Source organism: Lampetra planeri, chromosome 62 (genome assembly GCF_965212315.1).
Source record: "Lampetra planeri chromosome 62, kcLamPlan1.2.h2, whole genome shotgun sequence".
Taxonomy (NCBI): domain Eukaryota; kingdom Metazoa; phylum Chordata; class Hyperoartia; order Petromyzontiformes; family Petromyzontidae; genus Lampetra; species Lampetra planeri.
Genome location: NC_136168.1, coordinates 707,636 through 851,814, shown reverse-complemented (window position 1 = coordinate 851,814; position 144,179 = coordinate 707,636). Strand labels below are relative to the sequence as shown.

The 144,179-nt window shown below is 49.2% G+C and overlaps 1 protein-coding gene across 1 annotated transcript; it reads left to right on the top strand.

Annotated features, from left to right (window-relative positions):
* The first annotated feature begins 68,462 nt into the window (after positions 1-68,462).
* LOC144736640 (uncharacterized) lies at positions 68,463-130,548 on the top strand. The gene is made up of 2 exons (XM_078619210.1): positions 68,463-68,649; positions 129,803-130,548. Exons 1-2 carry the CDS (start codon positions 68,478-68,480, stop codon positions 130,462-130,464), a joined length of 834 nt encoding a protein of 277 aa, XP_078475336.1. The 5' UTR covers positions 68,463-68,477; the 3' UTR covers positions 130,465-130,548.
* The last annotated feature ends 13,631 nt before the right edge of the window (positions 130,549-144,179 follow it).

The following is a 144,179-nucleotide window of genomic DNA, read 5'->3' as shown; positions in this document are numbered from 1 at the left end:
GCAGTCGTCTGGATCACGGGGACTTGCGCTCGCTACTGAAGGTAAAGCAGAGCCGCCCGTGGTACCATGGGGTGGTGGAGCCACCGTGGCTGACGGTGGCAACTCGTGCGTAGAGCATTAATACTACGCAATGCACAGAACAGAACGATCCATGGTCAGGTTCGCATTGTGGAGAGAGCGTCCATACAAAGACAAAGATCCCCCTTATCCCCACCTCACCTTGCTGACCTTGTCAAGGAGCAGAAACCATCGACACACAAACTCCGGCCATCCTCACAGCAGCAGCGGCTTTTGGCTGGCCATTGAACAAAACGGTCACCGCATCACGCGCTTTCAGATGTGCTTCTGCAACCGTCTGGAATGCTTTTCCTTCCGATATTTTAGGAAGCCACTGGAGCTATGCACGTTTAAATCATCATCTAGATTGACAACCCATTTCTTTAGAACTGCTTTTTGTGTTTAGTTTGTTGTCTTTTCCCCACGCCTCCGATTAGCACGGTTGGCTACGTACGGTGCAAAAGAAGTTTGACATACATACATATGTAATGACATGATGACACCTTCTGGCTGAGAAAGGGAAGTGCGGGTACGGGCACAGTTAAGATAACGTCCAATCAGAGAGGGAATTGTATCTGGGGCAAAAGTAATTGGTGGGGTTGGCCGAGATGCTCCGGGAACCGGCTCAAAGGTTCCATGGGAGGGCGTGGCCGGAGGCGGGGCCTAGCCACGCCTGGGGGGATATAAGAGCTCGGGTTTCGTGTGTCGATTTCTGGGTCCGGACTGCGTCGCTGCTCGTCATCATCTCTCTCCGTCGTCCGGCCAAGTGGAAGATCTCCTGCGAGGTTTCCATCGCCATCCTCGTCACGCCGCCAGCCAGCGGCGTAGCCGAGTGAGGGCGGTGGGACCACGCCGAGTGATCGGCTGTGTGTAGCCAATAGAGACGTTAAAATCTAAGTGTTGTACTCAGAGTGAGAAGAATAAGGCTGGCCTGTCTTGTGCCCGTGTGAGAAATAAAATAATAAGTACCCTCTACACGACGTGTCGCAGAAGTCGCTCATTACACATACATGATAATTTAAACAAATACTATATATACTCACAAAGGCTGTCGGGACAAGTGCTGTTAGCAAGTAGCACCTATGAAGGCCGACACGGCACACGCGAGGGTGGGTGGCCAGCACCACGCCCGGCTGCCTTTGTCTCTCCAGTGGCGATGTTTACAAATGGCACATGGTACGTACTTATGTGTTGCCGAGTCGACCTAGGGGAGGCGCAGGACCGGTTCTGATAATGGTCACTGTTGTTGGTGGTCGTGAGCGGGAATTGAACTCGGGTCACCGGGTTCATAGCGCATCGCACTAACTGCTGCCCCACCGCTGCCCCACCGCTCCCCCCTTACGTACTCGGCATGCACGGGTGGATCGCGAGGTCCGGTTCGTGGGTTGACTCTCTCGCTGTCCACCTCAGCGGAGGGCTGTGGAAACTCCTCACAAGCTCGCCATGCGTGCACAGTGAAAACAACTGATGGTTACGCACGCGGTGCCATGCATGGGCTAACAGGATATTAATCATTGATCACGGCATCACTTTTCAACTTCTCGACTCTCTACGCCCTTTCTTGCATGACGAGGTGTATAGCCGCTGCTGTTGCTTCAGCACCATCAGAATCAGAGTATGTATACTGCCGGAGGAATCCGATGAGCTATGAAGCTCTTTTTCTTCTAAATGTGGAGGGAAAACTGGATGACCTGGATAAAAATCCACGTGACCATGGGGAGAGAGACATGCAAACTCCAAATATACAGCAGGTGTCAAGAGTCGGAATAGAACCCACGACCTCCTGCATACCAGGCAAGGTAATTAACATTTCATCACTGTGGTGCAAACATTTATCTTTTTAATTGAGAACACCGAGTGGATGCACGCCCAATGGGCCAGCTTGCCAGATTGTTTTTATTCCACTCCAAGTGTGAGACTGGCCGCATTAGCCAGCACGCCATTAACCGCTGCACCGCTGGCGCTGGGCAAGTGGTTAGCTGCTGCTGCTTACATACGTGCGACATTGTGTAGTAATTACTCAGGAGGCTTGACGACGGGATCGGAGGCACACTTATTTATTAACACAACTTGTATACAGTTAGCGAGTATACACAGGACCTAAGGGGTAACGTCCCCTTACTCGGCTAACAGGGAGACACAACATCTAAGCCCCGCTAACCTAAGCCCAAGTCCTCCACTAGGGAGCTAGGGGAGGCTACCTGTCCCAGCCCTGGTCAAGCTGGGATCCGACCCCCTGAGTTCCCAGACCTGCTCGTCAGTCTGGGCTCTCGGGGCCACGCCACCGGCTTGCCCTGGTCGGCCCTGATAAGGACAGCGAGCCAGGGGAGCTCCGGGGCCTATTCTAGCTGGTCTTCCGTCTTCGCTGGTTAAAGCTGATACCTCGACCTCGAGCCCTCCGGCTCACCCCCTCTTATAGTCCGCGGCCCCCCCGGGAGGGGCCCGTGGGGGATGCAGGTGCGGACGTCGGTGTGGCCACCTCCTATGTGTACGGCCCTAACCAAGCCCCTTGTGTTTGTTTGCCATCCGCTCCCATACACAATTACACCTCTACATCACCCCCCCCTGTACAGCTCGCAGCCGTCCCCGGCTGCAACAAAACCAGAATAAAGGTGCATGCCTCCCCAAAACCGTGTGTGCCTCGCGTAAATTTAACAAGAACGATAACAGTCATAACAACAACAACAACAGGAACAGGTAGAAGAAGAAAGAGAAAAAAATAACCCGGCGCACCCTCCCGAATAAATACCCCATTCCGCAAACCCCACATATATACATGCGCTCCGGATGTCCCTCCCCCACTGTCCGCAAGGGCCCCCCAACGGCCGACCTCACAATAGTCTGCGCGTTTTGGCGCGCGTTCTCGCGGCGGGCCCGTCACAAGGGCTCGACCCGGCACGCTCAGTGGTGGTTGGTGACGGTCCGGGTGCAAGAGAGTCTGGCGTCGCTGCCGAGTGACCCCCGACCCCTCCGGGAGGGGTTGGCGGGCGTGGACCCGTCACTCCTGTTGCACCTGGAGATGGAACAGTTGATGTCATGTTAGGCGAGAGCAGCGACGTCGGGGAGTCGGCGGACCCCTCACACGTTTGGCCATGCGTGTGTGTGAACCACGGGCCGGCGCAATGAACGGTTTCAACCTTGAGGGGTGCACGTACCACCGACGCCTCCCCCATTTGACGCGAACACATTGCGGCCGTAAGACCTGTACGACCTCCACTGGCCCCCGCCACGGCCGTACCAACTTTGACGAGGTTGCCAGTGGCACCTGGGGACAGTGCAACCATGCCCTGTCCCCTGGTTTCCATTTGAACACATGTACCCGCCCCAGCCGAAGCCTCTCGTTCGCCTTCTGGCGGAGTTCAGAATTTTGCACGGCCGCTTCCCGCGCCTCAGACAATTTGCTGATGTTAAATTTAACGTGTTCGGACAAGGTAGACTTCGCCTGAGGCGCCGAGAGCTTCAGCTGGGTCGTCACAGGGGGGTTCGCCTCGCGGCCATACATTAAAAAGAAAGGGGAAAATCCGGTGGCCGCATGGGGAGCCATCCTGTAGGCCTGCAACACACCGGCTATGCGAAGGTCCCAATCTGTCTGGGATTCGGACACCTGTTGGGACAGCATAGACGTGATGGTCCGATGTAGCCGTTCCACCATCCCGTCAGTTTGAGGGTGATACGGGGAGGTCCGAATTTTCTCCGTACCCAAGAGGTCGCACACCTCGCGGAGGAGTTTTCCCGAAAAATTCTTACCCTGGTCAGTAAGCAGCCGTTCCGGAGCACCTTTGTCGAGGACATAGCCCTGGACAAAGGCCTCCGCGATGGCTGCTGCCGACTGGTTGGCCAGGGGCCAGGCCATAGGCCATCTCGTGAAGTATTCGACCCCTGTCAATAAATACCTATTCCCCCTGGGTGTAGCGGGAAATGGGCCGAGTATGTCTAGCGCAACGAGCTCGTTAACCCGGGAAACCTTTATGGACTGCAGCGGAGGGTTGGACCCCCTAGCTGGTGGCTTTCGCTGTGCGCATTGTGTGCACGACCCCAGGAGATCCCCCACGTCCTTTGCCATGCCCGGCCAGAAGAAATCGAGCTGGAGCGTGGCAAAGGTCTTGTGAACCCCCAAGTGCAGAAGCCGCTCATGAACAGCCCATACCACCTTACCCCTCAATGCTGCAGGCACCACGAGCTGCTGGCGGCGGGTTTTTCCGTCCCAGTGCATTAAAAGACCCTGGAACAACCCCCACGAGTAAATGTTCGCCACCCCCTGCCCAACCCCCGCTGCGCGACGGCGCAGAGCGAGGAGGGAGGTGTCCTCCATTTGGAGGCGTCCCCATTCCGCGACCGACAACCCCAGCAACGAATCCCTCCCTTCTTGCTCGATAGGACCCGAAGCCAAAGGCGCATCGGCGGCGGCCACGAGGACCGAATCGGTGGTGACGTTCGGGGGCCTACAACGCCCCGAACCCAGGAGGCAAGCGCACTCCGAAGTGGGTGGCAACCGTGACAGGGCGTCAGCGTTCGTGTGGCGGACGCCCTTACGATATGTGGTGACAAAGTCGTAGTCCTGGAGAATCTCCAACCATCGAGACAACTGGCCCGATGGTTGTTGAACCCGCAGAGCGTACTGTAGGGCCGCATGATCTGTACGGACGGTGAAACGCCGACCGTACAGATATGGGCGGTACTGCTGAATGAAATAAACAATTGCCAATAATTCCCGACGGGTAACGCAGTACCGTTGTTCCGCTGGAGACAGTACCCGACTACCGTAAGCCACCACATGCTCTACGCCCCCAATGAGTTGGGACAGCACGCCCCCGATGCCCGTGTTACTTGCATCTGTATCGAGCAAGAAGGGTTGTGAGAAGTCGGGGTAATTCAACGGCGGAGCCCCCACCAGGGCATTCCGGAGGGCGTGAAAAGCAGCCTCCTCCTCCAGCCCCCAATGAAACCTGACTCCCTTGGACGTCAAGGCATGCAATGGTTTCGCGATCGTAGCGAAGTCAGCCACAAACCGTCGATAGTACGACGCGAACCCAATGAAACTCCTGACCTCTCCCACCGAGGTGGGAGTCGGCCAGGAGCTGACGCATTCCGTTTTGGCGGGATCAGTGGATATCCCCGAGTGCCCAACAATGTGACCCAAATACCGCACCGATTCGCGGAGCAAATGGCACTTCTGCGGTTTAAATTTTAAATTGGCAGCCCGCATTTTGAGAAAAACAGCACGCAGCCTCTGGAGGTGTTCCTCGAAGGATTTGCTAAAGACGATGACATCGTCCAAGTAAATTAAACACGAATCCCATTGCAAGCCTGCCAAGACCAGTTCCATTAACCGCTGAAAAGTTGCCGGCGCAGAATGTAAGCCCATCGGCAAGCGGTTAAATTGGAAGAGACCTTGCGGTGTCCGAAAAGCAGTTTTAGGTTTTGATTCGTCATCCAGAGGAAGCTGCCAGAATCCAGATAGTAAATCGAGGGTGGAAAAGAATCGCGCCCCCGCCAAGGCATCGAGCGACTCATCCATTCGAGGAAGTGGGTACGCATCTGCCACAGAAATTTTGTTCAATCGCCGAAAGTCGACACAAAACCGCAGTGAGCCGTCGTGTTTTTTCACCAAAACGATCGGTGCGCCCCACGGGCTGTTGGAAGGGGAAATGATATCGGCGGCTAGCATGTCATCAACAGCCGATTTGACATGATCCTTTTCGGCGGGACTGAGCCGAAAGGGATTCTGGCGGATTGGCGCGCTGTCACCCGTGTCAATATGGTGTCGCAGCAATTTAGTACAACCAATATCAAATTTGTGTTTACTAAAAACGTCGGCAAATTCTTTCAGGAGAACTCGCAGCTGCGCACGCTGCGTGTCGGACAGATCCACAGATCCCGCGCAAAGTGCATCCAGCCATCCGTCATCACAGTCCGAATGCGGTCGCGACGGAGGATCGGTGGTTACCTGACCCACGAGTGGTTCCTCATAGGGCGCCGGCGTTGCGTGTGCAAGCACGGTCCCTTGAGGAACCACGGCCGTTCGCGATCCTACATTAAGGACTGCAATGAAGGGGTCCCCATCCCCTTTCACCATGGTCTGAGCCGCTAGCAAATCGGGTCCATTGACCCCGGCCCGAGATGGTCCCAACAAGACCCCCCGATCCGCAACCCCTTTAGCAAACGGCCGACGCAACCTAAGAGGGACGAGCATCTGAGCCCCCGGGGGTACGCGCACAGTTTTTGTCACGAGCGCCTGCACGGTGGCAAACGCCCGACGCTCCGTGGTGGGGGAAGACAAAAATGTAACACGTCGGCCCGATGGGAGCTCGATGCACCCCTGGTCAATCAAGATACGGATGGGCATTTTGGCCAAGAAATCCGTCCCCAACAGGCACGGAACCGCGAGTGAGGAGGAAACCAAAACAGGCCCGGATAATTTAATGTCTCCAATGCAAATGTTGGCGCGGATTTGCCCAATAATGCCCAGCGAGCCCCCGTTAGCAGCATAGCATGGCACGTCAACAGGGAGCAAGGGACGACTTTGAACGGGAAGGATGTTATAAATCAAATCAGATATAATGGTCGCCGATGCCCCTGTGTCAATTAAAATCCGCACCTCTACCCCATCAATATGACCGACCACAACCGATGATCCCGCCGACGCAGCAACGACACGATGGGCGAGCTCCGACCACTGACCCGGTTGGAGCGCTCGCCGCATTTCAGAACAATCGCGCGCGATGGGCGGCGATTTTCGAACCCTGTTCAGTTGAGCGCGTGAGTGTGTGTCGGATGTGTGCATGGGCCAAACGTGTGAGGTGCCACGACTCGCCGGATTTCTCTGCTGGAGCTTGGGTGGGGACGGCGTGGCGTCTGACGAGGTGTCGCTCCGCGCTGACGGGGAGCCCGGCATCCTGACGCAACGTGGCCTTGCAGGCCACAGTTGTAGCAGCGTGTGAGCGCCCCAGATGGCCTGGGCTGCTCCTGGCGGCTCGGTCCATTCCGAGCCTGCGGTGCCGCCGATCTCCATTCCCCCCGCCGCTCCACCCCGCAGACCTCCTCTGATGGGAGGGCGGTGGCCGCCATGGCATGGCCGGCCACCCCCTTGGCAGCCTTGCGACGCAGGGACCGCAAGCCCCCGTGGATGTGGCGCGCGACCAGCAGGGACGACATCTCTCCGTCGTCTTGAGCCAAGACGGCGATGTCCAGCTCATCGGCGAGTAGCAGCAGCTTTTCAGCCACCATGGCGTCCACTCCCTCCTCGTCCATCCGCGGGAAAGCTGCCTTTGCCAGGGCCAGGAGAGCCGTTCGGAAGGCCAGGGGCGATTCGTTGGCGCCCCGATGCCGATCGTGGAACAGCTGCCTGCAGTCCGAAGGCGGCCCATAGACGGCTGACAGCAGCTGCAGCGCCAGGTGCAGCGTGGCGCGCTTTTCCTTAGGCGCCGAGGTGAGGGTAGCCAGGGCGTCGTCGTCCAGCATCGCCGGCAGCGCGCATAGTGCCTCGGCGTCCGTCCAGTTCGCCATCTCTTGATGAGCGATGAACCGCCTTTTGAAGCCACCCCAATCTCCAGCCGCTCCCACGAACTCCTTGAGAGGCGGCAGTCGCTGTTGTAAGGCGACGTCCGTGGCTGCGGATCTCGCTCCCTCGTTCCCAGCCGACGTTACAGTGTGGGCGGGCTGTGAGCATGGCATCGCCGGTCGCTCCGTTGTTGACGCGCTGGCCGGCGTTGATGATGTCACGGCTCGTGCTTGGCCCTCAGCAGTCACCTGACGCAGGCCGGCCCCGCCCTCTGCTCGCACTGTAGTGATGGCGGGAAATTTAACCGCGAGCCGCGTCGGGGTGGCGGGAAATGCCGGCGTGCGTCGGCTGCTGCCGTCTTCCCGCGCAGCCCCTCCAGCTCCCAGCCGCGTGATCTCCTCCAACACGGCGGCCGCGGCGTAGAGCAGCTCCGCCAGGCGGGAGTGAGCCAGCCGAAGTCCCTCGGCCGACGCATCCCCCCCCTCCTGTCGTAGCGGCGCGGGTGTACTCGGCCCCGGCTGCTCCGATCCGACCTCGGCCATCTCTGGTGGTGATTCGGCCGCGGTGTCCTCCCTCTCCGACTCCCTGGTACGTGTCGTCCCTCGTGTGTCCATCTTTGGACGTTTTACTTCTGACACCAGATGTAGTAATTACTCAGGAGGCTTGACGACGGGATCGGAGGCACACTTATTTATTAACACAACTTGTATACAGTTAGCGAGTATACACAGGACCTAAGGGGTAACGTCCCCTTACTCGGCTAACAGGGAGACACAACATCTAAGCCCCGCTAACCTAAGCCCAAGTCCTCCACTAGGGAGCTAGGGGAGGCTACCTGTCCCAGCCCTGGTCAAGCTGGGATCCGACCCCCTGAGTTCCCAGACCTGCTCGTCAGTCTGGGCTCTCGGGGCCACGCCACCGGCTTGCCCTGGTCGGCCCTGATAAGGACAGCGAGCCAGGGGAGCTCCGGGGCCTATTCTAGCTGGTCTTCCGTCTTCGCTGGTTAAAGCTGATACCTCGACCTCGAGCCCTCCGGCTCACCCCCTCTTATAGTCCGCGGCCCCCCCGGGAGGGGCCCGTGGGGGATGCAGGTGCGGACGTCGGTGTGGCCACCTCCTATGTGTACGGCCCTAACCACGCCCCTTGTGTTTGTTTGCCATCCGCTCCCATACACAATTACACCTCTACAATTGTATGGGCACTATCGTACAGGCGCTGGGGTGCTATTGTGTGGGGGGCTATCGTTCTGAGAGAGCGGATTTCTTCTTCTTCCATATGGCTGATGTAGATGCAGGGCAACGACCTCAATTTCATATTCAGGTGGTCAAGCCAAGATAACTGCGTCAGGAGTAGCGGAGTGTATCGCTGTGACGTCTCCTTCATATTTGTGGCTCGGGGCATTGTACCATCTGTTCTGGATGACCACAGTTACACACTACTACTGGCGAGTTTTTAATTTTCCATTTGTGCATCAGGTATCCACATCTGGCACAATTTGTGCAGATGCGGTTTGGGGTGGAAAATTAGCTTAAGGGATCTTCTGCGTTGAGTCTTTCAGAACAAGCTAGTGTTTGTGAATTATTTTGAACTCAATTCAGCTCTCAAAGCTTTATCGGGGATTGAATGCGCATTGTTGAAGGTGAAGCACTTGGGACCAAAATGGGACTTGGCGTGACTTCAAGAGATGACGAGGGACGTTATCAAGATCCTGATGAATGGGAAGGCGACCGTTTTCCTCGATTCACAGGACTTATCCGAAGGGTTGCAACGTTGTGTCGTTTGGGTGGGGAAGAGATAGGGTTACATGACTGACAACAAGAATGTTAGGGTCGACTTGAGGGTTCCTGTGATACACCACCGCATTGCATTGTTTAGTTGGACATCAACAAGTCGAGTGGTGACTACTTTTGGTCCATAATGGCGCACAGTACTCACCTACAGAGTACACACAAGGTCCATGGTTGATGTTTCCATAGCACTGATGGTGCTGAATCTCCCCAGCTTGTGCTTGCCAGTTTCTGAAACATGTTGACCCTTTGATTTGGTCTTGGCAGCTACCTTTTTCGAGGCGGTCGTGGAAGGTTAGCGTATGTTCTGCCTTCACTCCGGGATAGGTCGGAATGGGGTCGTGTCACACAGTGTTGCCACAGAAGTGCCACTTTCAGAGTGTGCTTGTTGTTAGTTTGTGGGGATTTGGCTCGTGCCTCCATTTCTGGAAATATTCCCCCATTTCACAGTGGATTCCATGCCGTTGCTTTGAGTTGCTGGGCAATGTCATCTGCATGCACACAAGTGTGCATGAGCGCAGGGCGATCGTCACGAGAGGAACAGGCCGCGCTTCATGGACGGGAATAGGCTACGCCGAGTGGACCTAAACAGGCCACGCTTCACGGACGTGGCTTGCAGTCGTTCCGCAGTCAGGGGCTGAGTTGCCACGCGCAATCCACTGCAGAGTAAATGCCATTGTCGAGGTCGCCTTATTGAAATTTGCCGAATTTGGACTGTGACTCCGGTACAGCATTGCCAACTGCTCGCGAACCACGTCGTGGGAGCTTCACAGCTGTCTAGTGTGCAGCAGATGATGAATGTGTTTCACTGTTAACACGCACACCACGGTATTAACCAGGGCAGCCTGCCGGGTTAAAACCACACCTTCAGTTATCACTGTTGGCTATGTACGGTGCGAAAGAAGTTAAACATACCTACATACATTAACTCACACAGAGACCCATAGACTCAATAAAGTTACCCATAAACTTACACAGCACTGTTGGCTATGTACGGTGGCACGAAAAAGTTCAACATACACACACACTTTGCGCGCGATGAGCGCGATCTCGAGTCGCAAGCCCCACCGCCGCCTATCGGTGCCACACCCCTGCTGCAATACCTCTCCCCACCAACGAACCCCACGTGGGCTGTGCGCAGGGCGAGCTCCTGAGTCCCTGCCGATGCAATGGATCCGTGCGCTGCACCCACCAGCCGTGCCTCGTCAAGTGGATCAGCGAGCGCGGCTCCTGGTCCTGTGAGCTCTGCTACTACAAATACCAGGTCATCCCCATCAGCACCAAGAACCCGCTGCAGGTAACGCGGCCCCCTGCAGGGCACCCTCGGCCGTCCGCCCCCCCCCCCCCACCTCCGGTCTGCACGGTGGGGTGGTGGGCTGTGCTGTGATGCTCCCGAGGCTGCCCCCACCCCTCCTGCCGGTGTTTATTTTCGTGAAAAGTTGCAGGTCGGAAAAAAAACCACCATGGAGTTCGTAACACCGCATGCGGTGTCCGCTTGGAGGTTGCGGGAATACTCACAGGACGAACAGGAAGGTAGCCGGAAACTGGTGCCAGCAATTGCCCAAAGTTCTGCGGTCCTGTGTTTGGATGTTGGGCCAACTCCAATCATAAGCGCGCGATGTTTAAAATATAGCTGGGAGCGACCACGTAGAGACTCCATGCCCCCTCTTTCAAGGGACACCTTTAGTTATAAAACAATACAAGGCGAGACGGAGATGGAGACGAGACAAGACGGAGACAAGACGAGACAGAGATGAGATGAGACGGATTCAAGACAGAGATGAGACAGGATGGAGATGAGATTTAGACGGAAACGAGACGAGACTAAGACGAGATGGAGACAAGACGAGACGGAGATGAGACAGAGACGAGACAGAGATGGAGACTAGACGCGATGGAGACGAGACGAAATGAGACGTAGACGGAAACGAGACGAGACGAGATGGAGATAAGATGGAGACGGAGATGGAGACGAGACGAAGAGGAGATGAGATGGACATGAGACGGAGATGGAGACTAGACCGGACGGAGACTGGACGAAATGGAGATGAAACGGAGACAAGACAGAGGTGCAGACTAGATGAGACGGAGATGGAGACCCGATTAGTGAGAGTTGAGACCGAGATTAGACGAGACGGAGATGAGAGGCAGACGGAGATGAGACTTGCTATATCGGCGATTTTGGCTATCTGCGAATCGCATCTAGAACTGTACATGACTACTGCATTGAGATAGAGAGAAGGAGATAAAGTGATGAGAGACAACATAATGAGAAATAACTTGATGTGAGAAAGTGATCAGATAAAGTAATGAGATATCATAATTTAAAGTAAGTATTTTTTTTACTATTATTTAATACTTTAATATGTATTTGTATTGAATTTGTTTATTATAACCATTTTTTTAATTATCATGTATATAATAGTTCATTTAGGTATTATAATTTAGGTAATTCGTTTTAAAAAAGCAGGTTTTCATCGGCCTATATCATTATCTGCGAAATGTTCTATTCACGAGCATCTCTGAAATGTATCCCTCGTCGCGAGTAACGAGTGAGTACTGGACTTTTTGTATGCCGATTATGCTGGCTAGTTACTAGGGCACGCCTCTCCTGAGTTGTTCGTGTTTAAAATGCTGGAGGAAAGCAGGAGTACCCAGAGAGAGAAAACCCCACGCATACCTAGGGGGATTAACACTCAATGGGCTCCACACACACACACGCAGTTTAAATTCACGGACAGAATCAATCCAGTGAGTGTAACCACATTTAGCCATGGAGCACATCTATACTGGGCGCTCCGCAGCCCTTGCAGATGTGTGCCTTGACGCTCGGGTGAGGGGCTGCCACCATTTGGAAGGTGACCAATGCATTGGCATGGAGCGTTGTAAATGTGAGTCTTCTCGGGTAGTGGAGGAATTCATGACAATACAAAACAATATGTTGGATGAAGTGTCGTGATGGGTACAGCTGCAAGATCCGACCGTATCCATCCAGTGCTCTCCGAGCTGCATTGGCTTCTGGTTTGCTGAACGATACATTATTATAAGTTTGCGCTCATTACAAACACAAAGTGCTTGCCATAAACCACTGTTCTTCAGTGCAAGGCCCGTGGGCCACTGGCAGCCCCTGGTGGCCTTTAGTGTGGCCCCTGATGTGCGGCCCCCGAAAATACACAAATGTGAAAGCACCCCCCATCATCGTGCTGTTGTCAAACCCCCAATGGTTTCAAATGTGGCTGCCCTCACACTAATGATGTCTTATTGCCAAAAGTGGCCCCTCTCTGAAAATTAGTGAAAAACACTTGACATAAATGAACCACAAAACCTTGCATAAAACCATCACGCGAACTCTGGTCATCCTCGCAACAGCGGCTTTTGGCTAACCAAGCAAAGACGCTCACTGCATTGTGCAGCACTTTCAGATGCACTTCTGTGGCCGTTTGGAACGCTCCTGCTTCCGATATTAGGAAGTCACTGGAGCTGTGCACTTTTAAATCATCATCTAGGTTGACAAACTAATTTCTTTCCAACTGCTGTTTGTGTTTAGTTTGTGATCTTTCTCCTGCACCTCCAATAAGCATGGTTCGTTACGTACGGTGCGAAACAAGTTCAACATATACAGTGAAGGAAAAAAGTATTTGATCCCCTGCTGATTTTGTACGTTTGCCCACTGACAAAGAAATGATCAGTCTATAATTTTAATGGTAGGTGTATTTGAACAGTGAGAGACAGATTAACAACAAAAAAATCCAGAAAAACGCATGTCAAAAATGTTATACATTGATTTGCATTTTAATGAGGGAAATAAGTATTTGACCCCTTTGCAAAACATGACTTAGTACTTAGTAGCAAAACCCTTGTTGGCAATCACAGAGATCAGACGTTTCTTGTAGTTGGCCACCAGGTTTGCACACATCTCAGGAGGGATTTTGTCCCACTCCTCTTTGCAGACCTTCTCCAAGTCATTAAGGTTTCGAGGCTGACGTTTGGCAACTCGAACCTTCAGTTCCCTCCACAGATTTTATATGGGACTAGCATAAGTACCCGGCGTTGCCCGGGTGAAAAATATATTTCTTAATAACCTTGCATATATACACAGATGGGCTGCTACCCCTGCCCCCCCCCCCCCCAGCCACGATCTCCTGGGCCGCTGTGCAGTAATATGTACGGCCTATAGTGTGGTGGGGTGTCGAGGCCTAGTACCGTGCAGAGCCTCCGGCCTCGCCTAAATTGCCCACCCGGCTGAGGCTGGGTACAGGGGCCGTTACCCCCCCCCCCCCCCCGCGCTACAATAATACTGTCTAATCGCTATAATTTTATTATCTACCGACCCTATAATAGTAATTGCACACATTGTGGTGGGGGGGGAGTGAAGAGGACGTGAAACTTTGATGAATTTACCTCAGAGTCGCGTGTTAATGCGTGCGCATATTTTTAACGGGAATTAAAAATGGCGTCCACCCTGCAGCGAATGCGTCGCTACCCGTTGCCAGGGGCAACCGCCGTCCAATGAAACTGTGTATGGTCCGGCGACACACAGACAAACAGACACACACACAGACAGACAGACAGATTTGCGATTTTATTATATGGGATTAAGGTCTGGAGACTGGCTAGGCCACTCCAGGACCTTAATGTGCTTCTTCTTGAGCCACTCCTTTGTTGCCTTGGCTGTGTGTTTTGGGTAATTGTCATGCTGGAATACCCATCCACGACCCATGTGCAATGCCCTGGCTGAGGGAAGGAGGTTCTCACCCAAGATTTGACGGTACATGGCCCCGTCCATCGTCCCTTTGATGCGGTGAAGTTGTCCTGTCCCCTTATCAGAAAAACACCCCCAAAGCATAATGTTTCCACCTCCATGTTTGACGGTGGGGATGGTGTTCTTGGGGTCATATGCAGCATTCCTCCTCCTCCACACACGGCGAGTTGAGTTGATGCCAAAGAGCTCCATTTTGGTCTCATCTGACCACAACACTTTCACCCAGTTGTCCTCTGAATCATTCAGATGTTCATTGGAAAACTTCAGACGGGCATGTATATGTGCTTTCTTGAGCAGGGGGACCTTGCGGGCACTGCATCATTTCAGTCCTTCACGGCGTAGTGTGGTACCAACTGTTGTCTTGGTGACTATGGTCCCAACCGCCTTGAGATCATTGACAAGATCCTCCCGTGTAGTTCTGGGCTGATTCCTCACCGTTCTCATGATCATTGCAACTCCACGAGGAGAGATCTTTCATGGAGCCCCAGGCTGAGGGAGATTGACAGTTCTTTTGTGTTTCTTCCATTTGCGAATAATAGCACCAACTGTTGTCACCTTCTCACCAAGCTGCTTGGCGATGATCTTGTAGCCCATTCCAGCCTTGTGTAGGTCTACAATCTTGTCCCTGACACCCTTGGAGAGCTCTTTGGTCTTGGCCATGGTGGCGGGTTTGTAATCTGATTGATTTCTTCTGTGAACAGGTGTCTTTCATACAGGTAACAAAGCACTCCCTTTAAGAGTGTGCTCCTAATCTCAGCTCATTACCTGTGTAGTGTTGTAAGGACGGACTTCTGGACTTCTTTATGGCACACACTATTTATTATCTTAACACATAGTCCCTATCACACTAAGGGGTATACGGTCCCCTCACCCGTTACCCTCAGAAGGTACAAGCCTCCGGACCTTGCAGGCTATCTAATCTCCCTGCTCTCCCAGCGTCCTCTGGCTGGACCTAGGGGATCTCTCCCCGACCACTGGTTACTCTGAGCCCTAGCCCTGATAAGGGCTGGAGGGCTTGGTCCAGGGTCCTAGACGTCTTCGGCCGTCTTGGGTCTTCGTGTAGCAGACTCCTCCAGAGCTCTCAGCACTCTGGCTTTTATACCTGTTCGTGGCCGGGTTGTCCAATCCCCGGGCACCTTGTGGGACCCTCTGATTGGTCCTTCCCAATCTGGATTTGGATCTGACCTCACCCCATTTGACCCTGACCGTTTGATTGAGCGGGAAATCCTTGTTTATGATCTGCTCTCACAGTTTGCGAACAGCGAGTAGTTAACACCACTACATCACTGCCCCCTTCGGAAGCCTCAGCCGTCCCGGCTGTTACAAAGAGAAAACCCTTCCATCAATGAACCGATGTGTGTGCCAAAAAAAAACAACAATAACCACAAGAACAACAAGAACAACAAGTTCCCCAATATAAATACCCCCCCAATAACACAACATATGTACACGGTGAGAGACAATCACCAATAATGACATTCGCGATGCAACAAACCATGCAGCGTTCAGCTGCTGAAAAAATAAAACGATGGCCAATCATGAAAACCGACGCGATTTAGCCCGTGTATATTTTGCAGGCCCGTCGTAGGGGATGGGTGCCCTCTTCCGGGCTGCAGGCTGGTCAGGCAGCCTGGCAAAAATGTCAGTAGGGACAGGGGGCCTCTCTGTGGAAACTCCTGGTGCAGACGGGTCCGGCAGCCTGGCAAACATGTTGGGTGGGTGAGGAGGTCTCTCTGCGGAGACTCTAGGCGCAGGCGAGTGAGGCAGCCTGGCGAAAATGTCTGGCGGGTCAGGCAGCCTGACAAAAATGTTGGGTGGGTCCAGAGGCCTTTCTGCAGAGACTCGTGGCTCGCACGACTCCCTCAGTCCCGCATCATCTGCAGGAGGAATGACACGTCTGTGCTGTGGATTAGGTACCAACGGGGCGACATCCGGCTCGTCGGACACATCCCCCGCACGGCCCTCGTGTTGTGAGTTTGACGCAGAGCCGCGCTGAGCAACAAATGGCTTCAAGCGAGAAGGGTGCACAAACCAGCGACGCCGTCCCCAACGGATTTTAATACATTGTGGTCGCACAATCTCGACCACCTCAACTGGACCTCGCCATGGTTTAAGGAGCTTTGCCGATGTAGACATCGGCACCTGGGGGCAATGAAGCCATGCCTTATCACCTGGAGCCCACTGATGCACGGACGTGCGAAGGGCTTGCAACCTCGAATTGGCCCGCTGGCGGGAGGCGGAATTTTCAATCGCTGCATCACGTGCCTCAGACAGCTTCCGGAGATTGAAGCATAAATGATCAGCGAGCTTCGATGACCGTGGAAGCCGAACGTCAACGGGGGGAATGGCCTCCCTGCCATACATGAGGAAAAACGGGGAGAACCCTGTCGCTGCATGTGGCGCCATGCGGTAAGCAGCGAGGACCCCCGAAATCTGCAAGTCCCAGTCTTGGTGGGATTCATCAACCTGATGGCATAGCATAAAGGTGAGCATCCTGTGCAGGCGCTCCACCATGCCATCAGTTTGAGGGTGATAGGGCGAAGTGCGCACCTTTTTAGTACCCAACAAGCGGCATACCTCGCTCAACAGGGTACCTGAAAAATTTCTTCCCTGATCGGTCAGCAGCCGTTCTGGAGCGCCCTTGTCCAACACATAGCCTTGAACAAAGGCGTCCACAACGGCCGCCGCCGACTGGTTGGGGAGGGCCCAGGCCATAGGCCACCGTGTAAAATACTCAACCCCAACCAAAAGGTACTTATTACCACGAGGCGTAGTAGGGAAAGGCCCCAAAATGTCAAGAGCAACCAGCTCGTTCACACGGGATACCGAGATGGGCTGCAGTGGTGGGCATGCCGGCTTTGCTGGTGGTTTTCATTGCGCACATTGGGTGCAGCCCATTAAAATATCAGTCACGTCGCGAAGCATGCCTGGCCAGTAAAATTGCAATCTTAGCAACCCCATGGTTTTGTGCACACCCAGGTGCGACAATCGCTCGTGTGCCGCGCACACAGCCATACACCACAAAGCCGATGGCACCACAATTTTGTACTGGCAGGAATCAGCATCCCAATGCATGAGCAGACCGCGCCGCATAGCAAAAGAGTTCAATTTACCCGAACGTGAGGTCGTATCACATGCGCGCCGATGCAGAGGCAACAATGACGTGTCGTTCATTTGGTGCCGACCCCATTCGTCCAGCGTTATCCCCAGCAAGTCGTCACTCGCTGGCGGACTTTCGTGGTCCGCTTCCGGTACAGAATCGGAGGGAAACGCAGCAGAAAATGTTTCAGGAGGTACAACCGGCTGTACCATTTGCGGCTTGCACCGGCCAGAACCCGTAAAGCACGCGCATTTTTTTTCTGGCGGAAGGCGAGATAGCGCGTCAGCATTATTGTGCTGTGTACCCTTACGGTAAATCACCATGAAATTGTAGTCCTGGAGGACTTCAAGCCACTGGGAGAGCTGGCCGGAAGGTTGGTCAACGCGCAAAGCGTATTGCAATGCAGAGTGATCGGAGCGAACAGTAAACCGTTGACCGTACAGGTATGGCTTGTATTGCTGGATAAAGTAAACAATGGCCAACAGCTCACGTCGGGTCACGCAATAGCGTTGCTCTGCAGGGGACAAGACCCTGCTTCCATAGGCAACGACCCTCTCAACGCCATTTACGGTTTGAGACAGCACCCCGCCGATCTCGGTGTTACTGGCATCGGTGTCCAGAATAAATAGTTTTTCAAAATCGGGGTAAGCCAGAGGCGGTGCTGGTACGAGAGCATTCCACAAAGAGTCAAATGCGACCTGTTCAGTGTCTCCCCAATGAAATTTGACCCCTTTCGCCGTAAGAGCATGCAGTGGCTTGGCGATTGTTGCGAAACCAGCCACAAAACGTCGGTAATACGACGCGAAGCCGATAAAGCTGCGAACATCCCCCGCAGAGGTGGGGGTAGGCCATTGGCTGACACATTTTGTCTTTTCAGGGTCTGTGGAAATTCCTGAGCGGCTGACTATGTGGCCTAGATAGCGCACAGACTCACGCAGAAGGTGGCACTTCTGCGGTTTGAATTTGAGGTTAGCAGCTCGCATCTTTTCGAAAACAGCGCGCAACCGTTCAATGTGTTTGTTGAACGTGCGGCCAAAGACAATAACGTCGTCAAGATAGATGAGACATGAGTCCCACTGGAGCCCAGCGAGGACCAGCTCCATGAGCCTCTGAAAGGTCGCTGGGGCCGAGTGGAGCCCCATGGGCAATCTATTAAACTCGAAAAGGCCCTGTGGTGTCCGAAAAGCAGTCTTTGGTTTTGACGCTTTGTCGAGGGGAAGTTGCCAAAACCCCGACAGAAGGTCCAAAGTGGAAAAATAACGCGCCCCTGCCAGAGCATCCAATGACTCATCCATACGTGGAAGAGGATAGGCGTCAGCCACAGAAATTTTATTTAGGCGCCGAAAATCGACACAGAATCGAAGACTGCCATCGTGCTTTTTGACCAGCACTATCGGAGCACCCCAGGGGCTGGTTGAAGGAGAAATGATATCAGCTGCCAGCATGTCGTCAACTGCCCATTTGACATGCTGTTTCTCCGCCGGGCTGAGCCGAAACGGGTTTTGGCGGATAGGGGCAGCGTCACCAGTATCAATGTGGTGACGCAGCAGCTTGGTGCAGCCAATATCAAATTGTGATTTGCTGAACACATCCGAGAATTCCCGCAAAAGAACCCGCAATTTACTCTGCTGTGACCCGGATAAATCGCCGGCATCCACGCAAAGAGCGTCAATCCATTCCTCATCTAACTTAGGAGGAGGGCGAGGCTGCCGACTGTCAGATACATGTGCAACAACGTCGGTCCCCAGAGGCGCCACTGTCGCATGAGCGAGCACTGTCCCCTGTGGAATGACGGTTTCGGACAGACCAACATTTAAAACTTGTAAAAATGGCTCCCTGTCACTCGCTACGAGAGTCTGTGCGGCCACCAATGATAGGTTCTTAACTGCTGTGTTGGAGGGCCCCAACAGAATGCCATTTAGCGAGGCGGTGGGAGCGAGCGGTTTCTTTAACCGCAAGGGTACAAGCATTTGTGCCCCTGGCGGAATGCATACAGCGCAGGCCGCAAAAGCCTGCACGGAGGCATTGGCCGTCCATGAATTCGTGGCTGCGGGTAAAAATGCCATCCGGCGGCCCGACGGGAGTTCAATACATCCTTGATCGATGAGGATTTTAATGGGCATTTTGGCAAGAAAATCAGTTCCCAGGAGGCACGGCACCACGAGGGATGAAGAGACCAAAACAGGACCCGCCAATTTAATATCACCAATTGCAATTTGCGCCCGAATTTGCCCTATAATTCCTTGAGAACTTCCATTTGCAGCAAAACACGCAACAGAGACCTTTTGCAATGGTCGACATCGCACCGGCAGTATGTTATAAATCAAATCGGAAATGATAGTGGCAGATGCACCGGTATCGACAAGCACACGAAACTCTATACCCTCGATGGAACCAACAACCACGGAGGAACCCGCCGTCGCTGCGACCACTCTATGGGCCAGCTCTGACCACTGCCCAGGTCGGAGTGGCCGTGAAGAGTCGCCCGAACACCGCGCGTCATACGCCGAATCCCGAGCAAAGTCAACGGAGCATTGTGGTGTGTAAGGTGTGAGTGAGGGCCGAGCGTGAGGGGTGCCGCGACTCGCCTGTTTATGCCCCGGTGCTCTGGAAGCCCTGTAGTCCCGGTCTCGGGATCCGGAGGAGCGCCGACGAGGTGCACGGCAGTCGGAAGAGACATGGCCTCGGCGGCCACAGTCAAAGCACGTCACGTCGCTGCGGGGGAAGTTGCGTCCCCGCTCCTGATCGTCGCGGCGTGTGGTGCGATCCAGTGATCGCCGGCCTGTCGCCCCGGACGTTGAGAAGACCCGATCTGGAGAGTGATCGTCGTCCCTGTTGGCAGGCCCCGATGTCGTAGCCGATGCGGTGATGGGCTCGTCCCGGTCGAGCATCAAGTGGGCATGGATGCTCCGGGCAGCTCGCAGCGAGCACATATCTTCATCATCCACAGCTTGGATGACACAGCGCAGTCCCCGCGCCATCTCCAGCAGCTTCTGTAGGACGAGAGCGTCGATGGCCTCATCGTCCATGCGGGGGTAAGCCGCTCTTGCCATGGCGAGTAGCGCGGTGTGGAATGCCAATGGCGATTCTCTTGGCTTGCACCGTCTCTCGTAAAACTGGTGGTGTGTGGCGGAAGGAGGTCCGAAGTGCCGCTTGTAGTGTCGCTCTTTGTCGCTTGGGAATGGAGATAATTGCAGCAAGAGAGTCGTCGTCCAAGGTGGCTGGTAGTGCACGAAGAGCCTGTGCATCTGACCAGCCCACCCTCTCCTGGTGGCTGAGGAAGCGACGCTCAAATGCCGCCCAGTCGCCCCCTGTGGACGAGAATTCACGGAAGACGGGCAGGCGTTGCTGTAGAGCAGCTGTGTCGTCGTCTTCGTCAAGGTCGGACTCGGTCCCGAACGCGGCGATCGGCTGATCCACGACATTTTCTGTATGGCGTCGCAGCCGTGATGACGTGGCGTTGCTGGAGGGTCCTGCAGAGGCAGCGTCGCGCTCTGATGACGCGGTGTGCCGTGATTGGCCGCTGAAGTTCCCAGCATGCACGTGGCTTCCGCTTCCGGCGGAACCACGTGACCCATCGGCGGGAAAGTCGACTTCTTCCGGGTTTGTGATGGTGGCAATGTCCACCGTCGGCCGCTCCGCTCCGCCCGCAGCCCCCAAGGTAATCTCCTCGAGGATGGCTGCTGCAGCATGCAGTAGCTGGGCGAGACGGGCGTGAGCAGCCTGGATGCCGTCGCTCGCGGCGATCGGCTGCACCGCTGGTGGTGGGGCGGCTGTCGGCACGCCAGCGTTTTCAGCGCCGCCCTCAGCACCCACGGGTGAATTGGAGCTTGCGTCGTCCGGACTTCGCGTGCGGTTCGTTCGTCTTGTTTCCATTTTCTGACGCCAATGTAGTGTTGTAAGGACGGACTTCTGGACTTCTTTATAGCACACACTGTTTATTATCTTAACAAACAGTCCCTATCACACTAAGGGGTATACGGTCCCCTCACCCTCAGAAGGTACAAGCCTCCGGACCTTGCAGGCTATCTAATCTCCCTGCTCTCCCAGCGTCCTCTGGCTGGACCTAGGGGATCTCTCTCCGACCGCTGGTTACTCTGAGCCCTAGCCCTGATAAGGGCTGGAGGGCTTGGTCCAGGGTCCTAGACGTCTTCGGCCGTCTTGGGTCTTCGTGTAGCAGACTCCTCCAGAGCTCTCAGCGCTCTGGCTTTTATACCTGTTCGTGGCCGGGTTGTCCAATCCCCGGCCACCTTGTGGGACCCTCTGATTGGTCCTTCCCAATCTGGATTTGGATCCTACCTCACCCCATTTGACCCTGACCGTTTGATTGAGCGGGAAAACCTTGTTTATGATCTGCTCTCACAGTTTGCGAACAGCGAGTAGTTAACACCACTACACGTGTATAAAAGACACCTTGGAGCCAGAAATCTTTCTGATTGAGAGGGGGTCAAATACTTATTTCCCTCATTAAAATGCAAATCAATTTATAACATTTTTGACATGCGTTTTTCTGGATTTTTTTTGTTGTTATTCTGTCTCTCACTGTTCAAATAAACCTACCATTAAAATTATAGACTTATCATTTCTTTGTCAGTGGGCAAACGTACAAAATCAGCAGGGGATCAAATACTTTTTTCCCTCACTGTATATTTACAATATACATACACCATATATACAATATACATATGTAATGACGACTTGACACACTTCTCTTGAGATGGCACTTTATTGAAGACACGTTCACTTGACATCATGGCGGAGATCCCACTGCAACAGCCCTGAGTCTCCCACGCATCTCCCTTATATCTAAACACGAGGCCACGCCCCCCTTCTCGATCATTCTCACTGACTCTGGACTCTCGCTCTACAAGCAGACTCTACCGTCATCTTCCGTCACCTAGCCACGCTCATTTCTCGAACATTCCCACCAGACCCTTCGCACTCACAACTGATACGCCTGTCATGACCTCCCATGGCCACTAGTGCATTCGTACCGTAAGCTGACTTCCCTGTCATTACCTTCCGTGACAACGAGTCCCCTTACACCGCATGCAAGCTCTATTGTCATTACACATACAACATACAGTCAAGTTGCCGCAGGCATGTGCCACAGGATTAAAGTGCACGAGCTCATCTACAATGGATAAGGGAATTGGACAAACAACCGACCCGGATAATGCTTTCCATTAGCTTGCAGGCCACTTGCTGGCCGGGCCAATCAGAATGCTCCCCCCCACCTCTCCCAGCAGGGTGCAGAGACTGCACGGGGTCACGCGGCAGTGGAAGGGGAGCACCCGAGGGTGGGGGGGAGGAGGCTGGCTGGGATTTGGGGGGCTATCGTTCTAGAGCGCGTCATTCTACGAGTGTACAACTACAAAAATGAGCGCTGCAGTGGCTAGGAGATGTTAACTACCTCGCCTTGTTTCCAGAAGGTCGTAAGTTCGATCCCAATCCTGACGCCTGCTGTAAAGTTGGATAAGCCACTTCGTTAAGCTATCATTTGTAGCCAGGTCGCTTCTGGGAAAGAGTTACTACATAGCTCAGTGGGCCTTTCCTGGAAGATTTTTGTTTCGTCTTGACTTAAAGCTTTCGTGACTGCAGGAATTCATATTCTTTGGGTCTTTCGGTAAAACCACATAGATACAAATATATATCACGACGTTTTGATCGCAACACAAGCAATCGTCATCAGGTGAAATAATATAGCAGGAGAGCTACTGAGGCAGGAAAAAATATAGCGGGAGAGCTGCTGAGGCAGGATGTTATAATGGTTTGAGATGGGCGTAGCCCAAGTGTCATAAGCGAAGTGGGGGGGGGCTTGAGATTACATTTCCATGTAATTGTAAGATCGGAGAGCTGAGCTACCTCAACGACAATGAAGCTGTGGAGGTGGCCACTGTATTGTGAGAGATTAGCATGTCTGTAAGAAAAACGAAAAACACCACCACATCGAGGAAAACGAGCAATGGTGGCTGTGTTAGTAAGATATTTAGCCTGTTAATGTAAATACATTTAAACTTGTAATGTAACTCAGAGAGTCGAAAATAACTGCGAACATCGGCAGGTAGGATGAAAACATCACAGCCAGTTATGACTTAAACTGGTTAATAATGTCCTTCCAATGACTGCTCAGTTTGTACCCATCTTCTCGGTTGAAATTGTGTCTGTGTTTATATATCTGGATGGCGTCATGAACGATTCTTTGCTGATATCCAGTGTGTTTGCAGAGTACCTTCGTCTTGGAAAAATCAATTTCATGTGTGCCCACAGAGTTAAAGCAATGATCGGCCACGACTGAGGTATTGATCCTACCGTGTTTCAGATTTGCCTTATGTTCACAAACACGGTCCAAGACATGTCGCTTAGTTTCCCCAATGTAACTACTGCCGCAGACACAGCTTAGTTTGTAGACACCGGGGTATTGCATGTCAGGGATCACATCCTTGACAGATGGGATCAGTTCACGAATTTTATGTACTGTGTTGAATCGAACCTGGATGTTGTGTTTGCTCATGATTTTGGAAATCTTTTTGGTAACCACTGCTATGTATGGCAAAGTGATGGTTTTGATTGGGTCCTCAGATGGTTCTTTCCCAACAGTTGGGGTGATAGCTTTACGGATTGTGTTGTCTGAATATCCATTCATCTTGAGGGCTTGGTGTACGTGTTCCAATTCACTGGCTAGGTGGTGATGGTCGGAAAAACAACGAGCTCTATGGTGTAGAGTTTTGATGAGGGAATTATTCTGGGATGCCTGGTGGTGAGAGTCAGGTTTTAGGTAGGCTTTCCTGTAGACAGTGTCCCATTGAGCCATCTGGTCTCTTTTCGATTAAAACATCCAAGAATGGTAACTTGCCATCCTTTTCTACCTCCATGGTGAATTTGATGGCTAGGTATATGGAATTTATGTGGTTGAAGAATTGGCCCAGAGCTGGTAGCCCATGTGGCCAGATGACGAACGTGTCCTCTACGTATCTCTTAGACAAGAAAGGACGTAGGGTGGATGCCTGGATGGCATCTGTCTCAAATTTTTACATGAAAACATTGGCTGCAACTGGAGATAACGGTGAACCAATTGGGGTACCTTCAACTTGTTTGTAGAATGTTCCATTCCAGGTAAAGTATTGGTGAGGCAGTGTCTAACCAGGGCCGGTACATCAGCATTCAGTTCTTGTTGGACCAAATATTAAATTATTGCAATGGTGTCAGGCACAGGAACTTTGGTAAACAAAGAGACTGCATCGAAACTGACAAGCAAATTACCTGGCGATAGTGAGATGTCCTTAATTAAAGATTCCAAATGAGCTGAGTGAAGTACAGCTGAGGTGGTCTTACCAGTGAATGGTTGGGGCCAGTTTGTAGGTGGGTGAGTCAATGGTGGAAACGTTAGGACGGAATGTTGTACCTTCTTTATGGATTTTTGGTAAGCCATAAAATCTGGGTCGTCTTGCAGCAGAGGGTTCTAAGGAAATCTGCTTGGTTGGTTCGATTAAAGATGTCGAATCAGTGATGATATTGTTGGTATTCGTAACCAGGTGGTAGGACAATGTGTAGTGGTTTTACTGAGACGCACACTTGTTCTTGGAGGCAACACGTTTATTTCACAGCCCGTACAGGGCCAACTACTTAACGTATAACGTAGCTAACTCTGTACTCTGGTCCACTACCTAACCCTACAACAACATCTAGTGGTGACCACCACGGGTAACTATATAACTAGACCAGGTCCGTTAACATACTGCTTGGTCCAAGACTAACAAGCCCAGAAGCCTGGAGACCGAAGAAATGTAGTTCGCTGGTTGATTCCCAGAAGACAGCCCCCCTCGGCTCTCTGGATCCCCTTTGTATCCACTGAGCAGGGCCTTTCTCCCTCCTCAACCTCGCCCCCTCCGGGATCTTCCCAAAAGGTTCTGGGACCTCACTCCACCTATCCTTCTCGTCACGTCCCCACCCGGGTTCCTCCCTACTGTCACATCCTAGACTGTCTCTCCCTGACAGCCACCGGGACCCTGCCCCCTAGAGTCCCCCTTCCATGCCATAACATACACTCGTGTTTGAGAGAGGCTCTCACATACACACAATTACACTCTGTCAGTGACTCGCGCTCGACGCTCTAGTGACCAAATATATGTCGCTACACAAGTGTAGTGGTGATACGCGCTGGGTGTATACGTCGTGTGCCAGCGCGTATGTATGGGTGTGTGTGTGGTGACGCGCGCTGACGGGGAGGAGCAGGCGTCAGTGCGCGGGTGGGGGTAGTGCTGCTGATTGGCTGTGTGCGGGTGACGCGCTGAGAGGGAGTGATCGGGTGGCAGCGCGGTGTGATTGGTCGGGGAGTGGAAACACGCGCTGGGCGGAAACGGATCGTAGAGATAGCGCGTGGTGATTGGGTAACTGAGGAGCGGTGCCGACGTTGAGGTCCGCATCCGCTCCGTCTCCCGGGAAGAAGAGATATATAAGGTGATGCACAGAGGAGTAAGGGGGCAGAAGTGGAACCATCTAAGAATGAAGACGAAGGTGCAGAGATAGAGCCCGGAGAGGAGAGTAAAGGAGAGTAATGGAGAGTAGAGGAGAGTAAGGTATAAGTGTGTAGCCAGAGAGAGAGAACGGTCTACACGAGCTGAGTAATGTATAGTGTGTAGCCAGAGAGAGAGAAAGGTCTACACGAGCTGAGCGATGTATAGTGTGTAGCCAGAGAGAGAGAAAGGTCTACACGAGCCGAGTATGCATACGGTGTAGCCAGAGAGAGAGAAAGGTCTACACGAGCCGAGTATGCATACGGTGTAGCCAGAGAGAGATGCAAAGTCTACACGAGGCGAGTGGAGAGTGTAGCAGAGGCGCAGAGTCTACACGAGACGAGAAAAGAGTGTAGCCGAGGCGCGGAGTCTACACGAGGCACAGAGAGCCAGCAGCACAGAATCTAAGAGAGTCAAGAGAAGCATAGGGCGGAGAGAAGAGGTCACGAGTTGTACCGTTGTATGGTGACCGCATTGTGAAGAAGAGAGGCCACGCGTTGTATCGTTACAAGTCAAGATTTAATAAAAGAAGTGTGTTCCCGTCAAGGAGTTTCCTGCCGTCATTTTCCAATACGTCATCTGGCGTCAGAAGTGAAACGGGCTTCCAAGCATGGAGACAAGGAAGACCCGTAGGACCCACGGGATTGACCGCGAGGAAAACCTGGACGACTCGGGGCCGCTGGTGGCAGGGGGTGAGGAGGAGGACTTGCCCACGCTACAGGATCCGTCGACGGCGCCGGCCGAGCGACTGGGGACCGACGCCGGGCTTCGTGAGGCGCACTCCCGACTGGCGGAGCTGCTGCTCGCCGCCGCGTCCATCTTGGCGGAGATCAGCTCGTCGGGAGGAGCGGGGACGGTGGGGGACATTTTACAAGGTCGCCCCGCAGATTCCCGCCAAAACGAATGGGGGATTCCCGCCATTGCGCCTGGGCCTACTTTTGGCGGGAACGGCGAGCGCCACGTGGTGGTGGGTTCCCAAGCGCGCGCATCGACGTCATCAGCGCGCGAGGGGGTCCGCCATTTTACGTCTGCTGCTGGAGCCGCCATCTTAGACACCGACGGACAGGCGGAGAGGAACCACGAGGCGGATGACTTCATTTTTCAGCAGCGTCTGCCCACGTTGTCAGCCTTCAAGGCGGAAGGCGGAGACTGGGGCCAATTTCAGCGAAGATTTTTGGCGCATCAAGAGATGTCAGCGTGGTCCGATGCTACGGCGCTGCGGGCGTTGCCCGCCATGCTGGACGACGATGCGCTCGCGGCCTTCAGGGCTGCACGGAAGTCGGACCGCTCCACGCTGAAGGATGCGCTGGGTTTGTTGGCCAGGGTCTACGGACCTCCCTCGGCGTGCCGCCATCATTTCTACGCAAGACGGAAAGCGGCCACGGAGACCGCGCTGGCCTATCGCACGGCGTTGCTGGCTCTTGCTGATGCTGCGTTCCCTCGGATGGACGAGGAGGGCCAAGACGCGATGGTTTTGGAGCAGCTGCTTAAGTTGGCGCAGGACCTGGGGGTCCCTATCAACACAGCTGACGAGATTGATATTTCTTCTTTGAGAGTCGCCACGAGTATTCAAGCGCACGAGGCCCTACAACGGAAACAAGGCGTTGGTTGCAACGCTGCTGTCGTCGCAGCCCCGGGTTCGGTGGTCACCAAACCCCAAGTCGTCAGCCCACGAGAGGAGGCGTTCGCCACGGGACGACCAGGGGACTGGAGGCCGGGGGCCCGGTCGCCTCTGCGATCGGGCCGAAAGTCGGAGCAACCAAGATCTACTCCGACCCTCGTCACGTGCTATAACTGCGGCCTCCGGGGCCACGTGGCGTCCGGGTGCCGCGCTCCGCGGCAGCGCGCCATGGGAGCTCGGCTGGACGACGACCGAGAGCCCAAGTCATCTCTACAATCCCCGGCAAGTCGCGGCACCTCACACGCTCGGCCTGTTTATTCGGCACACATGGGACGCCGCGTTGCGGCGGAGGAGGGCCGGTTAAGGTTCGGGGATTCGGTTCGGCGAGGGGGGTTCGGCCGGGACCAGGGAGACATTGAATGGGCGGAATTGGGGCATAGAATTGTGGCTGCTTCGGCGGGTTCGTCCGTTGTTACGGGATCTATTGATGGGGTTGAGATTAGGGTGTTAGTGGACACGGGGGCATCGGCAACTATTATATCGGACCTCATTTATAATATTCTTCCAGTCCAATGTCGTCCGCTGCTTCCAGTGGATGTGCCATTTTACGCCGCTAATGGGGGATCGTTGGGCATTATCGGTCAGGTTAGGGCGTCCATTTGCATTGGAGATATCAAATTGTCGGGACCCGTTTTCGTTTCGTCTTCTTTGGCAGTTCCGTGTCTTTTGGGCACTGATTTTTTGGCTAAAATGCCTATTAAAATTCTTATCGATCAACGATGCATTGAACTGCCATCGGGTCGCCGGATTTCATTTTTGACGGGCCCTACTGACATTCGGACGGCGTGCGCTACGATACAAGCGGTGGCGACGCAGACCGTGCAAGTGCCCCCGGGTTCACAGATGTTGATTCCCCTCCGGTTGCGGAAACCATGGGTGAGGGAGGCTTCGGGACAAAGTATGCTTTTGGGTCCTTCTAACAGGGCTGTCGGGGGTCTTGATTTATCGGTGGCTCACACCTTGGTGCGGGCTGACAGGGATCCGTTTGTGATGGTTTTGAACGCGGGGTCGCGACCAGCTGTCATTCCGCAGGGCACCGTGCTGGCTCACGCGGCGCGGGTCCCTGTGGATGATGGGTTGGTTGCGCAGGTGGGCTCGAGCCCCGCGCGGAACGTTGAGCCAAGGGAAGACCTTGAGTGGGTCCATTCGCTATGCGCCGCCTCGGACGATTTGTCGGCGGCGCAGTTGGGTGCGCTGCGCGAGTTGCTCATTGAATTCTCTGATGTATTCAGTAAACATAAGTATGACATTGGGTGCACGGATTTGTTGCACCATCACATTGAAACGGGCGATGCGGCGCCGGTCAGGCTAAATCCCTTCCGACTGAGTCCCGTGGAGAAGGAACATGTTCAGTCGGCTGTTAACGAAATGCTAGAAGCCGATATTATTTCGCCCTCCTCTAGCCCGTGGGGAGCGCCTATTGTGCTGGTTAAGAAGCAGGACGGGTCCCTGCGATTCTGCGTTGATTTCCGTCGCCTGAATAAGATCTCTGTGGCTGACGCGTATCCGCTCCCCAGGATGGATGAGTCCCTCGATGCATTGTCTGGTGCGCGATATTTTTCGACTCTTGATTTGTTATCGGGGTTTTGGCAGTTGCCGCTCGACGAAGAGTCGAAACCTAAGACAGCATTTCGGACTCCAGGGGGGCTGTTCCAGTTTAACCGGTTACCCATGGGACTTCACTCCTCTCCAGCGACGTTTCAGCGACTTATGGAGCTGGTTTTGTCGGGCTTGCAGTGGGATACATGCTTGATTTATATGGACGATGTCATTGTTTTCAGTAAAACGTTTGAAGAACACCTCCAGCGATTGAGAGGGGTGTTCTTGCGAATGCGATCGGCTAAGTTGAAATTTAAACCGGCCAAATGTCACCTCCTTCGTAGGTCGGTTAGATACTTGGGTCACATTGTCGATTCTTCGGGGATCTCCACCGATCCCGCGAAGACGGATTGTGTCGGTTCGTGGCCGACACCTACGTCCGTTTCCGACGTGCGTAGTTTCATCGGGTTTGCTTCTTATTATCGGCGGTTCGTTGAGCACTTCGCCACTATTGCAAAACCCTTGCACGCTCTAACGGCGAAGGGAGTGAAGTTCAAATGGGGACCGGAGGAGGAGGCCGCGTTTCGCTCCCTCCGGGACGCCTTGGTGGGTGCCCCACCCTTGTGTTATCCCGATTTTGCCAGTCCCTTTTTGCTGGACACGGATGCTAGCAACACGGGCATTGGGGGGGTGCTATCCCAAGTCGTTGGGGGTGTCGAAAGAGTTGTCGCCTACGGTAGTAGGGTGTTGTCTCCGGCGGAGCAGCGCTACTGCGTCACCCGTCGCGAGCTGCTTGCCATTGTCTTTTTTGTGCAGCAGTTTAGGCCATATCTCTATGGTCGTCACTTTACGGTCTGAACGGACCACGCGGCGCTACAGTATTCATTGAGGGTCGCCCAGCCCTCGGGCCAGTTGTCGCGTTGGTTGGAAGTCCTCCAGGACTATCAGTTTACGACTACGTACCGTAAGGGGTTGCGACACACAAATGCCGATTGCTTGTCGCGGTTGTTGCCTTGTGATGAATGCGCGTGGTTGTCGGGATCGGCGCGCTGTAAACCGACGCTTGCGGGGGAGATGGGGGCACTGGCTGCGACAGCGGGCGCACCGATCGTGGATGATTCCACTGCCTCTCAGGGTCGGGACTCGCTGCTCTCGCTGTCGCTCAGCGAATGGGGCCGCCTCCAGATGGCGGACAGCTCGCTGCTAGCATTGCGCCGCAAGGTTGGGGGTCCCGAGGGGGACCAGGAGTGTACCGGCTCCTATGTACTTGAGCAGGGCATGTTATTGAGATGGGACAGTTTGTCCCGGCGGAACGCACTCGTGGTGCCTTCCGCTGTGAGGGGGAGGGTTGTCTTGGCGGCACACGAACGCCTCTTGCACTTGGGAGTTAACAAGACGCTTGCCCTGCTTCAGCGTGACTATTACTGGCCGGGAATGGGAAGTGATGTGGTAAATATTCTGAAGGGGTGCGTTGAGTGCGCCAGGCGTAAACCACCGCCCGTGGCAGCAAATCCACCGCTGCAATCTATTCAGGTCTCGCGTACCAACGAGCTCGTTGCACTCGATATTTTGGGGCCCTTCCCAGTCACGCCGAGAGGGAATAAATATTTGTTAGTGGGGGTCGAATACTTTACCCGATGGCCTATGGTGTGGCCTCTCGCTAACCAGTCGGCAGCGGCTGTGACGGATGCCTTCGTCCAGGGCTATGTCCTGGACAAGGGGGCTCCCGAACGCCTGCTGACCGACCAAGGTAAAAAATTTTCGAGTAAATTGTTGCAAGAGGTGTGCGATCTGTTGGGTACCAAGAAGGTGCGTACCTCCCCGTACCACCCGCAGACAGACGGGATGGTGGAGAGACTCCACAAAACTTTGACTTCCATGCTGTGCCAGCAGGTGTGCGAGGCACATGTAGATTGGGACCTGCAGGTCCCGGGAGTCCTTGCCGCGTATAGAATGGCCCCCCATGCAGCTACGGGGTTTTCCCCATTCTATTTGATGTACGGTCGGGAAGCTGACCCGCCAATGGAAACGCAACTTGGCCTGTCCGCTCCACGAACTAATTCTAATTTGGCAGAACATATTAAGTTTAATATTCACAAGCTGACAGAGGCGAGGGAGGCCGCACGGCTTAATTCGCGGGCTCGCCAAATTGCTAATGAACGGTTGCGGGCACGGAAGGTGTCCATGCACGAATGGAAACCAGGTGACAGGGCCTGGCTGCATTGCCCTCAGGCACCCTTGGCTACGTCGCCTAAATTGTTGAGACCGTGGAGGGGACCCGTGGAGGTCGTGCGCGTTGCACGGCCCCAGTGCGTTCAGATAAAGTGGGGAAAGCGCCGTTGGTACGTTCACCCCTCCCGACTGAAACCGTTCTCGCCTCCATATGGCCTCCCCTTGTGTCGTGATGGCCGGGCGTGTGACGTGACCGGCGACCCAGAGGGGGAAATGTCTCTGCCTGATCCACACGTATTTTCGCCTGATCTGCTCCCAGGTGTCTCGGAACTGACAGCTGCCGATCACCGGCGGCCGGATCTCCGCGGCGGGGCCGGCCCTTTCAGGCCCGTTCCGCGCCGTCTGGAGCAGCCGGAACCGCCGGACGGTCGTCAGTGTCCCGCCCCATACGACGGACCAGCCAGACGGACTCGCGCCAGGTCGTGCTACTTTGCATGACCTGCCTCGTGAGGAGTCGGGGCATTTGGAGCGCCTCGTCACTGCGTGTAGTCGCAGGGACGTGGGGCGCGTTCGTTTTTTGGAATTTGCTTGTATCGTGTTAATGTTGACTTTTCGTGTTCATTGTCAATCTGTACATAGTTATTCTTGTTGTTGTTGTTGTTATGTTACGGGGCACACTGGGGGGGGTTACGGGTTTTTTTGTTGGTTGTCGTCTTATCGTTGCGGTTGGTTGTTGTTAGCAGCCGGGCCGGCTGCGAGCTATGTGGGAGGGGGTGATGTAGTGGTGATACGCGCTGGGTGTATACGTCGTGTGCCAGCGCGTATGTACGGGTGTGTGTGTGGTGACGCGCGCTGACGGGGAGGAGCAGGCGTCAGTGCGCGGGTGGGGGTAGTGCTGCTGATTGGCTGTGTGTGGGTGACGCGCTGAGAGGGAGTGATCGGGTGGCAGCGCGGTGTGATTGGTCGGGGAGTGGAAACACGCGCTGGGCGGAAACGGATCGTAGAGATAGCGCGTGGTGATTGGGTAACTGAGGAGCGGTGCCGACGTTGAGGTCCGCATCCGCTCCGTCTCCCGGGAAGAAGAGATATATAAGGTGATGCACAGAGGAGTAAGGGGGCAGAAGTGGAACCATCTAAGAATGAAGACGAAGGTGCAGAGATAGAGCCCGGAGAGGAGAGTAAAGGAGAGTAATGGAGAGTAGAGGAGAGTAAGGTATAAGTGTGTAGCCAGAGAGAGAGAACGGTCTACACGAGCTGAGTAATGTATAGTGTGTAGCCAGAGAGAGAGAAAGGTCTACACGAGCTGAGCGATGTATAGTGTGTAGCCAGAGAGAGAGAAAGGTCTACACGAGCCGAGTATGCATACGGTGTAGCCAGAGAGAGAGAAAGGTCTACACGAGCCGAGTATGCATACGGTGTAGCCAGAGAGAGATGCAAAGTCTACACGAGGCGAGTGGAGAGTGTAGCAGAGGCGCAGAGTCTACACGAGACGAGAGAAGAGTGTAGCCGAGGCGCGGAGTCTACACGAGGCACAGAGAGCCAGCAGCACAGAATCTAAGAGAGTCAAGAGAAGCATAGGGCGGAGAGAAGAGGTCACGAGTTGTACCGTTGTATGGTGACCGCATTGTGAAGAAGAGAGGCCACGCGTTGTATCGTTACAAGTCAAGATTTAATAAAAGAAGTGTGTTCCCGTCAAGGAGTTTCCTGCCGTCATTTTCCAATACTTCACAAGTATAAAAGCATTCATAGCTCAGGTTGAGCAGTTATATCTACGGGACCTTTTTGCCAATATGAAAATAATGCCTTGCAATAGGTATCCATTTGGTGTTTGAACATCTTCACACCTCCTGTTCTAAGTGTAAACTGCTCACATCGAACCCGTAAACACGGCAGGCGCCCCGCTCTGCCTGCCGTGCGCAATCACGCGGGGGAGCGGCAAGCGGCCCGCTGCTGCTTCTCCTAATGGCTTCAGCCGCTCAAAAGGACGCTTCGGCGTTCCCGCGGATTGCCACTGCCGAGCGACGAATTCTTCGGCAGCGCCAGAAATTCCCCTGACGCGGTTGTGCTCGTCAAACACAAGACCATGCCTCTGCAGGCAGTCGCAGCCAGGTTTTTTTCATACAAATGGAGGACTGCCAGGCGGCGAAGCACTTTGTGTGTGTCGCGTAGACGAAGAATCGACCATCATGGACACGGACGTAAGCTCGCTGTGGTCTACGGGTGGCTTGCGATCGCTGTGAGTTGTAGTTAGTCGAACACGGGATGTGGGTGGCCGTAACGCCGTCGAGTCACTGCTGTGAGCCAGCAGCAGCTATGAAGGTCGGCACTGTGGCACAACGAGGGGGTGGGTGGCCAGCACCACCATGCCCAGCCACCTTTGTCTCCCCCTGTGGCGATGTTTACTACACACCGCACCAGGTACTCATTTGAGGCCGAATCGACCGGGGGGGGGGTCCTGGACTGGTTCAGATAATCGTCACTGCTGTTGGTGGCCCGTGGGTGGGAATCGAACCCCCGGATTTCTGGGTTTGTAGCACGGCACGCTAACCGCTACGCCACTGCTCCCCACCAACAGCACCAGCTCCTACAGCATGTTAAAGGCTATACGGGGAATCTTCATTGTCTAATCACTCCAGCAGCAGCAGCAACAACAAAAGAAGACCACAGAGTGTGCTGACTTCAATTACTGGAGGCACAACAATGGAAAACTCCCTGTGCTTACCAAAATCGTAATTATAATTAACCATACTCTTAGTTATTTCGGTAAAGTCACGTAGGTAAAAAAATTAAATTAAAATTAAAATAAAACAATAAAAATCACGACGTTTCGGAGGCAACACAAGTCTCCGTCATCAGGTGGGACCGTCACAGCCAGATTAGCTGCATCAAAACAATATTTTAATTTTAATTTCATTTTTTACCTACGTGACTTTACCGAAAGAACTAAGAGTATGAATCCTTGCAGTCACGAAAGCTTCAAATCTAGAAATAATTAACCATGTTGTACACGTAGCGATTTGTACCACTCCCACACCACAAGGCTACCACCACTGAGGAAGGCGCCTGGAGGTGCAACGTTGCCATGTGCGTGATCCCAAAACGAGTCCTTGTCAGTCAGGTAAAGTATCAAATGTGGACCATGCCGCTGGCACGTGTTATGCATCTCATGCATTATCGCGGACTGTGCTTTACCCCTATATTATACATTTATTATTATAACGCGGACGCATCGCACGCGTTATTGAGGACTGATTTACCAAGTGTAATTTGTCTCACTTTGCATACAACTTTGTTGATTTTAATTACAGCGAGTGGCAGGGACTATGAAGCATTGTGGTAGTGGTGCTCTGGAACAAGAACTCAGATGAAGCGGTACGAAGGGAACGAAGAACACATGACATTGTTCGCGCACAGGGACTTGCTGAATCCGCGTTGCGCACTATTCGTGGTAATGCAGAAAAAATAGAGGAAAGTTGTGTTTCTACTACCCCCTAACCCCTTCATTACCCCCATTGAATCAGTGATTATTATAACGCAAATTTTCCATAACGTGGTGTTCTTTAGGCACACAGCTATCGCGTTATAGGATAACGGACTGTACAATAACAATCATCGTTGCTCGTGACGAATGACGTGATCTTTAACGTTCGCTGTGCAACAGACTCTGCATGTTTTTGTGGTTGATGCGCCTGCCGTATTAACCGGGGCGTCCTGCTAGGTCGCAACGACGAACAAAAGCGGCGTCATCACCATGGCGGGCTCCTGTTCCCCATACAGATCCTGTATCAGTCACATCTCATCGAGTTCATTCAAAGAAATAATAAAATAATAAAAATAAAACATCATAAAATACAATTCTCACGACGTTTCGGCCACAACGCAAGCAGCCGTCCTCAGGTGAAGAACAGGGCTGTCGGAAAGACAACGTCTGAATGAACACCACCAAGCTTGGCAGCGTATATTTAAGCTGGGTTAGAGGAGGAGGGCGCCTTAAACATAATCAAATAAAATTTTCACGACGTTTCGGCCACAACGCAAGCAGCCGTCCTCAGGTGAAGAATAGGGCTGTCGGAAAGACAGCTGATATGCAAATTCCATATCAACAAGTTGATATGCAAATTCCTTTGTCAAGGCGCCCTCCTACTCTAACCCAGCTTAAATATACGCTGCCAAGCTTGGTGGTGTTAATTCATATGCTGTCTTTCCGACAGCCCTGTTCTTCACCTGAGGACGGCTGCTTGCGTTGTGGCCGAAACGTCGTGAGAATTGTATTTTATTATGTTTTATTTTTATTATTTTATTATTTCCCTTCTACGTGACTTTACCGAAAAACCAAGAAGATGAATCCCTACAGTCACGAAAGCTTTAAATCGAAATTCATTCAAAGACAATTCATTAAATCGAAATGCCATCATATGTTGAAATTATTTCGCACTGAACGTAGCCAACTGCTAATCGGAGATGTGGTGTGTGTGTTGAACTTCTTTCACACTACGTAGCCAACCGTGCTAATCGGAGGTGCACTCTGTACGTATGTTGAACTTTTATCGCACCATACGTCGCCAACCGTGCTAATGAAAGGTGCACTGTGTTCGTATGTTGAACTGCTTTCGCACCGTATATAACCAACCGTGCTAGTCCGAGGTGCGGGTGGGGCGAAGAAGAGACTACAAATTATCGTTATATAATTCGTATGAATGTAATAGAAGCAAGTTGTTGGTTGAAATGTGAGAGGAGGCAACATAAATGGTTAAAATCAGCCGGGTGCCTTCTTTGTACGGAGCGTGGGCGAACATTGCGAACGTGGCGTCTGGAGGTGCCACCAGTGAGGCTGGCCTCTGGAGGCACCACCACTGAGGCTGGCCTCTGGAGGTGCCACCACTGAGGCTGGCCTCTGGAGGTGTCACGACTGAGGCTGGCCTCTGGAGGCACCACCACTGAGGCTGGCCTCGGGAGGTGTCACCACTGAGGATGGCCTCTGGAGGCACCACCACTGAGGCTGGCCTCTGGAGGTGTCACGACTGAGGCTGGCCTCTGGAGGTGTTACGACTGAGGCTGGCCTCTGGAGGTGTCACCACTGAGGCTGGCCTCTGGAGGCACCACCACTGAGGCTGGCCTCTGGAGGCGTCACCACTGAGGCTGGCCTCTGGAGGCACCACAACTGAGGCTGGCCTCTGGAGGCACCACCACTGAGGCTGGCCTCTGGAGGTGTCACGACTGAGGCTGGCCTCTGGAGGTGTCACGACTGAGGCTGGACTCTGGAGGTGTCACCACTGAGGCTGGCCTCTGGAGGCACCACCACTGAGGCTGGCCTCTGGAGGCGTCACCACTGAGGCTGGCCTCTGGAGGCGCCACCACTGAGGCTGGCCTCTGGAGGCACCACCAGTGAGGCTGGCCTCTGGAGGTGCCACCACTGAGGCTGGCCTCTGGAGGTACCACCAGTGAGGCTGGCCTCTTGAGGCACCACCAGTGAGGCTGGCCTCTGGAGGTACCACAACTGAGGCTGGCCTCTGGAGGCACCACCAGTGAGGCTGGCCTCTGGAGGCACCACCACTGAGGCTGGCCTCTGGAGGTACCACCACTGAGGCTGGCCTCTGGAGGCACCACCACTGAGGCTGGCTTCTGGAGGCACCACCACTGAGGCTGGCCTCTGGAGGCACCACCACTGAGGCTGGCTTCTGGAGGCACCACCACTGAGGCTGGCCTCTGGAGGCACCACCACTGAGGCTGGCCTCTGGAGGCGCCACCACTGAGCCCAGCATCTCGAAACCCAGATGGCTCTCCACTTCTATTTTTTTGGTCGGCGTCGTGCGCAAAATTCATCAGCGCCCAGCGGAGTTGTGATGACAGGACTAATAACGCGTCCCAACACTGGGCGTGCGGAGCCCCAAAGAAGGAACATCGCGTTGTTATTTCTATTCAATGGGTCCACCACACGGAATTGTGCGTTTCGAATTCTGCTCTATTAATGCATGAGTATAGGGGGGAACATCGCGTCTCTTTGAGTGTCACGGATCAGCTTGTACTCATTCATCATGTGCATTGTACTCGAGAAAAAAAAAAGGCAATTGGCGGAGTTCACGAATCGTTTTGCGCGTTTGATAGAGCAAAGGAACGCAGTGTTCAGCTTTTAAATAAATATATACTGTGAGTCGAGGGTTTTTATTTTATTTTTGTCTTTGAACTCGTTTTGGCCCCAGAAGCTTTTGGTTGTTCAGCGTCCTTTGAAGTGCTTTTTATATTACAGGTCCACAAATGTATGTGAAGGAAGAGCGTTCCAGATGGCCACAGGAGCGCATCTGAAAGTGCACGTTGCAGTGAACAAATTATAAACAACCGCAAAGAAAGGCGCCCCAGTCGGGAATCGAAATTTTATTTTTTGCTGTAAGGCGCGAGCATTACCGCTGCTCCAGGCTTTCACCATCATAAAAAAACACAGAAAAAAAATCCGGAATGAAATGAATAGTGGAGGACACCAAGCGATGGTTGCGCAGAGCAAAGCAAAACCCCACTAGGGAGACAAAGACAACTGGCCGTGTTGGTTCTGGCCACCCACCCCCTCGTTGTGCCACAGTTCCGGCCTTCATAGGTGCTACTCCCTAACAGCACTTGCCCCAACAGTCTGTTCAGGTTATATTGGAGGCAGGAGTACAACCCCCTATTACAACGGGGGGGGGGGGGTCTGCACGATCCGACTGTGGGCCCCCTCCTTTCTCCCGACTCATTTTCACTGAAATAGCTCCTACGAATATGTTTTAACACATATACAATAATGTGTCGGCTATAACTATATATATAATTCTATTTACACCGTTAATTGGGTTTAGAGGTAGATAGTCTCACAGTAACAGGATTAATAAAAAGATGTAAAGGTACAACACGCGCGCTTGTGGACGAGAGCGCGCGTGTGAAACAGCACCCTGATCAAAGGACGCTGCCTCGTGTCGCTGGCGGGGAGGGAGAAATAAAACAATAACAAACAGCTGCTGGAGGTTAAGCAGTTCAAGTGATAACGATCAGAGTAATAATAATGACAGCAACGTTGGGGATATCTCTTGGCCGATTAGCATGGTTCGCTACATACGGTGCGAAAGAAGTTCAACATACACCGCACCTCCGATTAGCACGGTTGGCTACATACATACATACGTGTAAGTGGAGAATTCTTTAAAGCTGGCGGCATGGTTATGGCCTCAGAGCGATTGAAGCGCGTGTACCCGGAGCGATCTATCTGCATGCACGCAGCACCTCCCGTCATGGATCTCGCGCATTGCGGTAAATCCTTCTTATCGTAGTCGCGTGCACAGCCGTGCTCGTGTTGTAGAATGTCCTTTTGTAAGCCAAGCGCGAACACGGCCATTTGAATTGCTGATTTAAATAGCTATCATCTCTATCGCCATTGCTCTGGCCTCGGGGCAATGTGCCGAGCTGTATCCATATTGTATTTGGGGCTTCACAATAGCTGCATTCACGTCTGCTGTGTTTACTCGCCGTATAAACCCAACGCCCGCTAGCAAAGAGCTCTAAGTAGCGAAGTAGAGGTAAACTAAAAACTAAATTGAACCATTTTTTTTTACCAGGTGAGGTCCTACTGAGCTATGTAGCTCTTTTTCACAAGCAACCTGGCCACAAATGATAGCTCAACGAAGTGGCTGATCAACGTGTGGACATTTATAGCAGACAAATACTCTAAACTCGTGGTGTTCATTCGAAATGTGGAGGGGAAAACAGGAGGACCCGGAAACAAATTCACGCAACCACGGGAGAGAGAGAGACATGCAACAAAACTAAACACAACAACGGTCATATTATTTGGGTCTTTCGGTAAAGTCACGTAGATGGTTCAAATAAAATTACAAAAAAAGAACAAAAAACTACGACGTTTTGATCACAACACAAGCGACCGTCATCAGGAGGAAAGAGGAGGAAAGCTGCTGAATGCAGACTGTTTTATAGGGTGTAGTTAGGCCTCGGCAAGGTAAGGTAAAAGTTAAAATGTACCTTACCACAATACAATCACTCGACTCTACCTTTTACCCTTTAGCAGGTAAGGTAAAAGTTTAAAAGCAACGAGCCTACCTTTACCCTTCCTTTTAATCTTACCCAATACAAATTACCCCATTACAGACAGAGTAATTACTGGGGTACTACACATGAAAAAGGTTTATAACGGTAAATTCTAGGTAGAGCGCTTAATTCATATAGAATGCTCTCGATGATTCCAATTTTACACGCTTTCTTTGAACTCACTGTCTGTTGTTGTCGTATCCTCAAATCTTGTAACTCAATTTTAACCCACTTCCCAATATGGTATAGACTGCAAACTTGATATACTTATGTCATACTGATGACAATATTATATTCTATCATAAAAATATCTGCTTTTAAACATTCTTTTTTATGTTATGTTTCGGCTTGGGTCTAATTAAACATTCTTTTTTATCTTCTTGGTCCTTTCGGTAAAGTCACGTAGAAGGGAAGTAATAAAATAATAAAAATAAAACATGATAAAATAATTCTCACGACGTTTCGGCCACAACGCAAGCAGCCGTCCTCAGGTGAAACCAGGTCTGTCGAGGCGACAGCGTCTGAATGAAACAGCACACGTGCTTGGAGCATATATATAAGCTGGGTTGGAAGGGGGGGGGGGGAAGGGCGCCTTGACAAAATAATTTGCATATCAAGAGGAATTTAGCATATTTATGGGAAATGCAGGTATGTGATTAGTACTACTTATGTCCGTACATTATGCAGGATTAGCAGCATCCAAGGGAGGGGATATGGGAAATGCAGGTATGTGATTAGTGCTACTTTGCCCGTGCATTATGCAGGATTAGCAGCATCACAGGGAGGGGATAGGGGTGGCATTAATAAAGGGAAGAAGTGTTAATAGTACGTAGCTGCAGTAACTAAAACCACCACGTAAACAACTAAAGTATAAACTACATAGTATCATCATTATACTAAATATACTCTACATTAAGCTGAGTTACTAACAGTAAGTAATACATTACAATTCTACGTCGTAAAAATATAATATGCTTCCATCTAAACTTTATATACTTACATCACACGAGTCTACACCGTACTATATACTGCCATAGACAAACCCAACATTAAATTATATATACACTATGTATTATTCTACCCACCCTAATGTATATCACACTGCTGTATATTCACTATACAACTACGATACTATATATTACTTTGTACATTGTATTAAGCATATACATTTTTATACTATTTGTTATTATACATTGTACTGTTGACCGTCGTGTGAAAAATACTAAGAGGAAGAAACAAAATATGTCAATGCAGCGGAGTAAAGAATCTATTCCCTGCGGAGAATACAATGCCAGTGAGTGGAACGCGGTCTGAAAGTCACCATAAACGTGAACACAATCAGTTAAGATCCGAAATGGTTTATTACGTCCTTCCAATGATTGCTAAGCCAGAATCAATTTTCTCGGTTGAAATTGTCTCTGTGTTTGTATATGTGGATCGCCTCATGAACGAATCACTTATGGTAGCCAGATGGCTTGCAGAGAACCTCTGTCTTGGAGAAGTCAATATCATGTGAGCCCACTGAATTCTAACAGTGATCTGCCACGGCTGAGGTGTTTGTCCTACCGTGTTTCAAGTCTGCTTTATGTTCACGGATGCGGTCCGAGACATATCGTTTGGTTTCTCCAATGTAACTGCTACCACAGAGGCAACTTAGTTTGTAGACGCCAGGGTACTGTATGTCTGGAACCACATCTTTTACAGACGGGACCAGATCACAGATTTTATGTACTGTGTTGAATCGGACTTGGATCTTGTGTTTTATCAGGATTTTGGAGATCTTTTTTTCGTGACCCCAGCAATGTAGGGTAAGGTGATGGTCTTGAAAGGCTCCTCAACGGGATCCTTCTTGATGGTTGGAGTGATGGCTTTGCGGATTGTGTAGTCGGAGTAACCATTAGCCTTAAGAGCTTGGCGTACGTGTTTAAGTTCACTGGCAATGTGTTCCTGGTCGGATATGCATTGGGCTCTATGGTATAGAGTCTTGATGAGGGAATTCTTCTGGGATGGATGGTGGTGGGAATCCGGTTTTAGGTAAGCATCCGTATGGGTGGCTTTCCTAGACAGAGTGGCTCATTGAACCATCAGGTCTCCTTTTAATTAGGACATCCAAAAAGGGTAGCTTGCCATCTTTTTCGACTTCCATGGTGAATCTGATGGCTGGGTGTATGGAATTGATGTGGTCGAGAAATTGGTCTAGAGCAGGCCGGCCATGTGTCCAGGTGACAAAAGTGTCATCTACGTACCTCTTCCATAAGGTCGGGTGTAGAGTGGCAGTCTGGATGGCGTCAGTCTCAAATCTCTCCATGAAAATGTTGGCTACAACCGGAGATAGGGGGGAGCCCATTGGGGTGCCGTCAGTTTGCTTGTAGAAAGTTCCATTCCAGGTGAAGTATGTATTGGTTAAGCAGTGTCTCACCAGGGGGGGTACCCCAGTATTCAGTCCTTGATGAACCAAGTCTTCAATGATTGCGATGGTGTCAGGTACAGGAACTTTGGTGAAAAGGAAACCACATCAAAACTGACAAGCAGGTCATCTGGGGACAGGGAAATCCCCTTGATTGTCGATACCATCATTGGAAGGACGTAATAAACCATTTCGGATCTTAACTGATTGTGTTCACGTTTACGGTGACTTTCAGACCGCGTTCCACTCACTGGCATTGTATTCTCCGCAGGGAATGGATTCTTTGCTCCGCTGCATTGACATATTTTGTTTCTTCCTCTTAGTATTTTTCACACGACGGTCAATGGTACAATGTATAATAACAAATAGTATAAAAATGTATATGCTTAATACAATGTACAAAGTAATATATAGTATCGTAGTTGTATAGTGAATATACAGCAGTGTGATATACATTAGGGTGGGTGGAATAATACATAGTGTAATATTACAAAGGATAAGGTTACAGTATATAATTTAATGTTGGGTTTGTCTATGGCAGTACATAGTACGGTGTAGACTCGTGTAATGTAAGTAAATAAAGTTTAGATGGAGGCATGTTATATTTATTACGACGTAGAATTGTAATGTATTACTTACTGTTAGTAACTCAGCTTATTGTAGAGTATATTTAGTATAATGATGATACTATGTAGTTTATACTTTAGTTGTTTACGTGGTGGTTTTAGTTACTGCAGCTACATACTATTAACACTTCTTCCCTTTATTAATGCTACCCCTATCCCCTCCCTGTGATGCTGCTAATCCTGCATAATGCACGGGCAAAGTAGCACTAATCACATACCTGCATTTCCCATATCCCCTCCCTTGGATGCTGCTAATCCTGCATAATGCACGGGCATAAGTAGTACTAATCACATACCTGCATTTCCCATTTCCCCTCCCTTGGATGCTGCTAATCCTGCATAATGCACGGACATAAATAGTACTAATCACATACCTGCATTTCCCATAAATATGCTAAATTCCTCTTGATATGCAAATTATTTTGTCAAGGCGCCCTTCCCCCCCCCCCCTTCCAACCCAGCTTATATATATGCTCCAAGCACGTGTGCTGTTTCATTCAGACGCTGTCGCCTCGACAGACCTGGTTTCACCTGAGGACGGCTGCTTGCGTTGTGGCCAAAACGTCGTGAGAATTATTTTATTATGTTTTATTTTTATTATTTTATTACTTCCCTTCTACGTGACTTTACCGAAAGAACCAAGAAGATGAATCCCTGCAGTCACGAAAGCTTTAAATCGAAATTCTTTTTAAATCCTTTATATTAAGTTCGCTTGCTTGCTTGCTTGCGTGCTTGCTTACGACCGTGCAAATCTTTCGGTCGTTTTTTAACCCACTTCCCGTGACCGAATCGAGCTGACATTTTCCACACAGACTCGTTGTGCGAGACAATTAATGTTCGTGAAAAAAAATTCCCAAAATGTTACACTTTTTAGGCAAAAAAAAATTATTTTACATATATTCAAATAGAACTCATTCACAGTATAAGAGCCCAGAGCGTAACCCCTCCACAGGCCGTGGCGGAGTAGCGCAGTTGGTAGCGCCCTCTATTCCCATGCCAAAGGTCGCGGGATCGATCCCCGCGTCCTCCACAGGCGAATATATTTTTAAATCCTTTATATTAAGTTCGCTTCTTGTTTATGTTATGTTTCGGCTTGGGTCTAATTGTCCACGGTCAACTGACGTTGGCTATAATTGGCCACGGTCCCTTACGTTATGGCAAACTTCGGGGTCACTTCCTGGAGTCGTGGAGTTCTGCCATTACTAGTAAATTTCGTAAAAGCGTGTTTTTTTAAGTTTTTTTTTTAATATTACTTATTAAATGGAGGCCACGGACTGCGCCACTGAGCTTTTAGCGGTAAACAAGGTACTGTATTTACCGGGTAATTCTTCTGAGCTACCTTTACCCTACCCTTTACCTTACCCCTTGGCATGTCGACACGTTTACTCTTTACCTTTACCCTTTTACCCGGTAAAAACGGTAAATTACCTTACCTTGCCGAGGCCTAGGTGTAGTCCTAGGGTCATAAATGAAGTGGGAGGGCTAATGATGTTAATGTGAGATATTAGCATGTTCATGCAAGATCGCAGAGCCACCACGACGCAGAGGTCGGCGTCCGTAGGTGGCCACGTTGGTGTGAGAAATTCAACCTGCTAATGTGAAATCGGAGAGCCGAAGCCACGGGGAAAACTCGTTCTCATGAGGGGGCCTGCCAAGGTTTCCACAATAGGGGGCTGCGATGCTGCTGCTGCTGCTGTTGCTCTGTATTCCCACGTTAAATAATTAGCAGCGTCATGTTTCAACATTGGGATGTGTGGCCAACACCAGTAGCATCATGTCGGGGCAGGGGGTTAGCCATGAGAGGAAACCGCAGAACCCAGAAGGGAAGATACCCATGCCTTCCCCGCACCTCCTCTTAGCACCGTTGGCTACGTACAGTGCGAAAGAAATTCAAAATGCAAACACACATACATGCCGAACAGGTGAAGAGAGAGAGAACGTACAAACTCCACACACATAGGCGCCCGAGTCGGGAATCGAACCCGGGTCCTCCTTACTGTGAGACACACAGCGTTAATTATGCGTGCAGTTCGTAAAAAATACCTCCGTCGCTATCTAGAGAAGATTGCTTTTCCTTGGTCTCCGCTCAAGGGCTCTAAATCCTCAAATGCTGGTGCATGCACGCGAGAACGGCACAATGGAAATAGTGCTGCTAGAGTTAAAGCTTTAAAATCGGATCTCTCATCTCCGGCAAATATATGTGCGGACGTGCACGGTTCGGTAACGAACGAATGAATGAGTGCATCCATAAGAAAGGATTTAGAAGGCGGCTCGCGACACGTTTTCGATAATTCGCTGCCAACTCTCCGTACAGGCCGAGTGACATCCAGAGCGGTCCTAGACAGCGTTTTTCCTCGCGGCCGTGACGAACTGCCCCGGAATGTTTATGCACAGCAGCAGTAGTGTAAATCTCGTTAAATCAGGGGGGAATATATTTACAGCATGGCCGAGTAAGAGCGGCCCCTTTGAGCCAATGTGATAACACATTTTGACAAAATAATAATTAATAATAATTTAATTTGTATAGGGCGTCTTTCGTGCTAATTACTTCCCACAAGTTTGTACGCTATTTAAACGCTAAGGCGGTGGTGAGATGTTAACTCCCTCGCCTGATATGCAGGAGGGCGTGCGTTCGATCCCGATCCCGACCCTAACGCCTGCTATATATTTGGAGTTTGTGTCTTTCTCTCTCCTTGTGGTCGCGTGGATTTTTCTCTGGGTCCTTCGGTTTTTCCGTCCACATTTAGAATGAACATCACGCGTTTCGAGTATTTGGCTGCTATAAATTTCCACACGATCATAAGCCACTTTGTTGAGCTGTCATTTGTGAGAGCCAGGTCGCTTTTGAAAAAGAGCTACATCGCATCTCAGTGGTTCATACTGCGTAAAATAAAAACATTGTTCGGTTTTCGTAAGGTCCAAATCCAATTTATAGCTACGACGAAGAAAATTTAATCCCAAGGAAAATAAAATAAAAAATAAGAACAATAAAAAAACTACGATGACTAAAACTATTTAAAAACTATTTTAATTTTACCAGGTAAGGCCCACTGAGCTATATGGCTATTTTCAGAAGCGATCTGACTATCACAAATGATAACTCAACTTACTGGCTTATTTGGAAATGTATAGCAGCCAAATACTCTAAACGAGTGACGTCGTTTCTAAATGTAGAGGGGAAAAACTGGACAACCCGGAGAAAAGTCAACGCGACAACGTGGAGAGAGAGACACGCAAACTCCAAATATACAGCAGGCGTCGTCAGGGTCGTGGTTGAACCCACAATCTCCTGCATACCAGGCGAGGGAGTTAATATCTCCTAACAACCTTGGCACTCCCCCAAAAAGTGACGCCAAAGCAAACAGCAGCAGAAACAACTAAAACGTTCTCACAACAGATAATTTAGTCCATTGAGTCTCTACTAAACATCCCAGACCACAGTTTAAACTTCCCTACCATGCGAGGAAACGTGCACAGGAGGGGCGGCAGTGGTGGTGGAGTGGCCCGATCGGCTAAAGGTATTCGCGAATGCTTGTCGGTTTTACTGAGCCTATGACCAAAATCAGCCATAATGTTCGCCAGATCTTTATCAAACATTGAAAGCTGAGCAGTATTTTTTGTGAGCCTGGACAGTGATCACGTGAGGTGACCACTCAGGAACGCCAGGTCGTCATCGGCTTGTTGCGGGCCTATGTGGCTGTGAGCAGAGGACAGTGCAGCAAAACCCATTGTTGTGCCGTACATCAAAGCTCCCGCGCCTACGCTTCCTACCTTTACCAACCCACGCTGGCCAGCGTGGTGAAGCATTGTCAAATAACACGCGTGGTGTGGAGACGGTCCCTCATCCAGTAGTGGATTGGCAACCGTTTTAAGTGTCCCCGAGTATAAACACCCAGATAAGCACACTCCCATTCGGACACAGGGCTGCTTCAACATAGAAAATATATCCCAGGGTCGCGACCCCAAATGCGATCATCAAATGGATCACCCTTGTCGTGTATTTGCTGTTGTAATTTTGTGCCCCCGTGCCCCCACCGGACATCTGTGAAAAAGAGCTTCATAGCTTATCGAATAACTCCTCCTGCAGTCTAAACTCGGGTTTTTATCCTGATTCTGAGGATGGGGTTCCCAAGGCACACAGTAATAAGTATAACCCGTAGTTTTTCACTATAAATCCTTTATATGCGTGGCAGCGAACTTAATATAAAGGATTTTAAAATATATTCGCCTGTGGAGGACGCGGGGATCGATCCCGCGACCTTTGGCATGGGAAGCGAGGGCGCTACCAACTGCGCTACTCTGCCACGGCCTGTGGAGGGGTTACGCTCTGGGCTCTTATACTGTGAATGAGTTCTATTTGAATATATGTAAAATATTTTTTTTTTGCCTAAAAAGTGTACAATTTTGGGAATTTTTTTTCACGAACATTAATTGTCTCGCACAACGAGTCTGTGTGGAAAATGTCAGCTCGATTGGATCACGGGAAGTGGGTTAAAAAACGACCGAAAGATTTGCACGGTCGTAAGCAAGCAAGCACGCATACAAGCAAGCGAACTTAATATAAAGGATTTAAAAATACCGCTGATCTCGCACTCATAAATATTAAGTTTTGGCTGTATGAAAGCAAAACGAAGGCATAGAGAGAAACATCCTGGGTCATTTCCAACATTTAAACGTCGTTTCTTTAGGCTTCTGGGTTAGCCCAACACATCTCGACCAATCAGAAGGCTTCACATTGATTTGAGTCGGATCTCGCAGCTTTCTTATTGGTAAGGAGGTTTTGGGCTCAACTACAACCGGGGAGAACATACAAACTCCACTCACTCGCAATCACCAATATCAATACCCGCCATTCGCCACTAAGTGGAGGTGATGCCACCACGGCGCCCGTGCCAGGTTAGGTGCACACATTGAGGCCACGTGAAGTGTCGAAGGCTCGCTGATTGGTCACGTGGGATAGACTCAGCAGTTACCATGGGTTGGCTAAATGAGATGACCGGTAGATGCACCAGCTGTACCCCCTACTGTGCCAACTTCCTGCATTTTAGCTACCCGGCGCTCCTCTGCCCTCCGTTGTTCTTGGAGGGTGACTGCCTCCAACTGCGCAGGAGCAGCGTCCTTCACGAGCCTCCTCACCAAACTTACAAACTCTACTCATTCACACACCAACTCTGCAGAACAAGGGGAGAACGTACAAACTGCACCCGCTCACTCACACTGCACAGAACTGAGGGAGAACATGCAAACGCCACACGGAAAATCGACCGAGTCGGGAATCGAACCAAGGGTCCTCTTTAATGCAAGACACGCAGCGTTGCCACTGCGTACACACACCACTATTCCGATCACGTGTACACGTGTTGTAATGGGTTCGATTGAGGCGCACACTCAACTTGGAGGCAACACTATTAACGTAAAAAAACAACTTTAACACGACACATAAGGTGGTGACCACCGTTCCTAATTTAACTAACACTCGCGGGAATACTATATAATGTGACCAGGGCAGGTTAACAGCCTGCCTGGTCACGGACTAAGATCGAAGACTCGTGGACCGCTGATGGCGTCTCCTGGGGTCGAACAGCCGCGCTCTCTCTTCACACCCCGCTTATAACCACCGCGGCGTGGCTGGCCCCGCCCTCGGCCACGCCCCCCCTCGGCCACGCCCCCCCTCGGCCACGCCCCCCTTCCCGATCCTTCGGAAGGTCCGGGCCCCTTACCACGTGACCACCAAGCTCCCCCCTGGGGCCCCTAGCCCCCCTTCGTCCGATCACGTGTCCTGTCAAGTTCGCACAGTGTCACGGCCTGACGCGACCTCAGTGACACTCGCCTACAGATTCCCGTACAGACCCAACACAGTAGTGACGTCATATGCCACGACTGTGTAATGTAGAAAGCACCGCCCCCCCTGTTGTCACTGTGCCACCTGAGAGACGCACCCCCTCCCCCCCCCGTTGTCACTGTGCCACCTGAGAGACACCCCCCACCCCGTTGTCACTGTGACACCTGAGAGACGCACCCCCCACCGTTGTCACTGTACCACCTGAGAGACGCGCCCCCTCCCCCCTCTCCCCATGTGCCTCCGTCCAACGGGGGATGCAACATCCTGGACGTGTTTCCCTTCGAAGCTCCGATCGGGGTGTCGAGGCGTGCGAGCAAAATTAATTTACTTCTCAACCCACCCTCAGACAATTGAGCCTCTGATCTAACAGGAATTTTTGTTCTATTTGTGTTTCTCATAAACCCTCAAAGTAGTAGAGATTTAATTGTATTCCTACCATTAAACCGGATCCTATATTATCGTAACTTGAATGCATTTAGTATGTTTAATGTGACATTATGCCCTAATGGGTGTAGCGGTTGTTTTGTTGTTGCTTTAATTGTAAACTGTGAAGAGGAAATTTGATGCGTTGTTGTTTTAGGGTCCGCACGCGATGTCGCGCCTTGCCCTACTTTGTTTTTCAATTGGAAGCGTGAGAGGTGGGGGGGCACACTGATGTTGGATTTCTCCTCGTCGAATGCCACCACTGAAGAATATTCTCTTTAAAGGAATTCATACAAATAATTAACAACAATACAACAACGCGTGTTAATGTAATGGTGGAGATGAGGTGAATGAAATTGATGAGAGGACGCAATGTGAGCGAATCTGTGATGATGCGAGAATTCGGTGAAAGTGAAATTGATGACAGTAAATTATGACGATGATGATGATGAATGGATTTAATGAATGGGGTGAACGAGTAAAAGCCGTGTAATGAGAATATCAAGAGGGAACAGTAACGATGGGAGAGGTTATGAGGGTGGATTGAGGGGTCGTGGGGCGAGCTAGGGGTTACGATCATTTGGTTTTGAGTGCGGAGAGGAAGTGGGTGAGCGACGGAGACTGCTTAATGTGGAGATGCCTGACGGAGCGCGACGTCGCGTTATGGTGCCCCTGTTACTATAGGGGGGGGAAGCTGTGCACGACACCAGAGGCGTAGCTAGGATATTTTGCGACCGGGGACGAACTATAAAATTGGCGCCCCTCCACCCCCCGTTTAATCACATTTTCCTATTACATCGAATAAGGAATAACAATTACAATTTTAATGAAACAAATTTATAGAAATTATATTACATGGCTCACTCAGTCACTGTCGTAGACTGGTTGACATAGTCTATAAAAGATTAATTTTTCTTGATTTCACTGTCGCAAACTGGTCAATCACGTAATCAAAATCAGTTTTTTCCAATGTTTCTCTTTCAACGCTAAGAAGAGCAAGATCGCTGAGACGATCTTGTCCCATTGAAGCACGCAAATACGACAAAATAAGTTTCAATTTGCTGAACGACCGCTCACAGCTTGCAATTGAAACTGCTATTGTTAATAAAATTTGCAGTGAAATTCGCAAATTCTGAAATGTGTCGTCTCCATAAAACACAATAAAACCAAGAAGATCCAAAGGAGTTTCTGGTAGAACTTCATTCCGGTTACTGAGCAGTATTTTGCAATCTCCAATTTCTGTGAAAAGTTCGTGGCCATTGATGTCGGTGTCATAGAAATTTCCTAAATCTGTGCAATTTTTACGAATTGCATCAACATCTGTGTCAAAAAGAAGAGTTTTGACGTCCAGCAGAAATCCAAATTTTGTGTTCAGGTCTTTAAGTCGTAAAAACCGTGTTGACATCTCCTGTTGAAGTCGATCAAATACGCTCTTCATAACGCGCACAATTTCTTCGTCTGCTGAAAGTATCTTGCCAGTTCTCCTGGCATCTTCCGACGTCGCCTAATTATTCTGTCCACATCGATCCCCCAGGCTGTGCATCTTGTTTTGGCATTTTCTACAGCAACTTGGCTCAAATCATCACGAAGCTTGACAAATTCATGCTCCAAAAATTCAAGATCAGTTACTGCTTCCTTGAAATTCATAGTAGGATCCTGTAAGCGCTTCTGAACACGATCAATTTTTCCAAGAATGACATTCCAGAAATGTAATAAAACTATGAATTTAAAATTTAATACGCATGCCTGTAACTGGTCTGCATAATTTCTGGTTTCAGGCGTCATATTTATGTCCTCCGATAATTTGTCTAGCAGCCCCAGTAGTTCATCCAGTCCCTCATAGATAGCTTTAATAGCTTCTGATCGTGCAACTCCAGTGTATTTCAGGCCGTCGTAGTTTCCGCCGCCAAAAAACAGGCCAGTGACTAAGGCTGAAAGACTGCGCCTGTCTGTTGTTTGGGACGTTCTTCCATGTAAGTTCTTAATAGGCGCGCATACCAACATGTAATTACATGACATGTAGGCTGTGTGGCGGGATATATAAACTTTTAGATTGAGGTGTAGATTTGTGCAGTAGTTTCAGGCTGCCGCGCCCGCCGCAATAAGTTATAATGTAACGTTGAAAGCCTCATTTTGGCGCCCCTTTACCTTGGCGCCCGGGGACATATGTACCTCCCTGCCCCCCCTAGCTACCCCTCTGCACGACACCATCGTGAGCCCCCCTCCTTTCTCCCAAATCACTTTTACTGAAAAAGCTACTAAGGATTTTTTTAAACCCCTATACAATAATATGTTAGACTAAAATATAATTATTTTAGTGACACTATTAATAAATTAGATTTAAACTACGAAAATATACTTTCATTTAACCAGGTAAGGCCTACTATATACAGGGTGTTTCAAAAGGGATGAACCCAATTACAAAGCAGTGTATTTCACGATGGCAGCATGTTACAATTACACAAAAAGTTACAAACGGGTTAATGAGTTATCAAGTTTTACTAACCATTTTATAAATGCTCTATATTCTCTCCACCTGCTGTATGGACAACATCGAGACGATAGTTGAATTAGTCCCAAACGCCTCTCTTCTAACGTTTTCCTCTGAGGTGCGTGGTCGCCCTGTGCTCTTCCCCTTACATAAACAGCCTGTTTCATCAAATTTTCGGTACCAACGACGAATGCTCTTTGACATTGGTGGATCAATGCCAAAACGCCGTTGAAACGCACGCTGCACCGCAATTACGGATTCAGTCTTGCTGAACTGCAGAACGCAAAACGCCTTGTGTTGCGGGGTCACCATCTTGCAAATGACTGAGGCTAGGGGATGTTTGTGTGCTGGGAGAGGCATCTAGCAGTAATAATTTGAAACTATATGCCCTGCCCTTTCAAGTGGTAAGAGTTTCATTCATGGGCGGTTCGTGGTTGCAGAAATATAGTGATTTCAAACCGGGTCCATCATTGTTAAACAATAGCGACCTGGCCACGAATGATAGCTCAATGCAGTGGCTTATCATGTGGAAATTAATATCAGCCAAATACTCTAATACTCTAAACAATTAAGGTTATTGTGCATCATGCTTTCATGCCCCATCATCCTAGGATTACCTAAAAGGGGGTGGATCGCGCAACTTCATGCTGCTCTGTTGATACGATAGCCAGATGCGTTAAATGGGCTTAGGCCATGGTAGACCGCAGGTTATTTTTTTAATCAATACGTTTTTTTAAATTCATTTTGTTTACTTGTTAATCTGTTGATTCGGGTCCTCCTTGTGGCCGACTAGGCCCCTATGCGTCGCATAACGCTGCCACATAACCCCCCCCCCCCCAAAAAAAGTTGCAACCCCTGGCAGTGTGGTTGGTTCGCCCGCAGCTCTTGGTTCTGAGCCCTCGATGGCCATGGGTATCCTGGCGTCATCAACAGTGAGCGCTGCGTGAACATCTGGACACTTGCGAGAATTGACATCCTGACAAGCAACGGCATTTAGTTCGGGTAGCACAAGTTGTTTGACGTTGAACTTTTTTCGCACCATACGTAGCCAACCGTGATAATCGGAGGTGTGGTATATGTGAAGTATTGGAAATGACGGCAGGAAACTCCTTTGACGGGAACACACTTCTTTTATTAAATCTTGACTTGTAACGATACAACGCGTGGCCTCTCTTCTTCACAGTACGGTCACCATACAACGGTACAACTCGTGACCTCTTCTCTCCGCTCCACACTTCTCTCGACTCCCGTAGATTCTGTGCTGCTGGCTCTCTGTGCCTCGTGTAGACTCCGCGCCTCGGCTACACTCTTCTCTCGTCTCGTGTAGACTCTGCGCCTCCGCTACACTCTTCACTCGTCTCGTGTAGACTTTACACATCTGGCTACACACTCTTCAGTACCCGTCTCGTGTAGACCTTACATCTCCGGCTACACACTCTTCAGTACCTATCTCGTGTAGACCTTACACTCTCTCTGGCTACACCGTATGCATTACTCGGCTCGTGTAGACCTTACACTCTCTCTGGCTACACCGTATGCATTACTCGGCTCGTGTAGACCTGACACTCTCTCTCTGGCTACACATTATACATTACTCTCCATTACTCTCCTCTCCGGGCTCTATCTCTGCACCTTCGTCTTCATTCCTAGATGGTTCCAATTCTTCCCCTACTCCTCTGTGCATCACCTTATATATCCCTTTCTCCCGGGAGACGGAGCGGATGCGGACCTCAACGTCGGCACCGCTCCTCAGTTACCCAATCACCACGCGCTATCTCTACGATCCGTTTCCGCCCAGCGCGTGTTTCCACTCCTCGACCAATCACACCGCGCTGGCACCCGATCACTCCCTCTCAGCGCGTCACCGGCACACAGCCAATCAGCAGCACTACCTCCACCCGCGCGCTGACGCCTGCTCCTCCCCGTCAGCGCGCGTCACCACACACACACACGTACATACGCGCTGGCACACGACGTATACCCCCAGCGCGTATCACCACTACATCACCCCCTCCCACATAGCTCGCAGCCGGCCCGGCTGCTAACAACAAACAACCGCAACGATAAGACGACAACCAAAACGAAAAAAACCCCGTAACCCCCCAGTGTGCCCCGTAACATAACAACAACAACAACACCAAGAACTATTTACAAATTGACAACGAACACAAGAAAAGTCAACAACAACACAATACAAGCGAATTCCAGAAAACGAACGCGCCAAGCGTCCCTGCGACTACACGCAGTGACGAGGCGCTCCAACTGCCCCGACTCCCCACGAGGCGGGTCACGCAAAGTAGCGCGACCTGGCGCGAGTCCGTCTGGCAGGTCCATCGTATGGGGCGAGACACTGACGACCGTCCGGCGGTTCCGGCTGCTCCAGACGGCGCAGAACGGTCCTGAAAGGGCCGGCCCCGCCGCGGAGATCTGGCCGCCGGTGGTCGGCAGCTGTCAGTTCCGAGACACCTGGGAGCAGATCAGGCGAAAATACGTGTGGATCAGGCAGAGACATTTCCCCCTGTGGGTCGCCGGTCACGTCACACGCTCGGCCCTCACGACACAAGGGGAGGCCATATGGAGGCGAGAACGGTTTCAGTCGGGAGGGGTGAACGTACCAACGGCGCTTTCCCCACTTTATCTGAACGCACTGGGGCCGTGCAACGCGCACGACCTCCACGGGTCCCCTCCATGGTCTCAACAATTTAGGCGACGTAGCCAAGGGTGCCTGAGGGCAATGCAGCCAGGCCCTGTCACCTGGTTTCCATTCGTGCATGGACACCTTCCGTGCCCGCAACCGTTCATTAGCAATTTGGCGAGCCCGCGAATTAAGCCGTGCGGCCTCCCTCGCCTCTGTCAGCTTGTGAATATTAAACTTAATATGTTCTGCCAATTTAGAATTAGTTCGTGGAGCGGACAGGCCAAGTTGCGTTTCCATTGGCGGGTCAGCTTCCCGACCGTACATCAAATAGAATGGGGAAAACCCCGTAGCTGCATGGGGGGCCATTCTATACGCGGCAAGGACCCCCGGGACCTGCAGGTCCCAATCTACATGTGCCTCACACACCTGCTGGCACAGCATGGAAGTCAAAGTTTTATGAAGTCTCTCCACCATCCCGTCTGTCTGTGGGTGGTACGGGGAGGTACGCACCTTCTTGGTACCCAACAGATCGCACACCTCTTGCAACAATTTACTCGAAAATTTTTTACCTTGGTCGGTCAGCAGGCGTTCTGGAGCCCCCTTGTCCAGGACATAGCCCTGGACGAAGGCGTCCGCCACAGCCGCTGCCGACTGGTTAGCGAGAGGCCACGCCATAGGCCATCGGGTAAAGTATTCGACCCCCACTAACAAGTATTTATTCCCTCTCGGCGTGACTGGAAAGGGCCCCAAAATATCGAGTGCAACGAGCTCGTTAGTGCGCGAGACCTGAATAGATTGCAGCGGTGGATTAGCTGCCACGGGCGGTGGTTTACGTCTGGCGCACTCAACGCACCCCTTCAGAATATTTACCACATCACGTCCCATTCCCGGCCAGTAATAGTCACGCTGAAGCAGGGCAAGCGTCTTGTTAACTCCCAAATGCAAGAGGCGTTCGTGGGCCGCCAAGACAACCCTCCCCCTTACAGCGGAAGGCACCACGAGTGCGTTCCGCCGGGACAAACTGTCCCATCTTAATAACATGCCCTGCTTAAGTACATAGGAGCCGGTGCGCTCCTGGTCCCCCTCGGGACCCCCCACCTTGCGGCGCAATGCTAGCAGCGAGCTGTCCGCCATCTGGAGACGGCCCCATTCGCTGAGCGACAACGAGAGCAGCGAGTCCCGACCCTGAGAGGCAGTGGAATCATCCACGATCGGTGCGCCCGCTGTCGCAGCCAGTGCCCTCATCCCCCCCGCAAGCGTCGGTTTACAGCGCGCCGATCCCGACAAACACGCGCATTCATTACAAGGCAACAACCGCGACAGGCAATCGGCATTTGTGTGTCGCAACCCCTTTCGGTACGTAGTCGTAAACTGATAGTCCTGGAGGACTTCCAACCACCGCGACAACTGGCCCGAGGGTTGGGCGACCCTCAATGAATACTGTAGCGCCGCGTGGTCCGTTCGGACCGTAAAGTGACGACCATAGAGATATGGTCTGAACTGTTGCACAAAAAAGACAATGGCAAGCAGCTCGCGACGGGTGACGCAGTAGCGCTGCTCCGCCGGAGACAACACCCTACTACCGTAGGCGACAACTCTTTCGACACCCCCGACGACTTGGGATAGCACCCCCCCAATGCCCGTGTTGCTAGCATCCGTGTCCAGCAAAAAGGGACTCGTAAAATCGGGATAACACAAGGGTGGGGCACCCACCAAGGCGTCCCAGAGGGAGCGAAACGCGGCTTCCTCCTCCGGTCCCCATTTGAACTTCACTCCCTTCGCCATTAGAGCGTGCAAGGGTTTTGCAATAGTGGCGAAGTGCTCAACGAACCGCCGGTAATAAGAAGCAAACCCGATGAAACTACGCACGTCGGAAACGGACGTAGGTGTCTGCCAAGAACCGACACAATCCGTCTTCGCGGGATCGGTGGAGATCCCCGAAGAATCGACGATGTGACCCAAGTATCTAACCGACTTACGAAGGAGGTGACATTTGGCCGGTTTAAATTTTAGTTTAGCCGATCGCATTCGCAAGAACACCCCTCTGAATCGCTGGAGGTGTTCTTCAAATGTTTTACTGAAAACAATGACATCGTCCATATAAATCAAGCATGTATCCCACTGCAAGCCCGACAAAACCAACTCCATAAGTCGCTGAAACCTCGCTGGAGAGGAGTGAAGTCCCATGGGTAACCGGTTAAACTGGAACAGCCCCCCTGGAGTCCGAAATGCTGTCTTAGGTTTCGACTCTTCGTCGAGTGGCAACTGCCAAAACCCCGATAACAAATCAAGAGTCGAAAAATATCGCGCACCAGACAATGCATCGAGGGACTCATCCATCCTGGGGAGCGGATACGCGTCAGCCACAGAGATCTTATTCAGGCGACGGAAATCAACGCAGAATCGCAGGGACCCGTCCTGCTTCTTAACCAGCACAATAGGCGCTCCCCACGGGCTGGAGGAGGGCGAAATAATGTCGGCTTCTAGCATTTCGTTAACAGCCGACTGAACATGTTCCTTCTCCGCAGGACTCAGTCGGAAGGGATTTAGCCTGACCGGCGCCGCATCGCCCGTTTCAATGTGGTGGTGCAACAAATCCGTGCAGCCAATGTCATACTTATGTTTACTGAACACATAAGAAAATTCTATGAGCAACTCGCGCAGCGCACCCAACTGCACCGCCGACAAATCGTCCGAGGCGGCGCATAGCGAATGGACCCACTCAAGGTCCTCCCTTAGCTCAACGTTCTGCGTGGGACTCGAGCCCACCTGCGCAACCAACCCATCATCCACAGGGACCCGCGCCGCGTGAGCCAGCACGGTGCCCTGTTGAATGACAGCTGGCCGCGACCCCGCGTTCAAAACCATTAAAAACGGATCCCTGTCAGCCCGCACCAAAGTGTGAGCCACCGATAAATCAAGACCCCCGACAGCCTTGTTAGAAGGACCCAAAAGCATACTTTGTTCCGAAGCCTCCCTCACCCACGGTTTCCGCAGCCGGAGGGGAATTAACATCTGTGAACCCGGGGGCACATGCACGGTCTGTGTCGCCACCGCTTGTATCGTAGCGCACGCCGTCCGAATGTCAGTAGGGCTCGTTAAAAATGCAATCCGGCGACCCGATGGCAGTTCAATGCATCGTTGATCGATAAGAATTTTAATGGGCATTTTAGCCAAAAAATCAGTGCCCAAAAGACAACGAACCGCCAAAGAAGACGAAACGAAAACGGGTCCCGACAATTTGATATCTCCAATGCAAACGGATGCCCTAATCTGACCGATAATGCCCAACGATCCCCCATTAGCGGCGTAAAATGGCACATCCACCGGGAACAGCGGACGACATTGGACTGGAAGAATATTATAAATGAGGTCCGATATAATAGTTGCCGACGCCCCCGTGTCCACTAACACCCTAATCTCGACCCCATCAATAGATCCCGTAACAACGGACGAACCCGCCGAAGCAGCCACAATTCTATGCCCCAATTCCGCCCATTCAATATCTCCCTGGTCCCGGCCGAACCCCCCTGGCCGGACCGAATCCCCGAACCTTAACCGGCCCTCCTCCGCCGCGACGCGGCGTCCCATGTGTGTCGAGCATACAGACCGAGCGTGTGAGGTGCCGCGACTTGCCGGGGATTGTAGAGATGACTTGGGCTCTTGGTCGTCGTCCAGCCGAGCCCCCATGGCGCGCTGACGCGGAGCGCGGCACCCGGACGCCACGTGGCCCCGGAGGCCGCAGTTATAGCACGTGACGAGGGTCGGAGTAGATCTCGGCTGCTCCGACTTTCGGCCTGATCGCAGAGGCGACCGAGCCCCCGGCCTCCAGTCCCCTGGTCGTCCCGCGGCGAACGCCTCCTCTCGTGGGCTGACGACTTGGGGTTCGGTGACCACCGAACCCGGAGCTGCGACGACGGCAGCGTTGCAACCAACTCCTTGTTTCCGTTGTAGGGCCTCGTGCGCTTGAATACTCGTGGCGACTCTCAAAGAAGAAATATCAATCTCGTCAGCTGTGTTGATGGGGACCCCCAGGTCCTGCGCCAACTTAAGCAGCTGCTCCAAAACCATCGCGTCTTGGCCCTCCTCGTCCATCCGAGGGAACGCAGCATCGGCAAGAGCCAGCAACGCCGTGCGATAGGCCAGCGCGGTCTCCGTGGCCGCTTTCCGTCTTGCGTAGAAATGATGGCGGCACGCCGAGGGAGGTCCGTAGACCCTGGCCAACAGACCCAGCGCATCCTTCAGCGTGGAGCGGTCCGACTTCCGTGCGGACCTGAAGGCCGCGAGCGCGTCGTCGTCCAGCATGGCAGGCAACGCCCGCAGCGCCCTAGCATTGGACCACGCGGACATCTCTTGATGCGCCAAAAACCTTCACTGAAATTGGCCCCAGTCTCCGCCTTCCGCCTTGAAGGCTGACAACGTGGGCAGACGCTGCTGAAAAATGAAGTCATCCGCCTCGTGGTTCCTCTCCGCCTCTCCGTCGGTGTGTAAGATGGCGGCTCCAGCGGCAGACGTAAAATGGCGGACCCCATCGCGCGCCGATGACGTCGATGCACGCGCTTGGGACCCCACCACCACGTGGCGCTCGCCGTTCCCGCCAAAAGTAGGCCCAGGCGCAATGGCGGGAATCCCCCATTCGTTTTGGCGGGAATCTGCGGGGCGACCTTGTAAAATGTCCCCCACCGTCCCCGCTCCTCCCGACGAGCTGATCTCCGCCAAGATGGACGCGGCGGCGAGCAGCAGCTCCGCCAGTCGGGAGTGCGCCTCACGAAGCACGGCCTCGGTCCCCGGTCGCTCGCCCGGCGCCGTCGACGGATCCTGTAGCGTGGGCAAGTCGTCCTCCTCACCCCCCGCCACCAGCGGCCCCGAGTCGTCCAGGTTTTCCTCGCGGTCAATCCCGTGGGTCCTACGGGTCTTCCTTGTCTCCATACTTGGAAGCCCGTTTCACTTCTGACGCCAGATGAAGTATTGGAAATGACGGCAGGAAACTTCTTTGACGGGAACACACTTCTTTTATTAAATCTTGACTTGTAACGATACAACGCGTGGCCTCTCTTCTTCACAGTACGGTCACCATACAACGGTACAACTCGTGACCTCTTCTCTCCGCTCCACACTTCTCTCGACTCCCGTAGATTCTGTGCTGCTGGCTCTCTGTGCCTCGTGTAGACTCCGAACCTCGGCTACACTCTTCTCTCGTCTCGTGTAGACTCTGCGCCTCTGCTACACTCTTTACTCGTCTCGTGTAGACCTTACGCCTCCGCTACACTCTTCACTCGTCTCGTGTAGACTTTACACATCTGGCTACACACTCTTCAGTACCCGTCTCGTGTAGACCTTACATCTCCGGCTACACACTCTTCAGTACCTATCTCGTGTAGACCTTACACTCTCTCTGGCTACACCGTATGCATTACTCGGCTCGTGTAGACCTTACACTCTCTCTGGCTACACCGTATGCATTACTCGGCTCATGTAGACCTTACACTCTCTCTCTGGCTACACATTATACATTACTCTCCATTACTCTCCTCTCCGGGCTCTATCTCTGCACCTTCGTCTTCATTCCTAGATGGTTCCACTTCTTCCCCTACTCCTCTGTGCATCACCTTATATATCCCTTCCTCCCGGGAGACGGAGCGGATGCGGACCTCAACGTCGGCACCGCTCCTCAGTTACCCAATCACCACGCGCTATCTCTACGATCCGTTTCCGCCCAGCGCGTGTTTCCACTCCTCGACCAATCACACCGCGCTGGCACCCGATCACTCCCTCTCAGCGCGTCACCGGCACACAGCCAATCAGCAGCACTACCCCCACCCGCGCGCTGACGCCTGCTCCTCCCCGTCAGCGCGCGTCACCACACACACACACGTACATACGCGCTGGCACACGACGTATACCCCCAGCGCGTATCACCACTACATATGTATGTGTAGTGTATTCAACGAAGACACACACTTTACCTTGGAGACAACACGTTTATTCTATAACCCAAACAGGGTAACTACATAACGCACAACAATAGTTAACTAGACCCCAACAGGGTAACTAAATAAACCAGGTCAGGCCAGTAACGTCCTCCCTGACCCACGATGCCGAACGTGACGACCGAAGATCGAGGAGACGTAGCCTGGCGGATTTATTCCAGAAGACAGCCGCGATCGCTCTCGGCACGCAACGGGTGATGTCGAGGGTGTTAGGTGGGCAGAACAACAGAACGCCCCTGAGGCACATCCTCAGCGGATGCATGCCCCAGCTCGACAGACACACCAGACACACGGCCCTTGGGTTGTGGAGACGAAGGGATTTCGGCTGGTGAAAAAAACGGTTTCACTCGCGACAAATGAACAAACCAGCACCTGCGGTCGAACTTAATCCGCACACACTATGGGCTTCCAACCTCCACAACTTCGACTGGGCCCCTCCATGGTTTATACGTACCCACCGGGACTTGGGGGCAGTGAAGCCAAGCCGTATCACCCAGCGTCCATTTAGTTGCCAACTCCCGTAGCCCCACAAGCCGTTCATTGGCCGCCTGCCGCAAGGCCGAATTTCCTCGGGAAGCCTCCCGCACTTCGGACAACCATTTCAGGGTGAGGCGCATGGGATTTGGCATCCTCTTATTGCTTGGCTCCAGGTTCAACTGAATATCAATAGGGGGATCTTGCTCCCTCCCATACATAAGAAAACATGGAGAGAACCAGGTGGAAGCATCCGGGGCCGATCTATAGGCCGCGAGAACACCTGGAACATGCAAGTCCCAGTCGCACTGGGCCTCATCGACTTGCTGACATAACATCGATATCAGAATTCTGTGCACACGTTCCACGATCCCATCAATCTGAGGGTGATAGAGCAAAGTTCGAACCTTTTTGGTGCCAAACAAATCCCATACCTCCTTCAATAGTTTAGAAGAAAAATGTTTGCCTTGGTCGGTAAGGAGGCGTTCTGGAGCTCCCTTATCCAACACATAGCCGTGAAGGAATGCATCCGCGATCGTCATGGCAACTGGTCTGGCACTTGACAGGCCATCGGCCAGCGCGAGAGGTATTCCACCCCTACCAATAAATATTTATTTCCCTGCGGCGTTGTAGGGAACAGCCCGAGCACATCGAGCGCGATGAGTTCGTTCAGATGGGATACCGTAATCGATTTCAATGGTGGACAGTCCTTCCTCACTGAGGGTTTTCTGCAAGTACATTCAGTGTATCCCTTCAAAACATTATAAACATCGTCTGCCATGCCGGGCCAAAAGAAATTAAGTCAGAGAGTCAACAATGTCTTTCGGACGCCCAAGTGCATCAATCGCTCATGCGTAGTCTATATAACCTTGCCCCACAGAACGGTGGGCACCACAATGTTATATCGTTGCATTTTACCATCCCATTGCATCAAAAGACCCCTTTTAAGGATCACAGAGGACAGCACTCATTGGTCCTCCCCACCATCAATGTTTCTGACCCAGCGTCTCAGTTTAAGTAAGGAGGCGTGCCCTGCTTGGAGTCGCCCCCATTCGGTGTGCGTGAGACCGAGGGTGCTGTCGCACGCATCAGCAGTAACAGTGGTTGGAACGTCCATTGTTACCACAACAACCGAGGGTGACACCCGTCTCATTGGGTCTACCCCGCCCGTCCCAGCACCGTGGGTCTACACCGCCCCCTACCCATGAGACAAGCACATTGGTTCTCTGGTGGCAGTAGCGTGATCCGTATGTACCACAAACTCTCTGCCATAGAGGTACGGATGGTATTGTTGCATAAAATACACGATAGCCAACAATTCATGACGTGTCACGAAGTAGCGCTGCTCTGCTGGGGGACAATACACGACGCCCATATGCCACAACATTCTCCACCCCTTCCACGACCTGAGACAACACGGCGCCAATCCCAGTGTCACTGGCGTCCATGTCCAGGATGAAAGGCAATGAAAAATGAGGGTATCGGAGGGGAGGTGCCCCCATTCCGCAACGTGACAAATGCCTCCTCCTCCTTCCCCCATCGACATTTTTGGCCTTTAGCCATGAGAATATGGAGCAGTTTTGCATTGTTGCGAACCTGGGCACGAACCGGCAGTAATAAGAGGCGAACCCTACGAAACTACGTACTTCACCCACTGTCTTGGGGGTTGGCCATGTGCGCACGCACGCCGTTTTGTCAGGGTCCATAGCTATCCCCGATTCGCCCACAATGTGGCCCAGGTATTGATCCTATTTTTGTAGGAGGTGGCATTTTTGTGGTTTAAATTTCAGATTAGCTTCCCGCATTTTAACAAAAACCACCCGCAACCGTTGAAAATGTTTCTCAAATGTAATTGCAAACACAATGACGTTGTCCAGGTAAAACAGACATGAGTCCCATTTGGAGTCCCGCCAAAACCAACTCCATGAGTCGCTGGAACGTTGTTGGATACAAATGGAGCCCCATAGGGAGGCGGTTACATTCAAACAACCCTTGAGTAGTGTGAACGCCGTCGTTGGTTTCGAACATTTATCCAACGGCAACTGCCAGAATCCCGATAGTAACTCAAGGGTTGATAAAAACCGCGCCCCTGATAGGGCATCCAGGGAATCATCCATCCGTGGGATCGGGAAAGCATCCGCCACAGACACCTTATTATGTTTTCGGAAATCCACACAAAACCTCAAAGTCCCGTCCTGTTTCTTGACAAGGACAATGGGAGCCCCCCATGGACTATTTGATGGGGAAATTATATCCGTCGCCAACATCTCGTCGACTGCCTGTCGAACGTGATCCTTCTCTCTCGGGCTCAACCTTTACAGGTTTTGCCGAATGGGGGCGTCATTCCCCATATCAATATGGTGATGCAACAGCATCGTGCGGCCGATGTCGAACTTCTCCTTACTAAAACTGTCCGAGAAATCCCGAAGAAGTGCACGCAACTCGGACCTCTGTGAGTGAGACAAATCAGGGCTCTCAGAGCAGAGCGAGTTCATCCATGACTTATCCCAACTCTCTCCCCACTCCACAGCCACCGCGACTCTGACAGGTTCAGCACCTGTTTCCGCGCAACATGCTGCCGACAAATGAGCAAGGACAGTACCTGCCTGTATTATAGTGGGGTCCAGACCAGTGTTTTAAACTTGAAATAAGGGTTCCTGGTCGTCCCTAACCACTGTCTGGGCCACCCACTATTGTAAGGCCCCAGACTACCTTGTTCAAAGGGGTTAAGAGGATTCCTCCCATGGTAGCTTCCCAATCGAGCTGCTTGTGCAGTCACAAGGGCACAAGCATTTGAGCACCTGGGGGAATTGTAACAGTTTGTAACACCAGCACTTGTGCTGTGGTGTTTGCTGTGCACCAGCGCGTCGGGGAGGACAAAAACGCCATTCGGTTCGGCGGCCCGATGGCAACTCGATGCACCCCTGATCCACAAGGATCTTGAGGATGCTCCGGTGTCAATGAGCATCCACACCTCTACCCCCTGTATGGTTCCAATGATTGCAGACGAACCCGCCGACGCAGCAACAATATGGTGGCCCAACGCCGACCACTAACCAGGCCGCCGTGGCAACCCGTCGCCCACCAAACCTCGATACTCTAATTTAACGACCTGACAGGACTGTCCAACACGCGAACGCTACTCAGCGCCCGAATACGATGCGTGAGGTGACTGCAAGGGCCGGGTGTGTGGTGTGATGCGACTCGCCTGGGGACCCAGCGGATTAGAATATGGCCGGGGGGAGGATGACGGCACCGTGGACAACAATTCATGACGTGTCACGAAGTAGCGCTGCTCTGCTGGGGGACAATACACGACGCCCATATGCCACAACATTCTCCACCCCTTCCACGACCTGAGACAACACGGCGCCAATCCCAGTGTCACTGGCGTCCATGTCCAGGATGAAAGGCAATGAAAAATGAGGGTATCGGAGGGGAGGTGCCCCCATTCCGCAACGTGACAAATGCCTCCTCCTCCTTCCCCCATCGACATTTTTGGCCTTTAGCCATGAGAATATGGAGCAGTTTTGCATTGTTGCGAACCTGGGCACGAACCGGCAGTAATAAGAGGCGAACCCTACGAAACTACGTACTTCACCCACTGTCTTGGGGGTTGGCCATGTGCGCACGCACGCCGTTTTGTCAGGGTCCATAGCTATCCCCGATTCGCCCACAATGTGGCCCAGGTATTGATCCTATTTTTGTAGGAGGTGGCATTTTTGTGGTTTAAATTTCAGATTAGCTTCCCGCATTTTAACAAAAACCACCCGCAACCGTTGAAAATGTTTCTCAAATGTAATTGCAAACACAATGACGTTGTCCAGGTAAAACAGACATGAGTCCCATTTGGAGTCCCGCCAAAACCAACTCCATGAGTCGCTGGAACGTTGTTGGATACGAATGGAGCCCCATAGGGAGGCGGTTACATTCAAACAACCCTTGAGTAGTGTGAACGCCGTCGTTGGTTTCGAACATTTATCCAACGGCAACTGCCAGAATCCCGATAGTAACTCAAGGGTTGATAAAAACCGCGCCCCTGATAGGGCATCCAGGGAATCATCCATCCGTGGGATCGGGAAAGCATCCGCCACAGACACCTTATTATGTTTTCGGAAATCCACACAAAACCTCAAAGTCCCGTCCTGTTTCTTGACAAGGACAATGGGAGCCCCCCATGGACTATTTGATGGGGAAATTATATCCGTCGCCAACATCTCGTCGACTGCCTGTCGAACGTGATCCTTCTCTCTCGGGCTCAACCTTTACAGGTTTTGCCGAATGGGGGCGTCATTCCCCATATCAATATGGTGATGCAACAGCATCGTGCGGCCGATGTCGAACTTCTCCTTACTAAAACTGTCCGAGAAATCCCGAAGAAGTGCACGCAACTCGGACCTCTGTGAGTGAGACAAATCAGGGCTCTCAGAGCAGAGCGAGTTCATCCATGACTTATCCCAACTCTCTCCCCACTCCACAGCCACCGCGACTCTGACAGGTTCAGCACCTGTTTCCGCGCAACATGCTGCCGACAAATGAGCAAGGACAGTACCTGCCTGTATTATAGTGGGGTCCAGACCAGTGTTTTAAACTTGAAATAAGGGTTCCTGGTCGTCCCTAACCACTGTCTGGGCTCCCACTATTGTAAGGCCCCAGACTACCTTGTTCAAAGGGGTTAAGAGGATTCCTCCCATGGTAGCTTCCCAATCGAGCTGCTTGTGCAGTCACAAGGGCACAAGCATTTGAGCACCTGGGGGAATTGTAACAGTTTGTAACACCAGCACTTGTGCTGTGGTGTTTGCTGTGCACCAGCGCGTCGGGGAGGACAAAAACGCCATTCGGTTCGGCGGCCCGATGGCAACTCGATGCACCCCTGATCCACAAGGATCTTGAGGATGCTCCGGTGTCAATGAGCATCCACACCTCTACCCCCTGTATGGTTCCAATGATTGCAGACGAACCCGCCGACGCAGCAACAATATGGTGGCCCAACGCCGACCACTAACCAGGCCGCCGTGGCAACCCGTCGCCCACCAAACCTCGATACTCTAATTTAACGACCTGACAGGACTGTCCAACACGCGAACGCTACTCAGCGCCCGAATACGATGCGTGAGGTGACTGCAAGGGCCGGGTGTGTGGTGTGATGCGACTCGCCTGGGGACCCAGCGGATTAGAATATGGCCGGGGGGAGGATGACGGCACCGTGGAGAATCTCCCTCGGTTGGCCCGGCATCCTGTCGAGATGTGTCCTGGCAGGCCGCATTTGAAGCAGACAATGGGAGTGCTTTTCAGGCGAAGGCCAGTCGCCTTCCTCAAGTTTCGATCTTCTTTCCGCTCTGCCTTCCTCCACCTGTTGCCGTCGAGCGAAGCGAAAGCTTGAGAAGGATCAATGGCTTTGGGCGATTCCGCCAACTTGGAGGGTCTGGCGCATGCCGCCACTCTCACACACCGCTTGAAATTGAAGTACGCCTGAAGAAACCGCGCAACCTTTAAAGACGACGAGTCGTCCTCTTCTGTGGCTGGCAAAACGATGTCCAGTTCCTGGGCCAGCCCCAACATGTGCTCCAGGACCAAGGAGTCCAACCCGTCCTTGTCCATTTTTGGGTATGCGGCCTGCGCCAGCGACAGAAGCACGCTGCGGAAGGCAAGGGGTGTCTCGGCCCCCCCAGCCATCGTGCAGCAAACTTGTGTCGCACATTAGATGGCGAGTCAAACATTCGCGCCATCTGGGCAAGAGCTTGTGGAAGCGTTTGGCAGTCCTCCGGCGGAATGGCGTAGAACGCCCCCAAGGCGTCGTCATCCAGTGTCGTCGGAAGCACCCATTAAACCCACCACCACCCAACACAGTCAATTAGAAAGGTTTGTCACGTAAACAAAACGTGCCAATTCGTGACTCGTTCAGCACACACCGTATGTGTGTTGGAGAGTAAATTCACAACAACATTTACAATATTCTTTTGTTGTTTCGGTAAAGTCACGTAGATAGAAAAAAAAGTAAAGTAAATAAAATAAAAACTACGACGTTTCGATCACAACACAAGCGATCGTCATCTCCTGATATCTACGTGACTTTACCAAAAGAACCTAAGAATCTGAATTCCTGCAGTCACGAAAGGTTCATTCAAAATTTAACATTTAAAATTTGAGGTATTAACTAATTGGCACGTTTTGATTATGTGACAAACCTTACTAATCGGCTGTGTCGGGTGGTGGCGGGTTAACATCACATTTATACTCATGCGATCTAACCCAAAAACCTTTATTATGAATAATATTGATCGCGAAAGCCTACGTGTTATACACTAAGCATGTAAGTACAAATTGCAAAAGTACATAAATTGCTACCGATTTTTCCAACACTAAAATGCAAGCTCGAAGCAAGGCAGCAAAAATAACAACAAAAGTCCCAGACCACACCAGGGCAACACACACGGTCCCTCAATAAAAAAACAATTGCACATTCAAATTGAACTATCGATACACGAGCAAGGATCAAAATTACAAATCACGTTGGAAAATGTGGTTGTATCCGGCACTACTCATCTTCTGCTTCTAGGTATTTTTTGAAGGTAGATTTACGATGTTAAGGGGAGGAAACAAAGTTGTTCCGAAACATTGGTGGCGGTGCAACAGAAAAACTACTTTGTCACCTCTTCCAATTCTTGTTCTTGTAATCGTTAAACAGTGCAATTTGATTGGACGTCTTCGGTTTCTTGGGTTTGACGATGGAGTTCATGAATTAGCTAAGCTAGGCGCGGTCACCTCACCCTCACGCGAGCGAGCCAGCCAGCAAAACTTGTATTTTCTGACATAGTGTGATAAACAGTCCGAGTGATCACAGACAAGTAATTGGATGAATGGTGACTCGAGCCCATGGTGACATCGTGGCTAGACAGCCGCTTCCATTCACACCGTACTTTGTATTGAGACCAAGGTAAAATTTGAGCCAACCTTATGACAGGCATATATCTAAGCACACTTGTTTCTCTTCATCATATCCTGCACATGTCGTGGAATAAGTCTCAGACGTAAATAGACTGAAGTACAAATGAACAAATCTGAACCTAGGGATATTCTGTCTCTGTTCAATGTTTTGACCATGAATTATGTGTGTGGATGTTGTGTGTGTGGATGTGTGTGTGTGTAGCGGTTAGCACTCCGCGCTACGAACCCTGCGACCCGAGTTCGATTGCAGCTCATGGCCAGCACCTGTGACTATTATTTCAACTGGTCCTGGGCCTCCCCTAGGTCAACTCAGCCTCAAATGAGTATCCGGCCAGGCATGGTGCAGGCCGGGCATGGTGCTGGCCACCCACGCCCTTGTGTGCCGTGTCGGCCTTCATAGGTGCTGCTCGCTCCCAGCACTTGCCCCAAAAGTATTTTAAGGCCATATGGGGAATCTTTGCCTTTTTTGCGTGTGGAAAATAAATATACACGCAGCGAGGTACACAAAACCTGTCTCGAATAATCACTTTACCTCTCAATCACTTTATCGCCCATCGCTTTATCCATCATCACTTTATCTCTCAATCACTTTATCTCTCAACATTTTATCTCATCACTTTATCTTTTCTCACTTTATCGCTCATCACTTTATCTTTCATCACTTTATCTCTCATCACTTTATCTCTCATCAATTTATCTCTCATCACTTTAACGCGTCGGGCTGCTCGTGTGCTCTCTCGACCGTCGCGGCTCCAGTTTGCCGACTGCATGCCGCGCACACGAGCCTGAGCTCCCCGAGTGAACGTGCGAGCCAGACCAAGCCTCCAATGCCAACACTGTACAGCGGCTCTGGGTAGAGGATGCGACGCAACATAATTCCCGGACATATGAAAGAGAAGCCATGGTCATCGATAGCCGTGCGGTGCGGAGGTGGATGCCGGGTTCACAGCCGGCCGGGGAATCGCTGGGCTGGCGTGGCCAGAGGTCACCCCCATGGCTCGTGTAGGATCTCCGGGATCTCCGGTGCGGCCCGGAGGAGTCAAATAAATCCCTGGCAGCGTGAGTGACGGTGATTCCCGCTGAGGAAGCCACCGAGAGCCGTGTCCTTTTAAATCATCTACATTAACAAACTAATTTATTTAGAGCTGCTTTTTGTGTTTATTTTGTTGTCCTTTCCCCGCACCTCCGATTGGCGCGTTTAGCCACGTATGGTGCGAAAGAAGTTCAACGTACATAATGTACGTACGAACATTCATGCCCGCCAAGTGACCGTGATGCGCACTGCCCTGCCCGTATTCAGGACAGGTTGCGGCAAACCGACGTGAGAGCAACGGCGTTGTTGCCTGCGAGGTGGGATGCCCCCAACATGCAGACGATGCCCGCTGAATGGTGTCACATCATCCTCCCTCCTCTTCCGCTCCCTCCCCCCCGCCAGTGGCAAGCCATCTCGCTGACCATGATCGAGAAGGTGCAGATAGCGGCGGTCATCCTGGGCTGCCTCTTCCTCGTGGCGAGCATCCTGTGGCTCGTGTGGTCGGCATTCAGCACCTCGGCCCGCTGGCAGCGCCAGGACATGCTCTTCCAGATCTGCTACGGCATGTACGGCTTCATGGACCTCGTGTGCATTGGTGAGTTGGCGTCGCTTCGGCGTGGTGCGGTTTCCATGTGGTTCGGTGCGGTGTGGTGCGGTACGGTTTGGTGCGGTGTGATGCGGTGTGGTGCGGTGCGGCTTCCCTCCAAACTCAGCACTGGCAGGGTAGCATTAAAGCAGTGGCGACGCTCGCGTCTCGCAGCAAGAAGTGGGGGCCGAGGTACGATACCCGGCTGGAGTGGTCTCCCTGTGCGGTGTTTGTGTGTTCTCTCTCCCCATCCCCCAGTGTTCTCCGTGGGTTTCTTTCCGGATTCTCCGGTTTTCCTTTCACAGCTTAGCAAAAATAGCGCACCGTAAACATCCCAATGCTGAAAAATGTGCCTGCATATTCTTAGGTTTTTTTCGGTAAAGTCATGTAGGTAAAACATTAAAAAGTAAAATAAAATAAAAATCACGACGTTTTTGAGGCAACACAAGCTTCCGTCTTCAGGTGGTACCGTCACAGCCACGACAGCTGTATCAAGTAAATGAGAGATTTCAGGAGCAACCACTCCGTTTATATAATGGTTGGAGAAGGTGGTGGGGCAAGGGCCGCATACTTTTTATTAATATGGTAAGGTGAGGCTTAAGAGGGTGAGCCTTTGTTATGGAGAGGTACGGTTTGTGAATCAACCTGCGACAGGGAGTTGATTCACAAACCGTACCTCTCCATAACAAAGGCTCACCCTCTTAAGCCTCACCTTACCATATTAATAAAAAGTATGCGGCCCTTGCCCCACCACCTTCTCCAACCATTATATAAACGGAGTGGTAGCTCCTGCAATCTCTCATTTACTTGATACAGCTGTCGTGGCTGTGACGGTACCACCTGAAGACGGAAGCTTGTGTTGCCTCCGAAACGTCGTGATTTTTATTTTATTTTACTTTTTTAATGTTTTACCTACGTGACTTTACCGAAAAAACCTAAGAATATGAATCCTTGCAGTCACGAAAGCTTCAAATCTAGAATGTGCCTGCAAGTTATCCAATTGGGCATTAAGCACAGCAGCAGCATCGCCCACCCCCCTGCTGTGAAAATTTGCCAAGACCTTCCTGACAAAGAGTATTGAGACTCAGTGAGGTTTTTGTATGTCTGTATGTTTGTTGAACTTCTTTCACACCATGCGTAGACAACCGCGCCATTTGGATGTGCGAATGAATTAATGATACCACTATGCAACACAATTTTTGTTCCTGGGTAGTAGGTGTTATTGCGTAATTGTTTATGCCTAAAAAGTATATAAAATGGTTATTTTTCCCCACAAACTTTGCTTTTGTGACCAGGACAGTGATATTTTGAAATGTACCTATTTTAAACGAGGAAACGGGTGAATTTCTGTCTTTTCGTTCACATAAAGTCAGAAAAAACAACATATGAATCAAAATTAACATGTATTTATACTAAAGTAATACAAAAATGACTACAAACGATTTAGAAGTGAGTAGTTTTTCGATATTTACGATTATACTGTAAATCACTTTCACAAATTAGCCCTCAAATGTAGTCTTCCATCATGTTCTCGTTATGCTGTCCAGTATATCCTGGTGGAAGCGCTCACCTTGCTCCTCCGAGCATGCCCCCATGTTCTCCTTGAAGTTATCAAGATGAGCATCAAGGATATTGACTTTGAAGGACATCCTCCAGCTCATTGTACCGTAGTTCTTCACCAGTCTCAACCAGCTCCACATCCTTTTCGACCTTGTTATTGCCCAGGAAGCCACGAACCACTGCGACAAAGCTGTTCCAAGCCACTTTCTCCTTACTAGTGAGCTTCTTGGGGAATTCTTCCTTATCTCTGGTCCGACGAAGACACCGGCTGTGACCTTTGCCTCAGACAGCTCAGGGAAGAAGTCTTTAAGGTACTTGAAAGCTGCCGACTCCTTATCTACAGCTCTGACAAATTGTTTCATAAGGCCCAATTTGATGTGCAGTAGTGGCATCAGCACCTTCCGGGGGTCCACCAGGGGCTCCCACTTGACGTTTTTCCTCCCCACAAAGAACTCGATCCGCTGTGGCCATTCCCGCCTGTGGTAGTGCGCCTTGGTGTCCCTGATATCCTAAAGGCAAAAATAGCAGGGAAACTTGGTAAAACTGCCTTGGAGACCCATCAGAAATGCTACAATTTTGAAGTCTCCGATGACCTCCCAGCCGTACTCATCATACTTCAAGGCGTCCAGCAAGGTCTTGATGCTCTTGTAATCATCTTTAATGTGCACCGAGTGAGCCAGGGGAAGAGACGGGTACTTGTTACCATTATGGAGCAGCACGGCTTTGAGGCTCCTGGATGAGCTGTCAATGAAGAGACGCCACTCATTCTGGTTACAGGCGATTCCGTTGCCTCGAACAGACTGGTCACATTGTGGCAGAAGCAGAGCCCATCTTGGCGGGTGAAGAAGCTGGAAAAGTTTGGTGACGTTTCCTCTGATCTGCGACTTGCACACTTTTATCCAACAAGTTCCACTGCTTGAGCCTAGACGTCAAAAGCTCGGCATTGGACTTGGTGAGACCAAGATCTCTGATGAAGTGGTTGAGGTATTTTTGGTTGGGGTAATATGGGTTTCTCTCCTCAACTCCACTTCTGAAATTGTCATCTGGATCTACAACGTCTTCATCACTCTCTGACTTGCTGCTCTCTTCTAAAGACAGCTTCTCTCTCTCCGGAGGAGTGGGTACGGGGAGCTCATGGCAGTGTGGCGATGGATGAAGGAAGGTCGGGATACGTGATAGCAGGTGCATTCTTGCCAGTCCGACGTTTGGAAGGGTCCACCATGCAGAAGTAGCAGTTGCTTGAGTGGTCAGTGGGTTCCCGCCAAATTCTTCATGGCTCTCTTTTCCCCTCTGTACCATCCTGAAAAAAGAAAAAAAACCTTTTCAATAACATTTTTTAAAACAAATTTTATAACATAAAATACCGAGCAACGTTTGTCCGTCCATCTAACCTTCCAGAGTTGTTTTGCATTGCTCGCAGGTGAAAAAAGGTTCCCAGGGTTTGTTTTGATCCCAGGCAGGCATGCCGAAATATGCCTTGTAGTCCTCACACATCTTGGCAGATGCTTCCACAGAGTACTTTTTCGCTCTTGTCTTAATAAATTGGCCGCAGACATAGCAAAATGCATCTGCTGGATGCTTGCAGCCTGTTGATGCCATCTAAGAAAAATGCATATATGTATCCACTTAGGCAACTGGAACTAAACTGAACTGGTTGGCTTAAGGCCCCTGTATTTAAACTATTATTTATATTACCGGAAAGTTATAGAATGTTGTAGAAGTTACTCCAAGTTTACTCAGCACTGAATCTATCTGGAATGTTCTGGAAAATAGGTAAACTTCAAAATATCATGGTCCTGTTCACAAAATCAAAGTTTGTGGGTAATAATAGCTATTTTACACTATGGGAACCTCATTTGCCAGTAAAAATATGATAATTGGTTCTTTACCCTTCTATCTGGCAACAAAACTGACACCTTTTTTACAAGGAGTCATGTTTGCATAGACCGCAATACCTGCAGTCATAATACAAACAAAAGAACATAACTCTGATAATGTGCACTGTCCTTAAAGTTGATTGATCCACACCCGAGACAGCTTTCCTTAGAGCCTAGTCTCATATGGGTTGGACCAGATGACGCCAAAAGGCGCACAACTCAAAGACAATGCACCATCAGAGTATGAGAGCTCGGGGCAAGCATCTACACTATGGGAACCTCATTTGCCAGTAAAAATATGATAATTGGTTCTTTACCCTTCTATCTGGCAACAAAACTGACACTTTTTTTTTACAAGGAGTCATGTTTGCATAGACCGCAATACCTGCAGTCATAATACAAACAAAAGAACATAACTCTGATAATGTGCACTGTCCTTAAAGTTGTCTCGGGTGTGGATCAATCAACTTTAAGGACAGTGCACATTATCAGAGTTATGTTCTTTTGTTTGTATTATGACTGCAGGTATTGCGGTCTATGCAAACATGACTCCTTGTAAAAAAGGTGTCAGTTTTGTTGCCAGATAGAAGGGTAAAGAACCAATTATCATATTTTTACTGGCAAATGAGGTTCCCATAGTGTAGATGCTTGCCCCGAGCTCTCATACTCTGATGGTGCATTGTCTTTGAGTTGTGCGCCTTTTGGCGTCATCTGGTCCAACCCATATGAGGCTAGGCTCTAAGGAAAGCTGTCTCGGGTGTGGATCAATCAACTTTAAGGACAGTGCACATTATCAGAGTTATGTTCTTTTGTTTGTATTATGACTGCAGGTATTGCGGTCTATGCAAACATGACTCCTTGTAAAAAAGGTGTCAGTTTTGTTGCCAGATAGAAGGGTAAAGAACCAATTATCATATTTTTACTGGCAAATGAGGTTCCCATAGTGTAGATGCTTGCCCCGAGCTCTCATACTCTGATGGTGCATTGTCTTTGAGTTGTGCGCCTTTTGGCGTCATCTGGTCCAACCCATATGAGACTAGGCTCTAAGGAAAGCTGTCTCGGGTGTGGATCAATCAACTTTAAGGACAGTGCACATTATCAGAGTTATGTTCTTTTGTTTGTATTATGACTGCAGGTATTGCGGTCTATGCAAACATGACTCCTTGTAAAAAAGGTGTCAGTTTTGTTGCCAGATAGAAGGGTAAAGAACCAATTATCATATTTTTACTGGCAAATGAGGTTCCCATAGTGTAGATGCTTGCCCCGAGCTCTCATACTCTGATGGTGCATTGTCTTTGAGTTGTGCGCCTTTTGGCGTCATCTGGTCCAACCCATATGAGACTAGGCTCTAAGGAAAGCTGTCTCGGGTGTGGATCAATCAACTTTAAGGACAGTGCACATTATCAGAGTTATGTTCTTTTGTTTGTATTATGACTGCAGGTATTGCGGTCTATGCAAACATGACTCCTTGTAAAAAAGGTGTCAGTTTTGTTGCCAGATAGAAGGGTAAAGAACCAATTATCATATTTTTACTGGCAAATGAGGTTCCCATAGTGTAGATGCTTGCCCCGAGCTCTCATACTCTGATGGTGCATTGTCTTTGAGTTGTGCGCCTTTTGGCGTCATCTGGTCCAACCCATATGAGACTAGGCTCTAAGGAAAGCTGTCTCGGGTGTGGATCAATCAACTTTAAGGACAGTGCACATTATCAGAGTTATGTTCTTTTGTTTGTATTATGACTGCAGGTATTGCGGTCTATGCAAACATGACTCCTTGTAAAAAAGGTGTCAGTTTTGTTGCCAGATAGAAGGGTAAAGAACCAATTATCAATAGCTATTTTCTGTACTTTTGAGACATAAGCAATTAGGAAATATCATTTACTACCCAGGAACAAAAAAAAGTTGTGACAGTGTACTCATCCTGTTATCCACGTGTGTTTCGATCCGTAATGGCGATGCTGACAAAGGTGAACACAACGATGGTGATCGTGCCGTTGCCGTTGTTGCTATTTGCGGTGTTAACGTTGCCGGAGTTGCTTTTGGCGGTGTTACCGTTGCCGTGTTGCTATTGACGGTGTTACCGTTGCCGGAGTTGCCGTGGCCAGTGTTGCTTTTACCGGTGTTGACGTGGCTGATGATAAGATTCGCCAACCTATCAACCCGCGTCGTGGAAGCGGTGTCATCACTCCCTATTGCCTGACCATATGGCTCAGGCATGTGGTAAGGCCACCTTTCTTCACCAAGGTCAGCCAATTTATTAATTCGTGCAAATGCATTCATTTCCTTCTGATACGTGTTGGAGCAAGAAAAAACAGCTAAAAAAAACAATACAAATTGTATCGCAATTAAATCATCAAAATGCGGAACGTTTTGTCCCCATGGCAGACCTTTGAAGGCATTATGAATCAATCACAGGGGCGCGAGTGAATAATTACCCCTCGTATATTTTCTGTTAGATCAGTAGCCGTGCCCGCCGCACGAGTCCTCTCTGCGGCGGCGCCGTGCCGTGTTTGTTTAATGAGAGCTGGGGCCTGCTTCCTATGCAGGACGCGTCACTTTTGGGTTGACCCTCTGCTCGCTGCGTATTTACTACTAGGTTTTCATTTGCCATCTGTACGCGGCTAGCGTACGTGCGCACACGTGTGGGGAGCGTGTGTGGAGAACGGTGGCGCACCGGTTAGCGCGCTGCACTACGAACCACAGCGACCCAAGTTCGATTCCCGCTCACGGCCCAATAACACCGGTGATCATTATCTATGCCAGTTCTGGGCCTCCCATAGGTTGACTCGGCCTCAAATGAGTACCTGGTGCGATGCGGAAAAAAAACATCGCCACTGGGGAAACAAAAACGGCTGGGCGTTGTGCTGGCCACCCACCCTGTAGTGCGCTGTACCGGCCTTCATTGGTGCTCGCTAACAGCACTTCCCCCTACAATCTGTAAAGGCTTTTTTTTTGTATGGGGATCTTTCTCTTTGTGTGTGCGTGTGAGTGTGCATGTCAGTGTTTGTGTGTTAGTGTGCGTGTGAGCGTGTGTGTGCGTGCGTGCGTGTGTGGGCGTATGTGTGTGTGCATGCGTTTGCGCCTGTGTGAGTGTGTGAAATTTGTGGGGAGCGGTAGTGTAGCGGTTAGCTCTCTGCGCTATGAACCTGGCAATCCGGGTTCGATTCCCGCTCACGGCCAACACAAGTGACGATTATCTGAACCGGTCCTGGGCCTCCCCTAGGTAGACTCAGCCTCAAATTAGTACCTGTTGCAGTGTGTAAACATGGCCACTGGGGAGACAAAGGCGGTTGGTCGTGGTGCTGGCCAGTACAGAAGGCGATCTAGAGTCTGAGACAAGGAAAAGCGCCGGGCAGAGATGATCTCCCAAGAGAAATGCTGAGGGAGGGTAGCGTTTGTGTGCAGACTGCCCTACATGATACCATATAAACAGTCTGGACCACTGGATGGGTTCCGCAGGATTGGAAGGATGCCCTGGTGGTCCTCATCTTTAAGAAGGACGATTGAACAGACTGTAACAACTACAGGGGCATCTCCCTCCTCAATGTGCTGGGAAAGGTCCCTGGCAAGGATTTTTCAACATCGCCTTGCTAGGCACGCTGAGGAGAGACTTGTGGAGCCCCAATGTGGTTTCAGGAGAGGGCGATCCTGCACAGATGCCATATTTTCTGTTCGTCTGCTACAACAGAGTTTTTTCAGTTTTCAGTTTCATTTATTTGGTATAGCCCTGAGAGCCATTCGGCTCTTAAATCGGGTGCAACCGCGACAAACAAAAAACTAAAACATGAAACAAAAACATGAACAAGAAAACATCTTAAAGTGACTATGTGACTATGTGCAAACAGAAAACCCAGGAAAAGAAGCAAAATATTCCACAAAAAGCACCGTACACCAACGCTGTGTGCAAAAATCCCAGTGGGATGCAAGTCAAACAACAGCAACCACAAGACAACTTAGATTAAGGCCATCAGTCTAACTCCGTACTACAACAAACAAACATGGCCAAACCAAAAAACTTTTCGAAATCACCAAAATATAGCCATAAAAGCAATGTAACAGTGATCATAGGAACTGTGACCGAATTTCCACAATAAACGACATAAACAACATGTACCACCAAACACTGCAGCCATAGCTGGCTGCATGAGTCACTCCACAACAGCAGGAGCATCAGTCGGAGTATCAAAATGTTTCAATGCATCTTTAAAATCAGCACACTAAATCAAAACACAGATCATACTTTGCAGCGGTCATCCGGAGTGAAACATTTTATTTTAATTTAGGCCACTGAATAGCAGTGGCAGCTAGGGGTGTACAACTCCTCTAGAGCAGTTTTGAGTGAAGATCTCATAGGTAGTGATTCAAGTTGCAGTTTATTGGCAATAGCATTCCAGATCCTGGGGGCATCAATAGCAAAGGCCATTCCTCCAGTATTTGTACGGCAATAGGGAATGTGAAGCTGGTAAATGAGCAAACACATTAGGTCAAATTTGTTCTTTGAAACAGAGAGGAGATGCAGCAGGTAATCTGCGGATTTTTTTGTAAGTACATCGTGAGTAAATAAGATATGGTGCACAAGCCGTCGACCATTCAAAGATGTTAAGTTTGACCCAATGTAGAGATCACAGTGGTGAGTCCTATATGGGCAGTTCAATGCAAATCTTAAGGACGAGTGATAAATTGAGTCAAGCTTCTTCAGTACAGTACTTGGGGCTGATTTATACACGATGTCACAGTAATCAAGTAGAGGCAGTATGGTAGCTTTTATAAATTCCAAAGGGAACATAGGGGGGGGGAAGCAGTGTGTCAATACAAAAAACCAATTTTTTTTGTCTTTTACCAATATAATCAGTGTGGTCTTCAAAATTCAGTTTTGAATCCAGGATGACTCCAAGATGCTTATAGATCTTGACTTGCTCTATTTGATAATTATTTAAGGAATGTAATTGGGGAAAAATAACTTCCTGCTTTAGTCCTGGTGAGAAGCATAGCACCTTGGTTTTGGAGGTATTCAGGACTAGTTGAAGAGCAACTAGCTGATGTTGTATTTTGTTGAAATCACCCTGAAGCTTAGCAATCACGTCATCCGGAGAGCGGCCAGCAGTAATTAGTATCGTGTCATCTGCAATAAGATTTACCCTGGAATTATCCAGGTCAGTGTCCAAGTCATTGATATAAAGAGAGAACAAGAAGGGGGCCGAGGATGGAACCCTGTGGAACCCCTTTTGTTATCTTAACACTGTTTGACCTCCAACCATCTGTGAATCCAGTTTGGGTGCGAAAAAAAATGTAATTTTTTTTACCGTTTTACTGTGTTTTTGGAACAACCGAGGCAACCTAGTTTACTAAGCAGGGTGTTGTGGTCTACTGTATCAAAAGCTTTAGACAAGTCAAGAAAAAGACAGGCGCAGTACTGCTTATTATCAAGGCGACTGTAAATGTGATTCAGAGAGTCTAATGCAGCAGATGTGGTGCTGTATTTTTTTCGGAACCCAGATTGTTTTAGATGTAATAGATTGTTGGCGGACAGGAACTGCTAATTTGGTAGTTCAATCATTTTTCAAAAAATTTCATCAACGGGGACAAAATTTATATAGGTCGGTAGTTATTTGGATCATCTTTAGGGCCCCCTTTGTGAAGTGGACGAACATAGGAATGTTTCCATTCTAGAGGAACTGATGCTTCTTTGATGGACAGGTTGAAAATATGGGCTATAAAGTTTGTATATTAAGTGAGCAACAGTTATTAGAGCAAAGACGGGAATACTATCTGCTCCGGTAGAGGAGGACCCTTTGAGGTAGGACAGTTGTTCAGAACATTACTTTCGTGGATTGGCTGGAAACTAAATTCGTTTAATGTTTGGACAGGGGTGTAGGAATTTGCATGAGCAGGGGTGACTCCCAATACATTATCAAAAAGATTACCAGCTTCAGAAAAATGAAGGTTAAAATTGTCAACTATTTTTTGGGGATCTGAAAAATATTCCCCATTTCGGTTAAGCTCAACGGGCAGATTATCTGTTTTCGATACATTTGATTGTTTTCCAAAAAATCCTGGCATTTCCATGTGATTCCAAGAGAGTGGAGGAAAAGTATGCATTTTTTGCACGCCGTATTTTTTTGATGCTTCTATTCCTTAAAATCCTGTATTCTAGCCAGTCATTGACCAAAATACTTTTCTGAGCACATGCCCAAGCCTTGTCCCTAGTTTTCATGAGCTTAGTAATCCAAGGATCAAACCATACTGGCCGGTTGCCTTTAGTTTTAAATCTAACCAACGGAGCATGTTTGTTAAGAATTTGGAGAAACGTGTACCTGAAGGTCTCCCAAGCCATAGTCAGGTTGGGGATATCACAGACATGGGGATATCACAGACCTTGTCAATATCCGAGTGAAGCACATCATTAATAAATGCCTGAGTGCTGAAGTGTCTCATGGAGTGCTTCTCAACCAATTTAAGGGGGGCTTTGGGTCTGGCTGATGATCTCACCCCAAAAATGAAGGAGTGATCATTAAGGTTATTACCCAGAACACCAGTCAGTGCGAAATTGTGAGGGGCATTTGTCAATAGGACGTCAACCAGAGATGACTGTCCCGGATTTTTTAGATTGGGTCTTGTGGGGACATTTATTAATTGCAACAGGTTAAATTAATCTGCAAAATTTGTGGCCATGGCCGGCCGGGTTTAGCCAATTCCAATTTAGATCACCCACTAAAACTATTTCACCTTTAGGGAGGCCCCCAAGAAGCTCTCTCAGTGCAGATTCAGCTTCAACATCCTTCCCACTAGAAGGTCTATAGCAGAAAACTACCAATATCTGTTGATTATTTGGGAGAGTTATTCTGAGAGCCAGACCTTCAAAGCAACATTTTTTTAACAAGGAGTGAGCTGGTGAACATGCAATAGTATTACGAACATAGATGGCAATTCCACCTCCTTTAGATCCTCGGTCAAGCCGTAAAAGGTTGTAGTTGTCAATCGTAATTTGCAAGTCATTAACGGCAGGAGTGAGAAATGTTTCTGGTAGGCAAAATGTCCGGGTAATAATTTGCCACTTCTAGTTTTAGTTGACTTAATTTAATCACAAGCCTTCTGATGTTGACATGTAGAACACCAACACCTTTTCTGGCAGAAAAATCTACAGAATTATACGAGTTATTTACATTTGGGCCAGGATGAAGCTCAATACCACCCAGAAATAAGAAAAGTAGAATTCATAGTTTACACAGGTATTTTCTGTGAAAGGATGAAGAGCGGCGAACCTTGGACGAATAGCAGCAGCTCGCAGATGGTGTTATTTTTAAGAGCAGAATTAAGTGTGGAAGGAGTGCTGGTGAAGTAATGGGACAAAGATAGGGTTTAAAAGGATACAATGATGGAGTGTAGAAGTGTCTATAAGCTGTTTCATTAGCCATATCTAGTGTGGCACTAGATATGGCCGGGAGGGACAGCAGTAGGATACACAGCAGGAGAATTGCCATCTTTAAAATATCCGGGGTACACACAGTTTAACACACAAGCGGAAAAGAAAAAAATATATACTTGTAGGCCGAGCGCGAGAAAACGTCTTGCCGCACTCGTCACACATGCATGGCTTCTTGCCCGTGTGCTAGGGTTGAACAGCCCCCCCCCCCCTCCAGACAGCGACAGCAGATTATTGGCTGCTGTGGGCTCGGCTGTACCGCTTGCACCGCCTCCTTTCCTCGCCGCAGGATGGTGCTCGAGCTCGCCCTCCTTGAGCTCAGCCCACTGCTGGAATGTCGTTGCTTGGCCTCTCGTGTCTCTGCTGCCCGACCAGACGGCCCCACTGAAGCCCACACAGGGGACTCTTCATTCACGACCCTTGGCCGTCTTGTCGGTCTTGTCGATGTCTGTGAAGTTGTCCAGGATGGAGCGCGAGTTGTCCTTGAGCCGCTTATTAAACGACTGCAGCAGCACCTCCTTGCTCTGGGGCAGCGCCCGCGACATCTCGGGGCAGCAGCAGTGGAGAGAGCGCAGCTCTCTCTCAGGGCAGCAGTGGACGGAGCACAGCTCTCCCTCGGGGCAGCAGTGGACGGAGCACAACTTTGCCTCAGGGCAGCAGTGGAGAGAGTGCATCTGGCTCCCTCACGACAGCAGTGGAGATAGCGCGGCTCTCCCTCAAGCCAGCAGTGGAGAGCACGGGGTTCCCTCAGGGCAGCAGTGGACGGAGCACGGCTCTGCCTCAGGCCAGCAGTGGAGAGAGCGCGCCTCTCCCTCAGAGCAGCAGTGGAGAGAGCGCGGCTCTGCCTCAGGGTAGCAGTGGAGAGAGCACGGCTCTCCCTCAGGGCAGCAGTGGAGAAAGCGCGGCTCTCCCTCAGGGCAGCAGTGGACAGAGCATGGCTCTCCCTCAGGGCAGCAGTGGAGAGAGCGTGACTCTCTCTCAGGGCAGCAGTGGAGAGAGCGTGCCTCTCCCTCAAGGCAGCAGTGGAGAGAGCGTGGCTCTCTCTCGGGGCAGCATTGGAGAGAGCGTGGCTCTCCCTCAGGGCAGCAGTGGACAGAGCGTGGCTCTCTCTCAGGGCAACAGTGGAGAGAGCGTGGCTCTCCCTCAGAGCAGCAGTGGAGAGAGCACGGCTCTCCCTCAGGTTAGCAGTGGAGAGCGCGTGGCTCTCTCTCTGGGCAGCAGTGGAGAGAGCGCGGCTCTGCCTCAGAGCAGCAGTGGACGGAGCACGGCTCTCCCTCACACGTCTTACACTCACACGGCTCACTCTCACACACTTCTCACTCTCACACGGCTCACTCTCACACACTTCTCACTCTCACACGTCTTACACTCACACGGCTCACTCTCACACACTTCTCACTCTCACACACTTCTCACTCTCACACGGCTCACTCTCACACACTTCTCACTCTCACACGTCTTACACTCACACGGCTCACTCTCACACACTTCTCACTCTCACACGGCTCACTCACACTCACTCACACTCACTCACAGCTCACTCACACTCACACACACTCAAACACAACTCACACTCACTCATTCTCACACACAGTTTATACTCACGCAGAACCACTCACAAGCTGTCAGACACGCCGCCGCCATCTTCTTCTATTCATTATAAACTGATCACCCACAGCGTTGTAACAATGATCAGCCACGACCAAATAATTCGTTCTGCCGTGTTTCGCTGTGGGTGATCATGATATTGTTTTCTCCGATACCAAGGTACTCTGCCAGCCATCTGGATACCACCAAAGATTTGTCCATGAGGCCATACAGATATACAAACATAGACATAACTTCAACCGAGAAGATGGATTCAAATTTCATTGGAAAGATATGATTAACCATGTTAAACCTCAACCGCTACTCTCCCCCGCTCTGCGTCCCCCCTCCCCCATCCGTGGCTCCGTCGTGTCGTACCACCTTCACCTTCCTGGCTCCACCCACACCCCCCATCCTGCGCCCGTCCTCCTTGGCTCCTCCCCCTCCTCTTACCCTATATAACAATGTCTCATCACAAATAACTCTCGCTACAGTTATTTTGCTGTGCCCTTTTTTACACCTGATGAAGGAAGCTTGTGTTGCCTCCGAAACGTGATTTAATTTAGTTGTTTTCATTTATTTTATTTATTGATTGTTTTACCTACGTGACTTTACCGAACAAACCAAAGAGTATAAAGGTGTCGTTAAACCCACCATCACCCGACACAACCCAATTAGTAAGGTTTGTCACGTAAACAAAACATGGCAATTAGTTACTAGTTCAGGACTAACCGGTGTGTTAGCGAGTAAACCCACAACATTTACAATTCGAGTACCATGACATTTCGCCAGTAATTACAGCCGCATCAGGTGACAGCCACAAATGTGGCGAAATTCCCCTTTTTTGTGTTATTTATGCAATCTAACCCAAAAACACCTCCATTGTGGATAATATTGGTCGCGAAAACCTCCGACGTGTTCAATTGAAGGTCCCGTAGATTGCTCGCCCCTGACTGCAACAACCTGGCAGCACTCTCCTGAAAAAGGGTTTGAGACTTGGTGTATTATTATTGTTATCCGTCACTGCCCTCGTGCTTTTCGTCAAAATTTGGCTTTTGTTCGACAACGGAGGTGACACTCACAAATGTACATTTGAGTCAGAATGAGAATAAGTCTGTTTCCCACTTAGCTATGAAGCTCATTTTACAAGGGCGAGTCGGACGACAGCAAACATCAGCAGCAGCAGCAAAGCGTTCCATCTGAACCAAGCACACGAGGCTGTTGTGTTGTTTTTAGACACACTTAATTAAATCAATTACGTTGAACCATTACATTCACACTTGAATTATTGTGATTTTTATCGAGCCCGTTTAAGTGAGGACAGAAATGGCAGAACGAATATGCCAAGGGACGATAGATACGAGGTGCTTCCAAGAACATTGTAATGGCTATATTAAATGCTTTCGAGCCAAATTTGCGCGCGCAAAGATTTCGGAATTGTAAATGAATAGGGCTCAAAACTTGTACGAAACAGCCAAAACATTTCCTATTCAAGCCGATGATTCCACTGAGTGAGGAAAATAAATTGCAGACAAGATGTTCTTCTTTCGTTGAGTGGCACGACCAGAAGCGGCTGAGACGACCTCTGTGTGTGTGTGAACAAGGAAGCCTCTGGTAGCCCTCGTTATGATAATTGTTTTTTTACCCTTTTATCTGGCACCAAAACTGACACCTTTTTTACAAGGAGGCATGTTTGCATTTACCACAATACCTGCGATCGGAATGCAAACAAAAAACAACTCTGATAATGTATGCACTGTCCTTGAAATTGATTGGTCCACACCCGAGACAATTTTTATTAGAGCCTCGTCTCACATGGTGATGGACCAGATGACGCCAAAAGGCGTATAACTCAAAGACAATGCACCATCAGAGTATGAGAGCTCGGGGTTAAGCATTTACACTATTGGAACCTCCTGTAAAAAAGGTGTCAGTTTTGTTGACAGATAAAATGGTAAAAAAAACAATTATCATATTTTGCTACTTGCAAAGGAGATTCCAATGTAGCCCTCGTTATGTTTGGCTGCTATAAATGTAGAGTAATTATTCTACTGATATAAATGTCCATGCAATGACGAGCCGCTTCGTTGAGCTATCGTTTGTGATGGCCAGCTCACTTCTGAAAAAAACTGTTATATAGCTCAGCGTGGCCTAACCTGCTAACATAAAAAAAGTGAGTGAGTTATGTTTGGACCATGTTTTTTACTTTTAAGAATTTGGACTGTTTTGTGATTTGGGTTATTTACAGAAAGGCACGGTTTCATATTCTTGGTTCTTTCGGTAAAGTCACATAGGAAAACAAAATGCAACAAAAAAAGATTTTAAAAAGATTTTTTTAAATTTAAATCACGACATTTCGGGCGCAACCCAAGCATCCGTCATCAGGTGATTACAACCACAGCAAAGAAAATCGCTGAAGTAGGCAAGAGCTGATTGTGCAAGGGATTATATAGCTGAGGAAGGGGGGAGGAGCCAAGCGGAGTGTAGGGGCGGGGCGTGGGTCAGAAGAGAGTGGCAAACACTATTCAGGGGAACGTGGGTCAGAGTGGAAAGCGGCAAGCTCGGAACAATGCACGGCAAATTTCCAAGTGATGGGAGTGTGCAGGGCTGGGAGTAAGAAACGGGAGATGTGGATATGAAAGTGAACTATAAAGCAGCTAAGGTTTAACATGGTTAATAACATCTTTCCAATGATTGCTCAATTTATATCCATTTTCTCGGTTGAAGTTATGTCTATGTTTGTATATCTGGATGGCTGCATGAACAAATCTTTGATGTAGCCAGACAGCTTGCAGAGCACTTTGGTCTCAGAGAAAATAATATCATGAGAGCCCACAGCGTTGTAGCAGTGATCAGCCACGACGGAAGAGTTAGGAACCCATGGGGTTACCCTCATTTTGTTTGTAGAAAGTGCCATTCCTGGTGAAGTATGTGTTGGTAAGGCAGTGCCTAACCAGAGCAGGATCATCAGGGTTCAGTACATGTTGGACCAAGTCTTCAATTATTGCTATGGTGTCAGGCACTGGAACCTGGATTGGTACTTTCTACAAACAAAATGAGGGTACCCCCATGGGTTTCCCCTGGTCACCAGTGGTAGCGAATGTTTTCATGGAGAAATCCAGACATCCACCCTACGTCCTTCCCTGTGGAAGAGATATGTGAATGACACTTGGCGGTTTCTCGCGCCTCCGTAACACGCCAAAGCGAATCACGGACGTGTTCAGGCAAGGAAGGGGAGGGTTCCTTCACGGCTGTACCCAGTTGCACATCAATCGGAGGCGCGTTCTCCCGCCCATACATAAGAAAAAATGGCGAATACCCCGTGGACGCGTGCGGGACCATGCGGTAAGCAGACAAAACGCCAGGTATGTGCAAGTCCCAATCAGTCTGCTTTTCACTCACTGTGTGACAAAGCATGGCCGAAAGGGTACGGTTAAATCGTTCCACCATTCCATCCGTCTGTGGGTGGTAAGGGGAAGTGCGGATTTTCTTCGTACCCAAAGCAGCGCATACATCCCGGAGTAATTTAGAGGAAAAGTTACGTCCTTGGTCCATAAGCAACTTCTCCGGAGCCCCCTTGTCCATCACGTACCCATTCAAAAAAGCGTCGGTGATGGACGAAGCCAATTGGTCGGGTAGGGGCCAGGCCATAGGGCAACGAGAAAAATATTCCACCCCGACCAAGATGTACTTATTACCCCTAGCCGATGGGGGAAACAGGCTGAGGATATCCAGAGCAACCAGCTCATTAATACGAGATACCTCGATCGATTTCAAGGGCGGAACGTAATTTTGATGTGGCGGTTTCTGCTTCACACAATCTTGGCATGCCCGGATAGTCCTGATCATATCCGCCGTCATACCCGGCCAAAAGAAATCCCGCTGCATCGTGAGCAAGGTCTTCTGCACGCCGAGATGCATCAACTTGTCTGCGTGCAGCGCGCGAATAAGATCATGACGAAGGGATGTTGGCACAACAAGGCGTGAACGGTCCGACAAGCTGTCTGTGCACATGAGCAACCCTGCGATTTCCTGCCCGACAAGTGAGATCCCGGACTTCCGACCTGATTCCGCAGTGGAGCCAACGAGGCATCAGTCGTTTGCTCACGCAGCCACACCGAGTGCGGCAAGTGCAGCGTGTCATTGGCCCCAACAGGCGTACGCCACCCGTCATCTTTCGACACCGCGCCCATAACAGGATAGGGCGGAGGGGAGGGGGGTGGTGCTGCGCAGCGATGTGTACCCATCAAACAGGCACAAGGAGGGTTCAGGGGCAATCTGGAGAGAGCATCTGCATTAAATTTCGATTTAAAGCTTTCGTGACTGCAGGGATTCATCTTCTTGGTTCTTTCGGTAAAGTCACGTAGAAGGGAAGTAATAAAATAATAAAAATAAAACATAATAAAATAAAATAATTCTCACGACGTTTCGGCTGCAACGCAAGCAGCCGTCTTCAGGTGAAGAATGAGACACTGCCAACCTAGGAGCTTATATATAAGCTGGGTTGGAGGTGAAAGAAGAGCGCCTTAACAAAAAGAATGTGCATATCAAGAGGAATTTAGCATATTCATGAAAAATGCGTAGGAGGTGGGCAGGGGGGTTTCTACGTGGTTGTTTAGTAACTGCAGCTACATACTATTAACATTCCTTTCCTTTGTTAATGCTACCCCCTGCACCCTCCCTTTGGTGCTGCTGATCCTGCATAATGCATGGGCATAATATGACTTTGAAACCCCCCCGCCCACCTCCTACGCATTTCCCATGAATATGCTAAATTCCTCTTGATATGCACATTCTTTTTGATAAGGCGCTCTTCTTTCACCTCCAACCCAGCTTATATATAAGCTCCTAGCTTGGCAGTGTCTCATTCTTCACCTTAAGACGGCTGCTTGCGTTGTAGCCGAAACGTCGTGAGAATTATTTTGTTTTATTATGTTTTATTTTTATTATTGTATTACTTCCCTTCTACGTGACTTTACCGAAAGAACCAAGAAGAAGCATCTGCATTGCCATGGCGGGTACCCTTACGGTATGTTATGTCAAAAGAAAATTCCTGCAACAATTCCAACCATCGAGCCAATTGTCCAGACGGTTGTTCCAATTTCAGTGAGTATTGCAGGGCCGCATGGTCAGTGTGCACGAGGAATTTCCTACCATACAGATACGGCCGGTACTGGCGAACAAAATGGACGATCGCCAGTAACTCCCGACGAGTGACACAATAGCGAGTTTCGGCGGGAGACAAAACCCTGCTGCCATACGCCACAACTCGTTCAACACCGTCCTTCCGTTGAGACAAAACAGCACCGATGCCGGCGTCGCTAGCATCCGTGTCCAGGATAAACGGTTGCGAAAAATCCGGGTAATGGAGTGTCGGCGCGGTGGCCAATCGATCTCGGAGAGATTGGAAAGCTAGTTCCTCCTCCGGACCCCATTTGAATCTCTGATTCTTTCCCATCAGGACATGCAGAGGCTTTGCCAACGTTGCGAAATTCTTAACGAACCGGCGATAATAGGATGCAAAGCCTATGAACCATCGCACGTCGCCTACGGAAGTGGGCGTCGGCCACTCACGGACACATGAAGTCTTGTGAGGGTCAGTGGAGACACCGCTAGAGCTGACAATGTGTCCGAGGTAACGGACGGAATGCTGCAACAAATGGCACTTTTTTGGTTTAAATTTGAGATCTGCAGACCGCATTCTTTGAAGAACAGCCTCCAGCCGTTGAAGGTCTTCTTCGAAAGTGCGACTGAAAACAATAATGTCGTCCAAATATATGAGGCACGTCTCCCACTGTAGTCCTGCCAGTACCAACTCCATCAGGCGCTGGAATGTCGCAGGCGCGGCATTCAAGCCCATGGGAAGGCGGTTAAATTCAAACAAGTCTTGCGGCGTGCGATACGCCGTTTTCGGCTTCGACGCATCATCGAGGGGAAGTTGCCAAAAACCCGACGAGTGGTCGAGGGTAGAGAAAAAATTAACCCCCGACAAGGCGTCTAACGAATTGTCCAACCGTGGCAGGGGGTACGCATCCGCCACGGATATTTTATTTAGCCGGCGAAAGTCAACACAGAACCTCAATCCGCCGTCCTTCTTTTTAACCAACACCACCGGTGCACCCCAAGGACTGTTGGACGGTGAAATGATGTCGGCTGCCAACATGTCGTCCACCGCACCACGCACGTGCTCCCTTTCCGCAGGACTCATGCGGTGTGGGTTCATACATATCGGTCCTGCCGCACCGGTGTCAATATAGTGTGACAAGAGCGAGGTACGACCCAAATCAAAGTCATCTTTGCTGAAGACGTCAGCGTATTTCGACAGCAGTGAACGCAATGCGTTTCACTGCATGGAGGACAAAGACGAATTCTCACGGCACAATTTGGCGATCCATCGATCGTCCGAATTAGTGGCCCGAGACACGCCAGCAGCCGGTACCCTTGGCTGGTCCCCATCAAGGCTAGTGAAATCGGTAGTGGCATAGGCCAATACCGCACCTGCCGGAAAGACTACTCGTTCCGGGCCCCCATTCAACACTTGCAAAAATGGGGCTTGTCCAGCCCGAACGATAGTTTGAGCCACGACAAGAGAGAAAGCCTTAGCCAAGGAGTTTGACGGGGACAGCAACACACCCCTGCCGCCCTATCCGCGACCTCCAACCGCTTTCGGTAACGCAATGGGATGAGCATCTGTGTACCAGGGGGGATATCCACAGTGACATCGGCAAGTGCATGAACGGCGTGTCCCGGAGGTGGGCAGCCCCACAAGGATGGCAGGAAAGACATCCTACAGCCCCCTGGCATTTCTAAACAGCCCTGATCGACAGGGATTTTAACAGGCATTCAACGAAGAAAATCGGTGCCCAACAGACATGAACCGATCCCGACGCGGCAACATTCCCTTTGGCAATGTGGACATCTACCCGTCCTATGATACCCATGCCACCCCCATTAGTGGCAATGCATGCATCGATAGCCGGCTTGACCCGCGACGCAGGGATGGATAACAGGTGTAAAATTACGTTCGAAATGATGGTTGCCGACGCACCGGTGTCCACCAAAATACGCACGTCTACTCTTTGAATAGTGCCCGGCACCGTAGAAGACCCCAACGTGGCTGCAACCACCCTCCGAGCTAATTTTTTCCACTGAGTAATAGTGTGCGGTACCGAATCAGCATGCCGACAATTAACATCCGATAAGCCTACGGGGATGCGAGAGGATGCATGAGGTGTTGGGACCTGCCGGGTGCCTGATGCGTGCTGACTTGCCCGAGAAAGATGGCGATCCGCATCCGGTGGAGAAGATGGAGGAAGGGCTGACGGAAGCTGCGGAGGTCGGAACCGGCGCCGACAATCACGGGCGAAGTGGCCCAGTCGGCCACACTTGAAGCATGTGGCGGCCGCCCGACAGTCGGCCGCCTCGGCCCCCGCTCGCGACCGTCCGGCTCCGTTGCGCTGCGTGTCCTGCCGGTGTTGCGGGGTCCAGCGAGGAGCAGCAGCCACCAAGTCGTCGTCGCTGGACTCGTCCGGAATATGCACGACACGACGCGGGGCCCATCCCAGTGGTTCACCATCCTATTTGGGGTCCCCCGTCCACGCCGCCATTTGGTCCCAACGCCGTAAATTGAATTTGGTGTCCAAACACCACGCCGCCCAGCGAGACGTCAACAGCTCATGGCCGCACACGGGCAGCGAGATGCCCAACTCTTGTGACAACTCGATCATCCTTGTAAGAATGAGAGGTTCTAGAAGGTCGGCGGAGGACTCGGGGTAGGCAGCCATAGCAAGCGCTAATAGCACGCCACGATATGCCAGAGGCGTTTCTTCAGGCCCCCGATGTCGCTGCATGAATTTCCTGTGGGCAGCCGATGGCGGCTCGTAAACTCCACCATTTCAGCAAAGGCGTCCCTCAGCGTCTTCTTTCTACTCGCCGTGATGGAGCGGAAAATAGCCAATGACACGTCATCCAGCAGCGTAGGTAAAGCCTCCAGCGCCTCGGACTCCGTCCACTGCACCGATCGAAAGGCGGATGCAACTCGCCACGTAAAAGCGTTCCAGTCGCCCCCGGTGACCAATTCCTTAATATTAGGGAGGCGATGGCTGCGGCCGCCATCGTTGTCCTTGGGCGCGCTCGTTCCCGCCACCCGCGCAGCACGCGGCTCAGTCAAGATGGCGGCCGCAGGTGGCGTGGCAGCGACCGCACCCAAGATGGCTGCCTCCTCCCCCACAACAGGTGTAATGGCGGCCACCTTGGTCACAGCCCCCCGTTGGAGGCCAAGGTCGTCCACACTCGGATGCATCTCTCGAGGCCGTCCCAGGGCGGCAGACGATGCGACCACCGTGATGAGATTCAGCATCACTGCGCAGAGAGACTCAAATTGTTCCGCCACTCGTCGCCACCCTTCGTCAGTCGCCTCCGCGCCGGTGTATCGTTTCGTCGCGGCGTCGGGGAGAGCAGCAGTCGGTGGCAACGGTCCCGCCGCACCCTGAGGCTCGTCACCGTCGGCATCGTCGTCCGACGACGGGTCCGGTGGGTTCTTCTTTTTGAGGTGCTTAGACATCGTGGATGATGGTCCAAGCTTTCTCAAAAATTACTTCTGGCACCAATGTAATAAACCCCGTTCAGACGACGTCGTGACTTCAGAGTTCTTTATTCGTTTTCGTTCACAGCTTTCCACCACATTCGTTCCCTCGGTTCCATTGCTCCTTCACGCTGCTGGTTGACAGCGTGAGAGAGAGAGAGATTGCCACGGCCCGCCACGTGGCTGGCTCTGGACCACGGCACCAACGTGGCTTCCCCCTTCGTTCCTCCACACACTGACCACGTGCTGTCTTCCCCCGCCCCTTTTAATCCCTGGCCCACATGATACCACGCAGCCAATCCTCAGTCACAACCCTGGAACTTTCCCGAAGATACTGTACGGCTCCAGGGCCACGCCCCTGGCTCGACTCCCCATTGGTTGTGGGCTGAGGCCGGCAGAGCCTATCATTATCATCCAGGTGTAACCTCACATTACACATGTACACCGGGCCCTTAAGATGAATGGATATTCGCACCGTATTATCCGCAAAACTGTTTCTACAACCATGGAAAAACAAAACCATCACGTTACCATACATAGCAGGCGTCACCAAAAAGATTTCCAAAATCTTTAACAAACACAAGATCCAGGTCCGATTCAATACAGTCCACAAAATCCGTGACCTAAACTCATCCATAAAGGATGTCATTCCTGACATGCAATACCCTGGAGTCTACAAACTGAGTTGCATTTGTGGTGATTTTTACATTGGGGAAACGAAACGACATGTATCAGACCGTATTCACGAGCACAAGGCTCGTGAATACGGTCTGATAGCAGCAGGACTAACTCTTCCACTGTGGCTGATCACTGCTACAACGCTGTGGGCTCTCATGATATTGTTTTCTCCGAGACCAAAGTGCTCTGCAAGCCGTCTGGCTACCATCAAAGATTTGTTAATGAAGCCATACAGATATACAAACATAGACATAACTTCAACCGAGAAGATGGATACAAATTGAGCAATCATTGGAAAGATGTTATTAACCAAGTTAAACCTTAGCTGCTTTGTAGTTCACTGTCATATCCGCGTCTCCCGTTTCTTACTCCCAGCCCTGCACACTCCCATCACTTGGAAATTTGCCATGCATTGTTTCGAGCCTGCAGCTTTCCACTCTGACCCACGTTCCCCTGGATAGTATTTGCCACTCTCCTCTGACCCACGCCCCGTCCCTACACTCCCCTTGGCTCCTCCCCCCTTCCTCAGCTATATAATCCCTTGTCACAATCAGCTCTTTTGCCTACTTCTTGCTGCGGTTGTCACCACCTGATGACGGATGCTTGTGTTGCGCCCGAAATGTCGTGATTTAAAAAAAAAGTATATATAAAAGAAAATGTGTCTTTTATTTATTTATTTATTCTTTACTTACGTGACTTTACCGAAAGAACCAAGAATATGGATCCATGCAGTCACGAAAACTTCAATTCTAGAAAGGCACGGTTTGTTTTCCTCGCCTCGCTCACGCTCCTCTGCTCTGAAGGCACAACACGTTCCCCCCATCCTGTCTCTTCTACACCATTTATTGCCTGGCGATTTATTATTGGGTTGGACAGTTCGGCATATTAATGTTCCTGAATTAAACGAAACTTTTTTTACGTAAATATATTTTTTGAACCTCACCAGTACAACTCAGTATAAAAATGTAAATTGCCAGAACATTCCCGCAATTACCGATACCTTCTGAGCTGAGTAGCAGCTTTTCCCCCTCTTCAAGCTCGGTACTGGAGGACCATTAGGAGCAGGTAGATGCCATTCGTCTCCTTTTCTCTGTTCATTCGTAGGGGATGATGGATTCTGGAAAGCTTGCCTAGGCGTTTGTAATCAGAAATTTATGCACATATGTTGACCTTTTTTGCACCATACATCGCCAATCGCGCTAAACGGTGTAGGTATGTACGTTCAACTTCTTTCGCATCTACGTATTCAACTGCGCTAATTGAAGGTGTGGGGGAAGGACAACAAACTAAACACGAATTTCTTTTTGTCAATCTAGAAGATGATTTTAAAGTGCATAGCTCCAGCGGCTTCCTAATATCGGAAGAATGTTCCTTTTGTTAATCCGCTGCTGGATGGGGTTGCTTGACTGCGCTATTTCTCGTTCTTGAAAGTTCTAATCTAGCTCAAAACCCATCATCCCTTTGGGTCAACGAAATTCATACCAGTTTGTGGGAATTCTCTAGTTGGATGTGTTTTTTGAGAGACTGGACCTCTTTCATAGGAATGTGGAATTAAAAGCCACTGGCTGGTGGAGATGACCACTACCAAATCCTCGCTTGAGCATGGAAACAACTTCGACTTTTGAATTCGCATTTGTGGTATCTGGAACCCAATGCCATAGTATCCCTACCTCGACTATCCCCCCCCCTCCTGCTATGTAAAACTCCCACAGCCACCCAAACCAGTTTAACCCAGAGCGACTAATATTATCTACAATAGGTGTTTTGGAGTCGTTAAACCCGCCACCACGATCCGACATGGCAAGGTTTGTCACGTAAGCAAAACGTGCTAATTCAATACTAGTTCATCACTAACCAGTGTGTTGGAGAGTAAACCTACTCGAAAAACCCACTGGTACTCGAATCATAATTGTTGTGGGTTTACACTCCAACACACCGGTGGTGCTGAACTAGTAGCGTATTGGTATGTTTAGTTTACGTGACACACCTATACTAATTGGTCGTGTCGGGTTGTGGTGGCCATTTTTAACGACACATTTATATTTACGCGATATAACCCCCCAAAAAGCCCTCTATTATTATGAACACTAGACCCAAACCAACCCAACCCTGTATATTGGTGGGCGAGGCCTTGAATAGAAAGAGGCGAGGCCTAAAGGAAAAGGGGCAGGTTCTAAATAAGAAAGGTGAGGAGCCACAATAGGAAGAGGCGGGGCCTAATAAGTAAGAAGGGACGGGGCCTCCATACGAAGGGGTGGACCCGAAGGAGGTGGTACTTCCATTTTGATTTGAGGCAATAAGAGTACATAATAAAAATGTGTGCAGGCAAATAGCAGCCATAGCTTCAGTGCCACAGGTGTGGCCACAGGTCGACTAATTTGTGCTCTCAAGGAGATGTAGTTCAGCATTCCAACTGCAGCCTCCGGCAAGCAAGCCGTGGTAGTGAAGCGCCCAGATGGGTTGGGCTTTTAAAGGCATTTTCCAGAAGCGTCCCGTGATCCAGGCGCTCCCCGTTAATAAAATTGGATGGCTGCCACTGAACCAGAGCCTCAAAACTAAAGTAAAACATGTCGTGCGGTTTGTTATCATGTCTTTATTTTTTTCTTGCAATTCTGTCTACAATATATAATTAAATCTGTCATTTTAAGTGACTGACACAGGCTTGCATAATTGTTAGATTGCATTTCACGTGTCTTGCATTCAAGGCCGTAATTATAATATATATTGGGGGACACACACCCCCCCAATATTCAAATATGCTCAAAATGCCCCCCCCCCCCAATATTTTGATGTAAAGAATATTTTACAAAAATAATAATTGCTATGCTACGACACCACCTTCTTAAATAATAATTAGCAAATGTAATCATAATCCTAACTAAACTTAACAATCATTAGACCTACTTTGCCAGTACCAAAATATAAGAACGCCTTTTGGCGTCCTCTGGTCGAGCACCAATTGAGACGAGGCTCAAAAGATAGCTTTCTCTGGTGTGGACCAATCAGTTTCTAGGATAATGCATATATTATCAGTGTGTTTTTTGTTTGCATTTTGACCACAAGTATTGTGTTTAATGCAGACATGATTCCTTGTAAAAAGGTTTCAGTTTTGTGCCCGAAAAAACGGGAAAACCCCTATTCTTAAACTTTACAAATTGCCATTATTATTGCTACCAGTTCTAGAATTACGGTGTACTGCAGTTCTGCGTGTGGTTTGTCCAAGTGGTGTTGCCTTACCCCAGCAGAAGCCGTTGCTCGACTGCTGTGGGTAGGTACAATAAATGTCAAACACTACTGTCTCTCCATTTTATTACTTTCATATTTATTAAAAATGGAAACCTAGAATATAATATGAGTGTTACTTAGGCTATATCACTGTCGAGTGGAAACAAACGTTTTTGGTGAAAATGGGCCGATTTGCGATTACTAATCAATCAACCATCACTAACGTTAGCTATCATAGCGAAGTAAGAGGAGATTGCCAAGCTCGCCAGCAAGAAAGCCGACACACCAGGTCTTACAGGTGGAATTCGACGTTTGACATGGGTGACGATGCCATCAAGAAGCGTGCCCCATTGGACATTATCATGGCGCGCTTCCAGGATGTGATAGGCGTTGGTGCTTTCTCTGAACTGCAGTGGGCAAATATCGAGGGCATGACAGCATTCCTGTGCATGCCGCACCAGGACCGCAAGTCGACATTGGATCTTGTGCCAGTGACGATGGAGCACCTGATCCGTCATTGTAATTACGGTGAAGCCGCTCTTAGAACAATCGATGAGTCCTTGACCGCAACGGGGATGAAGGCCGAGCTGGTGCGGTACCGCAACTTCCTGGTTCAGGAACCCGCCATTGTGGCATCCTACTTGAATCCACTGCTGCCGAAAACGACAGACCAAGACGAGCTGGCTACACTGAAGGCCACGGTCTGCTCTGTCCTGCAGCATCTCTACACGGATGTGCTCTCGATCCCGCCGACGGCAGTCGCTGCCCATATGGAGGAGGGGTCGCTGTTCAGCACCCTATTCAGCAACGTCGGCAGCTCCATTGACGACGGCGATGAAGTCGATCGTTTTCTGAGCATGGGCGTCATGACTGCCAGCGCTTTCATTGATGTAATGCAGTGGTGGTCTCCCCGCAAAGAGCTGCTCCCCGCCCACTACAAGATGGCCTGCGACTATTTGGGAGTGCCGGCGATGTCAACTCCCTGCGAACGCGCGAATAGCGGAGCCGGGCATGACTTGTTCACATGCGTTCGCCAGTTGCTGTCGTCGACGCTCTTCATCCAGTCCATGTGTTTGCGCTCGTGAATCGCGGCCGGCTGCCTGAAGGTCCCGTCTAACCAGGTCAAAGCAGTGCAGGATCTTATTGCCCAGTAATGACGAACTTGATCAGGTTGTTGATGAGATCGTCATCGACCAAGACGACTGGGATGAGGAGGTTATGGAGGATGGTGTCGTCGACAGCCTCAACGCCTGATTTGAGAGTATTCTATACGAATAAAACGCACTACCTCGCATTTACCTGTTATAAACCTTTTCCATGTGTAGTACCCCGGTAATTACCCTGTAATCAGGTAATTTGTATGGGGTAAGGGTAAAAGGTAGGGTAAAGGTAGGCTCGTTGCTTTTTAACTTTTACCTTACCTTGCTAAAGGGTCAAAGGTAAGGGTAGAGTGATTGTGGTGGGGTAAGGTAAAAGGTATTGTAATGGTAGGCTCGTTGTTTTCTTGGTTCTTTCGGTAAAGTCACGTAGAAGGGAAGTAATAAAAAAAACATAATAAAATGAAATAATTCTCACGACGTTTCGGCTACAACGCAAGCAGCCGTCTTCAGGTGAAGAATGAGACACTGCCAAGCTAGGAGCTTATATATATGTAATGCGGGCGAAAGCGACCTTCCGGATGTGACGTCACGAGGAGGCGGAGCCAGGTGACGTGGGTGAAAGGTAGGGGGTCCTTAAGCGCGTAAACCGGAAGGAGAAGTCAGTCGGGGTGTGAGCGGAATAGAGTGAGGCCACGCGGGCGAGAGTGGAGAGGGGGGGGCGCCGACGGCCATCGGGAGCCAACCCCGAAGATAAGAGGAAGCTGCGGAGTGGTGTGCAGCTGCAGAGGAGACAGCCAGGAGGGCTGCGTGTTAGAGGCAGCGGTGTGGCTGCCAGGAGGAGCTGCGGAGAGAGAGAGAGAGAGCAAGAAGCTGTCAGAGCTGCGGAGGGAGAGGAGCAGCAGGGAGTACAGCCAAGGGGGGCTGTAGGAGAGAAACAGCAGCGGAGCTGCTGTTGGGGATCGGGCCGACATTGGAGTCAGCACCGTGGAGAAGCTACAGAGTAAAGACAGCCGTGTGGGTGTACAGCACGAACCGAATAATAAAGGACACTGAGCCAGACATCGTGGTCCAGTCGTTTATTACACTGGTGTCGGAAGTGCAACGGCATGTCGAAACAAGTGAGGAAGAAAGTTAATCCGGCGCCTGCATCGGCTTCTTCGTCCGACGACGACGAACTCCCTCCAACCACGGATCCTGTTGGGGTGGTGGAGGAGAGCCCGGCTGAGGCGACCACGGGAACGGGAGTGGAGGATGTTGGCGCGGTGGCGGGTCCGTCGACATCATCAGACGCGGATCAACGATGGCAAGCGATGGCGGTACAACTGGAGGCACTTAAGGACGTTCTGGCGCATCTATGCCATCTCGTCGCGCCAGGGACGATGGATGATGCAAGTGGTGCTCCGCGGGCCGCCACGTTGCCTGTCCTGCCGCCGCCATTGCCCACGCGGCAAGAGGCCGCCATTTTGCGCGCTCCGTGGCGCCAAACCGCCATCTTGGCCACGCCGCGGGCCGACGCCATTTTGAATTTGCCACAACAACCACCACCATTGGAAGACGGCGGGAAGAGGAGTCGGAGTCGCCACCTTACAACGGTTAAAGAATTTTCCGTCGGTGGGGACTGGAGCGCGTTCGCCTGCCGCTTCTTGGCGGCGGTACGCACAGCAAGATGGACCGATGCGGAGGCTTTGGAGGTGTTACCGACTCTCCTGGACGACGAATCTGTCCGATTCTTCCGTTCCATAACGACCGATAAGAAGGCAACTTTATGTGGTGTTTTTCAAGAAATGGCCGATGCTTATGAGCCACCAGATGATGCGCATCGGCGATTCGCTCAACGACAACGAGCACCAGAGGAGTCGCCCGTGGCGTTCAGGGGTGCGGTGCTGGAGCTGGCCATGGCAGCTTATCCTGAGACGCCACAGGACCTGCTCGAGCCTCTCATATTAGGGAAAATGTTGGAGCTGTCTCGGGATCTAGGGATCCCCATGCCTGTGTGTGGGCATGAGAAGCTAACTTCCCGGACGGCTGCTAAGTGTCTCGATGCGCAATTCAACCTCCGTCGCTGGAAACAAGCGACGGCGTGGACGGGGGGGCCCGTCAAAGAAGGGGATGCGCTGGGGTGGAACCCTGCGCAAGCTGTCTATGTTCCGGATGACCGGGGCCCTCAACAACTGACGGCCGCCTCTGCTCCATGGACGGGACGCGGCGGGCCGAGACCGCGCGCGGTGCTACCAGAACGGGGCCGTCAGGAGGCGAGGCCTGCGCTTCGGCGCAACGAGGCCGAATGTTTCCGCTGCGGGCGTAGGGGCCACTACGCCAGAGACTGCTGGGCCCGCTTCCCGGCTCCGCCGCAGCAGGAGGCCTCGGCACCGGTCAAGTCGGCTAAAGATCCTCCGAAACAGGCATGTCGGCACGCACCAGACACTCGGCAAGGCTTTCCACCTCACCCACCACCTGTGTTGCGCGATCCTATTGTTGTTGTTAAAGAAAGGCCATCGACGGGGCCTTGTCATTCAGTTACGCAGTGGCGCAAATTGGCACGGAGAGTTGTCGCGGCCGCTACGGGTTCGTCCACTGTACCGGGGTCCATACAAGGTGTGGACGTGCGCATTTTGGTCGACTCGGGCGCGTCTGCGACTATTATTTCGGATGTCATTTTTCATCTGTTGGGCATCCCGCCGGGGGCTGTGCGTCCGGTTTATGGGTCGTGCGTCGCTGCCAACGGGGGTAGCATGGGTATCGTGGGTCAGGTGGATGCTAAGATATCTATTGGGGATGTGTCGGCCTCGGGTGTTGTGTTGATATCGAGATCTTTGGCGGTTCCTTGTTTGTTAGGCACCGATTTTTTGGCTAAGATGCCCATTTTGATCAAAATCAATGAGAATTGTATTGAACTGCCGGGGGGCCGTCAAATCTCGTTTCTGCCGTCGCCCTGGGGGCGACCTGCTTCGGCCGTACAAGTGCAGGCGCTGTCCGTCGCATCTGTGGACATCCCACCTGGTACACAGATGCTTATACCCTTGCGGTATCGGAAGCCCCTGCCTGATCGGCTAGGAGCAGTAGGGGTCTTGTTGTCACCGTCCGCCACGATAACAACCGGGTTGGCGTTAGTGGGGGCACAGACCATCGTCCGGCCGGATCAATTACCGTTTTTACAGGTGCTTAATGCGGGGGGAGAAAACGTCCGTGTCCCGGCCGGTACGGTTGTGGCACATGCCACTACGGCGTTTGCGACCCATGATTGTCCACATAGCCGGGGAGTTGTTGCTGGGGTTTCCGAGCCAAGGAGTTCGGATGATCGTTGGGTTGCTCAATTATGTGACGAAAATTCTTCCCTGTCCATGGAGCAACGTGCTGAGCTGCGTAAATTGTTGTTGACATATTCCGATGTGTTCAGCTCCGATGATTTGGATTTGGGCCGCACTTCGTTGCTTTACCATCACATTGAGACGGGCGATGCTGCCCCTATTCGATTAAATTCGCATCGGATGAGTCCTGCGGAGCGAGAACACGTACGGGGGGCAGTGGAAGACATGTTGGCTGCAGACATTATATCGCCATCTAACAGCCCATGGGGCGCTCCAGTCGTCTTGGTTAAGAAGAAGGATGGCAAATTGCGATTTTGTGTTGATTTCCGCAAATTGAATAAGATATCGGTGGCAGATGCGTACCCCCTGCCGCGTATGGATGACTCCCTCGACGCATTGTCGGGGGCTAAGTTCTTTTCCACACTGGACCTCTCTTCGGGATTTTGGCAGCTTCCCCTTGACGAGTCCTCACGGGAGAAAACCGCATTCCGTACGCCGCAGGGGTTATTTCAATTCAACTGTCTCCCGATGGGATTGAATGCGGCCCCTGCTACATTTCAAAGATTGATGGAGCTCGTTTTGACGGGGTTGCAGTGGGAGACATGTCTTATATATTTGGACGATATCATTGTCTTCAGCCGCACATTCGATGAACATTTGACGCGGCTGGAGACAGTGTTCACGAGGATGCGTTCTGCCAAATTGAAATTCAAACCAAAGAAATGTCACCTACTGCAACGGTCCGTCCGCTATTTGGGGCACATTGTGAGCGCTGAGGGAGTGTCCACGGATCCGGAAAAGACGGCGTGCGTCCGGGATTGGCCGACTCCGGCCACCGTGGGGGATGTTCGGCGGTTTTTGGGATTTGCCTCGTATTACCGAAGATTTGTGCCGGGTTTTGCGACGATTGCGAGGCCTTTGCATCTCCTTACGGGTAAAGGACGGAAGTTTGTTTGGGGACAGCCGGAGGAGGCGGCCTTTCGGAGTCTGCGTGATCTATTGGCCACGGCCCCAACATTGGATTATCCCGATTTCGATCACCCATTCATTCTTGATACGGACGCGAGTGACACAGGTATTGGGGCGGTGTTATCACAGTCTAAAGGGGGTGTAGAGCGTGTCGTGGCGTATGGTAGCCGAGTCTTGTCTCCTGCGGAAACCCGCTACTGTGTCACTCGCAGAGAACTATTGGCGGTTGTTTTTTTCCTACGGCAATTTCGACCATACCTCTACGGTCGTTCTTTTATTGTGCGTACGGATCATGCGGCCTTGCAATATGCCCTTAAAATTGACCAGCCATCCGGACAGTTGGCACGTTGGTTGGACACGCTACAGGAATTTTCCTTCCAAATTCAACATCGGAAGGGAGTGCGCCATGCGAACGCTGACGCACTTTCCAGATTACCGGGGCGCGCCCCTTGTAAATGTGAGTCGGGGACGCATAGGTGTTCGCCGATTCCAAACCCCCCTCAGCCGCTCACGTTGGCCGTCGAGAAGTCGGACACTCCGATGGAACCGGGACCGGCTGACGGGGTTTTGAATCTGCCGCGGTCTGTCTGGATCCGGGAACAGATGATGGATGAGTCATTGGTGTCCTTGCGGAAGCGGTCTGCTAAGGACAATGGGAGTCCGAGTACGGCTGTGGGGCCGCAAACCGCTCTCCGAGATGGTCTGCTTATGTGGCGGGAGGGGTTCCAGGAACGTTGGCGCCTGGTGGTACCAACGTCCTTGCGGTTCGAGTTGATTAGAACCCTCCATTGTGACACTCTCTTACATTTAGGGGTGCAGAAGACCTTGTTGACGTTGCAACGTCATTATTTTTGGCACGGCATGGCGACAGATGTCGTAGGGCACGTGCGCGCGTGCCCTGCGTGTGCACAACGTAAGCCGCCGAAACATCCTTACGTGCCACCTCTCCAGTCGATTCAGGTGTCTCGAGTCAATGAATTGGTGGCACTGGACATATTGGGACCCTTCCCACCATCGGCGAGGGGAAATAAATATTTGCTGGTAGGGGTTGAGTATCTCTCCCGTTGGCCGATGGCCTGGCCGTTGCCCGATCAGTCGGCCGCGGCCATCACCGACGCCTTTTTGTTTGGGTACATTATGGATAAGGGGGCGCCGGAGAGACTCCTCACGGACCAGGGCCGAAATTTCTCTTCTAAATTATTGGCTGAAGTGTGCGCAGGCCTTGGGACTAAGAAGATACGGACATCTCCATACCATCCGCAGACGGATGGTATGGTTGAGCGGCTGAACAGGACATTGTCTGCCATGCTTTGCCATACCGTGAGTGAACAGCAATCGGATTGGGATCTGCACATCCCCGGAGTGCTTTCGGCGTACAGGATGACGCCCCATGCGGCTACAGGGTATTCGCCGTTTTACCTTATGTATGGTCGGGAAAACGTGCCTCCGGTGGATGTGCAATTGGGTACTGGGGTGAAGGGACCTCGTAAACCACTCCCTGAATACATTCAGGACACGGTTCGCCGGGTTACGGAGGCGCGGGAAAACGCCCGCGTGGCTACGGCCAAAGCCCAGGCCCGGAACGAGCGGTATGCTCGGCGGTCTGAGGGGGAGTGCCCCTGGAAGGTGGGAGACCTGGCCTGGCTCCATTGCCCGCAGGTGCGGCCGGGGACCTCTCCTAAATTGCACAAACCTTGGCATGGTCCTGTGCGCCTCATTGAGGTTCCCAATCCACAGTCGGCGCGCGTTCTGTTTGGTTCTCGCCGTTGGTTTGTTCATACGTCGCGGTTGAAACCATATGTTGCTCCCCTACGTGATGCGTCATCTCCCAATGTTGCCTTGCCGGGGTCTGTTGCTGCTGACTCTGACTCTTCCCCGCCTGCGTCCATTGATCTTGCTGGAGCGCCTGTCGTACCTGTTCCAGACAGGCCGACCGTGACACCGCGGGGGAGGAGTGGGCCTGTTCGGAGGGCGCCTGCCAAGGCTGCGGGACCTTCTAGCCCGGCGACCCTTCCGACCCCGCTGCAGGCGCATTCGCGGAATATGACCAAGACTGATTCGTCAGGGACACGAGATGTCGGTGGACTTCCAATCGCAGCAGGGGAATTACCCCCTGTCATTTCTCGTGTTCCATCGCGTCCCCGTTCTACAAGCGGGCCGCCGACCGTCCGGGACGGGCCGGCGACCCGCACTCGTTCCAAATCGCTTACGTTTCGTTGATTGTATGTTGTTATTGTTCTTGTTCTTGCCGTCGTATTTATCGCATGCTTCCGTACGTTCGTCGATGTTACTTGTGTGTTGTTCTTGTTGTTATATTGCATGCTTAGTGTCCTTTAAGGGGGAAGGTCGGTTCACCGCATTACGCTTTGGTGTTGTTCAGCCGAGGTCGGCTGGGTTTTTTCTATGGGGGAGGGTGGTGTAATGCGGGCGAAAGCGACCTTCCGGATGTGACGTCACGAGGAGGCGGAGCCAGGTGACGTGGGTGAAAGGTAGGGGGTCCTTAAGCGCGTAAACCGGAAGGAGAAGTCAGTCGGGGTGTGAGCGGAATAGAGTGAGGCCACGCGGGCGAGAGTGGAGAGGGGGGGGCGCCGACGGCCATCGGGAGCCAACCCCGAAGATAAGAGGAAGCTGCGGAGTGGTGTGCAGCTGCAGAGGAGACAGCCAGGAGGGCTGCGTGTTAGAGGCAGCGGTGTGGCTGCCAGGAGGAGCTGCGGAGAGAGAGAGAGAGAGAGAGCAAGAAGCTGTCAGAGCTGCGGAGGGAGAGGAGCAGCAGGGAGTACAGCCAAGGGGGGCTGTAGGAGAGAAACAGCAGCGGAGCTGCTGTTGGGGATCGGGCCGACATTGGAGTCAGCACCGTGGAGAAGCTACAGAGTAAAGACAGCCGTGTGGGTGTACAGCACGAACCGAATAATAAAGGACACTGAGCCAGACATCGTGGTCCAGTCGTTTATTACATATATAAGCTGGGTTGGAGGTGGAAGAAGAGCGCCTTAACAAAAAGAATGTGCATATCAAGAGGAATTTAGCATATTCATGGGAAATGCGTAGGAGGTGGGCGGGGGGGGTTTCAAAGTCATATCATGCCCATGCATTATGCAGGATCAGCAGCACCAAGGGAGGGTGCAGGGAGTAGCATTAACAAAGGAAAGGAATGTTAATAGTATGTAGCTGCAGTTACTAAACAACCACGTAGAAAACTAAAGTATAAACTACATAAAAAACTAAAGTATAAACTGCATAGCATCATCAGTATACTTACTATGCTCTACAATAAGCTGAGTTACTAACAGCAAGTAATACATTACAATTCTACGTCGTAAAAATTATATAATATGCTTCCATCGAAACTTTATTCTCTTACATCACACAAGCATACACCGTACTATATACTGCCACAGACAAACCCAACATTAAATTACATACTGTATTGCTATAAACCACCCTATACCTTATACATTTTAATATAACACTATGTATTATTCTACCCACCCTATTGTGTATCACACTGCTATATGTTTACTATACAATTACAATACTATATATTACTTTGTACATTGTATTAAGCATATAAATGTTATACTATTTGTTATTATACACTGTACCATTGACCGTCGTGTCAATGGGTGAGTCGTGGGGGGAAAATTAGCTACGGAGCAAAGAATCCATTCCCTGCGGAGAATACAATGCCAGTGAGTGGAACGCGGTCTGAAAGTCACCGTAAACGTGAACACAATCAGTTAAGATCCGAAATGGTTTATTACGTCCTTCCAATGATTGCTAAGCCAAAATCCATCTTCTCGGTTGAAATTGTCTCTGTGTTTGTATATATGGATCGCCTCATGAACGAATCTCTCATGATAGCCAGATGGCTTGCAGAGAACCTCTGTCTTGGAGAAGTCAATGTCATGTGAGCCCACTGAGTTGTAACAGTGATCTGCCACGGCTGAGGTGTTTGTCCTACCGTGTTTCAGGTCTGCTTTATGTTCACGGATGCGGTCCGAGACATGTCGTTTGGTTTCCCCAATGTAACTGCTACCACAGAGGCAACTTAGTTTGTAGACGCCAGGGTACTGTATGTCTGGAACCACATCTTTTACAGACGGGACCAGATCACGGATTTTATGTACTGTATTGAATCGGACCTGGATCTTGTGTTTAATCAAGATTTTGGAGATCTTTTTTGTGACCCCAGCAATGTAGGGTAAGGTGATGGTTTTGAAAGGCTCCTCAAGAAGATCCTTCTTGATGGTTGGAGTGATGGCTTTGCGGATTGTGTAGTCGGAGTAACCATTAGCCTTAAGAGCTTGGCGTACGTGTTTGAGTTCACTGGCAATGTGTTCCTGGTCGGAGATGCATTGGGCTCTATGGTATAGAGTCTTGATGAGGGAATTCTTCTGGGATGGATGGTGGTGGGAATCCGGTTTTAGGTAAGCATCCGTATGGATGGCTTTCCTGTACACAGAGTGGCTCATTGAACCATGAGGTCTCCTTTTAATTAGGACATCCAAAAAGGGTAGCTTGCCATCTTTTTCGACTTCCATGGTGAATCTGATGGCTGGGTGTATGGAATTGATGTGGTCGAGAAATTGGTCTAGAGCAGGCCGGCCATGTGGCCAGATGACAAAAGTGTCGTCTACGTACCTCTTCCATAAGGTCGGGCGTAGAGTGGCAGTCTGGATGGCGTCAGTCTCAAATTTCTCCATGAAGATGTTGGCTACAACCGGAGATAGGGGGGAGCCCATTGGGGTGCCCTCAGTTTGCTTGTAGAAAGTTCCATTCCAGGTGAAGTATGTATTGGTTAAGCAGTGTCTCACCAGGGGGGGTACCCCAGCATTCAGTCCTTGATGAACCAAGTATTCAATGATTGCGATGGTGTCAGGTACAGGAACCTTGGTGAATAAGGAAACCACATCAAAACTGACAAGCAGGTCGTCTGGGGACAGGGCAATCCCCTTGATTGTCGATACCAGGTCAGTAGAGTTTAGTACCGCAGAGGTGGTTTTTCCAGTGAAAGGCCGTAGGATTTCAGACAAAAAACGAGCCAATTTATAGGTGGGGGAGTTGATAGTAGAGACAATGGGATGAAGAGGTGTATCTTCTTTATGTATCTTTGGCAAGCCGTATAATCTTGGTGGCCTGGCTGCAGAAGGTTTCAACGAGAACTGTTTGGTCTGATCAATAAATGCGGTTGAATCAGAAATGATTTGCTTGGTTTTTGAGACGAGGCTGTTGGTGGGGTCTCTTTTTATTTTTGTATAGCTGCCATCGTTGAGTAGTTCTTGGATTTTGTTGTTCTATTCTGTTTTGTCCATGATGACAGTGGCATTGCCTTTGTCGGCTGAGAGGATGACAATGTCATCCCTCTTTTTTAATTGAGCTAATTCAAAACGCTCATCTTTGCTGATGTTGCTAGCTGGCATCTTAGCGTTTTTGAGGGTTGCAGAGATTTCAGATCTTGCTACGTCTGCAGCGATGTGACTCAGGCCCTTGAGAGCTACATCTACTCGAGCAATTATATCATTAACTGGTACGTGTCTAGGTGTGACTGCAAAGTTTAGTCCTTTAGCTAAAACGGATTTCAGACCTTCAGAAATAGAACTGTTACTGCGATTAATTACGACTTTGTTAACATCTAGCTTTTCAATGTGTGGGTCCGGTTTCTTGTTTGAGAGGCGGTTGAATTTGGAAATCAAGTTGTCCTTACATTTAGTCGACATAGCGGCAGCTGAAGAGGCAGTCATTTAATCTACATGTTCCCAATCCGATGTGGACATTGTTGCACTCAAAGATAAGTGTGATTTGTAGAGTGTCTTGTCTAACTGATCTAGTTCGGTGCACGTAAGTCTGATTTTCTCTGAGATAAGAGCTAAGCTAGTTCTAGACAGAATTCGTTTCGCATTAGAAGAAGTTACAGCAGACATATACAAATACAGAGACAATTTCAACCGAGAAGATGGATTCTGGCTTAGCAATCATTGGAAGGACGTAATAAACCATTTCGGATCTTAACTGATTGTGTTCACGTTTACGGTGACTTTCAGACCGCGTTCCACTCACTGGCATTGTATTCTCCGCAGGGAATGGATTCTTTGCTCCGTTGCAGTTTTTCCCTCTACGACTCACCCATTGACACGACGGTCAATGGTACAGTGTATAATAACAAATAGTATAACATTTATATGCTTAATACAATGTACAAAGTAATATATAGTATCGTAATTGTATAGTAAACATATAGAAGTGTGATACACATTAGGGTGGGTAGAATAATACATAGTGTTATATTAAAATGTATAAGGTGGTTTATAGCAATACAGTATATAATTTAATGTTGGGTTTGTCTATGGCAGTATATAGTACGGTGTATGCTCGTGTGATGTAAGAGAATAAAGTTTAGATGGAAGCATATTATATAATTTTTACGACGTAGAATTGTAATGTATTACTTGCTGTTAGTAACTCAGCTTATTGTAGAGTATAGTAAGTATACTGATGATGCTATGCAGTTTATACTTTAGTTTTTTATGTAGTTTATACTTTAGTTTTCTACGTGGTTGTTTAGTAACTGCAGCTACATACTATTAACATTCCTTTCCTTTGTTAATGCTACTCCCTGCACCCTCCCTTGGTGCTGCTGATCCTGCATAATGCGTGGGCATAATATGACTTTGAAATCCCCCCGCCCACCTCCTACGCATTTCCCATGAATATGCTAAATTCCTCTTGATATGCACATTCTTTTTGTTAAGGCGCTTTTCTTCCACCTCCAACCCAGCTTATATATAAGCTCCTAGCTTGGCAGTGTCTCATTCTTCACCTGAAGACGGCTGCTTGCATTGTAGCCGAAACGTCGTGATAATTATTTTATTTTATAATGTTTTATTTTTATTTTTTTTATTTTATTACTTCCCTTCTACGTGACTTTACCGAAAGAACCAAGAAGATGAATCCCTGCAGTCATGAAAGCTTTAAATCGAAATTTAGGCTCGTTGTTTTTACCTTTTATTTTACCTTGCCACGGACTATCCAGACGTTCATAAATGGGCATCACTGATTGGCTGAAGACGTGGCTCAGCCCCACTTAAGAGCGCTAGGATTGTCCGAAATTGGCACCCCGCGTGCATAACGTAAACGTCCTGCTAATCACATTGTTAACGTTATTCGAAACCTTGGGGTCCTATGGGAGGTGACACGTTAACCGAAAAACTGTTAACTAATGTCACTGCTAATCGAGGGACTATTTTATATTCTAACCAAGTATTATTTTACTAATTTGCTACATTTTGGACCATGACGTAAGCACACGATGGCCTATTGTTGCGTATGACGTCAAAAGCGATCTTTACCGTTAACTGTAAAGCTGATAGTTGTGTATTAGCAGGATGAGGGCTATTGTATTTGTTGTTTGAATTGCCCATGATCTCATGAGATGCATCTATAGGCATACCTCCTATAGTGCTCAGGATGCGATGTTGGTAATGGAGCGTAGTATGAAGCGGCGCTATGGGAGGTCATTATAACACGGTTCCAGTGGAGATACGTACCTACAGCGATCTAGTAAACAGTGGTATACGAGGTTACTATAACATGGTTCCAATGGAGTTGTGTATGGACAGCTGTTTCTTACCTATGAGCAATATACGAGGGCTTCATTGGGGTATTGGTAATAAGCCTTAATAATGATACCGTACACATGATAAATGTGTTCAAGCATTTTATATTTTCAAAATATGTACTTTTAATGATTATGACATTAAACAATACAATAAGTTATGTACTCAGCAGTGCATTCGATCGAAGCTTGCGTAAGATTAACTTACGCAACCTCGGAGCATAAGAAGACTCGAAAGTGGCTGTCGGATCGACTCTGAACAGAATCGATACTCTGACGTGCTGTCGGATCGAGTAGAATCAATACAATAGACACCTCGATTTGGCTTCTACAAGACCATATATGGGCTGATCCACGCAGGAATTTCCCTCCAGGACAAAGAGCATTATAAGTAATTGGCGTTTATGAGAGGCAGCACTGTAAGAGGTATGCCTGCATTTCCATGTGGACGGGAGAGATTCACCCTGTTCACAGTCGTACACTGTGTCTGTTGGCTCAACCTCTAGCCACTGTGCCATGTAAATGATTTGTATTCCAATCTCAAGAGCTGATGTAAGCCCTTTAATCCTCTATTCCCACCTACAGCGGTTTTAAAAATGTATGGCAAGCATATACAAGCTTGTGCCCCCAGGTGCAATGTCGAGTGATTACATGGTCACCTGCTGCCCTCTATGCCACAGTATTGCTGACGCCGGTATACAGATAAGTGTTTATCATACTCTCTGAATTTGTAATCCATGTATGTTTAACTTATTTTGTACCGTGTAGCCAACCATCATATGTACCTCCGATTGGCATGGTTGGCTACGTACGGTGCGAAAGAAGTTCAACATACATACGGTCAAGTTCGTGCAGGCACGTGCCACATGAATAGACGCACGAGCCCTTCTACACACACGGATAAGAGAACTAGACTACTGACCAACCCGGAAAACGCTTTTTCATTGGCTGCAGGCCATGTGCTGGCTGGGCCAATCAGCCGTTCCCTCGGGGAGGTAGTCCATGAGCCCAGACCAAAAATGCACTTATTGGTTACTACCTGAGGTGGCAAAGTCTAGTAATGATTTTGGTAATCCTCCATGTGTGTGGGACATATTCTAACATAACCTTTGTGGAGTGGCAGCTTAGTTGTAGTTACCATGACTTTTATACCCACACCCTATGACAGGCGTCCAGAATGATGAAATTGGCATTATTACTGAAAAACATGATCGACCAAAGCCAGTTAGGTCACAAACTGGTCTTTATTGGTTTAAATGCACAATGAAAACACCGGATAATAAGGAATACCATAGTGAGATAAGGAACTACTTGAATATTATAAACATTGACATTCGCATATACTTAGTCAATGTTACATGTGTAGAAGAGTGAAATACACGGTGCGCACAGTTAACCGAGGGCAACTGAGGGAAAACAGGTGCGCGTGTGCAACATGGGGTTTGCACAGACAAACCGCCAGTTGTTAAGGGGCGAAGCAGTGCAAACGGGGTCGACCGGTTGTGTGCCAGGGAGACGGGAGATGATGGTTAATTGATGGGCCAACAGGCGCCAGACTGGCGAGAGCCTAAAAAGACGCACGAGAGGTCTCGGATAATTAGCAGAGGACTATAAGGGCGTGGGCGTGAGCAGAGAGGGAGTGTGAAGATATCTCGCCGCTGCCGCTCCAGCCATCAACGGGACCTCAACCCTCACGCCATCGCCGGGCGGGTATTGGCTGATTCCCCCGCCCGGGACAGACGGGTGAGCGGGTCTGAGGGAGCGTAGGTGAGGGCAGTGGTGGAGATGTAGAGTCGCTGTGTGCGGAGACGCTGTGTGCGAAACCGCTGTGTGCAGGGCCACTGAGAGCGGAGCTGCCGAGTGCAGGATAAGTGGGGTGGAAGGTAGATAAGAGTGGGGAGCAGTTAAACATAAGTAACCATATAGATAGTTATAGGAGTGCCTACAACTGGTGCAAGAATAGGTGAATAAAGTGTAAGCAGGTGACTTGTTACAACGTGTCGGTGTGAATAATTTTTGAAGACACTACACATTTAATCCCCTATATATCGTTAGTGATGGGGAAATGTGAAGAAGGTTACATTATTGTTATCAAGCTTTGTGTGTACTTAGATCAGGGGTCCTCAAACTTTTTAAACAGGGGGCCAGTTCACTGTCCCTCAGACCGTTGGAGGGCCGGACTATAGTTTAAAAAAACTATGAACAAATTCCTATGCACACTGCATATATCTTATTTTGAAGTGAAGAAATAAAACGGGAACAAATACAATATTTAAAATGAAGAACAAGTAAAGATACATCAACAAACTTGCCAGTATTTCAATGGGAACTATGGGCCTGCTTTTGGCTAATGAGATGGTCAATGTCGGGTTCCATATTTGTCACTGCTAGTCGTAACAAGTGATGCAAGTGTGCATCCGTTAGTCTAGATCTGGTTGGAGATTTCAAATGTTTCATTCTGGAAAAAGTCTGTTCACAGACATAAGTGCTGCCAAAGATGGTTGCCATTTTGAGTGCATGGTTCCTAAGATGAGGATATGTCATTTTCAATGTCCTGTTCATTGAGATGAAGCTCTTTAAATCTAAATTGGAACTCCTATTGCAATTTTTCCAGTGAATCCACACATGTTTTGTTTGGGAATGCAACCAATGGTTTTTCCGCTAACAGATTTTGAGTTGTGGGGAGGTGGCAGAAGTTTTCCTCCTTCACTTGTTTGATGAGGAGGCCTAATTTTACTTCAAATGCTTTGACATGTGATTGCATATCACAGATGAGCTTCCCCTTTCCTTGAAGTTGCACATTGAAACTGTTGAGTAGCTCTGTTACATCTGTCAGAAAGGCAAGGTGCCATTTCCATTCTGCATCATTGAGCTCTGGTACTTCTTTGTTTTTTGAAAGCAGAAAAGCTGTAATCTGTGGAAGTCATAGAAACGTTTCAAAACTCTCCCTCGACTCAGCCAACGGACTTCTGTGTGGTACAGAACATCTTCATAGTCAACATTTAGCTCAGACAGAAATTCCTGAAATTGTCTGTGGTTTAGTGCATGAGCTCTAATGAAGCTAACGCAAGATACCACAATTTTCATAACAGAGTCCCACTTCAGTGATTTACTACACAGCGCTTGTTGGTGGATGAGGCAGTGTATGGCTATTGGATGAGAATGGTTATGTTTGTCCATCTCTTAGTTAATGCGAGCAATTACTCCTTTCTTAGACCCCACCATGCTAGAAGCACCATCAGTTGTCACACTGGCTAGTTTAGCCCAGTTCAGCTCCAAACCATTCACAGTTTGGCAAACCTTTTCATAGATATCATCTCCTGTAGTTGTTCCTTTGATGTTTTGCAGTGCAGCAAGCTCTTCTGTGACTTTGAAATAGTCATTCGTCCCACGAATAAAAATTATAAGTTGTGCAGAATCACGAATATCATTGCTTTCGTCGAGTGCCAAGGAAAAATAGGAAAGTTTTTTTGTGGAGTTTTGCAAATGCTGATGCAAATTGTCTCCCATTTCTTCAATCCTCCTTGTAATTGTAGGTCCTGAAAGACTCACTGTACTAAATAAATCGGCCTTCTCTGGACACATCTCTTTGGCAACAGAAAGAAGCCATTCTTTAGCAAATTCTCCCTCCACGAATGGTCTGCAAGTGCACGCTATTAGCTTGGCAACTTGAAAACTTGCTCGCAGTGATGAAATATTTAGCTGCTTCTGCTTCACAAAAGTATTTTGCCGAGTTGTTAATGTATTTTTCAGTTTTAATATTTTATCTTTTCTCACTTCTCCGACCAAACAATCATATTTATCTTTATGTTGAGTTTCATAGTGTCGACGTAAATTGTATTCTTTGAACACAGACACTATATTCTGGCATATCAGACACACAGCTCTTTCCTTGTACTGCATGAAAAAGTAATCATAAGTCCACTATTTTTTGAATATCCTACACTCCGAGTAAATTTTTCTCTTTCTTGACATCATTGTTTCCTAGGGAGTCAAAATTGCTATTAGTAAAATACCAATATATATACAGCGCTACAAAAACAATATACCAGCAATAACTTTGCCCACACAAAGACATACAGACTGCACTGCCCATCAATGCAGTCTGATTGGGGGAACTCCGCTTTTACCCCAGGCTCACACTGGTGCGGGTGCCATTAAAAAGTTAATTACACCTGCAGTTTTGTTCACAGATCGCAGTGCGATCTGTGAACTCGCATAGGAAGCTGATCGCATGGGGGAGAAGACCCATGCGATCCGATTCCACTGCAGGAAAAAAGAAGGCACATGTGCCTTTTTTCTTCCGAATCTAATGCAAGTTCAGCCATACAAGCATATGGCTGAACTCGCACTGCTCAGAGATCGCAACAGTATGAACCTGGGCTTACATAACATACAACATATAACCTCATACAACTGAATAGCAATCAGAATATAAATGCACGTACTGTCATTTAAATTGGGTTTCCTACTCCTCGGCTGTCTGTCACTGACCAGCACGGGAAAACAGCAGGCAGCCCCTCCAGAGATCAGAGATCACTCTGTTATTACCCCTCTATCATTTACTCAGCACACAGGAATATCACTGGGAGTGGAGCCGAGGGGCAAGTGAGGGAGCTGAGGGAGGGAGAGCCAGTCACGCGCAGCCAGGGGAGGGCTGGCAGCCTTAGGCCTGGGGGGCAAGTCCAGTCAATTGGCCCATTGAACCATTCACCAGCGCAGCCCAATAAGTGCCCACCACCGCAGCTCAATCAGTGCCTACCGCCGCAGCTCAATCAGTGCTCACCAGCGCAGCCAAATCAGTGCTCGCCACCGCAGCCCAATCAGTGCCCACCACCGCAGCCCAATGAGTGCTCACCAGTGCAGCCCAATTAGTGCTCACAAGCGCAGCCCAATTAGTGACCATGGGCCGGATAAATGTCCTCGGCGGGCCGCATGTGGCCCGCGGGCCGTAGTTTGAGGACCCCTGACTTAGATGGTGTTAACAAGGGTAACCAAGTCCACTGTGCATCAATGTATATTACTACCACAGTAATACCATCAGAATCACCACCCTGTGTCACTCATCAAACTGCTCATCTATCTCGTCATCTGACTCCCCGAGTCCAAAGTCAGGTTCTGGATCATCCTGCAGTTTTTTGTTACAGCAGGTCTATAACCTGCACATGTCTGTGCATGTCAGTCCATTTGACAGGCACGTGCAGCTTGGAATTTTGTATGAACGCACACACTTGCATGCTAGCAGTTCCAAGACCACATCTGGTGCGGGTGGGGAGTGCATCCAGTAAATGGCCAGCTTGCTATTATCGCCCGTCCATCCATACTCAGTAGGGCTTTGCACAGCATTTTCAGATTGCTGCCTGATAGTTGGCTCGTTGAACATGCATGAGAAGACAGTCTCTACATGGTGGCAGCTGGCTGGACTCGACTTCTCCCCTTTTGGTGCAGAAGAGCTGGTAGTGCAGTTCGTTCACCTCACCAGTGATGCTATTAGCAACATACATGCGACAGGTGAACTGCTCAATTTTCTGGAACAGCTCATCACTCACATTCCATGACTGCCCCAGTCGACTAAAAGTCTCTTGGCAGGAAGTGTCCTTTCTCACCATCTTCAGGGAATTCAGCTTCCGTCGACCGGTGAAAGCACTGACAGTGTCGTAGCTTGTGAAGGCGTGCAAGCCAATTAGGCTGTCTAAGATGCTGTCTCCAAGTGACCTTGCCAGTTTGCTGATATCGACAAACCGTGTGCAGTTGTGTCCCACACTTCTGGTAGATGGAACAGGTGATGTCCTTCTGGAAACCAAGACAAAGCACCATGACATCAGTGTCCTCAGCTGTGATGATAACTGCCTTTGAGCCCCCATTTGCTGCATGCAATGCATGCAGGAGCAGACGGGTGTCAGCTTCTTCATGCGTGGAGTGCAGCTCTGCTACTTTCTCACACTCATCTTCTATCAACTTGTAGCAGGTTTCCTCACAGGTCATGTACAACACCTTACCATGCAGCATCTCTCTGTATCGTGGGAGTTTCCACTCTTCCACCAGAAACTTGATGCGACTGGTCTTGTTAGAGGGACTGAACATTAATTTTCTCTTTTGTTGGATGTGGTGTCCCTCTGAAAGGTTATTGTACTGGTTCAGTCGTTCAGAATCTTTGATCGAAGTCTGTCAGTAGATATCAAAAACAACATCAATCCTCTTACGTTGTGCCCCCTCGTGAAGGACCTGGGTCAAGGCTGACTCTGCCACCTGTGCAAAGGTTTTGTTGTTGCCATTCATTTCTTGGACCAGGCTCATTCCATCAATGATGGAAATAAATGGGGTTGGGATATCTTCTGCAGGAGACACATTCTTTTCAAGCTTTCTGGCAAGTGCAGCCTTGTTTGTTTTTCGTAGGGACCCACCGGCATTTGCCAGTGCCCATGGCAGTGGGGCAAGTAGGTGGGCAAGGTCATCCTTCATATTCACCTTCCTGCTTTCAGCCATGTGGCTGAACAAGTTTATATCTGCCTTCAGAACCACATCCTGTGCTTTCTTTCCACGTGCTGTTTTTGTGCTGATATTGGAAAATGTCTTCAGACTTTGCCTTGTCATCTTGTCGTGGAATTTCGCAGATGGTGGGTCCTCAGCTAACCTTGTTTGCTTGAATACCTAGTAGGCCTCTTATCCTATCTCAAGAGCTTTCAAAAGATCCCTGGTCACATCAGGTGGAGCCATGGTGCCAGTGGAGAGGCTAACCAGATCTGTCTCATCAGAGGACATAGGATTGATCCAGTTATTCTCCATAAGGTCAATGAGAAAATGGACATCTGCTTCATCTCTCTTGATCCTTGGACCCTGTAGATCTGGATGGGATAGTTTGGACCTGCCTTGACCTATCAGGTCTCTCAGTTGTCTGAGGTATATGCTTCTGTACTCAGCTCCTGGATTCAAGTTGAATCGCTTTGCCCCTTCAGCTGTCTGGGTGTCTTTGTTCACCGTTTCTTCTATAGCTTGTTCAACAGGGATTCGGCCAAAGGGATTAGTGTAGCCTAGTTGAACTGAGAAGCCTCCTTCCATGAATTCCGTGGACACATCTGGGTGTGTGATGGGCAGCTGAGACATCTGGACATAGTAGTAGGGGAGGTAGTGTGCATAATTCATCCTATCATAAGCGAAGCACCATGGGATCATTGCTCGAATGCTTGCCAAGTGTAGCATCCAGTCTCCCTCTCTGGATGCTCGGATGAGCCCCAACAAGATTTCAACCAGGTCCAAATAGGACATCCAGAAGGTCTAGAGGCTGCCGTTTCTACCTCTGAGGAACTCGTGGTTGTACTTGCGGCCATCCATAATCCCTCTGAACATTTCTAGCTATTCCAAGTAAGAAGCAGTATGTTGAATTATGTGGCTTTACCTATTATGAAACATGAGTTGTCAAACTCGGCATGCAAAATGTCACTTTGAGAAAATCGCAATGCCAGTTCTGGAATTGTGATGCTCGTAGCAATGAGATTTGAGAGTTATATGCTTGTGTTCCCCCTCTTATTGCCATGACAGCAAAGTCAATAGCCATATATGACTAAGCTGGCCATCTGCTCCAGAGAATAAGCTTGTCAATGATATGCAATTCAACTAGGTTATTTCTTTAAATGCGGAGACAAATTGCGATGAAAGATGCTAAAAAACGCTAATTTAAGGCTTTGTTTACTTGGCGAAGCTTGGATAAAATCGTAAAAACTAACGATTTTTTAAATATAGTTAGTTTTTATTATTTTAATCATCAATTATTACCAATAACAAAGTGAAAAACAAAGTTATTGGTAATAATTGTGTGCATGTTATGAAATTTAACAATTTATAGAAACAAAATATAAAAATATATAAAAAGTTGACAAACTAAACAAAATCATTATTTTTGCCTGTAGTAACTGGCCTTAACTAATAATCTTAACAGGTACATTAACAATACATTGAGGGTAAAGTTAGCACTTTATATATCTTTACTGAACCGAAATAATACACAACCACCAATACTTGCCTCACCTGCCAGTAAATGATCATGAGCAAACAAGCTGCTAGAAACAGAAGGAAAGCAGATAGCGCCTAAACTTTTTCTTTACTCTTTGGTTCTTTCGGTAAAGTCACGTATAGTTAGAAATAAAATAAAAACAAATCACGACGTTTCGATTGCAACACATGCAATCATCATGAGGTGGGAAAACCACAGCAATATATTTTTTTCTGAAATGGGAGAGAGATGCCGTCGTAAGAGGTTATATAGGTAAGAGAGGGGGGAGCGTTGCGTGGACGCTAGGAGAGTGACGTGAAGCTGGATGAGGGGAAGTGGGCGGGGCTTGAAGTGGGAGGCCGAGAGAGTTGGGGATGCGGGGGGGTTAACTCGGAAACACGGGCGGTGCACGAGTGTCAATGCAGCAACAATGCAAATTCAGCAACAATGCCAACGCAGCAACAATACCAATGCAGCAACAATACCAATGCAGCAACAACGCCAATGCAGCAACAAAGCCAATGGAGCAACAATGCCAATGCAGCAGCAATGCCAAACGCAGGGGATGCGGGAAGAAATTAACTCGGAAAAATAGACTAGTACCCGGCAGATATCATAGACAACAACCATAAACAGTTAAGGTTGTACCTGGTTAATAACATCCTTCCAATGATTTCTCAATTTGTATCCATCTTCTCGGTTGAAGTTATATCTGTTTATATATCTGGATGGCTTCATGAACACACCTTTGATAGTAGCCAGAAGGTTTGCAGAATACAGTAAAACCTTGGATTGCGAGTGTTTTGCAAGACGAGCAATTTTTTTAAAAATAAATATTAATTTGATAAACGAGCGATGTCTTGCAATACGAGTACTGTAGTACGTACAGTGTGCGCTTTGTCTGCCGAGCGTCACGTGATCACAACTGAGCCAATGGTTATTCTCTCTCGCTGCGGGATTGTGGGTAATCGTCTCCCATGCTCGGTCTCAGTCGGCGTGCCTCACTCGTATAGTCAACATCCGTGCCAGCGTATACTGTTTACTATAGTGTTGTGACCACGAGTGTGTGCGTAAAGCATTTTTTTTGTGTCCAAGTGTAGTGACTGTTCTTTCGTAACTGTACTGCAAGTAAAAGTCGTCCTACAAAATAACCCTCCTCTCCTCTCTCTCGCCTCCCTCACATCAGCCACGATGAAATTGTATTCATTAATTTGATTACTCTATATGAAATATAAATAATAACATAAAGAGGTATTTTATATTAATAATTTTTATATGAATACTCAACCAAGTGGCTTCTAGTCGTGTGGAAATTCAGAGCAGCCAAACACTCTCAACGCACGTATAGGGGAAAACCGGAGGACCAGGAGAAACATCCACGCGACCACTGAAAAAACAGCAAGCGTCAGGGTCGCGATTGAACTCGTGAAAGGGAAATTTCTCAAAGCGGTATTTTGCCGCGTGTGTGTGTGTTCGTGTGATGATTATGTATTCGTGTGATGATTATCTCAACTGGTCCTAGGCCTCCCTTAGGTCGACTCAGCCTCAAATGAGTACCTGCAGAGACAAAGGCAGCCAGGCATGGTGCTGGCCACCCACCACCGCGTGTGCCGAGCGGGTGGTTGACCAGCCGGCCTTCATAGGTGCTACTTGCTAACAACACTTTCCACAACAGTCTGTAAAAGGCTGTACGGGGGGTCTTTGTCTTTGTATACGAGATGAAAAAAAATCCCCCCCCTCTCGGCGGTGATGCTGGTCTGCATTCCCAGAGCGTGACTAACAGAGAAATAAACGTGAGAGGCGCGGCCCGTCGCTGAAATGTATAAGCACCCCTGACATTATTATTCATAAAGTCAGAGCAGCATGGGGGAGAGGAGTGCGTACTTAAATAATTTATGTCAGCTTGTCATGCCAGGAATATCAATGAGTTAAGCAGTGAGATGTAGCTTCCATACCTCGTTATTGACTGCCTCTCGCGTGACTTGGGAGCGGTGGCGCAGCAATTAGCACGCTGCTGCTCCGAACCCGGCGACTCGATTTCGATTCTCGAATATTTGGAATTGGATTCAGGGAATCCCCTATTTCGACTCAGCTTTAAATGAATACCTGGTGTCGTGTGTATTAAACATCAGCGCTGGGGGAGACAAAGGCGGCCGGACGTAGTGCTGGCCACCCACCCCTCTCGTGCGCCGTGCCGGCCTTCATAGGTGCTGCTCCCCGCGAACACCACTTGCCCCAACAGTATGTTAAGGCTACACGGGGGATCTTTGCCTTTGTGGGAGCCGGCTTCTCCGCAACTGCTGGGCCAAAGGCAGTGGTTTAACTCTGCCAGTTGATGTGTATTTTCTGTAACAATATAAATAAGCGGACAATATATTTCCTCCAATAATTTCTGTGATTCGCCGTGACTATGTTTTAGTTGACTAAGTAAGGCCCACTGAGCTGTGTATTTCTTTTTCAGAAGCGACCTGGCCATCACAAATGATAGCTCAATGAAGTGGTTTATCACGTGGAAAATTTTAGCAGCCAAATACCCTTAAAGCACTTTCATTATAAATCTGGAGGGAACCGGAGAAAAATCCACATGACCACGGGGAGAGACATGCAAACTCCAAATATGCAGGCGTCAGTGTTGAGATCGAACCGACGACCTCCTGCGTACCAGGTGAAGTAGTTAACATCTCTGAGCCACCGCGGCGCCCCTTAGTCACAGCGGTGTCCAGCTCAAATGAGCCCTGGGATGGTGCTCACCTGTGGTTTACAGCTCTGAACCAGTGGGGAGAAATTCCTCATTCTGATGGTGGGGGTGCTTCTATCCATAGGACAATCATGTTTCAGTCCCTACAAACCTACTTTATGGGCCTCCGAGGGATGATGGGCTGAGTGACCCACCCCCTCAAATGGGATTTGAACGCATGGTGAGCCACCTGCAGGTTGTACCGGCTTCTTGATTCCACCATGAACTTTAATATATTATTATTATCATTACACTTGTTTACCCACGAACGCCTCATGAAGTCTGAAAGACTCTTTTTTCAGGAGGGTCCTGCTAACTTTTCAGTCACCTATCGTATGGCTGATGTCGATGCAGAGCAACAACTACAATTTCACATTCAAGTGGTTAAGCCCAGAAAACTGCGTCAGGAGCAGTGGAGTGTATCGCCACCGTGATGTCTCCTTATTTGTGGATCGAGGCATTGCGTTGTTATTCGTTGTACCATCTGTTCTGGATAATCAGTTGCACACTACTACTGGAGAGTTTTTAATTTTACATTTCTGCATCAGGTATCCACATCTGCTGCTGCCATGGTTTGTACAGTGGGTGCGATTTCAGGTGGACCATGAGCTTCGTGGATGATCAAACCCAGGAATCTTCTGTGTTGAGTCTTTCACAAGTTGGTGTTTGTTCGCGAGTTTTTTTATCCATTCAGCTCTCCAAGCTTCATCCGGTATTGAATGCGCATTGTTGAAGGCGAAGCGCATGGGTCAAAAAGGGGGCTTAGCGTGACTTCAAGCGATGACGACGGACGTTATCGAGGTTCCTGATGAATAGGAAGGCAGCCGTTTTCCTCAATTTACAGGACTTCCCAGAGGGTTGCAGCGTTGCGACGGATGGGTGGGGAAGAGACTTGGTGACAGCACAGGCAGCCAGGGTGATCCCAATTGAGTCATTTTTCAGCATTGGGATATTTGCCCAATAACCTGGTTGCATTGCACTTTTTGTCTTAAGCTAGAGGAGGAAACAGTGGCAGAGAGACAGAACATGTGTAATAAAAGACTTGACCACGATGTCTGGCTCAGTGTCCTTTATTTGGTTCGTACTGTATTCCCACACGGCTGTCTCTACTTGTTCAGTCCCCACAGTGCTGACTCCGATGTCGCTCCAGTCCACAACAGCAGCCCCGCTGCTGTTACTCTCACACAGCCCCTCTTGGCTGTACTCGCCGCTGCTCCTCTCTCCCTCTTTCACTCCACAGCTCTGACAGCCTCGTGCTGTCTCTCTCTCTTCGTCGCTCCTGCGACTCCTGGCAGCCACACCGCTGCCTCTAACACACAGCCCTTCTGGCTTCTTTCTCTGCAGCTTCACACCACCCTGTCTTCCTCCTGTCCTCGGGGTTGGCTCCCGCTGGCCGACGGTGCCCCCCCTCTTCTCGTTCGCCCGCGTGGCCTCACCCTTTTCCATTCACACCCCGACTGCCTTCTCCTTCCGGTTTACCCGCTTAAGGAGCCGAACCTTCCTCCCACGTCACGTGACTCCACCCCCCCGTGACGTCACATCCGGAAGGTCGCTTACGCCCGCATTACACATGTACAAATTACACGCATAAAGTGCCCGAGTCGGGCAATCAAACCCAGGCCCTTCTTGCTGAGGCAGCGCGAGTGTCAACCACTGCGTTGCCTCCCAGCCTGTTGCCCAAAGGGGATAACTTTGTGCGTCTGTGATTCTTTGCATGAAGGGGTTCCTCCATGCGGTTGTTGTCCATGCCCAGCCCCTTTAGTCCGTCCACTGGCTTCACAAGGGCATTCCCACGCCATTGTGGTCGCGCAACGGTTATTTAGTTTCGTCCTTTCCATTGAAGTAATTTCTTTAGAACTGGATTTTTGTGTTTTAGTTTGTTGTCCCCCCCTATCCGCAACTTTTGATTTGTACAGTGGTGAAAATTCCACATTTCTATCGCGAGTTTATCTAACCCAAAAACCTTTATGAATAATATTGGTCGCAAAAGCCTACGTGTTAAAATTAACGACGCATTTATATTCCCGCGATCCAACCCAACAAACCTTTATTATGGGTTGTTATTGCTTGAAATAACACCAAATATAAGAACTGCTTTTTGTTTTCAGTGTATTGTCCTTCCCCCCCTCCCCCCGCGCAACCTCTGATCAGCACAGTTGGCTAACGCCCAGTACAAAATAAGTTCAACATACATACATACGTTCGCAGATGCTGGCCAGCGCGGATAGATGAAGGTGTGGAGTGTAGGTGCGGTAGTATAGAAGTACAGAACAAGCCGTTTTGATACACACCACTTTGCTGACTCTGCGGGGCTACGTGTGTTTGATGATGACAGAATTGGCCAGTTCATAGAGGTGGCGTGCTCCTAAGGGATCTCCAAACCCAAGTGGGCTCCCAGCCAGACGAGTGATAGGATGTAAACTAAAACTATAAATTGTTTCAACAAGTAGTAGGCTTTCATGGCAAATATTATCTATAATAGAGGTGTTTTTTTGGTTAGATTACGTAAATAAGACTGAAACAGGATTTATCGACAATTCTGGCTGTCGCCTGATGAGGTTGAGTTGTAATTACCGGCGAAACGTCATGGTACTCAAATTGTAAATGTTGTGGACTTACTCTCCAACACACCGGGAAATGTATAGCAGCGGCCAAATACTCCAAACGCAAGTCGATTCTAAATGTGAAGGGAAAAAACAGTATCATCCAGATAAAAATCCACACGACCACGGGGAGAAAGAGAGATGCAAAAACTCCAAATACAGTGGTTCGCTCGGTTTACTATACCATCGATTAACGATATTTAAATTTAACGATCCGCCTCCCATAGGCATCCCCCATTGTTTCTATGAACGAAACATTTTCGATGAACAGTGTGTGTGTTCACGATATTACACGGGCCGCCAATTTCGGCCAATCGAAGTGGTCCTAGATGGACTCAGCAGACCTCAGCCAATCAGCGACGCCCTTTTATAGCATTTTGAGAGCAACTGTTTTTCTGGTGAAAAAGGTCAACTTACGGTCGTCTTGGAACAAGTTAAGCCTTTAACATATATTTCCTATATTCGATTAACAATATTTTCAATTCACGATGGTTTTCGCGGAACCAATTAATATATCGTTAACAAAGGGACCACTGTATATAGCTGGCGTCAGCGTCGCCAAAGCAGTTCAAGGGCACCTGTGGCTCACTTTCCCTCTGATGTCTGCTTTCCGTGGTGGGGAAAACTCAAGCGACTGAGTTTGCTCTAAAATAATTTAAGCAATACAACTGCTCAACCCGGGCTATGAGTGCTCTGATTACGTGCATTATCATTGTGTAATGTAGCTCTCAGAGACACCATCTTGTTCAGTTATATGTGTATTTATTATGAATAAAATCCGCCGACTCACTGATAACTTAACGAGTAACCGCGAGTGACTAAATACACTTAGGTAACTTAGATAACTCTATTCTGAGACAACATAACTCTAGCCTTCCAAGACTACTCCAGGATGATGAACACGACCCGATCCAAGGTGACAACAGCGACGGCAGTTCCCCCACAACAGCAGCCCAGAGCCCCGGTTCACGCCGGCTCTTATTCACCTCACAACCCGGCCATGCCACTATTCCAGAACCCTCTCTCACCACACCTGGCCCTGTCTGTCCTTGCCCTTATTACAATTTACGATCGTTAGGTCCCGTGCTTCCCCTCACGCGACCCTGTCAAAGCTTGTCGCACATTACCCTAACGTGACCCTGTCTGTTCCTGTTATGTTAATTAGTAACCATGGCCACGGGAAGCCATACTGTCCCTACATCACCCTGTACTGTCCTTACATCACCCCCCCCCCCCTTGTTAAAAATATAGCGGCCCCGGTTAACACAATTTCAAATTAACCTCTTTCAAGCCGAACTATACGCAATGCAATGCATAACCAATGTTTTAGGACTGAAGAGCAGGAAAATAAATAATCCTACATCTCAGAAGAACAATGAGAACAACAACAACACCACAACAATCCATATGACGAATGTGACGCAAACTCCCGCGATCATCACAACAAGCAACGGACATTTCTAACATTAATAATTATGAAGAGGTAACATCTTCCAAATGGACACCCCCCTCCATCATAATTAGGGGGTGACGTCACTCCACATGGGGGGGCGAGGCACCTCCTCCCCCCTCCTCAGCGTCAACTTACAACCCTCACTACAAAGGCAGAACTCCCACGTCACGTGGTCTCCGCAACGCTATTGAGATATAGAAGCAAAAAGGACGTCATGATGCAACAAGGGATTATAACCTTAAATTAAATAAGTCTGTGTCACCGCGGCCTTACAAATTGCACACAAATTGATGCAATTAATATAACGTCGTGGTCTGCTTTTCGCTTGCAAGTTTCAGATTAACTGAAATACAACGTCTTTGGACGGGCAAAAGGCTCGGACAAAAAATATTCTTCCATTGAATTAATTTCCTTCCAGGATGGAGCATAAACATGGGTTTTCTCTAGAGTCGTGTCTTCCGTGTAGGTTAATATTTAACATGCAACACGGGAAATTTCTGTTTAACATTACCAGTGAGGATGTGTGATGTGCGTTTGTGAAATGAAACGTGTTAATTTACTGTACACTGTATGCATGTTTAACTTCTAATCGGAGGTGCAGGGGAAGGACAACAAACTAAACACAAAATGCAGTTATAAAAAATAGTTTTCAATCTACGTGATTTAAAAGTACACAGCTCCAGTGGTTTCCGAATATCGGAAGAGCATTCCAGACGGCCGCAGAATCACATCTGAAAGCGCGCAATGCCGTGACCGTCTTTGTTCGATGGCCAGCCAAAAGTCGCCGCTGTGAGGATGATCGGAGTTCACGTGATGATTATGTGTTACATGTTTGTTTTGTAGTCTTGTCAATGGGAACGGTGCGAGAGTGCTGAGCACACTGCAACCTCGACTTCATAGAGCAGCACTCATTTTATAGCCACACATGTAATGCACCACAGTACTCCCTCGTTATTCACGAACTTGCTATATCCGCTATTTTGGCTATCCGCGAATCGCATCTAGAACTCTACACGACTACTGTATCGAGAGAGAAAGAAAGTGATGAGCTAAAGAGATGAGAAAGTGATGAGAAAGTGATGACGCATAGCATCATCATAATTCAAGGTAATTTTGTTTATAAACTACTAGCTTTACTACCCGGCTTCGCCCGTTACTTGGAATCACCACGCCCGGCCGCCTTTGTCTCCCCAGTGGCGATGTTCACACCACACCAGTTACTCGTTTGAGGCTGAGTCGACCTAGGGGAGGCCCAGGACCGGTTCAAATAATCGTCACCGGTGGTGGCCATGAGCGAGAATCGAACTCAGGTTTCAAGTTCATTTAAGTTAATTTATTAGGTATAGCCCTGTGAGCCATTCGGCTCTTGAATCGGGTGCAACCGCAACAAACAAAAAAAACAAAAACATGAACAAGAAAACATCTTAAAGTGACTATGTGCAAACAGAAAATCCAAGAAAAGACCGCAAAATATTGCAGAAAAAGCACCGTACACCAACACTGTGCAAAAATCCCAGTGGGATGCAAGTCAAACAACAACAACCACAAGACAACTTAGATTAAGGCCATCAGTCTAACTCTGTACTACAACAAACAAACATGGCTAAACCGAAAAACTTTTCATAAATCACCAAAATAAAGCCATACAAGCAATGAAACAGTGATCATAGGGACTGTGACCGAATTTTCACAATAAACGATGTAAACAACATGTATTACCAAACTCTGCATCCATAGCTGGCTGCATTTCGGTTAAGCTGAACGAGCAGATTATCTGTGTTAGATGCCTTTTCGATAATTTTGATTGTTTTCCAGAAGGTCCTGGCATTTCCATGTGATTCCAGGACAGTGGAGGAAAAGTATGCATTTATTGCTTGCCGTATTTTTTTGACACATCTATTCCTTAAAATCCTGTATTCTAGCCAGTCATGTACCAAATTACTTTTCTGAGCACATGCCCAAGCCTTGTCCCTAGTTTTCATGAGCTTAGTAATCAAGGGATCAAACCATGGTGGGCGGTTGCCTTTAGTTTTAAATCTATCCAACGGAGCATGTATGTTAAGAATTTGGAGAAACGTGTACCTGAAGGTCTCCCAAGCCGTAGTCAGGTTGGGGATATCACAGACCTTGTCAATATCCGAGTGAAGCACATCATTAGTACATGCCTGAATGCTGAAGTGTCTCATGGAGTGCTTCTCAACCAATTTAGGGGGGGGCTTTGGGTCTTGCTGATGATCTCACCCCAAATATGAAGGAGTGATCACTAAGATTATTACCCAGAACACCAGTCAGCGCAAAATTGTGAGGGGCATTTGTTAATAGGACGTCAAGCAGAGATTACTGTCCCGGGTTCTTTAGGTTGGGTCTTGTGGGGACATTTATTTATTGAAATAGGTTACATTCATCTGCAAATGTGTGGCCACGGCCGGCGGGTTTAGCCAATTCCAATTCAGATCACCCATTAAAATGATTTCACCTTTAGGAAGGCCCCCAAGAAGCTCCCTCAGTGCGTTCCCAACATCCTTACCACTAGGTGGTCTATAGCAGCACACTACCAATATCTGTTGATTTTTAGGGAGAGTGATTCTGATAGCCAGACTTTCAAAGCAATATTTCTTTAAAAAAGGAATGAGCTGGTGAACATGCAATAGTACTACGAACATAAATGGCAATTCCACCTCCTTTGGACCCTCGGTCAAGTCGAAAAAGGTTGTAGTTGTCAATCGTAATCTGCAAGTCATTGACAGCCGGAGTGAGAAATGTTTCTATAAGGCAGAAAATTTCCGGGTCCAGATTTGCCAATTCTAGTTTTATATTCTTGGTTCTTTCGGTAAAGTCACGTAGAAGGGAAGTAATAAAATAATAATAAAAAAACATAATAAAATAATTCTCACGACGTTTCGGCCACAACGCAAGCAGTCGTCCTCAAGTGAAGAATGAAACACCACCAAGCTTGGAGCGTATATTTAAGCTGGTTTGGAGGGGGGAAGAGGAGCGCCTTGACAAAAGAATTTTCATATCAAGAGTAATTTTAGAATATTTATGGGAAATGCGTAGGAGGTGGGCGGGGGGTTTCAAAGTCATATTATGCCCGTGCATTATGCAGGATTAGCAGCATCAAAGGGAGGGGATGGGGGTAGCATTAACAAAGGGAAGGAATGTTAATAGTATGTAGCTGCAGTTACTAAACAACCACGTAAAAAACTAAAGTATAAACTACATAGTATCATCAGTATACTAAATATACTTTCCAATAAGCTGAGCTAATAACAGTAAGTAATGAATGACAATTCTACGTCGCAAAAAATATAATATGCTTCCAGCTAAACTTTGTTCTCTTACATCACAGGGGTCTACACCGTACTATATACTACCATAGACAAACCCAACATTAAATTACATACCGTATTACTATACACCACTCTATACCTTCGTCTATTATATTATCCTAAGTATTATTCTACCCACCCTACTGTATACGACACTGCTGTATATTCACTATACAATTACGATATTGTATATTACCTTATACATTGTATTAAACATTACAATTTTATACTATTTATATAATCTGCTATACACTATACCATTGACCGTCGTGTGAAAGATACTAAGAGGAAGCAACGAAATATGTCAATGGGAGAGTGGTGAAAGGAGACTTGCAGCGGAGCAAAGAATCCATTCCCTGCGGAGAATAAAAGATATATAGTCAATGCCAGTGAGTGGACTGCGGTCTGAAAGTCACCGGAAACGTGAACACAATCAGTTAAGATCCGAAATGATTCATTACGTCCTTCCAATGATTGCTGAGCCAGAATCCATCTTCTCGGTTGAAATTGTCTCTGTGTTTGTATATGTGTATCGCCTCATGAACGAATCTCTCATGGTAGCCAGATGGCTTGCAGAGAACCTCTGTCTTGGAGAAGTCAATGTCATGTGAGCCCACTGAATTGTAACAGTGATCTGCCACGGCTGAGGTGTTTGTCCTACCGTGTTTCAGGTCTGCTTTATGTTCACGGATGCGGTCCGAGACATGTCGTTTGGTTTCTCCAATGTAACTGCTACCACAGAGGCAACTTAGTTTGTAGACGCCAGGGTACTGTATGTCTGGAACCACATCTTTTACAGACGGGACCAGATCACGGATTTTATGTACTGTGTTGAATCGGACCTGGATCTTGTGTTTAATCAGGATTTTGGAGATCTTTTTGTGACCCCAGCAATGTAGGGTAAGGTGATGGTTTTGAAAGGCTCCTCAACAGGATCCTTCTTGATGGTTGGAGTAATGGCTTTGCGGATTGTGTAGTCGGAGTAACCATTAGCCTTAAGAGCTTGGCGTACGTGTTTGAGTTCACTGGTAATGTGTTCCTGGTCGGAGATGCATTGGGCTCTATGGTATAGAGTCTTGATGAGGGAGTTCTACTGGGATGGATGGTGGTGGGAATCCGGTTTTAGGTAAGCATCCGTATGGGTGGCTTTCCTGTATACAGAATGGCTCATTGAACCATCAGGTCTCCTTTTAATTACGACATCCAAAAAGGGTAGCTTGCCATCTTTTTCGACTTCCATGGTGAATCTGATGGCTGGGTGTATGGAATTGATGTGGTCGAGGAATTGGTCTAGAGCAGGCCGGCCATGTGGCCAGATGACAAAAGTGTCATCTACGTACCTCTTCCATAAGTTCGGGCGTAGAGTGGCAGTCTGGATGGCGTCAGTCTCAAATTTCTCCATGAAAACGTTGGCTACAACCGGAGATAGGGGGGAGCCCATTGGGGTGCCCTCAGTTTGTTTGTAGAAAGTTCCATTCCAGGTGAAGTATGTATTGGTTAAGCAGTGTCTCACCAGGGGGGGTACCCCAGTATTCAGTCCTTGATGAACCAAGTCTTCAATGATTGCGATGGTGTCAGGTACAGGAACTTTGGTGAATAAGGAAACCACATCAAAACTGACAAGCAGGTCGTCTGGGGACAGGGAAATTCCCTTGATTGTCGATACCAGGTCCGTAGAGCGTAGTACCGCAGAGGTGGTTTGTCCAGTGAAAGGCTGCAGGATTTCAGACAAAAAACGAGCCAGTTTATAGGTGGGGGAGTTGATAGTAGAGACAATGGGACGAAGAGGTGTATCTTCTTTATGTATCTTTGGAAGGCCATATAATCTTGGTGGCCTGGCTGCAGAAGGTTTCAAAGAGAACTGTTTGGTTTGATCAATTAATGTGGTTGAATCAGAAATGATTTTGTTGGTTTTAATGACGAGGCTGTTGGTGGGGTCTCTTTTTATTTTTGTATAGCTGCCATCGTTGAGTAGTTCTTGAATTTTGTTGTTGTATTCTATTTTGTCCATGATGACAGTGGCATTGCCTTTGTCGGTTGAGAGGATGACAATGTCATCCCTCTGTTTTTAATTGAGCTAATTCAAAACGCTCATATTTTCTGATGTTACTAGCTGGCATCTTAGCGTTTTTGAGGGTTACAGCGATTTCAGATCTTGCTACGTCTGCAGCGATGTGACCCAGGCCCTTGAGAGCCACATCTACTCGGGCAATGATATCATTAACTGGTATGTGGTATTTGATGCTGCTAATCCTGCATAATGCACGGGCATAATATGACTTTGAAACCCCCTGCCCACCTCCTACGCATTTCCCATAAATATGCTAACATTCCTCTTGATATGCAAATTATTTTGTCAAGGCGCTCTTCTTCCCCCCACCAAACCAGCTTAAATATACGCTCCAAGCTTGGTGGTGTTTCATTCTTCACCTGAGGACGGCTGCTTGCGTTGTGGCCGAAACGTCGTGAGAATTATTTTATTATGTTTTATTTTTATTATTTTATTACTTCCCTTCTACGTGACTTTACCGAAAGAACCAAGAAGATGAATCCCTGCAGTCACGAAAGCTTTAAATCGAAAAATTCTAGTTTTAGTTGACTTAATTCAATCACAAGCCCTCTGATGTTGACATATAGAACACCAACACCTTTTCTGCCAAAAAAATCTACAGAATTAAATGAGTTCTTTACATTTGGGCCAGGGTGAAGCTCAATACCTCCCAGAAATAAGAAAAATTGAATTAATAGTTTGCACAAGTATTTTCTGTGAAAGGATGAAGAGCGACGAACCTTGGACGAATAGCAGCTGCTTACGTATGGCGACATTTTTAAGAGCAGAATGAAGTTAGGAAGGAGTGCTGGTGAAGTAATAGGACAGAGATAGGGTTTAAAAGGATACAATGATGGAGTGTAGAAGTGGCTATAAGCTCTTTCACTAGCGGGTGTAATGGCAAATGGAGCATCAAGTATGGACGAGAAATAACGAGGGCTGTCAGTGGTGGAGTTGTGTTTGGCACTAGATATGGCCGGGAGGGACAGCAGTAGAATACACAGCAGAACTGCCATCTTTAAAATAACAAAGAACCACAACAGTTAAACACACACGTGAAAACGTACAGGTAGGCCAAGCGCGAGTAATGTCTTGCCGCACTCGTCACACATGTACAGCTTCTCGCCCGTGTGCTTGAGTTTGTGGTGGTGGTCAGCTTCCGGTCACGAAGTTGACTAGTCGTTCAGGGTCGCTGGGTTCGTAGCGCAGCGCGCTAACCACTACACTACAATGCATTACGCTTCCACATGCGTGGGTCACAAGACAGATTTAACGTCACAGCTCACTTGCCGTGCAAAAAATATAACTAAGTGTATTTTTCTAATTTTTGCATGGTGTACAGTCTGGAAAATACCCACATGGCACATTTCAAGTTTGTTGCATGTCGGGAAGTACGCTAAACATTGTGAACAGGCACACATAATCACAACTTTGCTTTTTAGACCGCGTTCCACTCACTGGCATTGTATTCTCCGCAGGGAATGGATTCTTTGCTCCGCTGCAAGTTTCCCCCCACTACTCACCCATTGACGGTCAATGGTACAGTGTATTATAACAAATAGTATAACATTTATATGCTTAATACAATGTTCAAAGTAATATATAGTATCGTAATTGTATAGTGAATATATAGCAGTGTGATATACATTAGGGTGGGTAGAATAATACATAGTGTTATATTACAATGTATAAGGTTTAGGGTGGTTTATACCAATACAGTATATAATTTAATGTTGGGTTTGTCTATGGCAGTATATAGTACGGTGTAGACTCGTGTAATGTAAGAGAATAAAGTTTAGATGGAAGCATATTATATAATTTTTACGACGTAGAATTGTGATGTATTGCTTGCTGTTGGTAACTCAGCTTATTGTAGAGTATTACTGCAGCTACATACTATTAGTTACTGCAGCTACATACTATTAACACTCCTTCCCTTTATTAATGCTACCCCTCCCTTTGATGCTGCTAATCCTGCATAATGCACGGACATATTTAGTACTATTCACATACCTGCATTTCCCATATCCCCTCCCTTTGATGCTGCTAATCCTGCATAATGCACGGGCATATGTAATACTAATCACATTCCTGCATTTCCCATAAATATGCTGAGTTCCTCTTGATATGCAAATTCTTTTGTCGAAGCGCCCTTTCCCCCCCTCCCAGCCCAGCTTATATATATGCTCCAAGCTCGTTTGCTGTTTCATTCAGACGCTGTCTCCCCGACAGACCTGGTTTTCACCTGAGGACGGCTGCTTGCGTTGTGGCCGAAACGTCGTGAGAATTATTTTATTATGTTTTATTTTTATTATTTTATTACTTCCCTTCTACGTGACTTTACCGAAAGAACCAAGAAGATGAACTTTGCTTTTATATATATGGAGATTATTTCATACTTTTTTATCTACATGTTTATTATAACCTATTAAAATTGTTGTTGTGTCATTGTGATTATTTTCATGTATTTATTAGCAAATTGTGCTTTTCACAAGAATCTCTGGAACGTATCTTTCGTGAATAACGAGGTGAACACTATAAATCTGGATTTGGCCTACCCTTGGTTGGCTCAGCCTAAAATGAATACCTGGGACGGTGGTGTATCATCATCTGCATAGCAGAGAATAGGAAGGGCATGAACACCACCACCAGCGTGTGTGTGCCATTCCCAAAGTCATAGCTGCTTGCTAACTGTACAGGAAGTCCTCGACTTAGGAACGCCCAACTTACGAACACCCGTACTTACGAAGCAGCTTACATGGAATATAATTTTTTATTGACTTATAACGCGAACTGGCACTTGAAAATAGAACCACAGAACTATTTTGTTCAGAGGAGCAATCCTCCGCAAGGTGTAGTGAGTCGGCCTCCCACTGGGAATGAATGTTTGTGTGTGTGTGCGTGTACAGATGTTTGTGTGCGCACAAAGGCGACCGGACATGGTGCTAGCCACCCCCTTGTGTGCACAGTGCCGGTCTTCATGCGATTAACAGCACTTGCCCCAACAGTCTGTTCATGGCTCTCGGGGGGACAGGAGGGATCTTTGTATTTGTTTTTAATTGCGTATTTCATCCACAGGCCTGATCATCCACGAGGGGCCAGCAATATATCGCATCTTCAAGCGCTGGCGAGCCGTAAACCAGCGGTGGAAAGTGCTCAACTACGACAAGATCAGGGACAAGTCGGACACGGCAGGCTCCACGACCACGACGACAGTGACGGCTGCGACGACGATATCCTCAACCGCGACGGCAACAGCGACAGCAACCACGACCCCGGCATTGGCAGCGGTAGCCACGGCCGTGGCCACCCGAGCCACGAGCACGACAGCGGCGGTGGCGAACGGAGCGCAAGGGAGCGCCCCGTCGGCTCCTTCCTTCCTGCGCCGGAGGATTCGCGTCCTCGGAGCCTTCTCGGGCCCTTTCGGATTCCACCACCACCACCACCATGGCGCGCCGCAACACTATGGCCACCACCAACGGCGAGGGCACCACCACCACCACCACCTGCACCACCACCACCTCCTCCACCACCATCACCACCTCCTCCACCACCACCACCACCGGAGCGGCCCGCGTCTCGGCCTGGGCCTCGGGCCGGGCATGAGCGCAGGCCACGGCCGCTGCGCCCACCCACTGCTGCAGATGCTACAGAGGCTGCGGCAGTGCAACCGGGGGGGTGGGGGGAATCGGGGCGCCCGCGCCCGTCGCGAGCTCGTCATGAGGGTCACCACTGTGTAGCCACCGCCGCCTCACATGCGGCTGAGGGCCCGCTGGCTGATCGCCTCTAAGGTGGGGGGGGCTGACTTCGCCGGAAGGGCATGCCGGTGGCCGCCACCGTGGACTGAAGTTTCGCAGTCACTCTAGAGTGAACGTTTGAGGTGGTGTAAGCGCGGGTTGAGAGCATTGGTAGTGCGGTGGCTTGCGTGGGCTCTCAGCGGCTAAGCCACCATGCCGAGACACCACCACCACTCACTAAGATCAGGGGTTGAATTCCAGGCTCCTACTCGAAACAAAGTTGGATTGTTCTTTGTGGTAGTTTCAGCCATTGCCAAAAATAGGTCCCGGATGTGCACATGTGCAGCACACGAGACGGCGCATGCGCGTTTGCACCCAACCCGAGCGTAATGAAAACCCGCAGGAATGCCGGATATGTGGCTGCCAGCAGGAGAGGAGCCACCAATTAGCACGCTTTAGCTATGTAAGGTGCGAAAGAAGTTAAAACGTGCGTGCGTAATTACGGAGGCTCATCGGAGAAAGTGGCTTCTGTGGTGTCTCTGTGGTGCAAGGGTGCTTCAGGTGATGCTTCGTGATCTCCGGACGGTTCCAGAAACAGATTCCTTCACTTCATGCGGTGATGTCAGCCCGTGGGAATGGTACAGCGTGGGTGACCTGTAGGCCACAATTTACACGCGACACAATTATTTAAATGATGGAAAGGTGTGGCGCTATTAACGATATTGGTCGTGATGACCTCTTGAACTTGATTTGACCCATTAAATATGTACACTGAAAGGAGACTATGTAATGGTTTACATTAATATTGCAAAAAAGGATAAACCAATACTTGCAAAAAGGTATTTTTGTTGATTATATGAAAAGACACGACATTTAAGGCATATCGCTACTGTTGTGCACGGGATTGTGGGTCACCACTACAGCTACATGGCTGTCCAGGTTTTATGTGCATAGTGGGCAAGTGGATTGTTTACCCACATATAATGGAAATGCATTGATTGTCAAATTCCTGAACACGTTTGCATATACCACAGACAGCCCGTTCACAGAGAGTATTTGTTACAAAAAACAAAAATGTTCAGGCACAGAAAAGAGGGTAATGATCTGCTCAACCCAAGCTATTCACACTTTTGTGTTTCCATTGTCCTTGTACTGCTCACCCTTTGGTGGCCTTCGTTCTAAAGCACTGGAGGTGAGACGAAGCCATAGAGGAGGCTGTCTCTGGTGTAGGCCAATCAGTTTCAAGGGCAATGCTTACATTGTTCCTGTTCCTGGGTAGTAAGTGTTATTTCCTAATTTGCATATGCCTAAAAAGTATAGAAAATGGCTATTATTCCCCACAAATTTTGCTTTTGTGACCAGAACAATGATATTTTGAAATGTACCTATTTTAATGAGAAAACGGGCAAATTTGAGTATTTTCATTCACATAAAGTAAAAAAAAAACATATGAATCAAAATGAACATTTACTCATTCTAAAGTAATAAAAAAAATTACTACAAAAGATTTAGAAGTGAGTCGTTTTTCGAGATTTACGATTATACTCTAAATCACTTTCAAGAATCAGTCCCCAAATGTAGTCTCCCATACTGTCGTTGGTAGCAGCGTTCAAAAGTCCAGTATATCCTGGTGGAAGCGCTCGCCTTGCTCCTCCGAGTACGCTCCCATGTTCTCCTTGAATTTATCAAGATGAGCATCAAAGATATGGACTTTGAGGGACATCCTACAGCCCATTATGCCGTAGTTCTTCACCAGTCTCAACCAGCTCCACATAGTTTTCGACCTTGTGATTGCCCAGGAAGCCACGAACCACTGCGACAAAGCTGTTCCAAGCCGCTTTCTCCTTACTAGTGAGCTTCTTGGGGAATTCATTGCATTCCAGGATCTTTTTTATCTGTGGTCCGACGAAGACACTGGCTTTGACCTTTGCCTCAGACAGCTTAGGGAAGAAGTCTTGAAGGTACTTTGAGGCTGCTGACTCCTTATCTACAGCTCTGACAAATTGTTTCATAATACACAAGTTGATGTACAGCAATGGCATCAGCACCACTGGCTCCCACTTGATGTTGTTCCTCCCCACAGAGAACTCAGTCCGCTGTGGCCAGTCCCGCCTGTGGTAGTGCACCTTGGTGTCCCTGCTATCCCAAAGGCAAAGATAGCAGAGAAACTTGGTAAAACCGCCTTGGAGACCCATCAGGAATGCCACAATTTCAAAGTCTCCGATAACCTCCCAGCCGTACTCATCATACTTCAAGGCGTCCAGAAAAGTATTGATGCTGTTATAATCCTCTTTGAGGTACACTGAGTGAGCCAGGGGAATTGACGGGTACTTTTTACCATTATGGAGAAGCACGGCTTTGAGGCTCCTGGATGAGCTGTTAATGAAGAGGCGCCACTCATTCTGGTTACAGGCCATTCCAATTGCCTCGAACAGACTGGTCACATTATGGCAGAAGCAGAGCCCTTCTTGACAGGTGAAGAAGCTGCAAAAAGATTGGTGACACTTCCTCTGATCTGCAACTTGCACACTTTCATCCAACAAGTTCCACGGCTTGAGCCTAGATGTCAAAACTACAGCATTGGACTTGGTGAGACCAAGATCTCTGATCAATTCGTTGAGGTATTTTTGGTTGGGGTAATATGGGGTTTTCTCCTCAGCTCCACCTCTCAAATTGTCGTCTGGATCTACAACGTCTTCCTCACTCTCTGACTTGCTGCTCTCTTCTAAATACGGCTGCTCTCTCCGGAGGAGTGGGTACGGGGAGCTCATGGCAGTGTGGCACCGGGGCGATGGATGAAGGAAGGTCGGAATACGTGATAGCAGGTGCATTCTTGCCAGTCCGAGGTTAGAAGGGTCCACCATGCAGAAGTAGCAGTTGCTTTAGTGGTCAGTGGGTTCCCGCCAAATTATTGGTATAGCGAACTTCATGGCTCTCTTTTCCCCTCTGTACCATCCTACAAAAATAAATTTATTTCACCCATGACTAATGTGTAAGAGATTCTCGCAACATTTTTCATACATGATGTATTTTTTCAATAACATTTAAAATTGTAAAACATTTTAAAATTAAAAACTTTTGCAAATTTAAAATTTGTACAAATTTTATAACATAACATTGCGAGCAACAATTGTCCATCTTACCTTCCAGAGTTTTTTTGCATTGATCGCAGGTGAAATGAGGTGCCCATGGTTTGTCTTGATCCCCTACAGGCATGCTGAAATATGCATTATAGGCCTCACACATCTTCGCAGATGCTTCCACAGAGTACTTTTTCGCTCTTGTCTTGATAAATTGGCCGCAGATATAGCAAAATGTATCTGCCGGATGCTTGCAGCCTCTTGATGCCATCTCAGAAAAATGCAGACATGTATCCACTTAGGCAGCTGGAACTAAACTGAACTGGTGGGCTTAAGGCCCCTGAATTTATATTACTATTTATATTACCGGAAAGTTCTAGAATGTACTAGAAGTTACTCGAAGTTTACTCAGCACTGAATCTATCTGGAATTGTCTCATTGAACATAGGTAAATTTCAAAATATCAATGTCCTGGTCACAAAAGCAAAGTGTGTGGAGAATAATAGCCATTTCCTGTACTTTTGAGGCATAAGCAATTGGGAAATAAGACTTACTACCCAGGACCAAAAAGAAATTGTTACACAGTGTTATCAAAGCAAATCTTGTTTTGCTTTGTGTTTTTTTTTACTTTACCACAAGTGTGTGGTAATACGGTCTGGTTCTCCTATAATGCAGCGGTTGTTGCGTTCCGAAAGAACACCGCGTGATGGAAAAATCGCGTGATAATAAATTATATATAGGGTAAAGCACAGTTCGCGATTACACGTGAGATATGTACGCAGGTTTAACAAATACTAAGGAGCATGGGTAGCATCTAGAAGCACCCAGCAGCATCCCAATTACTTGTGTGATGCTACGCCGAGGCAGCCGCACGACCGCTTTTTCCTACTCCTGCTCGACGTTGTTCACTCAATCGCGTTATATCCAATTCACGTGTAAAACGCGATATAGGAGAATAGAGTGATGTCTATTTGGTGTTTGAAAATCTTAACACCTCCTGTATTTATGCCAGAGAGGGTAAAGCCTTTTTTCATCATTAAATACATTGATACTGCCGAATGATACCCTCAGATATTGTACCAAACTCCGTGCCATCTCTTCATCCGTCCTTAGGGCTGACAAAACTGCAGCTGGAAATCGAAAAGTGATTCTGGTGTGACTGTACTCCGGTTTTATGTGTGGCAAAATACAAGCCAGCAGTTGTCAAAAAAAAGTTCAGTTTATACACCAATGTCTCACCTATATCAGAGTGTAACCGCACCTTCTGGTGGCAAATATACAGAAAAGGAAATCACTTGTGATGTTGCCATGAATCTGGAGATGCCATCACGCTGCCTACAGGGAGTGACTTCTATGACCTAACAATACAGGCGTACCTCCTATAACGCTCAGGATGCGATGTTGGTAAACGGTGCTCTGTACGAAGCAGCACTATGGGAGGTCACTATAACATGGTTTCAATGGAGATGCGTTACCGACCACTATTTTTTACCTATGAGCGATATACGAGGGCTTCATTGGGGTATTGGTAATAAGCCTTAATAATCACACTGTACACATGATAAATGTATTAAAGCACTTTATAAATACAAATTATAACTTTTTAATGATAATGATATTGAAAAAAATACAAGTTACGTGCTCACCAGTCCATTCGGTCAAAGCTTGTGTAAGATTAACCACCGTCTGCCGTAAACATGTCCCTCCGACAGACAATCCATGGATCGTCAATGAATCGATACAGTTATTAACCTTCCAATCGATACTGTAACGTGGCTGTCGGGTCGAGGAGAATACATACAATGGAAACCTCGATTCAGGTTCCACAAGACCATATATGGGCAGAGACACGCCCCTACAGGCAATACCACGCCCAATGGCGGAGCCATGATTTTCAGGTAGGGGGGCCAACCCCTCCAGCGATGAAAAATGATAGGAGTTGTAAGTAAGTAAGGACTTGTCCCTTGCTTTTTATTCAATGCGTGTGCAGCGATGGCGCAGCCATCGATCGAGGGTCGAATTCGAACCGTCTGTGATCGGCATCGTGCTCGCTGAAGGTATTCCTTCAGGGAAGTCGTGTACTGTATACGCACCTGCGCACAATTCTGTGAGTCACTTATAACTGCTTTGCCGTTACTTATTGCCAGTTATGGACTCAGACTATTGTCCTATCATCTCATAGAGTCTCTGGCACGTAATAATATGCTACACAGTGGCAGTGGGGGTCGCAAAATGCTGATCTATTACCAGAGGTGTGGACTCGAGTCATGTGACTTGGACTCGAGTCAGACTCGAGTCATGAATTTGATGACTTGCGACTCGACTTGGACTTGCATAACAATGACTTTGTCCCACCTATGAGATGTGGACTCGAGTCATGTGACTTGGACTCGAGTCAGACTCGAGTCATGAATTTGATGACTTGCGACTCGACTTGGACTTGCATAACAATGACTTTGTCCCACCTCTGTCTATTACTAATAAACCCCAATGATCCGATCGAAATCCGTAATTTCGATCGGATCATTGGGGGGGCATGTGCCCCCCCCCCCCCCCCACTGGCTCGCCAGTAGCCACGCCCTCTTTCGACCATACATGGGCTCTGGGACAAATGGTGTTATAACGAAACAGCGTTATAGGGGGGCAGCGCTATGAGAGGTACGCCCGTATTCTAGTCCTGGTAAATAGGACACAATCGAAATGAGCACACACTGCGGAGACAATACTTTATAAAACAGAGCCTTTTTTGTTATTCCGGTACAAGGCCGGGAATGTGTGGCAGAATCCTGACTTTGATAACAAAATGAGTCTCTGGCATCGCCATGCTGGATGAGGTTCATGGGACATTACCATTTTATATCGCCTATTTTATTTACCAGGGGTTACAAGCCAGCATTGGAGAGCACAATTGCAAAACAGAACGCCTTCAATTCATACAATGCCGGGTGCAAACCTTTTTGCATGTGTATCACACAAAGCCATCAGTGTTTTATAGAGCACAACAGGTAGTTTTTTTCAAGGACATCATCGCCTCTTGAAATGTGGCACCAATATTTAGTTTGTTTCTGTGTTCCCAGCGAGCGTAGGATTTGTTTACAAGCACATTGAACACCGCGCGCGTGTCATGGACAACCCTGATGGGAAGTGTACAGCAAAACCCCTCTCTTGTTTATCTGCGCGTGTTATCAATCGTTTAAAACTTTCCCGCTGCCGGTTTCCCACAAGGGGGTGGCCCTCAAGGAGTTGGGACAGGCTGCTGCTTCGAGGTTTTGCACCATTTTTGTTTGTTTGTCATTTTGGATTCTGTGGCCACGATTTGGAGGGCCACGCGTGAAGTCCTTGCGTTCAAGATTTGAAGAACCAATAAACCGTGCACACAGGGGATTCAAGGATGGATGCGAAAAGGCCCATGAAGTGGGAAGGAGAGGGTCGAGAGGGAAGGAGATAATGGCAGTGAGAGGGAGGGACTGTATTTGGCCACGTCATTTGATCAAGTCTCACTATTAACGTCTGCTCGCAAAATATAGTAGTCCCTCGGTTAACAGTAACATCGGTTATTCACGGTTTTTTCAGTGAACGTTTTGCCTCCCATAGGACCCCATGATTACGACTAATGTTAATGTTGTGACTAACGGCCAATCCGAGCGCTCGTAAGTGGGGTTGAGCCACGCCCTCCGCCAATCAGCGACGCTCATCTATGAGCGTTTGGACCTCGACTGGCTTGGTTTAGATTATAGTTTCTGTTTTGGCAGTGGAAAAACAGCTCTCTTGCAGACCAGGTGATTTTTTTCAATCTTATTTCTCAATTTACAAGTGAATTCCATACACAGTTATTTCGGTTTACAGTGGTTTTCGTGGAACGGATTGAAAACGTGAACTGAGGGACTGCTGTACTCACAGGCAATTAAAAGCAATGATCAAAACGAACACAACTTAATTTTTTTCGTATCAGTCTTTTGTTTTGTTTCAACAAATGTGCTTTATGTTAACATATGGGCTGCACCCGTCTCCGAAACCTTACAGGATGCATCCGTGGATGCTAACCATTTATTTTGAATAGCTACGTACGGTGTGAAAAAAGGTGAACATACGAACATACACCGCACCTCTGATTAGCATTGTTGGCGACGTAAGGTGTGAAAGAAGTTTAACGTACATACATACACACAGACACGTCCCAATGTGCACTGTGCTGCTTCCTGTCCACCTGGGGAAGTGGGGGGAAGCGATTTCATCACCGCCTTTGTGACAACGTTAATATCGAACTACAGTAGACTCTCAATTAGCCGCGTGCGCTTCATCCGATTTGTGGATCAACGCCGTACCTGAGATTTTGACATTAATTAATAACCCATGGATTTTCCCTTAAGCCCAAATTAATAAGCTCAAAACAGTTATACATTGTTATTCTTGGAAATGTTTATTGCAAGTCACGTGCTTAAACCAAGCATATGTGCTCCGGTTGATCCGAACTCCATGTGATCACCCCTAGAGTACAGTAGTTGCCATATCTTTACAACAGTGGGCGGAGTTTGATGTTGATTGGCGTGGCTCTGCTGCTATCCACTGAGTAGGCCGAGTCTTCTGCACGGGAGCAGGAAAGTGTTAGTACTGAGCACGCGCATCGACCGTGAGTATTCCTTCTAAATCGAAAGAGTAACAATCGAAATCGTCAGTTGTACTTCATTTTGAATGATTTATCCGATCATTTATTTTGTAAGGCCTAATTTACGAAACTGTGCTATAGTGGAGACACTTAAACATAATATATACTTATAATCGTGTTTTTTGGCACAGAGATCCGCGGAAAATGCATATTTTTGGATTATCCACGATATTTTGAATTATCCGCGGCCGTCCTCTCCATCATTAGCGCGGATAATCGAGAGTCTGCTGTACTACGTAGGGCAGTGTTCAGTGTTTCTGACGCATTCATTTATTTTGACAGTGCTGCGTGTGTAAATACTATAACACCATGGTGGCGCCGGTCTTTTTCAAGTTAATTTTCTAATCTGTTTGTGCAGTCCGATATGCTCGTGCATTATACATGGGGAAGCAACATTGGCGGAGTAATTATTGCACTGTGCGTACGATGCCAGAACTGTGTGGGGTTTAGTTTTGGTGTCTTGTCCGGCCACTGCTAGCCCACGGTAAGTTAAGTTACACGGTCATGTGAGATTGAACCGTTTCTAAAATGGTAATTTTACACACCGGGGGAACGTTGTGTGAGCCCCACAACGCGTGCCAAGTAAAGTGGTGGAGCACAGGTCAGGTTTTGATATTTATTTATTTAACCACAGGGCGTTAATGGAACGTTCTGAAATCACGTGCCCGTATTGCTGCACTCAATGCGTGTTTGTCATTCCTGAAGCCCCTGAGTGCTTAGATCAGCAGACAAAATAACAAGAGGCATTTTTTTTAACGGTAAAAAAGTGCAATATTTCAAGAGCCACACCGTGCTTGCGGTGAATAGGAGACGGTGGAGGTCCTTGATAAGTAACGTCACGAATCAGTTGCTTAAAGAGACGCACTCGGCTCTGGAGACGCAGGATTCCGAGCCTTGGCCTAGGTCCGCTTTATTGTCACATTTTTTAGTCATTTGGGCCTGAACAAAAGGGATTATATCATCAATTTGTGGTAATCTAAATGTGTTTTTTTTATTGTCTTCATTTTGTTAAACATGTGTCACCAAATAACCATCGTGTATTTGTATCATCCCCAGAGCTAAAATCTGCTCATCCTCCCATATATTACAGGTACTTGCCATCTGCTCTGCTTAAATTACATTTTGTTTCATCAGGACACGTACAAAAACTGTGCTGCACTCAGCTCAATAACGTTAAAGGTCCTGATTTCATTTTTGTTTAAAGCATCGTCATGTAACCAACATTTTAACGATTCAAACGTGAGGCGAGTCTCCCAAGACAGTCGTGTCGGCACAAGGAATATCATCCCGGGGTTAATTGGTACAGTTGAGGAAGACGCACAAAGTGACGTCTGCTAACTGGCAACGCTGTGAAAAATCTGGTAAAGGTGTAGAATAAATTTGGAGAAAAGAGACAAAAGATTGGCACAGGGTGTTATGAACCAACGGGCTAAGCTGTGTGTGTTCATCCACTTCCGATAGTCACAGTTGGCTACGTACGGTGCGAAAGAAGTTCAACATAACATGTACAGTTTAACACCTAATAGGCTTTCGTGACCAATATTATTCACGGTAAAGGTTTTTTGAGTTAGATCGCGTACATAGAAATGTGTCGTTAACCCACCACCACCACCCAACACAATTATCAAGGTTTTGTCACGTAAACAACATTAATGTCACATGAACAACGAGAAACCCTGATGCCTGCTGTATGTTTAGAGTTTGCGTGTTCTCCCTGTGGTCACGTGGATTTTTCTCCGGTTCCTCCGGTCCCCCCCCCCCCCCACATTTAGAATCAACGTTACGCGTTTAACAAAAGAGGATTTGGCTGATATACATTGCCACGTGGTAATAACCACTTCGTTGAGCTATAATTTGTGATAGCCAGGTCGCTTCTGAAAAAGAGCTGCTTAGCTCAGTGGGCCTTACCTGTTAAACTAAAATAAAACTAAAATAGTTTAAATATAAATGTTGTGGGTTTACTCTCTAACACACCGGTGTGCTGAAGTAACTAATTGGCACGTTTTCGTTTACATAATACAATCTTACTAACTGGCTGTGTCAGGTGGTGGTGGGTTAACGATACATTTACACAATCTAACCTTTAAAAATAACTTTATTATAAATACATACAATGTGAATCAGTCTGGCTCTGTGTGCGAGCCATGAGCCTGGCTTTCATCTTCACTCCAACAACCAGCTTCCGTTCCTCCCTTAAAACAACCCCCATCTCTTCCTTCTCCTTAGCCCTTGGCCGAGCAAGCATACACACTCCTACCCCTATCACTACCCCTATCACTACCCCAACCCCTATCACTACCCCTACTATCACAACCCCCACCTTAACCCCGATCACTACCCATCATTAACCCACTCACACCTGTTCTGTCAACTTCACCACTTTTAATAACCCCACTCATTACTTCAACCACTATCATCCCACGTATAGATTTACAATAGTTAAAAAGCGCCTTGGAATATGACCCTCCTATATACATCGACATAACAGAGGGGGTTGCAGGAGGCCGCAGAGAAGGACTAATGCCCTGGTCAGAGTTTTCACCGGACACCCACAGTACAGTACAACATGAAACGCCCTGTATGGTACGAGAAACATCTTTCCGTGTTCCACCTTTGAGGAAGACTCCTGTGTTGAAATCGATCTTTCCTTTGATCTACAGCCAGCTCAAGTGTGCGTTGAGCAATCGGCTCCTCACTCGCGCTGCATAGAGACCCATACACTACTCACACAGAGACCCATACACTACTCACACAGAGACCCACAGACTACTCACACAGAGACCCATAGACTACTCACACAGATACCCATAGACTACTCACACAGAGACCCACAGACTACTCACACAGAGACCCATAGACTACTCACACAGATACCCATAGACTACTCACACAGAGACCCACAGACTACTCACACAAAGACCCACACACTACTCACACAGAGACCCATACACTACTCACACAGAGACCCATACACTACTCACACAGAGACCCATAGACTACTAAGACAGAGACCCATACACTACTCACACAGAGACCCATACACTACTCACACAGAGACCCATACACTACTCACATAGAGACCCATACACTACTCACACAGAGACCCATAGACTACTCACACAGAGACCCACACACTACTCACACAGAGACCCACACGCTACTCACACAGAGACCCACACGCTACTCACACAGAGACCCACAGACTACTCACACAGAGACACATAGACTACTCACACAGAGACCCACACACTACTCACACAGAGACCCATAGACTACTCACACAGAGACCCATAGACTACTCACACAGAGACCCACAGACTACTCACACAGAGACCCATACACTACTCACTCAGAGACCCATACACTACTCACAGATACCCACAGAATACTCACACAGAGGCCCACACACTACTCACACAGAGACCCATACACTACTCACACAGAGACCCACAGACTACTCACACATATACCCACACACACTCACACAGAGACCCATAGACTATTCACACAGAGACCCATAGACTACTCACACAGAGACCCACACACTACTCACACAGAGACCCACACACTACTCACACAGAGACCCACACACTACTCACACAGAGACCCATACACTACTCACACAGAGACCCATACACTACTCACACAGAGACCCATACACTACTCACACAGAGACCCACACACTACTCACACAGATACCCATAGACTACTCACACAGAGACCCACAGACTGCTCACACAGAGACCCACAGACTACTCACACAGAGACCCACAGACTACTCACACAGAGACCCACACACTGCTCACACAGAGACCCATAGACTACTCACACAGAGACCCACAGAATACTCAGAGGCCCACACACTACTCACGCAGAGGCCCACACACTACTCACACAGAGACCCACACACTACTCACACAGAGACCCACACACTACTCACACAGAGACCCACACACTACTCACATAGATACCCATAGACTACTCACACAGAGACCCACACACTACTCACACAGAGATCCATAGACTACTCACACAGAGACCCATACACTTCTCACACAGAGACCCACACACTACTCACACAGATACTCACACACTACTCACACAGAGACCCATAGACTACTCACACAGAGACCCACACACTACTCAACAACAACAACCGCCATTCGCCACTAAGTGGCAGTGACGTCACCACGACGCTTGTGCCAGGCCAAGTGCACCTTGAGGCCACGTGAAGTGTCGAACGCCCGCTGGCAGGAGGTCACGGGGCAGACCCAGGTGCCAAGGGTCGACTGAGATGACCAAGATGACTGGCTGATGCACCACCTGTACCAACTTGCTGTGCTTTAGCCACCCGGCGCTCCACTCGTTGTTGTGAGCGTCGCTCCTCCGCCCTCCGTTGTTGTTGGAAGGCGACTGCCTCCAACTGCCCAGTAGCGTCCTTCACGAGCCTCCTCCACAGAGGCCGATTTTGACACCGCTGGTACCAGTCATCGGCAAGTCCACTCAGTTCCACGTCCTCCTGTACCACATCACTCCATCTCTTCTCTAGCCCGTGCCGCGCCCATTTAGCCCCCTCGATCCGGCCGAACAAAAGCTGTTTAGGCATTCGGTGGCTGGGCATGCGGGCTACTTGACCCAGCCAACGCAGCCTTGCCTGCCGGAGGAGCTCACCGATGGGACTTTGCCCAGATCTTTCAAGGATTTGTGAGCTCCTCACACAATCCAGCCTGGTTAAACCCAGGATGGATCGTAGGCACGCCAGCCTAAATGTTTCCAACCGGCGAAGATGCTCCATTAGGGGGGTCCACGTTTCGCAAGCGTAGAGAAGGGATGGATTGACTGTGGCCGAGAAGACCTGAAGCTTCGTGCGGAGCGACAGAACAGGTAGCTTCCACACAGCGTTACGCAACCGATGAAAAGATATTGCCGCTCGACTGATTTGGAGTGAGACCTCTGCTGTTAAACTGGAGCCAGTCATAAGCACACTGCCCAGGTATGGGAAACTCTCCACTCTCTCCACTACTGCCCCATCACCGATTGGGAGTTGTGGGGGTGGAGTGTCCGATGGTACAAAATACCCAGGCAGGTGCTTAGTTTTGGTGGGGCTGATGTAAGGCCCCACCTCTTAGTGGCACGCTCCAGTCTCAACAGCAGCGTCTCCAACTCCTCCTCTGAATTAGCAGCTATTACCAAATCATCGGCATACATAACGTGATTGACCAATAGGGAGCCATCCCTTGATCACACATCGATCAGCCTCCCATTATATCTGTACCAAATGGAAATTCCCCCGGTACAGCTATTGAAGGCTTCACGAACTACGCGGTCAAAATAGATGTTAAATAATGTGGGAGCCAGAGGACATCCCTGCCGCACCCCAAGGTGTACAGGGAAAGGCTCTGACTCCCGGCCACGTAGTTTTACCCGGGCCCGCTCACCATCATGAAGGTCCTTAATGATCGTGAGCAGAGGGTCAGGGACTCCGAAAGCACGAAGAACAACCCAGAGCCCAGGCCTACTGATGGTATCATAGGCCTTGACCAGATCAATAAAGCAGAGATGTAGGTCTTGTTGGAATTCCCTACATCTCTGCTGTAGCAGACGGACAGAAAATATGGCATCTGTGCAGGACCGTCCTTTCCTGAAACCGCATTGGGGCTCCGCAAGCCCCTCCTCAGCGTGCCTAGCAAGGCGATGTTGAATAATCCTTGCCAGGACCTTTCCTGGCACACTGAGGAGTGAGATGCCCCTGTAGTTGTTACAGTCTGTGCGGTCCCCCTTCTTAAAGAGGGGGACCACCAGGACATCCTTCCAATCCTGCGGAACCTGTCCAGTGGCCCCGACTGTTGTTATGATGTCATGTAGGGCAATCTGTGCACAAACGCCACCCTCCCTGAGCATTTCGCTTGGGAGATCATCTCTGCCTGGTGCCTTTCCTTGTCTCAGACTCCGGATCGCCTTCAGTACTTCCT

Excerpts from the sequence above, each read along its gene's own strand:
- LOC144736640 (XM_078619210.1), top strand. The coding sequence starts at position 68,478 with ATGATCGAGAAGGTGCAGATAGCGGCGGTCATCCTGGGCTGCCTCTTC. Across the intron at positions 68,650-129,802 it reads CATGGACCTCGTGTGCATTG|GCCTGATCATCCACGAGGGG; the intron begins GTGAGTTGGCGT and ends TTTCATCCACAG.